The sequence below is a fragment of the Phyllostomus discolor genome, chromosome 12 (genome assembly GCF_004126475.2).
Source record: "Phyllostomus discolor isolate MPI-MPIP mPhyDis1 chromosome 12, mPhyDis1.pri.v3, whole genome shotgun sequence".
Lineage (NCBI taxonomy): Eukaryota > Metazoa > Chordata > Mammalia > Chiroptera > Phyllostomidae > Phyllostomus > Phyllostomus discolor.
Window position 1 is genome coordinate 252,939 of NC_040914.2, and position 104,825 is coordinate 357,763.

The following is a 104,825-nucleotide window of genomic DNA, read 5'->3' on the forward strand; positions in this document are numbered from 1 at the left end:
ACAGATAGAAACTTGGTTTAGTGTGAGAAAAAATGAAGTTTACACCAACAGTAATAAAGCTGAGGAAGATGGTGAAATCAATTACAAGAGAAAGGTGCTGGAGGATTTGGAATAAAAATAAAATGATAAGAAATATAAAATATGAATAAAAAGAATAAAAAATAAAAGACCAAGAGTAGTAAGTTATTTGAAATATGAATGGAGTGAAAGAAAAAGCATTAAAATGCTTATGAAATGGAAAATTAAAAACCAAACAATAAAAGCAAATTAAAAAAAAAAAAACTAAGGGGAAAAAAGTAAGAGAAATAAAAAAACATGCAAGTTCTGGTGAAGAGCAAAGTAAAATTTGTCTTAGCCTCCTGCTGATTGGTAAGCCTGCCCAGTTGGTGTTGCAGTACTTTCCTTTTCCTGTACAGCAGTTGGGGTCTAGGCTCTGTTTTTCCTTTTTTGTGGTTCCACGTGGATGGGGGCTCAGTATGGGCTACAATAATCACTGGTGATTATTGAGGGTGTGGCCCAGTCTCTAGGCCACACCCTCAAAGCATTGCACAGCTCACACTCTACTCTGCATTCATGCATCCAGGTCTCCCCTGGCATGGGTCTGGGACTTCCCCACCCTGGGATGTATGAGGGAGCTGCTAGGCTGCTAACACTGTGCCACCTCTCCTCCAATGTCCCCATGGAAGACACAGTTTCCGGTGCCAGGCCTGGGGACCTTCCCCACTGACTAAAAAACCTCCTTAATGCCTGTTTTGAAGCATCCTTTGCGTAATTTGTCTTCCAAAGTTCCTATCAACATTCTATTGGCTGTTCCCTCTCTCTTTTTTTTGGAAGATCGGATAGGTGTTCCATTTGGGTGCATGTGCAAGTGGGCTCAGCTCCAACCTACATTTCCACCATCTTCTCTCCCCTAAGGCAAGATTTTTTTGTTGTTGTTCTTTGTTTAGGGAATGACAGAAAGCCAAATTAATATTTCATGCTACTCAGACTTACAAGCTCCAGTGTTGGAGACTGCACTGTGTGGTTTTGGAGATTGTAGCCCTGCAAAAGCAAGCTCTGAAAGGGGCTGGTAAGTCTCCCTGGAAAACCAGGTCATAACAGAGGTGGCAGGAATGACTCAATTCTACCACCAACGTTCCTGTGGGAATCAGGCCTAAAATTTACATTTTTGTCCTTTGAAGCTGACTCTGCTCAGCAATAAGCCTTCTCAGTATAACCCAGATGTATGAGTTCAAGGCATAAGGAGTGAAACTCCCTACTTCACGATATACACCTTTACAGTCATCTGGCATCTGCATGTCTCACAGACCCCAACCTGAAAAGATTTCTGTATTTCTTCAATTTTTTATCTATAGATAATGTTAGTTTTTTATGACTATAGCCTTGTTGGACTTTGATTGATAAGCTATGCACCTGTGCTGTATCCCCCTGCACTTCCCAACCTTAATAAAAGCCATGTCGGAGAAGGGCTCAGGGCATTCTCCACTAGAGGGAATCACCACCCCTTTTCCCACTGGAGCAACAAGACTATTTCCAGGATTATATTTTATTCTCACTTGTGATGGCCTACGGAACCTCACTGGCCAGAGTTCCCCTCACTCCAGCATTGAGGAAGCAGATTGAAAGGCACTAGTGGTACACAGGGAGAAACTGAAGTGCCTGGCATCAAGGTGAGCAGAGGTCATTGCCCCTTTTTAAAACTATCCCGCATTGAGTCCACAATCTGGGACCATATCTGAGACTCCATTAACCTGGGTAACACTGTTTCTAAGATTCTAAGAGACAAAAACTCTGCTCTCTGACCAGAGGAACTGTATTTCCAAAAACATATGAGGAATCAATCTCCTACCCCTTTTACTGCTTGGCTCTGGAGGTTCACAGGAAATGTATGGCAGAACAGAAAAGTAAACTCTCACCTTTCTACCCAGAAGACAATGGGGATGGGAGTCTATGAATTGGAACATGTTAGAATGATGAAAGAGAAGGCAGCTCAGTAAAACAATTCCATATAGTACAAATTTAAAAAATAGAATTACCACATGACCCAGCAATTTCACTACTGAAGAAAACATAAATAGTAATTTGAAAAGATCATACAAGAAAAAGAGATAAAAGTCACCCAAGTTGGAAAGGAGGAGGTAAAACTGTCATTATTTATAGATGACATAAATAGTGTACATAGAAAACTGTATAGACTCCATCCAAAAAACTACTCAACTTAATAAGTGAATTTGGCATAACAGTGGTATACAAAGTCAGTATTCAGAAATCAAAGGCATTTTTGTACACCAACAATGAAATATCAGGAACAGAAATTAAGAGGAAAATCCCATTTACCACAGCAACAAGAAAAATAAGGTACACAGGAAAAAAACTAACCAAGGAGGGAAAAAGCCTGTACTCAGAAAACCAAACACTGAGGAAAGAAATTAAAGAAGACACAAATACATGGAAACATATACGATGATCATGGATTGAAAGATTTAATATCATTAAAATGTCCATACTATCCAAAGGAATTTATAGATCAATGTAATCCCCATTAAAATACCAATTACATTATTTCACAGAAATAGAACGAACATTTCAAAAATGTATATGGAATCATATACTACCCTGAATAGTCTCAGCAATGTTGAGAAAGATGAACAAAGTAGGAAGGATCACAACACCTGATATGAAACTATATTATAAGGTCACTGTAACCAAAACAGTCTAGTACTGGCATAAAAACAGAGGCATAGATCAATGGGAGAGAATAGAGAGCCCAGAAATAAACCATGGCTCTATGGTCAATTAATATTCAACAAAGGGGGTAGGAGCATAAAATGGAGTAAAAATAGCCTCTTCAACAAATGGTGTTTGGAAATCTGGACAGTTATATGCAAAAAAATGAAACACGAGTATCAGCTTACACCATACATAAAAATAAACTCAATATGGATAAAACTCTTCAATATAAGTCGTGACACCATAAATATCCTAGAGGAGAACATAGGCAGGAAAATTTCAAATATCTCATGCAGCAATATTCCCATCAGTATGTCCCCTACAACAAGGGACATAAAGGAAAAATTAAATGGGACTACATCAAATTAAAAAGCTTCCGCACATCTAAAGAAAACATCAGCAAAATTAAAAGGTAACCAAACATATGGGAAAACATATTTGCCAATGATACCTCAGACAAGCATTTGATCTCCAAAATATATTAAGAACTCACAGGTCAAGAATACCAGGAAGAGAAACAATCCAATTAAAAAATGGGTAAAGGATGTGAACAGACACTTCTCCAAGGACAGAGGGCTCAGAGATATATGAAAGGATGGTCAGAATCACTAGTCATCAGGGAGATGCAAATTAAAACCACACTTCACACTGGTCAGAATGGCCATCCTAAACAAATGAACAAAGAACAACTGTTGGTGACATTGTAGAGAAAATGGAACCCTAGTATACTGTTGGTGGGAGTGCAGACTGGTACAACCATGGTGAAAAACAGTATGGAATTGCCTCAAAAAATTAAAGATGGAACTGCCTTTTGATCCAGCAATTCCACTGCTGGGGTTATATCCTAAGAATCCTGAATCACCAATTCAAAAGAGCCTATGTACCCCAATGTTCATAGCAGCATTATTTACAATAGTCAAGTGTTGGAAACAGCCTAAGTGCCCATCAGTAAATGAGTGCATAAAAAGACTGTGGTACATTTACACAGTGGAATACTACACAGTAGAAAGAAAGAAGGAACTCCTAGTCTTCATGAGAGCATGGATGGGACTGGAGAACATTATGCTAGGTGAAATAAGCCAGGAGGTGAAAGAGAAATACCATTTGATCTCACCTGTAAGTGGAACCTAATAAATAAAACAAACAAATGAGAAAAATAGAGCCAGACTTGGAAATAAAGGACAAATTGACAGTGAACAGAGGGGAGGAGTAAGGGGTATAATGGGGAAATAAAGGGAATGGGTAAGCTAAGAATCACGAATAGAGGACTCAGGTACAGATAATGGGGGGCGGGGGATGACTGACTGGGAATAGGGGGCAGGGCTGGGGTGAAAAGGAGGGAAAAGATTTTGACAACAGTAAATGAACAACAATAAATTTAAAAAAAATAACCCCACATTTTCTAGGAGATATTAAATGCTATGAGATTTTAAATTAAGATTAGAAATGGTATGTTTTGAAGAAAAAACAACATGTAAAATGAAGAAAAAAAAAACAAAACAGCCCTGGCTGGCGTAGCTCAGTGGATTGAGTGCAGGCTGTGAACCAAAGCATCACAGGTTCAATTTCCAGTCAGGGCACATGCCTGGGTTGCAGGCCACGGCCCCCAGCAACCGCACATTGATGTTTCTCTCTCTCTTTCTCTCTCCCTTCCCTCTCTAAAAATAAATGAAATCTTTAAAAAAAAAAAAAAACAGAAACAGGTTCATATTACAGAGACTGACGGTTGCCAGAGAAGAAGAAAGTGTGGGGATGGGTGAAAAAAGTAAAGGGGAATAAGAGTTACAGACTTTTTAAAGAAAATTAATATATCTTGTGGGTATACAGCATGGGGCATATAGTCAATGTTGTAGTAACTATGTATGGTGTCAGATACTTATTGTACTTAATGGCGATTAGGCATATTGAGTCACTATGTTGTATACTTGAAACTAATATAATATTGTATATTAATTATACTTTAATTCAAAAAAATTTTAAACATAAAGATTTATGTGAACTCCTGGAACTGTCGCCAAGCCTACATTTGTGGATCAGACCTTAAATAGCATACCAAGCCTTTGAGAACTGATTTATGGGGTAGATAATTGCCCAGGTCTCAGACTGGTCACCAGATGGCACAAATATGGAACAGCTCTAAAGAGAATTACAAAGACTTTAAAAATTGAACAGATGTTATATTCCAAATAGTTGATTTGATTCTCAGCTTCCTCCATTCCATTATTGTTACCCTGTAAATTTTTCTTTATTTTGCTAATGCAACTTTCACTTCACCTGGGTCTTTTTATTGGATTGAAGTACCCAGTGAGTTCCTGGAGCACCCTGATAGCCAGTGTTTTGAACTGTTCATCTGATAGGTTGCTTATCGCCATTTCATTTAGTTCTTTTTCTAGAGTTTTGTTCTACCTTTCATTTGTGTTGTATTTTTTTGACTCCTCATGTTGGCAGTCTCCCTGTGTCCATTTCAGTGTATTAGGTAGAGCTGCTCTGACTCCCTGTCTTAGCACACTTGTAAAGTTGTATGGGGCAGAGCCATAGATAATTGACAGGGTGGGACAACACACGTTATCACTATGTTCCTCTGTATGTAGGAGGGTTTGTCAAGGGGAAATGCCACTGCTTGACTTCTGGAGTTTTGTCCAAGAGGAAGCTATCTCTCCACTCACACTTCACTTTCTTCCCTTATGCCACTGGTGCCCTTCCAGCTTTTGCCCTGGTGCTGAACCCTAGAGAGTATGAGTCTGCAGGAGTCCTACATCCACTGCAGGCTCTTTAAGAGAATGACGTTTCTTCCTCCACCCCAACACCCAACAGTTTGTACAGCCAGAAGTTTTGGGGACTTACCTTCTTGGTACTGGGACCCTGAGCTAGGTTGTCTGTATTGGAGCTGGGATCTCTCAATCCCCAGGTATCTCTCCCAATATTTATCCACTACACATGGGTGTGGGACCACCGGTTCCCATCTCCATGCCTCTATGCCCCACTTTGTGTCTGTACACCCTCCTATGCTTCTCTGCATCACTGCCTTTCCTATAATCTGGATGAATCTTGGCAAGAAGTACTCAAACTGGTGAAAAGCAAGGGCCTACAACCTAGATTATTCTATCCAGCAAAGCTATCACTTAGGCAGATAAAGTGATTCCCAGACAAGGTAAAACTAAAGGAGTTCATCATCACCAAACCATTATTATATGAAATTCTAAAGGGAATTATGTAAGAAAAAGAAGAAATCAAAACAATGAACCTTAAAATGGCAATGAACTCACACCTATCAATAATTGAACCCAAATAACAAATTAAGCAAACAAGCAGAACAGAAATAGAATCATAGATATGCAGGGTTATCAGTTGGAAGGGGGTGGGGGGAAATGGGAAGAAAGGTGCAGGGATTAACAAGCACAAATTAGTAGGTACAAAATAGACAGGGGTGTGGGAAGATGGCAACTACATAGGGGCTGAGCCTACATGCTCATGCACCCAACTGGGACACCTAGGTGATATTCCGAAGAACAGCCAACAGAATTCCAGCTGATAATGAAGTTTGGAAGCCAAAGTAGAGTGCAGGAGATGCTTAAAAATGGGTAACAGGATATTTTGTAAGCCAACAGGAAGTTCCCCAGGGAGACAAGGCTGCTCAGGAACATTGCAGGAGAGAAAGCAACCTAGTGACTCACTACACTCCCAGAGCAGAAAAGTCCCAGGCCCATGCCAGGAGAGACATGCACATATAAAGTCACTGAGGTGATAAGTGTACCCCAGCTGGGATGTTGATCACTTGCTGGAACAGTACCAGAGAAATTGGGGAGCCAAGTAATACCTGGAGCTGGGAAAAGAGATGGGCCGTAAATGGCTGGGACCAAGACTCTGGACTGGCGAGAAGATGGTGGCAAGGTAGGTGGGAGCGGAGCCCATTTCTCCCTGTGCCCAGCTGGAACACCTAGACAATCTTCTGAGGAACAGAGTAAACAACCAACAGAATGCCAGCTTATATGAAGTTTGGAGGGCAAAAATTGTAGAGATTGAAAAACAGATGGTGAGGAGATTGCACTGGGATGGTAAGTTTCCTGGGACCTGAACAAAGATGTAGGCTGTTGTGGCCTCCCAGCCCGAGGCTGGCCGCAGGATATGGGGAGGAAAGTTAGATTGGCAGCTCTTTCCCCTGCCAGAGTATGGAGGGCAGCCCACCACCAGGAGGGATCTGGATGCTGGAAGTTGCTAGAGGGAATAGAGACAAAGTGGGAGACATACAGAGGTGGTATACATACACTGGGACTGTGGATGCCAGCACCAGAGAAATTGAGGTGCTAGGCAATATCTAGAGAAGGGAGGAGTTGGGCCATTTTGGACCCTGACTCGGGTAGTCTCCAGACTGGTTGGAAAGTTGGGCTATGTGAAAAGCTGTGTGCTTATTAAGAACAGTGGGCAACTGCTTTGTAAGGAACTCCCAAGCAGTGGCTGGCTTGTCCCAAGGGTGATTTGAGCTATGCGAGCCAGAGACTGACTGGCTAAGTGGAACCGCACACCCTGCTTGTCTCGCACAACATAACCAGAGGCTGAGTGGCTGAGTGGAACAGAGCTCCCAAGATTGACTCTCACTGCATGTACAGAGACTGAGTGAGTGATTTGAGCCTGGCAGTACACAGAGAACCTGGGCCAGAGGCTGGACAACTATGAATATTGCGGCCCTGACCTGGTCCCCAACCTCTCAAAACCGTAGGAAGGGAGAAAAGTGAAGCCCAGCTCCCCTCTTCCTATGGCAGTAGAAAGACCAGCAGAACTCCCTGAACAGACTTAAAGTCAGCAGGAGGCTTTTCTCTTCCCCCAAGTGAGACAATAAAATATGTAGTTATGAATGGTCCAGAGACATACAAAGGGAGAGCACAAGGCTTACACCAAATATTGAGAAACTGAGACAAAAGTGACTTTGCTATCCCACACATCTGGCATTTTATTGCTTATGTGTATTATTATTTTTTCATTAGTTTTACCACTTTTATTTTAGTAGTATTTTTTTTGGTTGCTCTTCCTTATGTTTACCTTTCCTTGTTTTATTTTTCTTTGTAATTGCATTGACTGGTTTGACTGGTTTTCCTTATTCTCTCTTTAATGTATTTTAATTTTCCTTCTTTCTCTTCACTTGTCTTCCAATAACACACTACTCTTGATTGGGTACATTCTATTCTGGTTATCCAAATCACATATTTCCTGTCATATTATTGTTGTTCCAGTACTCTTATAAATAATTGTTGTTCCATACAACTGTACATACTACACAGCAACCCTCCATGAACTTAGCCCACTTCACTTTATTCCTGAGCATTAATATTGTTGTGGTTAACTCTATTCTCTCTCAGACTACACCTACTTTCTCTCCTTTATTCTCACTATATCTCATCATCTAACTTTGCACAAGAGCTCTGTTTTCTGGATTCAGCTCAAAATCCTCCTCTCTTCTAACAAGAGTCTTATCTGTCCTTCACCTTTTATAAAAAGTGGCTAGTTGGGTGAAATATCAAAGTTAATGCTGTCCGTATCCAAAGAATCTCCTGTTTTTTCTCTACATGCTGGTACTTTATATCCTATAAAACACCCTCCCACTGTCTTGATCCACTTTGCCTTCCCCCTGCAACTGATCACATACAAGAATAGGTGGCAGAATACTGATGTAAACATCAGTATACCTGCTGGAGGAGAGACACCACCAACAAAGGAACCACCAAAAGGTAAAACCCCAAGTACAACAAGAGAGCCCACACAAACAGAAGAAATGGCAAACCTACAGTGTCTAGACGAGGAGATCAAAGAGACCACATCACTGAACCCCATAGAATTCTTACCATACAAGTTTACCCTATAAAGACAGCTAGCAAAGCGAAACATCAGGAAGAGAGCAGAAACAAACAAAAAGAGTCCCCTATAATGGGGAGAAAAAAATGCAATCAAAAGGAATGGAAAACTCCTGACTAAAAGAACTAAACAAAATAGAGGTAACCAAACTACCAAACATAGAATTCAAAAGAATGGTTATAAAGATGCTCAAGGAACTCGCAGACAACTATGAGTAACTGAGCAAGAACTACAACAGTATGAAAACAAAATAGAATCTATAAACAAAAGCCAGGAAGAAATGAACAAGAAAATCTTGGAAATAAAAAACACATTTGAAGGAATTACAAGCAGGCTGGATGAACCAGAGGATCGAATCAGCAAGCTGGAAGACAAGGTAGAAAAAAACACCCAGAAAGATCAAGAAAAGGAAAAGAGACTCAGAAAGAACAAACAGTTGGTAAGGGAGATGCAAGACAACATGAAACATAATAATATCTGTATAATAGGGATACCAGAAGGAGAGGAAGAGGAGGAAGGGATAGAAAACCTGTGTGAAAAAGTAATGATGGAAAAGTTCCCTAATTGGATAGGAGAAAACCTCACACAAAGCCAGGAAACACACAGAGTCCCAATCAAGACTAACAAAAAGAGACCCATGGCAAGACACATCATTATTACAATGGCAAAACTCCAAGACAAAGAGAAAATCATAAAGGCAGCAAGGGAGAAAATGGAAGTAACATATGAGGGAGCCCCAATAAGACTAGCAGCTAACTTCTCAAAGGAAATGTTCCAAGCCAGAAGAGAATGCAAAAAGTATTCCAAGTAATGAAAACCAAAGGCCTACAACCAAGATTACTTTACCCAGCAAGAATCTCAATTAAAATGGATGGCCAAATAAGGAGTTTCCCAGACAAAAGAAGTCTAAAAGAATACACCTCCAACAAACCACCTCTGTAAGAGTGCTAAAGGGACTGCTTTAAGAAAAGGAAGAAAAAGAGTGATAGAGAGAGGAACACAGACATGAAAAAATGCCAATGAATAAGAACCTATCAATGATAACCTTAAGTGCAAATAGATTAAATGCTCCAAACAAAAGACATAGAATAGCTGAATCGATAAGAAAGCATGACCCACACATATGCTGCCTACAGGAGACCCACCTCAGAACAAAAGACCTACAGACTGAAAGTGAAGGGCTGGAAACAAATTTTCCAAGCAAATGGACAGGAAAAAAAGCTGAGGTAGCAATACTCATATGGGACGAAATAGATTTCAAAAAAAGAGCCATAAAAAGAAACTCAGGAAGTCACTGCATAATAATGAAGAAATGAATCGACCAATACATAAACATTGTAAATAAACATGCACTCAACAAAGGAGTACCCAAATACATAAAGAAAATCTTGGAGGGCTTCAAGAAAAATATTGACAGCAACACAATTATAGTAGGTGATTTCAACAACCCACTGTAAAAAATGGATAGATCTTCCAAATAAAATATAAACAATGATATTGTAGCATTGAACAATGTCCTTGATCAAAAGGACTTAATTGATATATATATAAAGAGCCTTTCATCTGAAAGAAGCAAAATACACACTCTTGCAGATGCACATGGAACATTTTCAAAGATAGACCACATGATAGGACACAAAACAAGCCTCAAGAAATTCAAGAATACTGAAATCATATCAAGCATTTTCTCAAAAAAAAAAAAAAGAAAAAAGAAAAGAAAAAAACAAGGGCTTGGAATTAGAAACCAACCTCAAGAAAGAAAAAAAAAAACAAAGACATTCAAATTCATGGAATCTGAATAGCATGCTACTAAATAATGAATGGGTTAATAATGATCCAAGACAGTAATCAAAAAGTTTCAGAAATGAATGAATATGAACACACAACAGCCCAAAACCTCTGGGACACAGCAACAACAGTCCTGAGAGGGAAGTTCATAGCAATACAGGCCTGACTGCATTTCAAATAGATAGAGACATTTCCAATAAACAACCTAAGTCTACACCTACAAGGACTGGAGGAATAAACAAAGTCAAAAGCAAGTAGAAAGAAGGAAATAACCAAGATCAGAGCAGAATTAAATGATATAGAGTCTAAAAGAATAATTCAAAGAATCAATATATCCAGGAAGTAGCTCTTTGAGGAAATAAACAAAATTAACAAGCCTTTAACCAGACTCATCAAGAAAAAAAACAGGACCCAAATAAATAAATCAGAAATAAAGAGGAGAAATGACAATCAATACCACAAAAGTACAAATGATTGTAAGAAATTACTATCAACAACTATATGCCAAGTAATCTGACAACAAGGGTGAAATGGAAATTTCTAGAAACATATACTCTTCTAAAACTTAATAAAGAAGCAGACAGCCTGAATAGACCCACAACTGCTAGTGAAATTGAAGCAGTAATTAAAAAAACTCCCAGCACACAAAAGGCCCTTACCACATGGTTTCACAGGTGAATTTTACGAAAAAATAAGGAATAACCCCTACGCTGCTCAAACTATTCCAAAAAATCCAAGTAGAGTGAAGACTCTCAAACTCTTTTATGAGGACAGGATCATCCTAAAACCAAAACCAGATAAAGAAAAAGAAACAAAGAATACAGGCCAATATTGCTGATGAACCTAGACACTAAAATCCTCAACAAAATACTGACAAACTGCACCCAGCAATACATTAAAAAGATCATACACCATGATCATGTGGATTCATCCGAGGGTTGCAAGGATGGTACCATATTTGCAAATCAACAAATGTAATACATCACACAAACAAGACTAAATACAAAACTCCCATGATTTTATCAATAGATGCAGAAAAAGCATTTGATAAGGTATAGCATTTATTTATGTTAAAAACACTCAGCAAAGTGGGAGTAGAGGGAGCATAGCTCAACATAATAAAGCTCATATACAAGAAACCAAGAGCTAACATCATACTAAATGGGCAAAAACTAAAAGCTTTCCCACTAAGATCAGAAATAAGAGAAGGGTGTCCACTTTCACAACTTTTATTCAACCTAACTGGAACTTCTAGCTGCACTGATCAGGCAAAATTTAAAAAAAAAAAAAATAGTGCTTGCTTCAGCAGCACATATACTAAAATTGGAATGATACAGAGATTAGCATGGCCCCTACACAAGGATGACATGCAAATTCATGAAGTGTTCCATATTTTTAAGCACATGGGACAGTGCACACCTGGACCGGCCCAGCAGGCCCTCCTGCACTCACTCCAGATGCATGAGGGATGGTATGCACCAGGTCCTTGGCCTGGTGGTGGCCCAGCTACACCCACTCCCAAAACTCTGGGGATGGTGCACACCCAGTCTGAGGTCCACAGCTATCTATCCACACTCATGCCCAAGACACCAGGGATGGAGTGCCTCCCAACTGGTCCCTGCGCCCTGAGCCCTGCAGGGCCAACTGGCTCTCTAGGAGGAAGGTGGGAAAGCCTGATAGAGGGGAGATGCAGTCCCTTGAAAGACTTGGTTCAGTGAGGACCTGAACTACCCTGAAGGGGTGCTGAGAGTCCCTTGCATCAAGAACAGCAAAGAGCAAGAAGGTGGTGGGTGAGTTGCCCCTAACTGGTGCACCTCAAGGACAGCACAACTGGTAGACTAAAGGCCTAGGCTGGACACAGAAGGGCACTGAAGAACTGTACTGGAGGCTGGACAACAGTGAAGAGTGAACCTTAGGAAGGGAGAAAAGCAAAACTGATCCCTCCTAAGCCTGCTGCAGAAAGGAAGACCAGCCAAACTGACCTGACCCGTTTAAAGCCAGCAGAAGACTTTGTTTTTTATTTAAGTCCTCCTTCTTTTCTGTCCTTCTTTGTTTTTTTAAATTCCCTCTTCCTTTCCTTATCTCTTTTTCTCCTTCCTTCCTTCCTTCCTTCCTTCCTCCCTCCCTCCCTCCCTCCCTCCCTCCCTTCCTCCCTTCCTTCCTTCTTCCTTTCCTTTCCTTTCCTATTCCTCCTACCTTCCTTTCCTTTTTAAAATATTTTTTCACTTTTCCCACAGGTGAGACAATAATATCTGGAACAGAGGAAAGACCAGAGTTAGACCCAAACAGGGATCATCTCAACAACAGAGACAGTGAGACAAATTTCACTTTGCTACTACACAGAACTTGCAAGGTGGGAGCAGCGAACATGAGCACACCTACTGGAAGAGGAAACCCACCAACAAAGGAACCGCCAACAGATAACAATGGAAGAAGGTGAATGAGTGATTGGAAGCCACAGCGCCCTCTTTCCAGGACCGATCTGGAAATATAACTAAATGGTGGAGAAATTACCCACAACAAATAACTGAACAAGAGCAAGAGAGAAGCCACAAAACCTTGTACACACATAATAATCAGCTTCAACACAACCTGTCCACACCTGCACAACAGAATACAAGACATGGTGGACGGATTGATCCTCATTTAACCAGCTGGAGGGAAGTACCCAAAAAAGAAAGACCCAACAACATCAAAACCCAAACACTACACAGAGCCAACATAAATGACAGCCCTATACCAGCGAAATCAGAAGATTAAGGACATTGTCCCACTGAATGTTCACAGGTATTCTACCATACATGTTCACACCAGAAATCCAGAGAGTCACAACACATCAACTTAAGAAGCAGAGGCTAACAAGCAAACTCTCACAAACAATGGAAAGACAAAGAAACAATCCCCAAATGAAAGGAAAGGATGAAGCCTCAGAAAGAATGCTAAATGAAATAGAGGCAAGTCAACTATCAGATATTGAGTTCAAGGCAGTGGTTATCAGGAAGCTCAATGAGCCCACAGACAATTACCAGAAACTACAGGGAAACTACAATGAACTCACTGCAAACTATATCAACATAAAAAGGGAAATAGAAACTATCAACAAGGGCCAAGAGGAAATGAAGAATACAATTTCTGAACAGAACTCAGTAGGAGCAATCAAAAGCAGGCTCGATGAAGCAGAGGATCAAATCAGTGAGCTGGAGAACAAGGTAGAAAAAAAACACCCAGAAAGAGTAAGAAAAGGAAGAGACTCAAAGAAGGAACAGGTGGTAAGGGAGACGCAAGACAACGTGAAACATAATAATATCCATATAATAGGGATACCACAAGGAGAAGAAGAAGAGCAAGGGAGACAAACGTGTTTGAAAAAGTAATGATGGAACACTTCCCTATTTGATGAGAGAAAAGGTCACACAAACCCAGGAAACACACAGAGTCCCAATCAAAAGGAACCCAAACAGGTCCACTTCAAGACACATCATAATTAAAATGACTAAATTCCAAGACAAAGAGAGAATCTTAAAGGCAGCAAGGGAGAAACAGGAAGTAACATACAATGGAGCTCTTAGCAGCTGACCTCCCAATGGAAACACTCCAAGCCAGAAGAGAATGGAAAGAAATATTAGAAGTAATGAGAACCAGAAGCCTAAAACCAAGGCTACTTTACTCAGCAAGGCTCTCAATCAAGATAGAAGGCCAAAGAAGGAGCTTCCCAGCCAAAAGAAGTCTAAAAGAATACACCTCCACCAAAGCAGCTCTTGCATCTGCAAGACATGCTAAATGGACTGCTTTAAGGAAAGGAAAGAAAGAGAGAGAGGAACACAGGTATGAAAATGGCAATGAATAAGTACCTATCAATAACAACCTTTTTCTTTTATTTTAATCATTGTTCAAGTACAGTTTTCTCCCCCCTACTCCCATGCCAGCCCACCCACCCAACCGTCCCCCCTTACCCCCCATTACCCCTGACCCCTAGTTTTTGTCCATGTGTCCTCCAAATTTGTCCCTGTAAACCCTACCCATTCCCCCCTGAAATTCCCTCTTCTCTCCCCTCTGGCCACTGTCAGACTATCCCCTATTTCAGTGTCTTTGGTTATATTTTGCTAGCTTTTTTTATTTTGTTGTTTAGATTCCTGTTAAAGGTGATATCATGTGGTATTTGTCTTTCACTGCCTGGCTTGTTTCACTTAGCATAATGCTTTCCAGCTCCATCCATGCTGTTGCAAAGGGTAGGAGCTCCTTCTTTCTTTCTGCTGCATAGAATTCCATTGTGTAAATGTACCATAGTTTTTTGGTCCATTCATTTACTGATGGGCATCTAGGTTGCTTCCAGCACCTAGCTATTGTAAATTGTGCTGCTATGAACATCGGGGTGCAAAGGTTCTTTTGTATTGGTGTTTTAGTGTAATAACAACCTTAAACATAAATGGATTAAATGTTCCAATCAAAAGACATACAACAGCTGAATGGTAAGAAAGCATGAGGCACACATATGCTGCCTACAAGACCAGGACAAAAGACCCCCACACAAGGAAAGTGAAGGGCTGGAAACAAATTTTCCAAGTAAATGGACAGGAAAAAAAAAAGTTGGGGTAGCAATACTATATCAGACAAAATAGACTTCCAAAAAACGGCCATTAAGACAGACCCAGAGGGTCACTACATAACACTCAAGGGAATAACCCACCAAGAAGACATAAACATTGTAAATATATATGCATCCAACATAGGAGCACCCAAATACATAAAGAAAATCTTGGAAGGCTTGAAGAAAAATATTGACAGCAACACAATGTTAGTAAGGGATTTTAACACACCACTGTCAAAAATGGACACATCTTCCAAACGAAATGTCAACAAAGATACTGTGGCATTCAACAATGCCCTACATGAAATGGGCTTAACTTGTATATACAGAGACTTTCATCCCAAAGAAGCTAAATATACATTCTTTTCAAATGCACATGGAACATTTTCAAAAATAGACCACATGATAGGACACAAAACAAGCCTCAACAAATTCAAGAACACTGAAATTATATCAAGCCTTTTCTCCAACCACAAGGGACTGAAACTACAAGCCAACCCCAAGAAGAAAAAACCAAACCATTCAAAATCATGGAGATTCAATAGTATGCTATTAAACAATGAATACATCAAGATTGAAATTAGGGAAGAAATCAGAAAGTTCTGGAAACAAACAAAAATGAACTCAAAACAACCCAAAACTTATGGGACACAGTGAAGGCAGTTCTGAGAGAGAAGTTCATAGCAATACAGGGCTACCTAAAAAAGGTAGAAACATTTCAAACAAACAACCTAACCCTATATGCCTACAACAACTAGAGGAACAACAACAAAGACAGCCCAGACCAAGGAGAAGGAAGGAAATAACCAAGATGAGAGAAGAATTAAATGACATAGAGAATAAAAGCACAATTCTAAGGATCAATGACTCCAGGAGCTGGTTCCTTGAAAAGATAAACAAAATCAAGAAGCCTTTAAGCAGCCTCATCAAGAAAAGAGAAGAGACCCAAATAAACACAATCAGAAATGAAAGAGGCAAGATGACAATTGATACCACAGAATTCCAAAGGATTGTAAGCAATCACTACAAAGAAATGTATGCCAAGAAATTTGAAAACCTAGGTGAAATGGACACATTTCTAGAAAAATATAATCTTCCAAAACTCAGTGAAGAAGAAGGAGAAACCTGAACAGACCAGTAACAGCAGATACAATTGAAGCAATAACCAAAAAACTCCCAACACACAAAAGCCCTGGACCAGATGGTTTCACAGGAGAATTCTACAAAGCATTTAAGGAAGAGCTAACCCTTATCCTTCACAGACTATTCCAAAAAATCCAAGAACATGGAAGACTCCCAAACTCTTTTTGTGAGGCCAGCATCTTCCTAATCCCAAAATCAGGCAAAGAAAAAACAAAGAAAGAAAACTTGAGGCCAATATTGCTGATGAACATAGATGCAAAAATCCTCAAGAAAATATTGGCAAACCACATCCAACAATACATTAAAAAAATCATACACCATGAGGAAGTGGGATTCATCCCAGGGATGCAAGGATGGTACCATATTTGCAAGTCAATAAATGTAATACATCACATGAACAAAAGCAAAGAGAAAAATCACATCATCATATCAATAGATGCAGAAAAAGCATTTAATAAGGTACAGCACCCATTTATGATAAAAACACTCAGCAAAGTGGGAATGGAAGGAGCATTCCTCAATATAATAATGGCCATATATAAGAGACCTACAGCCAACATGATAGTCAATTAGCAAAAATAAAATCTTTTCCACTAAGATCAGGAAGAAGACAAGGTTGTCCCATTTCACCACTTCTATTCAACATAATATTGGAAGTTTCAGCCACAGTGATGAAACAAGAAAAGGAAATAAAAGGAATACAAATCAGAAAGGAGGAAACAACACTGTCATTGTTTGCAGATGACATCATAGTGCACATAGAAAATCCTATAGACTGCCAAAAAACTGCTCAACCTAATACATGAATTTGGCAAAAGCAGTGGGATACAGTCAATATCCAGAAATCAAATGCATTCTTGTAATAACAACAATCAGAAGCAGAAATCAACAAAAAAAATCCCATTTGATATTGCAACAAGCACAATAAAATACCTAGGAATAAACCCAACCAAGGAGGTAAAAGATCTGTACCCAGAAAACTACACAACACTGAAGAAAGAAATCAAGGAAGACAAAAACAAATGGAAACATACACTGTGTTCATGGATCAGGAGAATTAACATCATCAAAATGTCCATACTACCCAAAGCAATTTACAGACTCACTGAAATGCCTATTATAGTACCAATGGCATATTTCACAGATATAGAACACTTCAAAACTGTATATGGAACCATAAATGAACCTGAATAGCTGCTGCAATTTTGAGAAAGAAGAGCAAAGTAGGAGGGATCCCAATACCTGATATCAAACTAAGTATTACAAGGCCACTGTAATCAAAACAGCCTGGTTCTGGCTTAAGAACAGACAGAGAGACCAATGGAACAGAACAGAGAGCCCAGAAATAAACCCAACTCTTTATGGTCAACTAATATTAAACAAAAGGGGCAGCAACATAAAATGGAGTAAAAATAGCCCCTTCAACAAATGGTTTTGGGAGAGCTGGATAGCTACATGCAAAAAAAGGAAACGAGCACCAACTTACACCATACACAAAAATAAATTCAAGGTGGATAAAAGATTTAAATATAAGTCATGACATCATTAAAGTGCTAGAGAAGAACATACCCAGGAAAATTTCAGATATTTCACCCAGCAATATTTTCACTGACATGTCCCCTAGAGTAAGGGACATAAAGGAAAGAATAAACAAATGGGATCTCATAAAAATAAAAAGCTTCTGCAAGGGTAAGGAAAACAGCATTAAAATGAAAAGAGAACCAACTACATGGGAAAACATATTTGCCAATGATACCTCAGACAAGGATTTAATCTCCAAAATATATAAAGAACTCACACGACTCCACTCTCAGAAAACAAGCATCCCAATTTAAAAATGGGTAAAGGACTTGAACAGACACTCCTCCAAGGAGGACACACAGAGGATCCAGAGGCACATGAAAAGATGCTCAGTATCATTAGCTACCATACAGATGCAAATTAAAACCACAATGAGATACCACCTCCCACCAGTCAGAATGACCATCATAAACAAAGCAACAAACAACAAGAGTTGGAGAGGTTGTCAAGAAAAGGGAACCCTAGTGCACTGTTGGTGGGACTGCAGACTGGTACAAGCGCTATGGAAAACAGTGTGGAATTTCCTCAGAAAACTAAAAATGGAACTACCTTTGACCCAGCAATTCCACCCCTAGGATTATATCCTAAGAACCCTCAAACACCAGTACAAAAGAGCCTATGCACCCCAATGTTCATAGCAGCACTATTTACAATAGTCATGTTCTGGAAGCAGCCTAGGTGCCCATCAGTAAATGAATGGATCAAAAAACTACGGTACTTTTACACAATGGAATTCTATGCAGCAGAAAGAAGGAGCTCCTACCCTTTTTTGATGGCATGGATGGAACTAGAAAGCATTATGCTAAGGGAAACAAGCCAGGCAGTGAAAGACAAATACCATATGATCTCACCTTTAACAGAAACCTGATCAACGAAACAAACAAGCAAAATATAACCAAAGATACTGAAATTGAGAACAGCCTGACAGTGACAAGAGGGGAGAAGGGAGGGAATATCATGGGAAAAGGATGAAGGGTTTGGAAAAACAAATATAAAGGACACATGGACAATAAATAATAAGGGGGTAGAAATGGAAGGAACATTGGTAGGGCTGGTAGACAAAAGCAGAAAGCTGTACTTGAACAACAATTAAAATAGAAAAAATAAGAAACCAGGAAAAATAAAATAAAATAAAATAATAAAATAAATTAAGATATAATATAATATAAAGTAAAATAATAAAATAGAATAAAATAAAAATGAAGTAAAATAATAAAATTATTATAATATAATATAATATAATATAATATAATATAATATATCCAGCCTTGGCTTTTGTGGCTCTATGTATTGAGCAGCAGACTGAGACCCAAAGGGTCACTGGTTCTATTCTCAGTCATTGCACATGCCTGTTTTGCAGTCCAGGTACCCAGTAGCAGGTGCTTGACAGGTAAGCACACATTGATGTTTCTCTCCCTACTTCCCTCCCTTCATCTGTCTAAAAATAAATAAATAAAATCCAAAAGAAATAACATAAAAACAATAAAAGGCATCCAAACTGTAAGTCAAAAAGTAATGCTGTCACTGTTTGCAGATGACATGATAGTATACATAGAAAACCCTAGAGACGACCGAAAAGCTACTTGACCTACTAAGTGAATTTGGTGAAACGGCGGGATACAAAGTCAATATTAAGAAATTGAAGGCATTTGAGGACACTAACAAGAAAATATCAGAAACAGATATCAGGGGAAAAAATCCCATTTCCTGTAGCAATAAGAAAAATTAAGAATGTAAGAATAAACCTAACCAAGGAGGTAAAACACCTATACTCAGAAAACCACACAACACTGAAGAAAGAAATTAAGGAAGACACAAATAAATGGAAGCATATACTGTGTTCATGAATTGGAAGAATTAACATCATTAAAATGACCATACTACCCAAAGGAATTTATAGATTTAACGCAATCCTTATCAAAATACCAATGACATATTTCACAGAAATAGAACAAACATTTCAGAAATTTACATGGAACCATAAATGACCACTCAACACTTTGGAGAAAGGTGAACAAAGTAGAAGGGATCACAATACCTTATATTAAACTATATTACAAGCCCAATGTAATCAAAACATTCTGGCACTTTCACAAAAATAAACCTCATAGAGCAATGGAACAGAATAGATAGAGAGCCTAGAAATAAACCTATGTCACTATGATCAATTAAAATTGGACAAAAGGGGCAGGAACATGAAATGGAGTAAAAATTGCTTCTTCAATAAATGACGTCTGGAAATCTGGACAAGTACATGCAAAAAAATGAACCTAGATCACCAACTTACACCATATTGAAAAATAAACTCAAGATGGAAAACAAAGACTTAAATCATGACACAATGAAAGTCTGAGAGGAGACGGTAGACAGGAATATTTCAGATATCCCACACAACAATATTTTCACTGATACAATCCCTAGAGCAATGGATGTAAAGGATAGAATAAACAAATGGGACCCTAAATGTAAATGGACTGAATTCATCATTGGAGAGGCAGATATTAGCATACTGGGCCAAAAAAAACAAAACTCGACCATATGCTGCCCTCAAGAGACACATCTAAGCTGCATAAAGACAAAGGCAGAATATACACTGGTCAGAATGGCCATCATTAATAAATCAATAAACAACAAGTGCTGGTGAGGTTTTGGTGAAAAAGGAACACTGTTGGTGGGAATGCAGACTGGTGCAGCCACTGTAGAAAACACTATGGAATTTCTTCAGAAAACTAAAAATGGACTTCCAGCCAAGATGGAGGTGTAGGTAGACACACCATGCCTCCTCACACAACCAAAAGAAGGACAACAAATTCAAAAACAAAAAACCACCAGATTGCCAGAAAATTGAACTGTATGGAAGTCTGACAACCAAGGAGTTAAAGAAGAAACATTCATCAAGACAGTTAGGAGTGGTGGCAATGGGCAGCCAGGTGGAAGACTCTCAGCAAGGCAGCACCTGGCAGACCAGGCAAGGCAGTGGCATGCACTGGGCGATCCCACATTCACTTGCAGAGCCAGGAGGAACAACTGGAGAGCAAGACAGACCCTGGGCTCCAGTGTGGGGAAATAATGCCTCATCCTCTGAAAAAACCTGTGGGGTTGAGGCAGCAGCAGGAGAAACTCCCAGCCTCACAGGAGAAGTCACTGGAGAGACCCACGGGTTCCCAGAACATATACAAACCCATGCACCCAGGAATCAGCACCAGAAGGGCCTAATTTGATTATGGGTAGCAGGGGAAGCGATGAAAAACAAGCAGAGAAAGGAGCAAGCAGGGGTGTTCCCTTTAGGACCCCTCCCCCACATAAAGCGCCACAATGTGATGTGGGTTGCCCCACCGTAGTGAGCACTTAAGGCTCTTCCTTAGTACGTAGCAGGCATTCTGAGACAAAAACAAACAAACAAACAAAAAACAAATGAAAGAACAGATCAAAGCTCCAGAAAAAAATACAACTAAGAGACAGATAGCCAAACTATCAGATGCACAGTTCAAAAGGTTGGTTATCAGGATGCTCCAGGAACTCAATGGGTACTTCAACAGCATAAAAAAGACCCAGGCAGCAATGAAGGTTGCATTGTGTGAAATAAAGAAAAATCTATAGGGGACCAACAGTGAAGGGAAGGAAACCAAGACTCAAATCAACGGTTTGGAGCAGAAGGAAGAAAGAAACACTGAACCAGAACAGAATTAAGAAACAAGAATTCAAAAAGTGACAAGGCTTTTGAACCTCCAGGACATTTTTAAACATTACAACATCCAAATAGGGGTGCTAGAAGGAGAAGAGGAAGACCAAGAAATTGAAACTTATTTGAACAAATAATGAAAGAGGACTTCTCTGAACTGACAAAGGAAATAGACTTTCGGGAAGCTCAGACAGTCCCAAAGAAGTTGTTCCAAAGGAGGAACACGCCAAGGCACATCAGAATTACATTAGCCAAAATTAAAGATAAGGAGAGAATCTTAAAAGCAGCAAGCGAAAAGGAGACAGTTACCTACATAGGAATGCCCATTAGACTATCAACTGAGTTCTCAAAAAAAACCTTGTAGGCAAGAAGGGGCTAGGAAGAAGTATTCCAAGTCATGAAAGGCAAGGACCTACATCCAAGATTACTCTACCCAGCAAAGTTATCATTTATAATAAAAGGGAAAATAAAGTGCTTTCTAGATAAGGTCAAGTTAAAGGAATTCATCATTACCCAGCCCTTACTGTATGAAATGTTAAAGGGACTTATCTAAGAAAAAGTTAAAAAATATGAACAGTAAGTGAGAACAAACTCACAGCTATTAACAACCAAACCTAAAAAGCAAAAAACAAACTAAGAAAACAACTAGAACAAGTACAGAGTCACAGAAATGGAGGTCACATGGATGGGTATAATGGGGGAGGGGGAGGGATGGTACAGAGAATAAGTAGCATAAATAGTAGGTAGAAAATAAACAGGGAGAGGTTAAGAGCAGTATAGGAAATGGAGAAGCCAAAGAACTTATATGTACGACCCATGGACATGAACTAAAGGGGAGGAATGTGGGTGGGAGGGTGTGTGCAGGGCACAAGGAATAAAGGGGGGAAAATGGGACAACTGTAATAGCATAATCAATAAAGTATATTAAAAAAAACAACTAAAAATGGAACTGCCTTTTGACCTAGCAATTCCACTGCTGGGATTATACCCCAAAGAATCCTGAAACACCAAATCAAAAGCATATGCACCCCAATGTTCATAGCAGCACAATTTACAATTGCCAAGTGCTGGAAGCAATGTAAGTGCCCATTAGTAAGTGAGTGGATCAAAATACTGTGGAAATTTACACAATGGAATTCTACACAGCAGGAACTCAAAATATTGTGGAAATTTACACAGCAGAATTCTACCCTTTGCAACAACATGAATGAAACTGGAGAGCATTATGCTAAGTGAAATAAGCCAGGTGCTAAAAGACAAATACCATATGATCTCACCTATAAGTGGAAACTAATCCACAAAACAAACAAGCAAGCAAAATGCAACCAGACATTAAAATAAAGAACAAACTGACAGTAACCACATAGGATAAAGGAGGGATAATAGGAGATAATAGGAAAGGGCTATCAAAGAACATGTATAAAGGACACATGGACAAAGCCACACAGGATAGGTTTAAGGGTAGGAGGTGGGGCTGGGGGTCATGGTTGGGTGAAAATGAAGACAACTGTATTTAAACAATAAAAAATGTCTAATCACTGTTTTGTACACCTAAACCTATTATAATATTAAATGCTAACTGTAATTTAAATTTTGTTAATTAAAAAATGAACTGGTATACCAATATTAAATGAGACAAGATTTTAAAACAAAGGCTATAAGGGGAGACAAAACCATCACATAATGATAAAGGGATCAATCCAAGAGGATATAACCCTTGTAAACATATAAAAAGATTGAAATCAAATCAAGCATCTTTTCTATCACAAAGATATGAAACTAAAAATCAATTACAATAAGAACTAAAAGAAAAAACTCATGAAGGCTAAATAGCATGATACTAAACAATGACTGCATTAATAATGTGATCAAAGTGTTACAGAACACAACAAGGGGGGCCTGGGATGATATACTATTATTGAAAGAAGGCCCCGGGTCCGTTATGTCCGCCGCCAGAGGAAAGATGTCTCTCAATGACAGAGATTCGTGAAAAGGAAAGGAAATGTTTATTTAATGCTATACTAACTTAAAGTAGTAACCTAATGTCTTTACCAAAATCCCAAAGTCCCTAAAAACACCCACAAACACACAGTCCTTCCTTCCTTCCCCCTTTGCCCAGTCCAGAGTACCGTATCTCAGGAAAGGAAATAGAAGTCCATGGCTTAGGCAGTCCTCTGGTTCTTCCCAGTTAGAACTCCATCTCGACTGGGGTTCCCGGAACCCTCCGCTGAGTCACCGGGATCTCTGCTAAAACCAGGTGGTAGTTCCCCCTTCTAAAGCTGTGGGGGTCCCCACTCTGCCAGGCTGCGTGGTTCTCTCCTCAGGGCTGCCACGTGGTTCCCTCTCTATCAGGGCTGCAGGAGTCTCCACTCCGTCAAGTCCTCGTGCTTCTCCTTCCTAAAGCAGCATGGTTCTCCTCCTCAGGGCTGCACATGGCTCTCCTTCCTAAAGCAGCACGGTTCTCCTTCTCTCAGGGATGTGCATGGCTCTCCTCCTCTGGGCTGCACATGGCTCTTCTTCTCAATGGCCGCCAAATCTGGGTTTTAAATCCCCGAGGCCAATCTTCCTCTGCAGCCTCATTTCCGATTCCTCCCACACTCGGCTTCACATGCCAGAACTCGTATCCTTCCAGCTTTACTGGGCTGCCATTATGAGTCTGGGCAGGTGTGGCCCCATGTCCTGGAGCCAATCCTCTCTGAGCTCCCACACAGGCGCTGTAACTCAGGGGACCCACCCCCCCATTTACATCTAGGTGGGGAAGTTACTTCTGGGTGGGAAGTTACTTCCATTCCCCTGGCTTAGAGCTGATCACAGCTACTTAACCTATCTATGCAACCAGCCAAAGGCTATAGATATGTTAAATGACCAACCCAGAGGTTAGCTGCAAGGCTGTTGCTATGCAAAACAGCTCTCAATGGCCCTGCTCCATTTGTCCCTTCCCCCAACCCACACCCTGGGCGGGGGGGGGGGGGGGGGGGGGGGGGGGGGGGGGGGGGGGGGGGGGGCTGGGGGGGGGATGGAGATATCTTAAATCTCCTGGACACCTTGAGTTCTGGACCCCATTTCAAATGCCTATTTGGGGCCCCCCTCTTGGCTGCACCCAGTAAAAAAAGTGGAAGGACACCTTGACATAATTAATAATGAAAATACAATGACCCAAATTCTATGAAAAAGCCATCCTAATGTGGCAAGAAAAGAGAAACTCCAAAAGTTTCTTATGCTCTGTAACTGTAACACTTGCAAAATTTCACACAGGACTGTAGAAGCTGACCAGTCGTAACCAAAGCAACAGCCAGTTACTCAAGGTCATACACTAACTCCCATGATAAGCTCCTGTGCTCTGTAGCTTCTGCAAATTCCTCATGCGTTTTCTCTTTTGTCTCCCATATAAGGTAGCTAAACCTAACTTCCGCATTCAGCTTCTGTAATGTTGCTTCACCACGCAGGCAGGAAGCCCAGGACTAGTTAAACCCCAGGAGAGTGAGGATCGGTGCTCAGAGGATTTGGATGTTAACCACCCCCTCTGGGCCCCCCGGTAATGAAGTTTGTGCTTCGTTATCTTCCCACGTGTGGGTGGACTTTCCACAACACTAAGAGGAAAACTCACAATAATACAAGCCCACCTGAAGAAAAATTTCCAATAAATTATCTAAACTTAAACCTCAAGGAATTAGAAAAAGAAAAATAAAGCCCAGAGTGAGTGGAAGAAAGAAATTAATAAAGATCAGAGCAAATATAGATAAAATAGTCTAAATAAATTCAAAAGATCAATGAAACCAAGAGATGATTCTTTAAACCTTTAGACAGGCTCATCATAAAATATATATTAAAGAAAGCCCCCCAAAATAAAATCGGAAATAGAACAAAAGTGATGACACCACGGAAATAAAGAGGACCATAAGAAAATACTACAAACAATTACATGCCAACAAATTAAACAACCTGAAAGAAATGGATAAATTTCTAGAAACATACAATCTTCCACAATGGAATCAAGAAGAAACAGAAAATCTGAAAAGACTGATAATCAACAAAATTAAATATTCAAACAGGATTCAGCAATACATTTTAAAGATCATATACTATTACCAAGTGGGATTTATTCTTAGGATGCAAATCAGTTAACATGACATACCACATCAACAAAGTGAAAGATAAAAATTATATAATTATATCAATAAATGCAGAAAAACATTTAACAAAATTCAGGATCCATTTAGGATAAAAATTCTCAGCTGAGTGGGAATAGGGAGAAAAACCTCAACATAATAAAAACCATATGACAAACCCACAGCTAACAAACTCAACAGTGAAAAGCTAAAACATTTTCCTTAAGATCAGGAACAAGATAAGAATGTCACTTTTCACCACTTGTATACAACATAGTATTGGAAGTCCTAGCAACAGCAATCAAACAAACAAACAAAAAATAAAGAAAATAAAAGCATTCAAATTGGAGAGAAGTAAAGTGACATTATTAGAGATGACATGATACTATATATAAAAACCTGAAAGAGTCCACCAGAAAATATTAGAACTGATAAATGAATTCAATAAAGTAAAAGAATACAAAGTTAATATTCAGAAATTGGCTGCATTTTTTAAAACCACTAATAAGCTATCATAAAGAGAAATTAAGAAAACTATTCCATTTAAAACTGTATCAAAAAAATCAAGGAGGTAAAAGACCTATACTCAGAAAATTATGAGACATTGAAGAAAGTAATTGGAGGAGATGCAAATACCATATTTTGCTATGTATAATGCACATTTTTTGACCCAAAATTTTTAGGGAAAATAAGGATGCGCATTATGCATGGGTATAATGACTACATACCATGGGTAAAATAATCCTGTGTATAATACACACAGAAATGTGGGTGTACATTATACAGGACAAAATACAGCCAATGGAAGCACATCCTGTGTTTGTTAATAAAATTAACGTTACAACGTCCATACTACATAAAGCAATTTATGCATCCAGTACAATTCCTATCAAGATACTAGTGGCACATTTCACAGAACTAGAACTATTTCATACAAACCATAAAATTTATATTGAACTATAATAGCTGAATAACTAAAATAATATAAAGTAGAACAAAGCTGGAGGAATTACACTATAGATATCAAACTATACTATAAGGTTATTGTAATTAAAACGGCATGGTACTGGCATAAAAACAGACACACCAGTCAGTGGAACAGATTAAAGAGCCCAGAAATTAATTGATACCTATTCAATTCATTAATAATTGACAAAGAAAGCAAGAATATACAATGTGGTAAAGATAGTCTCTTCAATAAATAGTGTGGGAAAACTGGATTATTATATGCAAAAAAAAAGAGAAAGAAACAAGACCACTTTCTTATAAAAGAATAAGCCCAAACTGGATGAAAAACTTAAATGTAAGGCCCAAAACCATAAAACTCCTAGAGGAAAACAGAGATAGCAACTTCTCCAACTTGCTCTTAGTAATAACTTTCAGGTGTAGGTCCTCAGGAAAAGGAAACAAAAGAAAAAATAAACAAAAGGGACCACATCAAACAAAATGTTTTTGTACAGTAAAGAAAATCATCAACAACAAAAAAGAAACTACTGACTGGGAGAAGTTATTTTCCAATTATACATTTGACAGGGGCTAATATCCCAAATATACAAGGAACTCATACAACTTAACATGAACAGACAATCTGATTTGAAAATGGGTAGAGAATGTTAACAGGCATTTTTCCAGAGGACATACAGATGGCCAATGGACATATGCAAAGATGCATAACATCACTTATCATCAGAGAAAACAAATTAAAACCTAATAAAATAAACTAATGAAAAAATACAAACAGAAGCATAAATACATGAAACAGACTGATAGTTGTCAGAGGAGAGGGGAGGGGGCACAGGATGAAAGGTAGAGGGCTTAGACAACCTAGCATAACATATAGAAACTGACAACAGTGTGGTGATGACCAGAGAAAAGGGAGGACAGGGTTGGGTGGGCAAAGGTGGAGAGGCAGGAAGGGGACATCTGTAATAGTGTCAATAGAAATAAAGTTAAAATAAGAACCATCACTTCACACCTATCAAAATGCTATCATTAATAAATCAACAAACAACAAGTGTTGGCAAGGATGTGGAGAAACGGAGAGCTTTGTGCATTGTTTGTAAAAATTCAAATTGATACAGCCACTATGAAAATCAGTATGCAGACCCCTCAAAAAATAATAAAACTATCATATGATCCAGCAATTCCACTTCTGGGTATTAATTCAAGGAAATCCAATACAGTGATCCAAAAAGATATATGCATCCCTATGTTCACTGCAACATTATTTAAAATAGCCAAGATATGGAAGCAATCTACCATATTTTGCTGTGTATAATATACACTTTTTTGTCAAAAATTTTGAGGGAAAAATAAGGACGTGCATTATACATAAGTATAATGAATACATACCATGGGTATAATGGCATAATAATCCCATTATAATGTGCACAAAAACATAGGTGAGCATTACACCTGAAAAAATACAGTAAGTTCCACTGACAGACAAAATGGATAAAGAAGTGGTGCATATATACAATGAACTATTATTCTGCCATAAAAAACAAAATCATTTCCTGTGCAACATAGATGGATCTAGAGGGTATTACACTTAGAGAAATAAGTCAGACAGAAAGACAAATACTATGTGATTTCACTTATATGCAAAAACTGAAACACAAAATAAATGAACAAACAAAACAGAAGTAAGCTCATAGATACAGAGAAATGATGGTTGTCAGATTGGAGGGCATTGGGAGGATGTACGGAAAAAAATGAAGGGATTAAGAAGTACAAATTGGCAATGACAAAAGGTCACAGGGCTGTAAAGTACAGCATAGGCAATATAGTAATATTGTAATAATTATATATGGTGTCAGATGGGTAAGACTTATCAAGGGATCACTTCTTAAGTTATAAGTCTAACTACTTATCTGTACACCTAAAACTAATATAATATTGAATATCAACTGTAATTGAAAAAAACTTTTAAAAACATTCAATTAAGTCTACTATTGGTCTAGTCTCTTAATTCCTATTTTTAATTGTACTTTGCTTCTCTTGCAGTTTTATTTAGTTCTGTTTCTGATTTCTTGACACAAATATTTATTCATTCCTTAAACACATTCATATATGTGATAGGCCCAGACCTGACTGCTGTGGATAAGTGACAAAGATCAAGACTGTGCCCAAAGTTTACTTATTAAAGAGCATTCACTTCTTCCTGAATAGAGCTTTGGTCATATCAAACAAGTTTAGATATGCAGGCTTCTCATTAATAGTCATTTCTAAGTAGTCTATAATTTCAGTTTTGACATTAAACATTTTTATTGACACTTTCAAACACATAAACAATAGAAATATTATTACAAACCCCAATATACAAACCACTCCACTTCAGTGATTATCAACATTTTGTCAATCTACTTTCCAGTTCTCTTTGCCAATTTTTTTCTATTGCTGAAGTATTTTAATGTAAATCTGGATAGCTTATCATTTCATAAACATGTAAACATGTACTCTAACACACAAGAGCTCTTATTTCTTAACCACATTGACATCCCTAACAAAATTATTTCTAAATATTATCTAATAGTCAGTACATGTCCACATTCCCCTCACTGGCTCAAAAATCATTCTACATTTTGTTCCAAATAGGTACAAGTAATGCCCACATATTGTTTAGTTGGTATGTCTCTTGTCTCTTAATCTGTTAACAATTGCCCTTATTTTCTTTTTCATGCCACTCATTAGTTGAAGTAAGCAAATTGTTTTGTAGAAGTTTACACATACTGGATTTGTTTAGCTGCTTTCTTGTGTTGCCATTTACTTTGTTTATCTAGTCCCTAAATTCTTGGTTTAAAGAAACACTTTGACTTAATGGTTTAATTCCTTCAGTTCATTATTTTGACAATAAGGCTTTATAAGTAGTGGTGTGTACTTTCTGTTGCATTATTTCAAGAGGTGAATAGTCTGACAGCCCCATTTTTATAGTGGTTAAAGTTGATTAAAGGGTTCAGAGATGGTCAGCTCAGTAAATCCATTCTAATGTTCTCACTATAAAAACCTTCGCTTAATAGTTTTAATATCCTAGTGAATATTAACTTTCTTCCATAGCTGTCATCCATCATCCATAGCTGTCTGAACTATAGAGCCATAACCAAGTAAACTAACTACTAGTGGTGTCATTTCAAAAGACTCTACTACTAGTTGAAGATGGGACAATATGAACACCAAAAGTCATAGTGACTGTAATGAAATGATGTTTTCTTCCTTTTATACAAGAGTTTTACACATACTATCTATCTCTCACACACACAAGTATACACATACAATGTTAAATTTCTAGTGATTAGTTTCCTTTTTGCCATCTTTTTGATAGTTTCTAATCAATCTTGATTTGTGCTCAGACAATAAAGATTATAAAACATCTACTTTTGGAAATTTATTATGGGAAAATAATTTCATGTTTCTCTTTGAGTCTCAATAGTTGTACTCTTAAAAACCTCATATTCAGGAAATTCTTAAGGCTTTCTTTTCAGCATAAAATATCTGATGCAGCTTAAGTGATGAAGAACTTCTCACATTTAATATAACCTCTTATATGTTTTTATCCAGGACAAATCAGTGCTGAACAGTGAGAAAAGGCATTTTTCCATTTATTACTTCTATAGGATATTCCTTTCATATGAATTCACTAGTACTAATGATACAATTACAGATAATATTTACAGAAAATATGCTATATGGCTGCAATTTTTCTAACTATTAACTACTTAATCCTTTCAATTCTATTACACGATGTTGCAGGCTGACTCTGAACTGGCCCCAGTGGTCCCTGCCTCCTGGTATTCACATTCTTGGTTACTCCTCTTTCTTTGAGTGTGGGCAACCTTGAAATTTGCTTGTAGCCAGTAGAAGACAGCAAAAGTGATGAGATATTCAGTTGGCCAAAAAGTCTGTATAGTTTTTTCCATAAAGTAAAGGACACATTTTTTCATTTTCACCGGTAACTATTGATTTGGATATTTTTAGTATATCAGCTATCTCCTCCATAGTATAATGTTGATTATTATTAATCTGTTGATTTGATCACGATCAACTTCAACTGGTCTACCCAATCATGGAGCATTGTCCAGCGAGATATCTCCAGAACAAAACCTCACAAACCACTTTGACACATTCCATTAGTCACAGTACCTTTTCCATACACTGCACAGTTCATTTTTGGTGTTTTACCTTTCTTGAAATAAAAAAGCATAATATGCTAAAAATGTTGAACATTTTCTTTCATTTAATATTGAAATTGTTACACAAAAATTCACCAAGTTTGATAAGGTTTTTTTAAATGCATGCTGACATGACAGCTGTCACAACACCATCTAACAAAATTGTTTTGAATGAAGTTAAAGACAACTAAGAGCTACTAGAGCCACCTTATAGAAAAAAACAAACTTTTTGGCCAACCTAATATTCAGTGACTAGACTACACAAGATTATAACTTTTATGATTCTAGCAAACTCTACTGCCTTCTTGGCTTGCATATTTTGATGAAGTAAGCAGCATGCTGAAGAGGCCCATGAGGCAAAGAACTGAGTTCAACTTTTAGCCAACAGTCAGAAAGTGAGGACCTCAATGTTATCACAAGAAACTAAATTCACCCAAGAAACCAAATTCACCCAACAACCATGTGAGGTTGGAAGTGGATCCCTTCTCCAGCTGAGCCTTCAGATGAGACTCAGCCCCATCTAAAACTTTGATTTTAGCCTTGTGAGAGACCCTGAAGCAGAAGACCCAATTAAATTATACCCAGACTTCCAACTCATAGAAATTGTGAAATAATATATATGTATTATTTTAAGCTATTAATTAAGTTGTGGTAATGTATTACACAGCAATAAATAATGTATATAGGTGCTATTATCACCAATTTATGAGTGAACACAATGAGGCACAGAAGTTTAAGTACCTTGTTCAGTAACACACTGGTAATAAAGTGGTGAAATGGAGATAATGATAAAGCTAAAGATTTTTATTACATTCATTGTATTATTCTCTGACATATATTTGCTAAAGATGATGTCTGCATGGTGAAGGAAGGTTTTTAAAGCAACATTTTTCTGTAATATGAAATTTCTTATGCTTAGATGTGAGCATAAAAAATTCTCAAAAATGAATTTTCTGATGGTCTATACATTTCAAGGCTTTCTTCTACTAAATTCCATTATGAATTTTCTGATGTTGAGTAAGGTGTGAATGTTGTCTAAAGGCCTTCTTACATTCCTTACATTTGTAGGGTTTCTCACCTGTATGAATTCTCTGGTGTTGAGTAAGAAATGAATAAAGTCTAAAAGCCTTACCACATTCCTTACAATCATAAGGTTTCTCACCAGTATGAATACTTTGATGTTGAGTAAGTTGTGAGAGCAGTCTAAATGGTTTTCTACACTCCTTACATTCATAGGGTTTCTCACCAGTATGAATACTCTGATGTTGAGTAAGTTGTGAGAGCAATCTAAAGGCTTTCCCACATTCTTCACATTCGTAAGGTCTCTCACCAATATGAATACTCTGATGTGAAATAAGTTGTGAGTAACTACTAAAGGTCTTCCAACATTCTACACATTCATAAGGTTTCTCCCGAGTATGAATTCTCTGATGGCGAACAAGTTGTTGTCTTAATCTAAAAGTCTTTCCACATTCCTTACATTCATAGGGTTTCTCACCAGTATGAATACTTTGATGGACAGTAAGTTGTTGGCATATTCTAAAAGTCTTTCCACATTCCTTACATTCATAAGGCTTCTCACCAAAATGAATTTTCTGGTGTACTCTAAGGTCTGGACTGCATACAAAGGCTTTCCCACATTCCTTACATTTATAGAGCTTCTCGGCAGTATGAAGTCTCTGATGTCGAGTAAGGTGTGTACACTGCCTAAAGGTCTTCCCACATGCCTTACATTCATAGGGTTTCTCACCAGTGTGAATTCTTTGATGCCTGGCAAGTTGCTGATGTACTCTAAAGGCCTTTCCACATTCCTTACATTCATAGGGCTTTTCACCAGTATGAAGTCTCTGATGTTGAGTAAGTTCTTGGAGCACTGTAAATGCCTTCCCACATTCCTTACATTCATAAGGTTTCTCACCAGTATGAAGTTTGTGATGTCGAATAAGGTGTGCACGCTGTCTAAAAGCCTGCCCACATTCCTTACATTTATAAGGTTTCTCACCAGTATGAATTCTCAGGTGTTGACTAAGTGTTGAACGACGAATAAAGGTCTTCGTACATTCTTTACATTCATATGACTTTTCTCCATTATGAACTCTCTGATATTCAGCAAGAAAATTTTGCTTTTTGTAAGTTATTTTTTCAGAAGTATTTTTCATTTGCCCCAAATATCCTTCTTGTGGTTCCATTTGCCTCTCAAACTTACTTTTGCATTCCCAATAATTTCTAAAAATGGAGTCCTGAAGGCAATAGCTTTTAGTTGTTTCCATTATCTCCCACTGGAATAAGTATGTTTCATAAATATCCTTTCCTGGGGATAAAGTACTGGTCTTGTATCTGGACTCCAAATCTGAAAGAAACAAGAAAGCAAACACATGCTGTTTTTCTGTTCCAGAAAAAAGAAAACTTCCATAAAGAAATAAAAGGCACTGAAAATAATGCCTATTACAAATGATACCTATCTAATGCAAAATTGCACACCAAAATTAAAGCTTATGAAGAAAGTAGAGCTGGAGAGGACTTCTCAGATCTATGCAACTATATTAGCAGTGCACTAATACAATAATAGGAACCTTAAGGGAACCCAAAGGCAGCTCAGCATAACTGAAGGCCACTTCATGAGTATGAAAATGCACAAATATTAAGTGAAAATGCTGGATTTCAGAAACTGAGACATTACACATGAAAACAACGCCCTGAGCCAGTAAGGGTACCATTAAGATGCAAAACAGGTAAAGTACAATGTGTCTAGGTTGAAGCCATGCAAAGCTGATTGTATATGTCTCTGAGGAGGGAGCCCTGGGTACAAGCATTTATCATTAGTTTGCTTGATACAGAGGTAAAAGGGCTCCTAACAAAGCATAAAATTAAAGGCTTTTGCCTTTCCTTCTGAATGTTATAAATCTACTATTGTGGCCACATTAAACTAAGAAAATTACCTGTGAACTAACTAACTCCTATATTATACTGATATTCCCTATTTCATATGACTATTAGGCTAATTTACATATGGATTATTTATTGCATTATGGAACAGATTGTATTCCCAAACATTTCAGAAAAAGTCAAGGAAATACAGAATAAGGAAAGTACAGGAAAGGAGGTGAACTTGGTGATTGTGGAAACAAGATAAATCAGTGAAAGCCTGATTTAAGTAAGGATGAGTCACCTGAAAATTTGAAACTAGATAAGAGGGGGTGAGGAAGATGGCAGGGGAGTGAATGAAAGTCACACTAACTTCCACCCAGGGCCAGTCTAGAATTACAACTAAATTATGGAGAAACCACCCAGAACAAACAACTGAGCAATAGCAAGAGAGAAGCCGAATAACCTCGGACAGACAGAAGAATCAGCTTCAGCACAATCTTATCTGTTAAGGAGTGTAATAGACACTTGAGAGGGCTGACTGGGCACCCACAGGCAGCAGTGCCAGTGGGATAATTAAGTGGCTGGTTGGATCCCCGAGAAGAATAGAGTCTAAACCCTAAGCTAGCATTCTCAGCCTAGAGCACCAGAGTCCAAAAAGTACAGTTAATAACCAGAGGCAAACAGTGGCAAGGTTGCAGAGACAGAAGGCTGGAGATGCAAGACCTGTTAAAAGGGCCAAAACACAAATTTTAATTTGCAGCCACTTATCCTAGGCTCTGGCAAAGGAGGGGCAAGAGTGGGCTGGTAATGTCTGAGGAAAGACTGAGTACAGAAGCTTCAGGGAGAGAACTGAGAGAGTAGAGGCTGGTATCCCATTGTTGGGGCATCCATAGAGAAGTAGCCATCCCGCTCAGGCAGACCACTTCCCTCTGAGCAGTAACAGCCTGAGGGGAAACAACAGCCCCAAACCCAGGAGAGACTCTGCTCTAGCCCTGTGGTGCTTAAGCCTGACTGCTGAGTACTGATTGACTAGATTAACAACAGAAAGAGACAGCCACAGACAATAGATCCCTTGCAAAGGTGGTTGGCAGAGTGGACTAGAGAGACTTGAGGAAAGACTGGGGACAGAGGCTTTGGGAAGAGAACTGAGAGTAGCTGCTGGGATCCAGGTGCTGAGCCAACCCCCATACAGGAGCAGCCATCCTGCTTAGGCAGACTGCTCCTCTCCAAGCAGCAGCAGCAGCCTGAGGGGAAACAAAAGCCGGTACCCTAGGAGGGATTCAGCCCCAACCTATGGTGCTTCAACCTGACTGCCAAGTCCAGAGTGACTAGATTAACAACTGAAGGAGACATCCAAGAACAGTAGATCCTTGGAAGTCTTGTATAGGCTGCCTAAGGGCAGACAGGGTCAACATCTGACATCACCAGAAGCAGATCAAGAAAGAAAAAACCAGTGGTAAATACAAGAAGCTATCAAGACAAAATCCACTGTTGTCTTCTTCATGGTTTGCGATATTCTCTTTCCTGCATAGCTCTTTAACATTCATTTCTTGTCCAGCAAGTTTGTACATATTAAGTGACTACATTTTATACCAGTGTATTTCAATTCACATATTTCGCTTCTCTCTTCTCTTACCTCATTTTACCTTCCCCTTTTCTTGCATTATTCTCATTTCAAATTGTTTCCTCTCTTGCTACAACTTGTTTCCATTCCACACCATTATTCTTTCTCCCACATCCAGACACACAACACCAATTTTGTTGTCAATGGTCATCTGACATCCCTTTTCCATGCTCTTAAAATACTCATGTTCTCTCTCCACCTGTAGCAATCTGTGCTAGTTGGTTGTGGGTAGAGTAGTTGTTGTTATATTTTTTTCTATTATATTTCTAGAGCTTCACTAATTTTGTATTTCAAATATCAAATTTTGCTGGTCCCTCATCTACTCTTTTTTTCTTTTTACTAAAGATTTTATTTATTACTGGAGAGAAGAGAAGGGAGAGAGAAAAATAGGGAGAGAAACATCAATGTGTAGTTGCCTCTCGAATGCTCCCTACTGGGGACCTGGCCTACAACCCAGGCATGAACCCTGACTGGGAATAGAACCAGAGACCTTTTTTGGTTGATGCTGGCACTCAATCCACTGAGCGACACCATCTAGGACTCCTACTCTTTTTTTCATCTCAAATTTTTAATTTTCCCATCTTAGCCTGCTTTTTTTCTTTTTTTTTTTGTCTTCTATTTCTCTTTCATCCTGCCCTTATATTTTTCTTTATTCTCCTTCTCTTTCTTTTCCCTTACATCCCTAATTTTAATTTTTCCCTGTCTAGCCTGGTTTTGCTTCGTGACTCTTAGTATTTCCTCTCCCTCTATCATTTCAAAATCACTTCCCATTCTTCTAGACATCTCTTAGATGCTTCTTTGTTTCTTTTTTCCCTCTTATTCCCATACCAACTATATTAATTTTACCTCATTTGTTGTTGGTAGTAATGGGGTGGTACTTCTCTCCAATTTGGCTCCAATATTTTTATTAATTATTTACTATTTATCCTTCCTTCTTCTTTCTCTCCCAACTTTATTTTATATTATTTTCATTTTTTAATATATTTTATTGATTATGCTATTACAGTTGTCCCATTTCCCCCCTCCCCTCCACCCTGTACCCCCTCTCCCACCCACGTTCCCCCCCCTTTAGTTCATGTCCATGTGTCATACTTATGAGTTCTTTAGCTTCTACATTTCTCGTACTATTCTTGCCCTCCCCCTATCTATTTTCTACCTACATTCTATGCTACTTATTTTCTATACCTTTTCCCCCTCTCTCCTCCTCCCACCCCCCTGCTGCTAGCCCTCCATGTGCCCTCCATTTCTGTGGTTCTGTTCCTGTTGTAGTTGTTTACTTAGTTTCTTTTGGTTTTGCTTTAGGTGTGGTTGTTAATAATTGTGAGTTTGCTGTCCTTTTACTATACATGTCTTTTCTTTATCTTCTTTTCTTAGATAAGTCCCTTTAGCATTTCATAAAATAAGGGCTTGGTGATGATGAACTCCTTTAACTTGACCTTATCTGAGAAGCACTTTATCTTCCCTTCCATTCTACATGAGAGCTTTGCTGGATAGAGCAATCTGGGATGTAGGTCCTTGTCTTTCATGACTTGGAATATTTCTTTCCAGCCCCTTCTTGCCTGTAAGGTCTCTTTGGAGAAATCAGCTGACAGTCTGATGGGAACTCCTTTGTAGGTGACTGTCCCCTTATCTCTTGCTGCTTCTAGGATTCTCTCCTTTGTTTTTACCTTGGCTAATGTAATTATGATGTGCCTTGGTGTGTTTCTTCTTGGGTCCAACTTCTTTGGGGCTCTCTGAGCTTCTTGGATTTCTTGGAAGACTGTTCCCTTTGCCAGGCTGGGCAAGTTCTCCTTTATTATTTGTTCAAATACGTGCTCAATCTGTTGCTTTTCCCCTTCCCATTCTGGTACCCCTATAATTTGGATGTTGGAATGTTTAAAGGTGTCCTGAATGCTCTTCAGCTTTTCCTCGTTTTTTTGAATTCTTATTTCATCATGCTTTCCTGCTTGGTTGATTCTATCTTCCTTCTGGTCCACTGTATTGTTTTGAGACTCAGATTCCTTCCTTTCACTATTGGCTCTCCTCCGTATATCTTCCTGCATCTCTTTTATGGTAACCTGCATCCTTTCATCTAATTTGTGCCCCAAATCAACCGATTCCGTGAGCTTTCTGATCACCAGTGTTTTGAACTGTGCATCTGATAGATTGGCTATTTCTTGGTCACTCAACAGGATGAGTCCTGGGGGACTGATCTGTTCTGTTGGAAGCATATCTTTCCCTGTCTCTCCTTTTTCTTTCCCGGTCTGGTCGCTCTTGTTATGGTGGAGGGCGGAGCCTTCGGTTTTCACCAGGGCTGGGCACCCCAGTCGATAGATTGTGACGTTATATGTGGGGGTGGGGGCGGGAGCGGGGACGGGAGGGAACAATGGTGGTAGTTTCATTCTCCTGGGCTCAGACCCTTCTCTGGGATCCTGGGCTGCGAGCTCTGCCCTGGTCCACAATCGCTGCCTCACTGGGTCCGTCAGCCACAGCTTGCGTACTCAGGGATCACTGCTGCATTCTTGCACCCCGGATGGCTGTCGTGCCGATTTCTCGCCAAATTTTCCCCGACCTCCGAGTGCCGCCGACCCACGCCAGCCCCGTGCCCGCCTGGCTCATCTTCTCCTACCAGTCTGGATGTACGGGTCTACTTCGACTTCTTGGCTGTCCAACTTCTATTCAGATAAATCCTCTATCAGTTCTGGGTGTTATTCTGTCTGTAAATTATTGTTGTTCTAATCTTGGTTGTGCGAGGAGGTATGGTGCGTCCACCTATGCCTCCATCTTGCCGGAAGTCGTATTATTTTCATTTTTGTTCAAACCTAATATTATACACTTCCTGTCCCATACTCAATTCCACATTCTTCATTTTTTCATGATGTAAATTTTAATTTCTCTCTTTGCATTGTGCCAATTCTTTTGCTTCACAACTCCCAACTCTTATTAGTGCTCCTCCCTCTACACTCTCAAATTCCTTTGTATTTCAGTAGGTCATCTCATATCCGCTCTCCTGTCTTATAATAGTCTTCATCTCTTTACACTCTTATTAATACTGGTTCGTTTGCTGTTAATAGTGGGATTGTGGGAGGGAGTTATTTTTGTAGGTATGGGTTTGTTTCCTGGACTTTGTGGTTTTGTTCTGGCAGCACCTGCACAACAGCACACAGGACACAATGGGTGGAGTGTCACTCTGTCAACCAGCTGGAGGGTAGGACCCATCAAAGAAACCCCAACAACAATCAATCCAATTATATCCAAAGAACCAGCATAAATAGCATAAAGGGCATCCCAAGAGCATCTAGTTTAGGTGATCAAGGAGATAACATCACTGAATCTCACAGACCTCCTACCATAGAAGTTCACACCACAAATACAGGGAGTTAAACAGATCAATTTAAGAGACAGAAGCAAACAAAAAGAGTCTCACAAGTAATGGGAAGACAAAGAAACAATCCCTAACACAAAGGATGGAGGAATCTTCAGGAAGAATGCTAAATGAAATAGAGGCAAGTCAACTATCAGATATTGAGTTCAAAGCAGTGGTTATAAGGAAGCTGAATGAACTCAGTGCAAACTACCAAAACCTACAGGGAAGTATGAGGAACTTACTGCAAACTATATCAGCATAAAAAAGGACATGAAAAAAAAGCAACAAGGGCTAAGAGGAAATGAAAAATACAATTTTTGAAATGAAGAACACAGTAGATGGAATCAAGACCAGGCTACATGATGCAGAGGATCGAATCAGTGAGATGGAGAACAAGATAGAAAAAAAAAACTCACAAAAACAGCAAGAAAAGGAAAAAAGACTCAAAAAGAATGAAGAGGGTTAAGGGAAATGCAGGACACATTAAAAGTAATAATATCCACATAATAGGGATACCAGAAGGAGAAAGAGGAGAAAAGAATAGAAAGCCTGTTTGAAAAAGTAATGATGGAAAACTTCCTTTGTGAGAAAAAGTCACACAAGTCCAGGAAACACAGAGGGTCCCAATCAAGAGGAACACAAACAGACACACTCAAAGACACATCATAACTAAATTAGGAAAATTCAGATACAAAGAGAGAATGAATAAGGTAGGAAGGGAGGAACAGGACATAACATAAATGGGAGCCCAAAAGTCTAGCAGGTGACTTCTTAAAAGAAACATTACAAGCCAAAAGAGAATGGTAAGAACTATTCCAAGTAATAAAGAGCAACGGACTGCAACCATGATTACGCTACCCAGCAACACTCTCATTTAAAATGTAAGGCAAAATAAGGAGCTTTTCAGACAAAAGAAGGTTAAGAGTACACCTCCACCAAACCAGCATTGAAGATATGCCAGAGATGCTTTAAGAAGAGTAGGAGAAACAGTGAGAGAGAGAGAGGAACACAGGTACAAAGGGAGTAAATGGCAATGAATACGTACCTATCGATAATAACCTTAAATGTAAATGGCTAAATACTCTAATAAAAAGACACAGGGTAGTTAAATGGATAAGAAAACGAGACCCTCATATACGCTGCCTATGAGAGAAATACCACAGAACAAAAGAACTAAATAGACTGAAAGTGAAGGGTTGGAAAAAATATTCCAAGCAAATGGACAGGAAAAAATGCCAGGATAGCAATATTTACATCTGATAAAGTAGACTTCAAAACAAAGGCCATAAAAAGAGATACAGAAGGACACTTCATAACACTCAAGGGAAAAATCCAGTAAGTAGGACATACACATTGTAAACATATGTGTACCCAATACAGGATCACCCAAATATATAAGAAAATTCTTCAAGGATTTCAGGAGAGCTATAGAGAGCAACATAATTATAGTAGGGGATTTTACGCCCCACTGTCAACAATGGATAGATCTTCCAAACAAAATATCAACAAGGATATTGTAGAACTGAACCATGTATTAGATCAAATGCACTTCACTGATATATATAGAATCTTTCATCCCAAGGAAGCAAAATACACATTCCTTTCAAATGCACATACAAAATTTTCAAAGATAGAGCACATGATAGGACAAAAAAAAAAAACCCTCAACAAATTCGAGAAAACTGAAATTATATCAAACATCTTCTCCGACCACAAGGGCTTGAAACTAGAACCCAACCTCAAGGAAAAAATTTAAAAATATTCAAACTCATAAAGATTGAACAGCATGCTATTAAACAATGAGTGGGATAATAATGAGCTCAAGGAAGAAATCAAAAAGTTTCTGCAAACAAATGAAAACAAACACACAACAGTCCAAAACTTATGGGACACAGCAAAGGCAGTCTTGAGCGGGAAGTTCATAGCAATACAGGCCTACCTAAAAAAGACAGAAACATTACAAATCAAGAACCTAACCCTACATCTACAAGAACTGGGGGAACAACAACAAACAGAGCTCAGAGCAAGTAGAAGGAAGGAAATAATCAAGATCAGAGCAGAGTTAAATAACATAGAGACTAAAACAATAATTCAAAGGATCAATAAAGCCAGGAGCAGACTCTTTGAAAAAATAAACAAAATTGACAAGCCTTTAACCAGAGTCATCAAGCAAAAGAGTCATGAACCAAATAAAATCAGAACGTAAGAGGAGAAATTTCAACTGATACCACAGATATACAAAGGATTATAAGAAATTACTCTGAGCAAGTATATGCCAAAAAATTTGTAAACCAAGGTAAAATGGACTACTTACTAGAAAACTATAATTTGCCAAAACTGAATCAAGAAGCAGAAAGCATACACAGACTGATAAAAGCTGGTGAAATTGAAGCATTAATTAAAAAAAATTCCATCCAACAAAAGCCCTGGACTGGATAAATTCACAGGAGAATCTTACAAAACATTTAAGGAAGAGCTAACTCCTATCCTTCTTAGACTATTCAAGAAAAAACAAGAAGACTGAAGAATCTCAAACTCTTTTTATGAGGCCAGCATCATACAATCCCAGAGCCAGAGGAAGACACAACAAAGAAAGAAAACTACAGGCCAATATCACTGATGAACGTAGATGCTAAAATCCTCAACAAAATATTGGGAAACTGCATCCAGCAATACATCAAAAATATCATATACTGAGAAGACTGAAGATGGCGCTGAGGTAGGAGGGAGCAGATTCCACTTCTCCCTACACACGAGAGAAAAACCTAGCTGATCTATGGAGGGACAGAGCAAACAGCCAACAGTACCCCAGCATATATGAAGGTAGGGGACCAAAAATTGTAGAGGACATTGGAAAACCAGACAGTAAAGAAACTGCTTAAGGACAATATGTTCCCTGGGACCAGCACATGGACCAGGGCAGCTGCTGCCCCAGGCCCTGCGGGTGTGCCACAAGGTTCTTCGGAGAGAGCTGGGTCAACGGCTCCCTGCCCTGACAAACAAGGATTGAGCACCACTGGGAGAGACCTGATTGCCTGAAATCACAGAGCGGGGAATAAGGACTAAGTGGCAAACACACAGGGCTGTGAGAACCCATGGAATCTGTGGATGCCGGCTGGGGAAAGTTGAGAGTTGGGCCACGATGGGCCCTGACCCCAAGAACTCCCGCTGCGGTTGGAGAATTGGGCTGTGCGAGAGGCCAGACCTCTGTATGAAGTGGCAGGCTTGAGTAGGAGGAATTACTCAAAAAGAAAGAGTGAAAAAAGAGACACTGTTTGCAGAAATCTGCAGCAGCCACTCTGGCCTCCTCCCCACATTCCTGCACAGCACTCCTGAGGTGGCACAGAAGACCCTGCACACACTCCCACAGCCTGGGGGAGAGTTCCCGCCCTAAGCTGTGGAACCTGAGGGACCAGAGGCTGCTGGGGAGCTGGGCTGGAGGCTGACTGAGTATAGATCAAAGAGAGAAAAGTGACACCAATTGCCCCTCAGCCTGCTTCAGCCAGGAAGACCAGCAAACCTAGTTTGGCTAGTTTGAAGCCAGCAAGAGGCTGAAATTTTTTTAAAGTAGTTCTTTATTTTATTTATTTTTTAAAAATTTCAACTCCTTTTGCCTCTCTTTCCTCCTTTCTTGTTTTATTCCTTCTTCCTCTCTTTCCCATTTTATCTCAATTTTTTTTTAAATTCCCACAACTGAGACAAAAAAAAACTGGAACTGTGAAAAGATCAGAGTTGGACCCTAAGAGGGGGCATAGCAACAGCTGAGACAGGGAGACATATTTCATTTTGCTACTACAGAGAGACCGCAAATTACTGCATATTCATATTATTTTTTTCATTATTCTTACATCTTTTATTTTATTAGTATTTTTGTATTCCTTTTCTTTCTTTTTAGTCTTCTTTGCCTGCCTGGTTAAATTGTAATGTTTGACTGGTTTCCCTTGTTCTCTCTTTCATAGTGTATTGTTAATTTACTGTCATTCACTTCATGTTCCATTAGCACACTAGTCAAGGTCCTATACTCCCTATTCTTGTTATCCATATTACATAGATTCTGTCATGTGATTGCTGCTCCATTATTATTGTAAATAACAGCTGTTCCATACAACTGTAAATACTACACAGCACCTCTCCCAGATCTTTGCCCACTTCACAGTTTCCTGAACTCTATTACTGTTCTGGTTAACTCTATTCTCTCACACACTACATCCACTTTCGAACCTTTACTCTAACCTTACCTTAGAATCTGACATCCCACAACCTCACTGCTTTCTAGATCCAATTCACAATACTTCCCTCCCCAACAAGAGTCTTATCTTCTTTCCACCCTTTCTAAAAAGTGGCTAGTAGGGTAGAATATTACAGTTAACACTATACATATTCAAAGGATATCCTATCTCTTCTCTACCAGCTGCTACTCTAAATATCATAGATTACACTCATGCTGTCTTAAACCATTTTGCCTTCCCCCTACAAGTGATCACAAAAAAAAAAAAAGTAGGTGCAAGCTGTGAACACCAGGATAACTGCTGGAAGGGGAAACCCGCCAACAGAGAAACCACCAAAATAACAACAGAAGAAGGTGAAGGAGGGAGTGGAAACCACACTGCCTCAATCCAGGACCTATCTGAAAATACAACTAAATAGTGAAGAAATTACACAGAACAAACAACTGAACGAGAGCAAGAGAGAAGCCTCAAAACCTTGTCCACACAGAAGAATCAGCTTAAACACAACCTGCCCACACCACTAAAACAAAATACAAGAGGTGTTGACAGAGTGACCCTCACTTAACCAGCTGGTGGGAAGAACCCACCAAAGAAAGACTCAACAACAATCAAAACCCAAAGACATACACAGAGGCAACATAAATGACAGCCCAAGACCAGTGAGCTTGGGAGATCATGGAGACTACACCATTGAATCTCACAGGTCTTCTAACATAGAAGTTCACACCATAAACCCAGAGAGCCAAAACAGATAAATTTAAGATGCAGAGACAAAAAAAAAAGAGTTTCAAAAACAAGGGGGAGACATAGAAACAAACACCAAATGAAGGAAGGAAGCCTCAGACAGAATGCTAAATGAACCAGAGGCAACTCAACTATTAGATATGTAGTTTAAACAAATGGCTATCAGGAAGCTCATTGAGCTCAAAGAGAATTACCAGAAAAAAACTGGGAAACTACAATGAACTCACTGCAAACACTATCAACATGACAAAGGAAATAGAAACTATCAACAAGGACCAAGAGGATATGAAAAATACGATTTCCGAACTGAAGAACACAGTAGAAGGTATCAAAACCAGGCTCAAAGAAGCAGAAGATTGGATCAGTGAGTTGGAAGACAAGGTAGAAAAAAACACCCAGAAAGAGCAAGAAAAGGAAAACAGGCTCAGAAAGAATGAACAGATACTAAAGAAAATGCAGAACAATATGAAAGGTAATGATTTCCGTATAATAGGGATACCAGAAGGAGAAGAAGAAGAGCAAAGAACAGAAAACGTGTTTGAAACAGTAATGATGGTAACTTCCCTAATGTGATGAGAGAAAAAGTCACATAAATCCAGGAAACACACAGAGTCCCAATCAAGCGGAACCCAAACAGGCCCACTTCAAGACACATCATGATCAAAATGGCAAAATTCCAAGACAAAGAGAGAATCTTAAAGGTAGCAAGGGATAAACAGGAAGTAACATACAAAGGAGCCCTGATAAGGTTAGCAGCTGACTTCTCAATGGAAATATGCCAAGCCAAAAGAGAATGGCAAGAAATATTCCAAGTAATGAGAAACAGAGGCCTGCAACCAAGGCTGCTTTACCCAGCAATCAAGGTACAAGACAAAATAAGGAGCTTCCAAGCCAAAAGAAGTCTAATGAAATACACCTCCACCAAACGAGCTCTGCAAGAGATGCTAAAGGGACTGCTTTAAGGAAAGGAAGGAAAAGAGAGAGAGAGCGAGGGAGAGACAGAGGAATACAGGTATGAAAATGGCAATGAATAAGTACCTATCAATAACAACCTTAAATGTAAATCGATCAAATGTTCCAATCTAAAGACATACAATAGCTGAATGGATAAGAAAGCATAACCCAAACATATGCTGCCTACAAGAGACCCCCTTCAGGACAAAAGACCCACACACAAGGAAAGTGAAGGGCTGGAAACAAATTTTCCAAGCAAATAGACAGGAAAAAAAAGCCAGCGTAGCAATATCATATCACACAAAATAGACTTCAAAAAAAGGGCCATTAACACAGACCCAGAAGGCTGCTACATAACACTCAAGGGAATAACCCACCAAGAAGACACAAACATTGTAAATATATATGTAACCAACATAGGAGCACCCAAATACATAAAGAAAATCTTGGAGGGCTTCAAGAAAGATAATGACAGCAAGACAATTATAGTAGGGGTTTTTTAACACCGCACTGTCAAAATGGACAGATATTCCCAACAAAATATCAAAGGAGATATTGTGGCACTGAACAATGCCCTACATGAAATGGATTTCACTTATTATATACACAGATTTTCATCCCAAAGAACCTAAATACACATTCTTTTCAAATGTACATGAACATTTTCAAAGATAGACCACATGAGAGGAAACAAAACAAGTCTCAACTAATTCAAGAAAACTGAAATCATACCAAGCCTTTTCTCCAACCACAAGGGACTGAAACTACAAACCAACCCCAAGAAGAAAAAACCAAACCACTCAAAATCATGGAGAAAGAATAGCATGCTATTAAACAATGAATACGTAAAGAATGAAATTAGGGAAGAAATCAAAAAGTTCTGGAAACAAACAAAAATGAACTCAAAACAACCCAAAACTTATGGGACACAGTGAAGGCAGTCCTGAGAGGGAAGTTCATAGCAATACAGGGCTACCTAAAAAAGGTAGAAACATTTCAAACAAACAACCTAACCCTATGCCTACAACAACTCGAGGAACAACAACAAAGACAGCCCAGACCAAGGAGAAGGAAGGAAATAACCAAGATGAGAGAAGAATTAAATGACATAGAGAATAAAAGCACAATTCTAAGGATCAATGACTCCAGGAGCTGGTTCCTTGAAAAGATAAACAAAATCAAGAAGCCTTTAAGCAGCCTCATCAAGAAAAGAGAAGAGACCCAAATAAACACAATCAGAAATGAAAGAGGCAAGATGACAATTGATACCACAGAATTCCAAAGGATTGTAAGCAATCACTACAAAGAAATGTATGCCAAGAAATTTGAAAACCTAGGTGAAATGGACACATTTCTAGAAAAATATAATCTTCCAAAACTCAGTGAAGAAGAAGGAGAAACCTGAACAGACCAGTAACAGCAGATACAATTGAAGCAATAACCAAAAAACTCCCAACACACAAAAGCCCTGGACCAGATGGTTTCACAGGAGAATTCTACAAAGCATTTAAGGAAGAGCTAACCCTTATCCTTCACAGACTATTCCAAAAAATCCAAGAACATGGAAGACTCCCAAACTCTTTTTGTGAGGCCAGCATCTTCCTAATCCCAAAATCAGGCAAAGAAAAAACAAAGAAAGAAAACTTGAGGCCAATATTGCTGATGAACATAGATGCAAAAATCCTCAAGAAAATATTGGCAAACCACATCCAACAATACATTAAAAAAATCATACACCATGAGGAAGTGGGATTCATCCCAGGGATGCAAGGATGGTACCATATTTGCAAGTCAATAAATGTAATACATCACATGAACAAAAGCAAAGAGAAAAATCACATCATCATATCAATAGATGCAGAAAAAGCATTTAATAAGGTACAGCACCCATTTATGATAAAAACACTCAGCAAAGTGGGAATGGAAGGAGCATTCCTCAATATAATAATGGCCATATATAAGAGACCTACAGCCAACATGATAGTCAATTAGCAAAAATAAAATCTTTTCCACTAAGATCAGGAAGAAGACAAGGTTGTCCCATTTCACCACTTCTATTCAACATAATATTGGAAGTTTCAGCCACAGTGATGAAACAAGAAAAGGAAATAAAAGGAATACAAATCAGAAAGGAGGAAACAACACTGTCATTGTTTGCAGATGACATCATAGTGCACATAGAAAATCCTATAGACTGCCAAAAAACTGCTCAACCTAATACATGAATTTGGCAAAAGCAGTGGGATACAGTCAATATCCAGAAATCAAATGCATTCTTGTAATAACAACAATCAGAAGCAGAAATCAACAAAAAAAATCCCATTTGATATTGCAACAAGCACAATAAAATACCTAGGAATAAACCCAACCAAGGAGGTAAAAGATCTGTACCCAGAAAACTACACAACACTGAAGAAAGAAATCAAGGAAGACAAAAACAAATGGAAACATACACTGTGTTCATGGATCAGGAGAATTAACATCATCAAAATGTCCATACTACCCAAAGCAATTTACAGACTCACTGAAATGCCTATTATAGTACCAATGGCATATTTCACAGATATAGAACACTTCAAAACTGTATATGGAACCATAAATGAACCTGAATAGCTGCTGCAATTTTGAGAAAGAAGAGCAAAGTAGGAGGGATCCCAATACCTGATATCAAACTAAGTATTACAAGGCCACTGTAATCAAAACAGCCTGGTTCTGGCTTAAGAACAGACAGAGAGACCAATGGAACAGAACAGAGAGCCCAGAAATAAACCCAACTCTTTATGGTCAACTAATATTAAACAAAAGGGGCAGCAACATAAAATGGAGTAAAAATAGCCCCTTCAACAAATGGTTTTGGGAGAGCTGGATAGCTACATGCAAAAAAAGGAAACGAGCACCAACTTACACCATACACAAAAATAAATTCAAGGTGGATAAAAGATTTAAATATAAGTCATGACATCATTAAAGTGCTAGAGAAGAACATACCCAGGAAAATTTCAGATATTTCACCCAGCAATATTTTCACTGACATGTCCCCTAGAGTAAGGGACATAAAGGAAAGAATAAACAAATGGGATCTCATAAAAATAAAAAGCTTCTGCAAGGGTAAGGAAAACAGCATTAAAATGAAAAGAGAACCAACTACATGGGAAAACATATTTGCCAATGATACCTCAGACAAGGATTTAATCTCCAAAATATATAAAGAACTCACACGACTCCACTCTCAGAAAACAAGCATCCCAATTTAAAAATGGGTAAAGGACTTGAACAGACACTCCTCCAAGGAGGACACACAGAGGATCCAGAGGCACATGAAAAGATGCTCAGTATCATTAGCTACCATACAGATGCAAATTAAAACCACAATGAGATACCACCTCCCACCAGTCAGAATGACCATCATAAACAAAGCAACAAACAACAAGAGTTGGAGAGGTTGTCAAGAAAAGGGAACCCTAGTGCACTGTTGGTGGGACTGCAGACTGGTACAAGCGCTATGGAAAACAGTGTGGAATTTCCTCAGAAAACTAAAAATGGAACTACCTTTGACCCAGCAATTCCACCCCTAGGATTATATCCTAAGAACCCTCAAACACCAGTACAAAAGAGCCTATGCACCCCAATGTTCATAGCAGCACTATTTACAATAGTCATGTTCTGGAAGCAGCCTAGGTGCCCATCAGTAAATGAATGGATCAAAAAACTACGGTACTTTTACACAATGGAATTCTATGCAGCAGAAAGAAGGAGCTCCTACCCTTTTTTGATGGCATGGATGGAACTAGAAAGCATTATGCTAAGGGAAACAAGCCAGGCAGTGAAAGACAAATACCATATGATCTCACCTTTAACAGAAACCTGATCAACGAAACAAACAAGCAAAATATAACCAAAGATACTGAAATTGAGAACAAGCTGACAATGACCAGAAGAGAGAGGAGAGGGAATTTCAGGGGAAAGGGGTAAGGTTTTCCAGGAAAAATTATCAAGGATACAAGGAGAAAAACAATGGGGGATGAAAATGGGAGGTAAAAGGCAGAAAACTGTACTTGAACAACAATTAAAAGAAAAAAATCATATACCATGATCAAATAGGACTCATGGCAGTGATGCATGGATGGTATAGTATTCACAAATCAATAAACATAATACATCACATAAACAAAAGGAAAGACAAAAATCACATAATCATACCAATAGATGAAGAGAAAGCATTTCATAAGGCACAGAACCCATTTATGATCAAAACACTCAGCAAAGTGGGAGTAGAGGAATCGTACCTCAACATAATAAGGTTTTATATAAAAAACCTACAGCTAACATCATACTCAATGGATATAAAGTAAAAGCTTTCTCACTAAGATGAAGAGGAAGACAAGGGTGTCCACTTTCACCACTTCTATTTAACTAATATTGGAAGTCCTAGCCACAGTGATCAGGAAAGAAAAAGAATTAAAAGGCATACAAATTGGAAAGGAAAAGTAAAACTGTTATTGTTTGCAGATGACATGACAGTGTACATATAACATCCTAGAGAGTCTACCAAAAAACTACTCAACCTAATATGTGAGTCTACCAAAAAAGTGGGATACAAAGTCAATATTCAGAAATTGAAGGCATTTTTGTACACCAGCAATGAAATACCAGAAACAGAAATCAGGAAAAAATCCTATTTATTATACCAACTAGAGAAATAAAGTACCTAGGAATAAACCTAACCAAAGAGGTAAAAGTCCTCTACTCAGAAAACTACACAATACTGAAGAAAGAAACTGAGGAAGACACAAATAAATGGAAACATGTACTATGTTTGTGGATTGGAAGAATTAATATCATCAAAATGTCCATACTACCCAAAGCAATTTACAGATTCAATGCAATCCCTATTAAAATACATGACATATTTCACAGATATAAAACAAACATTTCAAAAATTTATGTGGAATCATAAATTACCCCAAATTGCTGTAGCACTTTGAGAAAGAAGAATGAAGTAGGAGGCCCCACCATTCCTGACATCAAATTATATTACAAGGCCACAGTAATCAACATAGTTTGGTACTGGCATAAGAATAGACAGAGACCAATGGAACAAAATAGAGAGCCCAGAAATAAGCCCATGTCAATATGGTCAATTAATACTTGAAAAAGGGGGCAAAATCATAAAATAGACTAAAAATAGTCTCTCAAACAGATGGTGCTGGAGCATGATTAAGTGCAATTCATCCCAGGTATGCAATGATGTTACAACATTCACAAATCAATAAATGGATTTTTATCACATAAACAAAAGGAAAGACAAAAATCACATGATCATATCAATAGATGCAGAAAAAGCATTTCATAACATAAGCACCTATTTGTGTGAACATTCAGCAAAGTGGGAGTAGAGAGAATATTCCTCAACATGATAAAGGCCATACACAAGAAATCTATAGCCAACATCATACTCAATGGGAAAATACTAAAAGCTTTCCCAGTAAGATCAGGAACAAGGTAAGTATGTCCACTTTCACCACTTTGATTCAATATAGTATTGGAAGTACCAGTCACTGTGATCAGACATAAAGAGAAATAAAAGGCATCCAAATTGGAAAGGAGGAAGTAAAAATGTTACTGTTTGCAGATAATACGATAGTGTACATAGAAAATTCTAGAGACTACACCAAAAAACTACTCAACCTAATAAGAAAATTTGGAAAAACAGCAGGGTTCACAGTCAATATTCAGAAATCAAAAGCATTTTTATATAACGGCAATGAAAGATCAGAATCGCAAATCAGGAAAAATTCCCATTTGCTATAGCAATAAGAAAAATAAAGCACCTAGGAATAAACCTTACCAAGGAGGTAAAAGACCTGTACTCAGAAAACTACACAACACTGAAGAAAGTAATTAAGGAAGACACACATCAAAATATGCGTACTAACCAAAGCAATTAATACACTCAATGCAATCCCTATATAATACCAATGACATATTTCACAGATATAGGACAAACATTTCACAAATTTTTATGGAACCATAAACAACAACCTCAAATAGCCTCAGCAATTTTGAGAAATAAGAAGAAATTAGAGGGGATAAGAATACCAGAAATAAAACTATAATACAAGGCCACTATAATCAAAACACCCTGATACTGGCATAAGAAAAGACACATAGACCAATGGAACATAATAGAGAGCCCACAGGGGTATAGCTCAGTGCAAAATAGAGAGCCCAGAAATAAATCCAAGTCTCTATGGTCAATTAATATTCAACAAAGGGTGCAGAAGCATAAAATGGTGTGAAAATAGCCTCTTGAACAAATGATGTTGGGAGATCTGGACAGCTACATTCAAAAAAGTGTAACTTAATCACTAACTTACACCACACACAAAAATAAATGCAAGGTGGATTAAAGACTTAAATATAAGTTGCAACACCATAAAAGACTTAGAGGAGAACACAGGCAAGAAAATCACAGATATTCCATATAGTACTATTTTCACCAATATGTCCTCTAGAAAAAAGCAAATAAAGGAAAAAATAAATAAATGGGACCTCATCAAATAAAAAGTTTCTGCACAGCTAAAGAAAACAGTCTTCAAATGAAAAGGGAACCAACCGTATGGGAAAACATATTTGTAAATGGCACCTCAAACAAGGGTTTAATCTTCATAATATATCAAGAACTCACAGGACTCCACTTCAAGATGACAAGCGATCCAATTAAAAAATGGGCAAAGGACTTGAACAGACACTTCTCCAAGGACATACAGAGGACCCAAAGACATATGAAAAGATCCTCAGCATCACTAGCCATCAGAGAGATGTGAATAGTATGGGAAATGTAGAAGCTAAAGAAATTATGACACATGGACATGAACTAAAGAGGGGAAAGGTGGGTGGGAGAAGGTGTGCAGGGCAGAAGGGAATGAAGGAGAGAAAATGGGACAACTGTAATAGCAAAATCAATCAAATATATATTTTTTTCAAAAACTCACAATGAGATACCACTTCATGCCAGTCAGAATGGCCATCATAAACAAATCAACAAACAACAGGTGTTGGAAAGGGTATGGAGAAAAGGGAACCCTAATACATTGTTGGTTGGAATGCAGACTGTTGCAGGCCCTGTGGAAACATTTTGGAATTTCCTCAGACAACTAAAAATTGGACTGCCTTTTGACCCAGCAATCCCACTGCTGTGATTACACCCAAGAATCACGAAACACCAATCCAAAAGAAGCTATGCACCCCAATGTTCATAGCAGCACAATTTATAATAGCCAAGTGCTGGAAGAAAACCAAGTGCCTGTCAGTAAACGAGTGGATCAAAAAACTGTGGTACATTTACACAATGGAATACTACAGAGCAGAAAGAAAGAAGGAGTTCCTACCCTTTGGGACAGCATGGATGGAACTGTAGAGTATTATGCTAAGTCAAATAAGCCGGGCAGTAAAAGACCAATACTATGTGATCTCACCCATAAGTGGAACCTAATCAACAAAACAAACAAACAAGCAAAATGCCACCAGAGACATTGAAATAAAGAACAAACTGACAGTAACCAGAGAGGAGGGGAGAGAAGGATAATAGGGGATAACAGGGGAAGGTCCATCAAGAAACATGTATAAAGAAGGTATGGACAAAGTCAAAGAGGGTAGGTTTGAGGGTGGGAAGCGGGGATGGGTGGGGTGGGGGCATGTGGTGGGGTGAAAATGGGGACAACTGTACTTGAAAAACAATAAAAAATAAAAATAAATAAATAAAATAAAATAAAATAGCCCTATCTGGTGTGGCTCAATAGACTGAGCACCAGACTGCGAACCAAAGGGTCACTAGTTTGGTTCCTAGTCAGGGCACATGCCTGGTTGCAGGCCCGGTCCCCAGTAGGGGGCACATGAGAGGCAACCACACATTGATGTTTCCCTCCTTCTCTTTCTCCCTCCCTTCCTCCCTCTCTAAAAAGAAATAAATAAATGATATTTAATAAAGAAGAAAGAAAAGAAAAGAAGAAAAGAAAAAATGATGGTGTTGGGAGATCTGGACCACTATATGCAAAAAAATGAAACTCAACCACCTACTTACACCATACACAAAAATAAACTCAAGATGGATAAAGATTTAAATATAAGTTGTGATACCATAAAGGTCCTAGCAGAGAACACTGGCAGAAAAATCTCAGATATTCCACAGAGCAGCATTTTCACCAATATGTCCTCTAGATCAGGGACATAAAGGAAAGAATAAACAAATAGGACCTCATCAAAATAAAAAGCTTCTGCACACATCAGCAAAATGAAAGGGAACCAACTGTATGGGAAAATATATTTGCTAGTTATACCTCAAACAAGCATTTGATCTCCAAAATATATAAAGAACTCACATGATTCCACTCCAGGAAGACAAACAACCCAATTAAAAAATGAGCAATGGACCTGTACAGACACTTCTCCAAGGAAGAACATATAGAAGGCGCCGAAACGTATGAAAGGATGTTCAGCATCACTAGCTATCAGAGAGATGCAAATTAAAACCACTATGACATACAACTTCACCTCCGTCAGAATGGCCTTCATAAACAAATCAACAAACAATAAGTGCTGGTGAGGTTGCAGAGATAAGGGAACTCTACCTAGTACATTCTTGGTAAGAATGAAGACTGGTGCAGCTTTGTGGAAAACACTATGGAATTTCCTCAAAAAGCTAAAAATGGAACTGCCTTTTGATCCAGCAATTCCACTGCTGGGATTATACACTAAAAATGCTGAAACACTAATTCAAAAGAACCTATGCACCCCAATGTTCATAGCAGCACGATTTACAATAGCCAAATTCTGGAAGCAATAAGTACCCATCAGTAAATGAGTGCATCAAAAAACTGTGGTACATTTACACAATGGAATACTACAGAGCAGAAAGAAAGAAAGAACTCCTACCCTTCGTGACAGCATTGGTGGAGCTGGAGCATTATTATGCTAAGTGAAATAAGTCAGGCAGTAAAAGACCAATACCATATGATCTCACCCATAAGTAGAACCTAATCAACAAAGCAAACAAGCAAGCAAAATGTCACCACAGCCACTGAAATAAAGAACAAACTGACAGTAACCAGTGGGGACAGCAGTGGGAGATAATGGGAGAAAGAAGGGAAGGGGTTGTCAAGGAACGTGTATAAAGGACCCATGGATGAAGCCAAAGGGTGGTACCAGAGATACTGGTGGTGGGAAAATGGAGGCAACTGTATTTGAACAACAATAAATAATGATTAAAAAAAGATTTGAAACTGTACTGAGATATTTTTAATTTTGTTTATGACCCAGGCACTTTCTCTTTTTTAATTTTTATTTTTTACACCATTACAAATGTCTCCATTTTTCCTCCTTTGCCCACCTCTTCCCCACCCCACCTCCTGCTTCCCTCTGCCCATTGACACTGCTGTCTGTGTCAATGGGTTATGCATGTGTTCTTTTGTGAATCCCATTACCTTCTTTCATCAAGTACCCCACTCCTCAATGCCCTCTGACAGCTGTCAATCTGTTCTGTGTGTCCATGCCTCTGTTTCTATTTTGTTCATCAGTTAATTTTGTTCATTAAGTTCCACATATAGTTGAGATTATACGATATTTGTCTTTCACTGACTGCCTTATTTCACTTAGCCTAATAATCTCCAGGTCCATTCATGCTGTCACAAAAGATAAGAGTTCCTTATTTTTTACATTGTGTAGTATTCCTTTGTGTAAATACAGCACAAGTTTTCTGTCCACTTATCTACTGATGGACACTTGGGCTGATTCCAGATCTTGGCTATTGTAAATAATGCTGCTATGAACATAGGAGTGCACATATTCTTTCAAGTTGGTGTTTTGGAATTCTTAGGATATAATCCCAGAAGTGGGATTGCTAGTCAAAGGCAGCTCCATTTTTAATTTTTTGAGGAAATTCTATACTGTTTTCCGCAGTGGCTGCATCAGAGCTGAATCCAAATAGTTTCACAAGTGGCATATCATAGGGAGATCTCAACAGACACAGGGCGAGTTCTTATTTCAGTGAAATAAGGCAGCACCTGACCATAGCTTTTACACTGTGGTTAATCAACCCCATGCATGAAGAGACCAACGTAATCAAAACTCAACTGCAACTACAGTGCTGACATAACCCACACAAGGAATACTCTGGGGCACCCAGCTCAGATGATCAAGGGGCCTGAGCCACTGGGTCAAAGAGGACACCTATTACATAAGGCCATCCTACCAAGGCTTGGAGACCTAACAGATATATCTAATGCACAGAAATAAACACAAACAGGCAGCAAAAATGAGGAAACAAGAATCATGCCCCAAATGAAAGAACGGGAGAAATCTCCAGAGAAAGATCTAAATGAAATGGAGGCAAGAAATTTACTAGATTTCAGGCCCTGGCTGGCGTAGCTCAGTGGATTGAGTGCGGGCTGGGAACCAAAGTGTCCCAGGTTCGATTCCCAGCTAGGGTACATTCCTGGGTTGCAGGCCATAACCTCCAGCAACCGCACATTGATCTCTCTCTCTCTCTCTCTCTCTCTCTCTCTCCCCCTCCCTACCTCCCTTCCCTCTCTAAAAATAAATAAATAAAATATTTTTTTAAAAAAGAAATTTACTAGATTTCAAAAATATGGTTATAAGGATACTCAAGAAACTTAGTGAGAACTTCAAGGAACTCAGTAAGAGCATGAAAAGGCACAGGGAAATCATAGAGAATAAGCAGTTGGAAATGAGGGATATAATACCTGAAGTAAATAATAGACCAAAAGGAATAATCAGTGGTTTGAATGAAGCAGAGGAATGAATCAGCAAATTAGATAAAAAGTAGCAGAAAACCCCAAAGCATCAAAGGGAAAGAATTTTAGAGCTTCCAGTCAAGTGGAGGCATAGGTAAACACACCTCGCCTCCTTGCACAACTATAGCAAAAACTACAACTATACTACAAAACAAATATCACCCAGAACTGTCAGAAAATCAAACTGTGTGGAATTCCAATAAACAAGAATTTAAGAAGCCACATTAATCCAGATGGGTAGGAAAGTCAGTGACTCAGAAGAGACACAGAGAGGTTGAGAGGTGCAGATAGATGCATAGTGTGCAGAGAGGTGAGGAGATGGGAATGGGTGGTCCCACATACATGTGTGGTATATAAAAATCAGGAGGAACACCTTGGGAACAAGGGATCACAGCCCCGAACCATATCACCCAGCCCAGGTTTCCAGTGCCAGGAAGATAGGTCCCCATAACTCCTGGCTGTAAAAACCAGTGGGGGTAAGAATGGAAGAAAACTGGAATTCTCAAGAGACTCCTCTTCAAGTGTCCACAATAGACTTAGGACTCATGCAGACTCACACTCTCTGGGATTCAGCACCAGGGAAACAGCTGGAAGGGAATCAGTGGCATACTGGGAAAAAGTGAAGTGACTGGCAAGAGTGCCAGGAGACGCCTTCCTCCTAGGCAAAACTCCAGAGACTACGCAACTGGCATAGGCCCCTCTCTGAGCACTTCCCCACACACAGCAACAGAGTGTTGACACAGGTTGCCCCACCCTGGTGATTAGCTAAGGCTCTGCCCCATCCAACTTCCCAAAGCACTTTACTAAAATATGCCATGCTGCTAAGACAGGGAGTCAAAGCAGCCCTACCTAATACACAGAAACAAACATAGCAAACATGCCCCAATGAGGAGATGATGAAATATGGCCCAAATGAAAAAACAAAATGAAGCGAGAAGAAAGAAAATAATAAAGATCATAGCAGAAATAAACAAAATAGTCTAAAAATATAATACAAATGATAATAAAACCAAGAGCAGATTCTTTGAAAAGGTTAACAAGATTGACAAGCCTTTAACCAGAATCATTAAGAAATAAAGAGAGGAATCAAATAAATAAAATCAGAAATGGAAGAAAAGAAGTAACAATTGGCACCACAGTAATACAAAAGATTGTAAGAAAATATGAACAACTATATGCTAACAAGTTGGACTATCTGGATGAAATGGATAAATTCCTAGAGACATACACTCTTATAAAACTGAATCAAGAAGAATCAGAAAATCTGAATAGACTGATAACAATTAATGAAATTGAAGCACTAAAAAAAAAAAAATTCCCAAGAAGTAGAAGTCCTGGATTGGATGGCTTCACAAGTGAATTTTACCAAATATTCAAGGAAGTACTAACACTTATCCTTCTCAAACTATTCCAGAAAAATTCAAGAGGAGGGAAGACTCCCAAAATTTATTACAAAACCAGCACTACTCTAAATCCAAAACCAGATAAAGACACTACAAAAAATGAAAATCATAGGCAAAGATCATTGATGAACACAGATGCTAAAATTCTGAACAAAATATTAGCACTGGATCTAGCAAAACATTAAAAAGATCATATACTATGATCAAGTGGGATTTATTCCAGGGATGCAAGGTTAGTACAATATCCACAAATCAATAAATGTGATATACCACATAAACAAAATGAAAAATAAGAATCACATGATTGTATCAATAGATACAGAAAAAGTTTCTGATAAAACCCAACCCCCATTTATGACAAAAACTCTTAGCAGAGGAGGAATAGAGGGAACATGCTTCAACATAATAAAGGCCATATATGACAAACCCACAGCCAGTATCATATTCAAAAGCAAAAACTAAAAGCTTTTCCCTTAAGATCAGGAAGAAGATAGAAATGTCCACTTTCACCACTCGCACTCAACATAATACTGTAAGTTCTAGCTAGGCAATTAGACAAGAAGAAAAAACAAAAAGTATCCAAATTGAAAAAGAAGGGTAAAATTGTCTTTATTTGCAGATGACACGATACTGCATAAACAGAACCCTAAAGATTCAACCTGTAAAGTAGCAAGACACAAATTAATATCCAGATGAGTTACATTTTTATACACCAATAATGAATGATCAGAAAGAGAAACTAAGAAAACAATCCATTTACAATTGCATCAAACAAAATAATTTACCTAGAAATTAATTTAACCAAGGATGTAAAAGACCTGTGCTGGGAAAATTATAAGACACTCCAGAAAGAAAGTGAAGAAAATACAAATAAATGGAAGTATATAACACGTTCATGGATAACATCATTAAAATGTCCATACTACCCAAAGCAATCTATGGATTCAGCATAATTCCTCTCAAGATAACAATGGATTATTTCACAAAGCTAGAAAAATATTCCAAAAATTAATATAGAACCACAAAAGACTGTGAATAGCCACAGTAATCTTCAGAAAGAATATAGTTGGAGGAGTCATGCTATCTGGTATCAATCTGTACTACAAAGCCATAGTAGCAAAAAACAGCATGATCCTGGAATTGAAAGGAGACATACAGACCAATGGAACAGAAGAGAAAGCCCAGAAATAAACTCACACCTTTATGGACAATTAATATTCTTTTTTGTTTTGTTTTGTTTTGTTTTGTTTTAAGGAGAGAGACAGAGAGAGAAAGAAAGAGAAACATCAATGTGCGGTTGCTGGGGGCTGTGGCCTGCAACCCAGACATGTGCCCTGACTGGAAATCGAACCTGCGACACTTTGGTTCGCAGCGCACACTGAATCCACTAAGCTACGCCAGCCAGGGCAACAATTAATATCCTTTAAAAAAGTCAAGAACACACAATAGGGCAAAGACAATCTATTCAATAAATGGTGGTGGGAAAATTGGATGGATACATGCAAAAAAGTGAATCTGGACCACTTCCTTATACTATACACAAGAATAAAGTAAAAAATGGATTAAAGACTTAAATATAAGACACAAAACCATAAAAATCCTAGATTATAACACAGGCAGTAAAATCTCAGACATTACTCATAGTAATATGTTTTCTGATATATCTCCTTGGCCAAGGGAAACAAAAGAAAAAGTAAACAAATGGGACTATATCAAACTAAAAAGTTTTTGCACAGCAAACAAAAAACATCAACAAAATAAACCAACCCTACTGGTCAAAATGGCAGCATAGATAAACACGGCCCACCTCCGTGCACAACCACATCAAAACTACAACTAATCTATACAACCATCATTCAAAACTGTTGGAAACTGAGCTGAATGGAAGTTGTACAACTAAGGCATTAAAGAAGAAATCACATCAAGACTAATGGGGGTGGGGGGGGACTTGGAACTGGCTGGACCCACACTATGTGTGGTAAATAAAAATAGGAAGGGATATCTTAGGAGTGAAGGGTCCCAGCCCCACACCAGGCCCCCCACCCCAGAGTTCCAGTGCCAGAAAGATAAGTCTCCATAACTTCTGCCTATAAAACCCAGTGGGATTGAGGCTGTGAAAGACAAAAACTGCTGGAATCACAGGCAGTCCCTCTTAAAGGGCCCATGTACAGACTTACTTGGACTCACTCCCTATGAAATGCAGAGCCAAAACAGCAGATGGAAAGGCATCAGAGACAAATGGGGAGGAAATGAATTGTCTAGCATTAGGATGAGAGCTGTGGGCCAGGTTTCTCCCATTCAGAAGTGCTGGCAGAAACCACTGATCCTTTTTTGAGCCTCCCTCCACACAGCCACAGAGCTGGCAGGCAGGTGCTATATCTGAGACTCCATTAATCTGGCTCACACTGTTTCCCCCTACCCTGGTGATTCCCTGAGGCTTTGCTGCATCCATTTTCAGGCTCACCCAAGTTACTTCCAGTGACTTTTCCATATGAATGGCTTGTCTTGGCCCATGCTTCATATTTTCCTAAGTTCTCTGAAACAAGCAGCCTCTGGCTTCAGTGAGCCCCATACCTCTTGCTAAATTGCCCAGGCCCAAACCTAGTAGCAGCTGGCCTTTGTTCACAGCTTGGTCTCTCTTGGGTACCTCCAAGCCCAGCACAAGTAGTAGCCATCTGCAGTCACTTTTTAGCTAATGCTGTGTGACCCTGGGCAGAAGACAGGTGGTGGCTGACCTTGGATGTGCCATCAGCAATCAAGGCCCAACTGAAAATGGAGAATGTGCACAGCCCACACAGTGGGTGCACCTTGAGCACCCAGCTTGGGTAGAGAGGAGGCTGTGCCAGTGGATCCTACAGGACACCTACTATATAAGGCCACTTTATCAAGCCTGTGAGACATATTAGCTCTACTTAATACATAAAAACAAACACAGAGAGGCTGCTAAAATTAAGAGACAAAGAAACATGGCCCAAATGAAATAACAGGACAAAACTCCAGGGAAAAAAAAAAAAAAACTAAACTAAATGGAGAAAAGCAATCTATCAGATGCATACTTCAAAACACTGGTTTTCAGGAGGCTCCAGGAACTCACTGAATACTTCAACAGCATAAAAAAGACCCAGGCAGAAATGAAGGTTGCATTAAGTGAAATAAGGAAAAAATCTACAGAAAACCAACAGTGGACAGAATGGAGCCAAGAATCAAAATAACAATTTGAAATACAAGGAAGGAAAAAGCATTCAATCAGAGCAGCAGGACAAAAAAAAAAATTTTTAAAGGATAGGCTTAGGGACATCTTTAAACATACCAAATCACAGGAGTACCAGTAGGAGAAGAGGAAGAAACTGAAACTTATCTGAAAAAAAAATGAAAGAAAGCTTACCTAATTTGGTGAAGGAAACAGACATACAGTCTAGTAAGCACAGAAAGTCCCAAACAAGATGGACCCAAACAGAAGCACACCAAGATGTGTTGTGATTAAAATGCCAAAGGTTAAAAACAGAGACTCTAAAAAGCAGCAAGATAAAAACAACAGGTACCTAAAAGGAGTTCCCATAAGACTGTAGATTTCTCAAAAGAAAATTTGCAGGCTAGAAGGGACTGGCAATAAGTATTCAAAGTGATGAAAAGCAAGGACCTAAAACCTACATTACTGTGTCAGCAAAGTTATCATTTAGAATTGAAGGGCAGATAAAATTCTTCCCAGACAAGGTAAAGCTAAAGGAGTTTATCCTCACCAAACCATTGTTATATGAAATGTTAAAGGGAATGATGTAAGAAAAAGAAGGTAGAAAAATTCACATTAAAATGGTAATAAATTCACAACTATCAACAATTGAATCCAAATAACAAACTAAGCAAACAAGCAGAACAGGAACAGAACCATATATATGGAGATCATCTGGAGGATTATCAGCTGGGAGGGGAAGGAGAAGAACGAAGGAAAAGGTGCAGGGATTAAAAGGCACAAATCAGTAGGTACAGAAGACCAGGGGATGTTAAGAGCAGTGTGGGTAATGGGGTAGCCAAAGAATTTATATGCATGACCCATGGACATGAACGAAGGGAGGTGGTTGCTGGAGGGAACTGAAGGTACTGGGTGGAGGGAGAAAAGGGAGGGAAATTGGGACAACTGTAATAGCATAATCAATAAAATGTATTTAAAAAAGAAAGAAAAAATAATTTTTAAAAAATGAGGATAGTCTCAGGGAACTTTGGAATAACATGAAGCATAACAACATCTGCATCATAGAGATATCAGGAGAGGAGACAGAGCCAGGGATCAAGAACCTGTTTCAAGAAATAACTGAAAACTTCCCTAAGTTGGTGAAGGAAAAACATACCCAAAGCCAAGAAGCACAGAGAGTCCCAAACAGGGGACTACACCAAGACACATCATAATCAAAATGAAAACAGTTAAAGACAGAGAGACTCTTAAAGGCAGGAACAAAAAGGCAGCTAGTTGCCTGCAAGGGAGCTCCCATAAATCTCTAAGCTGACACCTCATCAGAAACATTTCGGGCAAGAAGTATTCCAAGTGTTGAAAGCCAAGAACATGCAACAAGAATACTATACCCAGGTTATCATTTAAATTTGAAGGCCAAATGAAGAGCTTCCCAGACGAAAACAAACAAACAAACAAAATAAACAACCTTAAAGGAGTTCATTACCACCAAGCCAATATTAGAAGAAATTATCAAGTGTCTTCTTTAAGAAGAAGAAATAAATGAAACTCAGAGAAAAGTGGTTACAAAGAATAAATCATGACACATGACCCCCACCATTACATCTTTCAGGCCATCTTTCTCTCTGTAGCTGCCACCACCAGCACAAGCTCCACACCATTCAGCAAGGAGCCCATGTATAGGCTTTCTGTTGAGGTCAGTATCAGCCTCTGTCCAATATGACCCTCAGAAGGAGGTAGAACTCTGTATCTGGATTGAGGGACTCTCAGTTCTGTCTCTCAGTTCTGACTTCTAGAAGAGCCTGAAGGATGGAATTACCCTGTGTATACTCATAAATAAGCTGCAGCCAGGCTCAGTCCCAAGATCAACCAGTCCATGCAAAACTGTCACCAGCTAGAAAACCTCTTTAACTTTATCAAGGCCATGGTCAGCTATGGCATAAACTCTGTGGACCTATTTGAAGCCAGTGACCTGTTTGAGAGTGGAAACATGACACACGTGCAGGGTCTCTTCTGGCTCTAGCAGGAGAGGCCAAGAAAAAGGGACTGCAGAGTCATGTGAAAATTGGAATCAAGTGTCCAGAAAAGCAGATGTGGAACTTTGATAATGCCACCATGAAGGGAGGCCAAAGAATCAGTCAACAAGTGTGCCAGCCAGTCAGGCATGATAGCGTATGGCATGAGAAGGCATCTGTATGACCCTAAGAACCATATCCTGCTGGCCATGAACCACTCAATCATCAGTCTACAAATGGATACCAACAGTGTTCCAGTCAGGTGGGCATGATGGCACTCAGGATCTGGTGGCACATCTATGACACAAAGCTGGAGACTACCAAGTGTGACAACTCCTCCATGTCTCTGCAGATGGGCTACACAAAGGGTGCTAACCAGAGTGGACAGGTCTTTGGCCTAGGCTAACAGATATATGACCCCAAGTATTGCTCAAAAAACCCAGTGGCCAATGGGGCTCCAGGGTCAGCTGGCAACTACCCAAGCCAGGGGAAGGCCCCAGAGCACCCCCTGAATTACCAAGAGGAGGCAGGCTAATGAGGCCCCCCTTTGTGGGGTGTGCCCCCATATCACCACCCCATTTGGGATTTGGGGTTTTTTTGTACTTTCATTTTGCTTTTCTATGTGTTCATCTGCTTCTAGTTGAGGGTCTGTGAAGGCCAGTTCCAGATGCACGTGGAATGGGAGTCCATGACAGGGCACACTGAGGTAGCAAATCTCCCAGCAGGCTTTGGGACAAGCTGGGGTGGGGGAGAAACCTGGGCAGCAAGGCAAATTGGGCCCAAAGAGATTCCAGTTTCTTATGCTCCCTTATCTCTGCTGATCAGTTTGACAGCTTTACAAAAGATCTCAGGCAGCTTTAACAAAAGTAATTTTTGGAGCAGAGGGGGTAGGGAGGATGGAGGGAGGTGCTGGGAAAGAAGTCCCCTGGGCCAAGCCAAAGTCCCCAGATATTTTAGGCATCATAAGAGACTGGATTTCCCCAGGACCAAGGAAACTGAGGCACATATAGAACAATGGAGTTCTAAGTGGTTGAGACAAAGTCAAATCCACTTCTATACTTGACCCTTCTCCCCAACCAAGTACTGCACAGGAAACCCCACTAGGAGGCCCTTCTTTAGACCAGCCCCACCAAGGAGCTCTGGGACCAACAGATAATATACCAAATGCCATAAAAACCTATTTTAGAAAAAAAATGAAAAAACACGGCAATAAATATGTACCTATAAATAATTATTTTAAATGTAAATGGCTTAAATGTTCCACTCAAAGACATAAAGTAGTTTAATGGATAAGAAAACAAGAGCCATATATATGCTGTCTACAAGATACATACAGACTGACAGTAGAAGGATGGAAAAACAGATTTCATGAAAATGAAAAAAAGCTGGGTAGCAATACTTATATCAGACAAAATAGACTTTAAAACAAAGACAGTAACAGTAGACAAAGAAGAACATTACATAATGATAAAAGGAGCAATCCAATAAGAGGATATAACTCTTGTAAATATTTATGCACCTAATGTAGGACAACCTAAATATATCAAGTAAATCTTAATGGACATAAAGGGAGAGACTAACAGAAATACAGTCACAGCAGGGGATTTTAACACCCTACTGACATCAATGATTAGATATTCTAGTCATAAAATTAACAAACAGTGGTCCCCCCAAAAGCTAAAGGAGTTTACCATCACCAAACCGGTATTATATGAAATGTTAAAGGGTCTTAAGAAGATAAAGAAAATAAAAAAAATATGTACAATAAAACAGCAATAAATACATACCTATCAACAATGAATCTAAGAAACAAACAAATAAGCAGATTAGAAACAGAGCACACTGATGATTGCCAGATGGGAGGGGGGGTCAGGAAGATGGGTGAAAAAGGTGAAGGGGAGATTTCTGCCAAAATGGAGGCATAGGTATGGAGATATGCTTTGCCTCCTCACACAACCAAAAGGATAATAACCAATTTAAAAACAAAAAATAACCAGAACGGCCAGAAAATTGAACTGTATGGAAGTCTAAAAAGGAGTTAAAGAAGAAACATTCATCCAGATAGGTAGGAGGGATGGAGACAGGCAGCCGGGATGGAGAGGACTCAGTAAAGCGGCAGCTGGAGCACTGGGGCAAGGGAGGTGGTGGCTGGCAGACCAGGCAAGGCGGCTGCTGGCGAAGTGCGCAGTCCCACATTTGTGTGTGGATAAACTGGGAGGAACAACTGGAGAGCAACAGAGACTGCACAACCCAGGGTTCCAGTGCAGGGAAATAAAGCCTCAAAACCTCTGACTGAAAAAACCTCTGACTGAAAAAACCTGTGGGGGTTGCAGCGGCAGGAGAAACTCCAGCCTCACAAGAGAGTTCACTGGAGAGATCCACAGGGTTCTAGAATGTATACAAAACTACTCCCTGGGAATCACCACAAGGGCGCCATTTGCTTGTGGGTGGCAAGGGAAGTGACTGAAAGCCAGCCAAGAGTCAAGCAAGTGGCATCGCTCCCTCTTAGACCCCTCCTCCACATACAGTGCTACAACTCAGCAACCTCAATTGACCTACCCTAGCAACTAACTAAGGCTCCACCCCTTACTACATAATGGGTGCACTGAGAAAAAGAAATACATGGTTCAAATGAAAGAACAGATCAAAGCTGCAGAAAAAAATACAACTAAGCGATGAAGAGATAGCCAACCCATCAGGTGCACAGTTCAAAACACTGGTAATCAGGATGCTCACACAAATGGTTGAATATTGTCACAAAATAGAGGAAAAAGTGAAGGCTATGAAAAGTGAAATAAAGGAAAATATACAGGGAACCAACAGTGACGAGAAGGAAACTGGGATTCAAATCAATGGTATGGAGCAGAAAGAAGAAATAAACATTCCACCAGAACAGAGTGAAGAAACAAAAATACAAAAAAAAATGAGGAGAGGCTTAGGAACCTCCAGGACAACTTTAAATGTTCCAACATCCAAATCATAGGGGTGCCAGAAAGAGAAAAGGAACAGCAAGAAACGGAAAACTTATTTGAAACAATAATAAAGGAGAACTTCCCCAATCTAGCAAAGGAAATAGACTTCCAGGAAGTCCAGGAAGCTCAGAGAGTCCCAAAGAAGTTGGATCCAAGGAAGCACACAGCAAGGCACATCATAATTACATTAGCCAAGATTAAAGATAAGGAGAGAGTCTTAAAAGCAGCAAGAGAAAAGGAGACAGTTACCTACCAGCTAATTCCCATACTACTACCAGCTGATTTCTAAAAAAAAAAAAGAAAACCTTGCAGGCAAGAAGGGGCTGGAAAGAAGTATTTGAAGTCATGAAAGGCAAGGACCTCCATCCAAGATAATTCTATCCAGGAAACCTATCATTTAGAATGGAAGGGTAGATAAAGTGCTTCCCAGATAAGGTCAAGTTAAAGCAGCTCATCATCACCAAGCCCGTATATGGAATGTGAAAGGGAGTTACTAAGAAAAAGAAGAAGATCAAAAATACGAACAGTAAAATGACAACAAATTCACAACTATCAACAACTGAACCTAGAAAAACAAAAAAAAAATCTTAAATGAACTAAACAAACAACTAGAACAGGAACAGATTCACAGTAATAGTGATCACATGGAGGGTTATCAGTGGGGATGCAGAGGGGGCAGAATGGGGGAAAAGGTATGGGAAATCAGAAGCATAAATGGTAGGTACAAAACAAACAGGGGGAGGTTAAGAATAGTATAGGAAATGGAGAAGCCAAAGAACTTATATGTATGACCAATGGACATGACCTAAGGTTGGGGAATGATGGTAGGAGAGGGTTACAGGGCAGAAGGAAATAAAAGGGAGGAAAAATATGGGACAAGTGTAATAGCATAATCAATAAAGTATATTTAAAAAAGAAAAAGAAAGAAAAAGGTGAAGGGTTTAAGAATTCAGTTACAAATTGGTAGTTACAGAATAGTCATGGGGATGTAAAGTACAGTATAGGGAATAGAGCAGTCAAAAAACATATATGCAGGGCACATGGAAATAGACAATGATGTAAGGATTGCCTGATGGAGTGGTGGTGGCTGGGTAATGGGGAACAAATGGAGAAAATTTGGGACAACTGTAATAGCATACACAATAAAATATAATTAAAAATAAAAATGGAGAGACATTCCATGTTTAAAAATAAATAAACCAACAACCCACTGAAAGGAAGAACAAATTCATCAATTATACATCTGACAATGGATTAATATCCAACATTTATAAAGAAGCAATACAACTCACCACCAAAAAAAACCCCAAATAATCCAATTGAAAAATGGGCATAGGGCCTGAACAGACATTTCTCCAAAGAGGACATAGAAATGGCCAATCTACATATGAAAAGATGCTCATTGTTACTAATCATCAGGGAAATGCAAATTAAAACCACAATGACATATTACTTCACACCTGTCAGAACAGCTGCAATCCATAAATCAACAAACAATAACTGTAAGTGAGGATGTGAAGAAAAGGGAATCCTAGTGCACTCTTGGTGGGAATGCAGATTGGTGCAGCCTCTGTGGAAACCAGTACAGGGTTCCCACAAAAACTTAAAAATGGAATTGCATTGTGATCCAATGATTACACCTTTGGCAATATAGCCAAAGAAACCTGAATCACTAATTCTAAAGAACCTATATATATCCTTATTTCACAGCAGCATTATTTACAATAGCCAAGATTTGGAAGCAGCCCAAAGTGCTCATCAGTACATTAGTGGATAAAAAAACTATGGGACATTACACAATGGAACACTACCCGACTTTAAAAATAAAATCTAACTTTTCCAATAACATGAATGGACCTGGAGAGTATTATGTTAACAGAAATAAGTTAGTAAGAAAAAGACAAATACCATATGGTTTCACTTGTATGTACAATCTAATAACAAAACAAAACAAAAAAATGAAACAGAAAGAGTCACAGATACAGAGAACAGAGTGACATCTCCCATTGGCAGGGGTGGGAGCGAGGATTGGAGGACTGAGTGAAAAAAAATGATGGAATTAAGCAAAAAAAAAAAAGAGAGAAAAGAAAAGAAAGAAAAAAATCCAAAACTCACAGACACAGACAACAGTATGGAATTACCAGAGAGAAAAAGTGAGAAAAGGTGAAAAGGGCAAAGTGGGGATAAATAGTGACAGAACTGACTTGACTTTGGATGGTGAACACACAAAATATACAGATGTTATTATAGAATTGTACACTTGAAACATATAATTGTATTAACCAATGTCATCCTAATAAATTCAATAAAAATTATTTTTAAATGAACACAAAATAAAGATAATTTCAAATAAGACCTAGGAGAACTCATTGTTACCAGGTACAATAAAAGAAATACTAAAGGAAGTTCTTCAAGTAGAGAAAATCATTCTACATAGAAGCATTGCAATAGAGAAAAGAATAAGGAGCAAAGGTAAAATAAACAGGCCATTTTAAATAAGTATTGACAATTAATGTAAATTAATGCTATGGAGGAATTAAAATGTATATGGAATTAAGATACACGATGACAGCACAAAAAAGGGGGTGATGCATAAAAGGAATTAAAATGTTTTTTAATATATTTTATTGATTATGCTATTACAGTTGTCCCATTCCCCCTTCACTCCCCTCCACCCTGCACACCCTCTCCCACCCACATTCCCCCCTTTTAATTCATGTCCATGTGTCATAAGTTCTTTAGCTTCTACACTTCCCATACTATTCCTGCCCTATTTTCCACCTACCATCTATGCTACTTATTCTCCATACCTTTCCCCACCCTCTCCTCCTCCCACTCCCCTATTGCTACCCCTCCATGTGATCTCCATTTCTGTGGTTCTGTTCCTGTTCTAGTTGTTTGCTTAGTTTCTTTTGGTTTTGTTTCAGGTGTGGTTATTAATAATTGTGAGTTTGCTGTCCTTCTACTATACATGTTTTTTAATCTTCTTTTTCTTAGATAAGTCCCTTTAACATTTCATAAAATAAGGGCTTAGTGATGATGAACTCCTTGAACTTCACCTTATCTGAGAAGCACTTGATCTGTCTTTCCATTCTAAACGATAGTTTTGCTGGATAGAGCAATCTTAGATGTAGGTCCTTGCCTTTCATGACTTGGAATACCTCTTTCCAGCCCCTTCTTGCCCATAAGGTCTCTTTTGAGAAATCAGCTGACAGTCTGATGGGAACTCCTTTGTAGGTTACTGTCTCCTTATCTCCTGCTGCTTCTTGGATTCTCTCCTTCATTTTCACCTTGGCTAATGTAATTCTGATGTGCCTTGGTGTGTTCCTTCTTGGGTCCAACTTCTTTGGGACCCTCTGAGCTTCCTGGACTTCCTGGAAGCCTATTTCCTTTGCCAGAATGGGGAAGTTCTCCTCTACTATTTGTTCACATAGGTTTTCCACTTGTTGCTCTTCCTCTTCTCCTTCTGGTACCCCTATAATTCAGATGTTGGAACGTTTAAAGATGTCCCGGAGGCTCCTAAGCCTCTCCTCATTTTTTTGAATTCTTATTTGTTCATTCTTTTCCGTGTGGTTGTTTCTTTCTTCCTTCTGGCCCACTCCATTGATGTGAGACCCAGCTTTCTTTCCATCACTATTGGTTCCCTGTGTATTTTTCTTCATTTCACTTATTGTAGCCTTCAATTTTTCATCTAATTTGCAACCAAAATCAACCAATTCTGTGAGCTTCCTGATTACCAGTGTTTTGAACTGTGCATCTGACAGTTTATCTATCTGTCGGTCACTTAAAAGGATATGTTCTGGGGCTTTCATTTGGTCTTCTGTTTGAGCCATCTCTCTCTCTTTTCTTTTCCCCCTTTGGTCTGCCCATGCCTGTTACAGTGAGGGGTGGAGTCTTAGGTGTTCACCAAGGCGGGGCACCCCAGTCCCTGGGTTGTGACGCTGTATGTGGGGGTGGGGCCGAGGGAACAATGGCACTTGCTCCGTTCTTCATGAGACCTCAGTCCCTTCTGCTGCTTCCCCCGAGCAAACTGGGCCTCTCTGTTGCTAATTCCCATGTGGATGGGCTTGTGCACCCCATAGGACCCTCCAAGGACCTCTCCTATGAGGCTGGGTGTCTCTCTGTGCACCTCAACCCCCACAGGTGTCCTCATTCAGTGCCCCAAGGCTCTATTTACCAGCGCTGGGATCCTGGGTTGCGTGCAGTGCCTTGCTTCACAATCGCCACCTCACTAGGTCTGCCAGTTGCCACCCCTCGGCTGGGGTCTGCCAGCTGCCGCTTGCGCACTCAGGATCCACCCGCTGTGGTCTTGCACACCCTGGATGCCTCTCTCGCCCCTGGATGCCTTACACGCCCGGTCCCAACGCTCTCTGCTCTCCAAGCCAGGACCCGCGCCCTGTTGCCTGACTCCGCCCCTTCTACAGGTCTGGATGAATGGGTCTATTTCAGCTTCTTGGTTGTCCGACTTCCATTCAGATCAATTTTCTGTCAGTTCTGGTTGTTATTCTGTTTCTAAATTGTTTCTGTACCTATCTTGGTTGTGCGACAAGGTACAGTGCATCCACCTATGCCTTCATCTTGGCCAGAAGTCCAAAATGTTTTTAAGACTGCTACAGCCCTGGCTGGTATAGCTCAGTGGATTGAGCGCAGGCCTGTGAACCAAAAGGTTGCCAGTTGGATTTCTAGTCAGAGCACATGCCAAGTCCCCAGGCTGGGGATGGGGGGCCAGGGAGAGAGAACCACGCATTGATGTTTCTCTCCCTCTCTTTTTCCTTCCCTTCTCCTCTGTCTAAAAATAAATAAATAAATTATTATTTTTTAAAAAGACTGCTATAATATTAGGAAAGGTATAAAGGAACTAGTTTAAGGACAATGTAGTAAGTACAGAATGCATATGTTAATCTCTTCGGGCAACCACAAGAAGAAAAGTAAAAGTATGTATAACTACATTCTAAAAAGACAGAAGCTGAAATAAAAATATTTGATTAATCCAAAAAAAAGGCAGGAGAGAAAACAAAAAAAGAAAATGTTGAACAAATAAAAGAAATTAGGAGAGTGGTAAATTCAAACCCAAATATATATGAAAATTATTTAAATGTAGATAGATAAAATACATCAATTAAAATACAAAGATGTGCCTTATCCACATCTGAGGAGGGAGGCTGTGTGAGGAGTCCAATCTGGGTATAGAGGACATACGGGTCAGCCTAATGCCTGTCGCTGGAGTCCAAAAGACTTGAGAAAAGTATACATGCAGAGGAGCAGCCTAGTATGTACTAGGCAAATATACGATGAATCTAACGTATCTCTACCAGTACTGAAAATGGGTGCTGAGCTAGAGGTGCCACCTAAAATCCTAAAGCCCCCACAGCTATTGCTTGGGTGATAGGGGAAGCAGAGCAGGGCCCTTGAGAGCTACTTTGCATATCTGAAGAACTTGGCCAGTGTTTTAGTAATGTTAAAAGCTGTGTCTGCTCAGAACCAGAGAGATGGAGTCTGTAGGAACAGCTTGGAGGGACCACACAGGGCCAGACTAACAAAGGTAGCTGAGAAAGGCAAAAGAAATCTGATTACTGGCAGGTGTAACCCAGTGGGGGAGGAGTTGGAAATGGGGTTACAGAGGAAAATTTGCACTAGGATTTAAACCCATGCGGTTTAACCATGGGTTTTGTAGTGGAGCGGCGGCTCACTCTTTGCAATGCAGCTGGGGAAGGAGAAGCCTCTTGACCATGTAGCAGCAGTGCAGGGTTTTGGCCACACAGTTTGAAAGAATGCAGACGGGCTCCCACAGGCCCACCATGAGGAAGTTACATGTGGTTTTATATAAAGAAAGGGAACCTAGCCAAGCTATGGGCTATTTTCTTTTCCTGAGATATGGTACCCTTGACTGGCCTGGTTTGGCAAGGGGAGGCAAGATTGTGTGGGTATCGTCGGTGTTTTAAAGGAAATTTGGGACTTAATGGTGACATTCTGCCACTATTCTGAACCTGTATAACTTTTGAATAAATAGTTCCTTCCCTTTTTACCAAACTCTGGCATTGAGAGGCGCAGTTTTTATTGGTGGTGGGCAAAAAGAAACCACAGTAATAGAATCTAGTTCGGGAAGATGGGAGTTTCTGTAATACTACCATTCTAATCAAAACTACTATCATCTTCTATTGTGACAAATGAAATAGGTGACTAATTAATTGGTCTTCTTACTGCCCATCTTGCCCCTATTCAATCTGTTCTACAATGCAATAACTATAAGACAAATCAACTCACATCATTCTTCTTCTCAAAAATCTCCAACTGATTTCTATCCCACTTAAAAGTCCCATGCCTTCCCCTATAATATGCACACCTTTACATGTTATAGACCTTGCCTGACTTTCTGACTTCATCTTGTTATTCTACTTTTAACTTACCTTTTGAATAATCATCCTCATCATCCTGGCCTTCTTGCTGTTCCTCAAACATACAGGGCTTCTGTCACCCAATCCAAGGCCTTGGCATTTGGTATTCTATCAGGACTGCTCTTGATCTAGATATTCCTATGGCCTGACTTCTTTTTCATGTCACCACTCATATATCACCTGCTCAAAAAGCCAATTTCTATTCCCTTGTCTTCTCACTTTTTTGAAGAAGAAGCTCAATATCTTTATTCAATAATGGTAATAATATAATGTTCTGTTTTTATATGCCTTTTTTTCAATTGCAGGTTGTTGACATAGTTATGTTAATATATATTAACTGACATAAATTATATTATTATATTCACTTTTCTTAATACTGTCACTACCTAACAATATTTATTATTCATTTACAAGTTGTGTAATGTAAGCTATTAAATGTAATGTAAACTGTATGTAATGTAAGCTATTAATTCCTATTAAAATGTAAGCAACATGACTCCTGGGACCTATCACTCCTGTTCACAATTGCCCCACTAGTGTCTACAGTACAGAGCACTCAAGTATTTGGTGGATGAATAATAACTATATTTTTAGTAAGTGAAAGATATAAATCAAATAATCAAAATAGAAGTTGTAAAGAAATTGGATCACATACAGATATTACTATGGACTGAATTGTGTCCTCCCCCAAAATTCACACATTGATACCCTAAGTCCCAATGTAACTGTACTTGAAGATAGTGTTTTTCATTGTAATTTAGGTTAAATAAAGTCATAAGAATGAATTACTAATCAGATATAACTGGTGGTCTTATAAGGGGAAGGCAGAATTACACTGATCACATTCTTAATATTAAACCAAGCTTGCATTTCTGGGATAAACCTTACTGGATCATTATTTTTATGACTTAGACTTGATAATACCATTTTGGTCTAGAGTTAATTATAAATTTAACCAAATCTGAATCTAAGGACCTTTGGATTCATAATTTCATGTCATACTTATCTGTTAAGCAGGACTCTTCATTTCTAATCTAGATGTGATTACATTATTGGATGAAGGAAAGGAGCCAGGAAGGGTTGTGAGGGAAAGGACAAGAAGACACTACCTTGGTGAGTGAGGCTTAGCAGGCATGGGGAAGTCATTATTTCAGGTAATAGTCATTACCTGAATCTAATTTGGTAATATTTTGTTAATTTTTTAAAAAATATACTTTATTGATTATGCTATTACAATTGTCCCATTCTCCACCTTCATTCCCCTCCACCCTGCACCTCTCCCACCCACATTCCCCCCTTTTAATTCATGTCCATGTGTCATAAGTTCTTTAGCTTCTACATTTCCCATACTATTCTTGCCCTCCCCCGTCTATTTTCTACCTACTATCTATGCTACTTATTCTCTGTACCGTTTCCCCCTCTCTCCTCCTCCCATTCCCCTGTTGCTACCATGTGATCTCCATTTCTGTGGTTCTGTTCCCATTCTAGTTGTTTGCTTCGTTTCTTTTGGTTTTTGTTTTAGGTGTAGTTGTTAATAATTGTTGAGTTTGCTGTCATTTTATTATACATGTTTTTTATCTTCTTTTTCTTAGATAAGTCCCTTTAACATTTCATAAAATAAGGGCTTAGTGATGATGAACTCCTTGAACTTCACCTTATCTGAGAATCACTCAATCTGCCCTTCCATTCTAAATGATAGCTTTGCTGGATAGAGCAAGGATGTAGGTCCTTGCCTTTCATGACTTGGAATACTTCTTTCTAGCCCCTTCTTGCCTTCAAGGTCTCTTTTGAGAAATCAGCTGACAGTCTGATGGGAACTCCTTTGTAGGTAACTTTCTCCTTATCTCCTACTGCTTCTAGTATCCTCTCCTTCATTTTTACCTTGGCTAATGTAATTCTGATGTGCCTTGGTGTGTTTCTCCTTGGATCCAACTTCTTTGGGACTCTCTGAGCTTCCTGGACTTCCTGGAAGTCTATTTCCTTTGCCAGATTGGAGAAGTTCTCCTCTACTATTTGTTCAAATAAGTTTTCCACTTGTTGCTCTTCCTTTTCCCCTTCTGGTACCCCTATAATTCAGATGCTGGAACATTTAAAGATGTCCTGGAGGTGCCTAAGCCTTTCCTCATTTTCTGAATTCTTGTTTCTGAATTCTTTTCTGTTTGGTTGTTTCTTTCTTACTTCTGGTCCACTCCATTGATGTGAAACCCAGCTTCCTTTCCATCACTATTGGTTCCCTGTGTATTTTTCTTCATTTCACTTATTGTAGCCTTCATTTTTTCATCTAATTTGCAACAAAAATCAACCAATTCTGTGAGCATCCTAATCACCAGTGCTTTGAACTGTGCCTGTGATAGGTTCGCTATTTCTTCATTACTTAGTTGTATTTGCTGTGGAGCTTTGATCTGTTCTTCCATTTGGGCCATTTTTTTGTCTTGACACACCTGTTATGTATGAGGGGTGAAGCCTTAGGTGTTCACCAGGGCGGGGCACCCCAGTCACTGGGTTGTGACACTGTATGTGGTGGCAGGGTCCAAGAGGGAACAATGGAGCCTGCTCCACTCTCTGTTGGATCCCAGTCCCCTCCACCGCTTTCCCCAAGCAAACAGGGCGCTTCTGGTGCTGATTCCTGTGTGGGTGGGCCTCTGTATGTTCCAGGACCCTGTGGGTCTCTCCAATGAACTCTCTGTGAGGCTGGGAGTTTCTCCCTGCGCCTCAACCCCACAGGTGTTTTCAATGGGTGTTTCAAGGCCTTATTTCCTGGCGCTGGAACTCTGGGCTGCATGGTCTGTCTCACTCTCCAGTTTCACCTGGTTTATCTGCGCTCAAATGTGGGACTGCCTGCTCAGCCAGCCACCTGGTATACAGTGCCTCACTTCACAGTTGCCACCTCACTGGGTCTGCCCCTTGTCAACCGGCACCTGGAGTCTGCCAGCCACCACCTGCACGCCCAGGGTCTGCCCGCTGCCATTTTGCGTACCTAGGGTGCCTTGCGTGCCCAGTGCCACAACCTCTCTCCGCCTGGCCATCCGACTGTACCCAGCCTACCAGTCTGGATGAATGTGTCTATTTTAACTCCTTGGTTGTCAGACTTCCATACAGTTCAATTTTCTGTCAGTTCTGGTTGTTATTTTGTTTCTAAATTGCTGTTGTCCTTATTTTGGTTGTGTCAGGAGGCACAGTGTGTCTACCTACGCCTCCATCTTGGCCATAAGTCTTTTGTTAAAATTTTTATAACTATGTTCATAAAGGATATGGGTTTGTGACTTTTGTTTTTTGGTAAAATCTTTGTATAAGAGTTATGTGGTCTCATAAAATGAATTGGAAGTTGCTCTTTCCTTTCTACAGAAGTCTGTGTAATACTGCTTTAATTTCTTAAATATTTAATATAATTCACCAGTGAAACTGTCAGAGCCTGGCATTTTCTTTGTGGAAATATTTCCACAAAGGAATATGTGGGAATAAAATTAATTCAATTACTTTAACAAATATAAAGGTTTTCCATGTGTTCTTTTTATCTTGTGTCAGTTCTAGTAAGTTGTATTTTTCAACTTCATTGAATTTTTCAATTTAAATCTGTCAAAGTCACTAGCAGAAAGTTATTCACAATATTCTCTTATTATTCTTTTAATGGCTATAGGATTTGAAGTGAAAACCTCTCTTCCATTCCTGACAGTAATTTATGTTGTCTTTTCCTCTTGATTAGTCATGCTCACTGTTTAACAACTTTGCTGATCTTTTCAAGAAATTAACTTTGGCTTTATTAATTGTCTTTACTTCTCTTTTTATTTTATTGATTTCAGCTTTTATATTTATTATTTTTTCTTCTACTAAGAATAGTTCTTCTCTTTGAAATGGGAGAGAAATATGAGAGACATGAAAAAGAGAGGTGTAACAAAGTTTCTTTGTTAGTGTAGGCTTAAAAGATTTTAATTTGGTTCTTAGGACTCAGGCTTTTCCTCCACAAGTCATGGAGAAATCCACAAAAACAACGAAAGGTTATGCCTTTAGCCTAACCTGCTTGGCTATTACCTGAAGTAATGACTTCCCCATGCCTGCTAAGCCTCACTCACCAAGGTAGAGTCTTCTTGTCCTTTCCCTCAAAACCCTTCCTGGCTCCTTTCCTTCATCCAATAATGTAATCACATCTAGATTAGAAATGAAGAGTCCTGCTTAACAGATAAGTATGACATGAAATTATGAGCCCAAAAGTCCTTAGATTCAGATTTGGTTAAGTTTATAATTAACTCTAGACCAAAATGGTATTTTATCAAGTCTAAGAGTAAAGAAATGAAAAATGTTGAAGAATACATTAAGATAACCTCAGAACCATAAGAATAGACACCAGATCATTAAGAACAGGCCTAACATGATTTAAACTCACACAAGCTGTTGAGTGGCAGTCTTGTGTAATGGTTTAGTAACAAAATCTGGATTCAGACTGCCTGGGTTCACATACTACTTTTGTTGCTGTGTTACCTTCGTGCCTAAGTTTTATCATCAGAAATGAAGATAAAAATAGTATATTCCTCATAGAGTTGGGAGAATTAATTAATGATATACAATGCTTAGAATAGTTACATATGTACATATACATATATATGTGTACTAGGTATTAACTTTTATTAATACAATTTTGATAAGAATAAGAGGATTCCTATGACATTCTCATATCCTTTTTAGAATACTCATTCAACGTTACAAGGAAAAGTCCTTAGATTTTTAACTTTCAACTAGAAAGTAGGTAGAATTAAGTGTCTGTTATAAGAAACAGAATGCATATAAATATTTAACTGAGCATTAAATGAACTTTGTGGATCCATCTCATATTATAAATGTTCAATAGGCTCTGATTTTTAGAGCGATTCAGAACCCCTTTCTCTAGGAATTCTCCTTATAGATGGATTAGAAATGAGTGTTAGCCCTGATTGCGTGGCTCAGTGGACTGAGCATCAGCCTGTGAATCGAAAGATCTCTGGTTTTGATTCCTGGTCTGGGCACATACCTGGGTTGCCAGCTGGGGGCATGCAAGAGGTAGCCAGTTGACGTTTTTCTTGCACATCAATGTTTCTACCTCTCTTTCCCTCTCCCTTCTCACTCTCTAAAAATAATTAAAATCTTTTTAAAAAATAAGTGTTAAGCATCTACATTAATTTTGAGCTCAAATATAATGTGAAATCTGGTTTCTAGCAATCCAGAATTAAAATACATCCCCTTGGATATTAAAGAAACAAGGAGAGTACAAAACCTGAAAAAAATCTGAAGGACCTAGCATGATGGGAGTGATGAAATATTAAATGGAGGGACCTATTTCCAACCTAATGAAGCTTGCACCATTCCTTTGGAATAGAGAGACAGAATTTATATAGTTTCTCAAAGTATAGTCTGGAAATTGACAGTAGAGAATGCCAGTATAATTTGGAATAAATAAACTTACCTAGTGAAATAAAGTTGCTAAAATTCTCCCACATTACATTCCTATATAAGTCCCTCTGAGCTGCATCCAGAAATTCCCATTCTTCCTGTGAGAAGTCTATGGCTACATCTCCAAATGTCACTGAATCCTAAAAAAAAAAAAAAAAAAACACACCTCATGTATTATTTGTGAAAATAAACAAAATCTTTTTTTAAATGGAAAGATATGATATCAAGGATTTCACTGCAGAGAACTAGCCACAGGCAGCAAATATGGCAGGGGTGAAATTTTATGACATGCATAGGAGATAGAAAATTAGTAGCCCTCAAGCAGAATACTACATCTCTTGAATAATCCTGTGGCTATTGATAAGATTAAATTTTAACCACATATACCTGGGAATGAATAAAATAACCCTCAAAAGTCCTAACAAAATGAAACAGTGCACACAACCTTCTGTAAGCTATATCTCTACCACAAATTCTAAAGAAATATGAGGTCTTCTACCTTCTTTTTCTATGAATAATCATGAAGAATATTGATAACAATTTCTCCTGAATATATTAGAAAATCTCAGCCCTGGCTGGCGTAGCTCAGTGGATTGAGTGCAGGCTGTGAACCAGGCATCGCAGGTTCGATTCCCAGTCAGGGCACATGCCTAGGTTGCAGGCCATGGCCCCCAGCAACTGCACATTGCTATTTGTTTCTCTCTCTCTCTCTCTCTCTTTCTCCTTCCCTTCCCTCTCTAAAAATAAATAAATAAAATCTTTAAAAAAATCTCTAAGAACACAGACTCGAGTTCATCATAAGTCAAACTATATATAATCACTTTCCCTGTATGACCAATTTTTTAGTAAACTTTAAAAATTTGGTACATGGTAGTCTACATTTTAAATATATGAAATTCAATCTTTTTTCTGTTTAGATGTTTTAATTTAACACAATTTCAAAAGTCTTCCTCAAGTATCATAGTCTATATTATCTAATATTTATTTATGCAACTAGGTAACTTTTTATTCCTTATCATCCATTGCCCCTAACTGACCACCTTTCCTCATTCCTGAGTTACAGGATACTGAATTGTGAAGATAACACTCTGGACCAGTGGTTTTCTATGAGGAGTGATTTTACTACCCAGAAGATACCTGGCCATGTCTGGAGAAAATTTTGATTCACAAACTAGGGGAGGAGGTGTAAGTGTTACAGGCATCTAGTTGGTAGAGGACAGGGATAACTTTAGATATCCTATAATGCAGAGGACACTTCCCTAGAATAAAAGATTCTCTGGCTCAGAATATGAATAGTTCCAAGGTTGAGAAACCCTGTTCTAGACCAGCACACCCCATAAAACTACTCAATGATCCTTGAGCTTTCTATTTGCAGTACTGTTCTGATCACTCCTATTCATCCACTGGAAAAGAGGGGAATCCTTTGCCCCAGATAGTATGAGATGGCTGAATACCTGACATCAGAGAGATGGGATTGCCAGTAGTGTCTTAGTCACAGACTCACAGCCCAGGGGAGGAGGACACCAAATGTCATGTAGGGACCACACAGGGGTTATATTCAGGAATAAAGTGACTAAACAAAGTCTATGAGAGGTAGTAAAAAGAGGGTGAGGTGTTCCTTGGTTACCGCAGAAAGATGTGATGAGTTGGTCTGAATAATTCTGCAGGCTGGCAGGGAAGTAAAACTCATACATTAAGGACTAGGAGGGATGCTGATGGGACTGATATGGGAACTAGCCAGGCAGGGAGTTTTTTCTGCTGGATGGCAGATATAGCTTGTGAGATCAGAACTCATCTCTGGACTCAGAACTCATTAGGCCTTTGGAGACTTGATTAAGATATCAAGGCAGTATAATCATAAAAGCCTCACATACCATTAGATCTCAACACATGCAGAGACTGAGACCAGCCAATACAAACCTCATTTTATGTGCTGAGGAGACTGAGGTCTGTGGAGAAGTTTGGAGTTTTCCCTATAGGAGTCAAATAGGATCAAATTCTCTTTCATCAAAACATAGATCTTCAAGGAAAGTTCAAAACTGAGATCTCCTGCTTAATATCAATAATCCATTCTAACACATTATTGACTAGGTACCTATTTTCCCATCACTTTAAATAAAATAATTGGATTGCATTACACATCAATTTCAACCCCTCACCTACTTTCCTATATCCTCTCAGTATAGAATTATATATGGTACACAAGGGTCAGTGCAGGGGTACTTTGGCTTTAATATTTTCATTGTCTCTTTTTATGGAACTCATTTTTCTTAGCTGATTTTTTTTTCTCCATAGTTTTCTTGACAATTCTTCCAAATTTTTAGGAACTCATTTTATACTAGGCAAAAACAAGAGCTACATGTGAAGTACACTATTAAAATGCATTTCTAACAAACATTATGGCAGGAATGATTCATATTATGATGCTCTGATGTCTTCTTTATTAATCAGCAGCACCAGATATACACGCCCCCTTTAATAATACTTGCATGCATTTCAAAACATCTGCAGATGGTTCTGATAGTTCATAAATTGTATTTGGAATAAAACGAGACTTGCTGCACATTGCTTTTTGTTTAAAAATGTTGCATTGAACTACACAATTTCATATACATAAAGTTTTAAAAATAGGCAAAATTAATTTATATTTTACATCAAGATAGAGGTTACATTTGGATTGGGTAGGTATGGAGTACCTAAAAGGGGGACATCTGAAGTGTTAGAAATAGTCTCTTTCTTGACCTGAAGGCTGGAGGTATAAATGTATTCAATTTTTAAAAGTTCATTTAGCTATACACTTACAACTTGTGCATTTTTCTCTATGTACATTATCAATAAAAAGTTCAAAAACTTATTTAAATGTCAAATTGTGTGTTGGGAATATAAATTTTTCCTACATAAAACTAGACTAAAAATCATTGTACTCAGAGAAATATACTTTCTCTGAAGTTTAAGTACTACAACCAAAAGCTTGTTCAGTTGGAAAGTGTTAATAGGGGGAATATTCTGCACAAAATGTCTGAATTTTTATCAAGCTTTTGTACCCTCATAGTTCTTGACAGATTCTGCAGATAGGAGATGGCCTACATAAATGGGGGTGGCGGGGGAAGAGTACATGGAGAGGATACTGGGTTATTTGTCCCCAACACTCACAGGAAGGAAACTAGTGCAGGTTCTTGGATGAAGTTCTGTTACAAAGGAAATTTCAGAATAAGAAATTAGTGTGTATGCATGACCTAATAATTGGCAATATCTAAATATCTAAAAAGAGAGAAAGAAGCATCAACTTACATGGGCCATGGTTTCAAACTGGTCAGTCCTCAAGATTCCTGTTAGAGAACTGCAAAGTCCAGATAAGACAAATCTGGAAAAAGAGAAAGAAGACATGAAACCAGATGTGCCTCAGAGCCCCCCCAAATTACTTATGTTAATATAAGCTTTTTTTTTCCTGCCACTCCTGCTTTCAAACTATTCCACACCACTACACCCACACTGATCTCATATCCACACAAACTGGAGAAAAATTTAGAGAACATGAAGAAATCCAAACCCTGAAGAAATCTGATGAACAATACTGAACTTGGTGCAGAACAACAGAAATTTCTGCATGATTTCTGACTAGTTCCCCATCTGGCAATGTGGTCCCGACATGAGATTATTCAGATGTGTCCTAAGCAGTTCCTTCTCCCTCTAGCATAGCTTCTCGGGGCCACAAAAGGCCCATATTAATCAAAAAGAACCTCCTCTGAGTCCCAGGATTCTGCCTTAACTTAACTAAATAAAGACTAAAAACCACACAGATTGAGCCCAGAAGCTCCCGCCACTGTAAAGCTGCGTTTGTCCAGCCAGGGCACCTCACTACTCTGTTTCCCAGTCAGGACTTCTCATACCCTGACATCCTTTGTCATTATGACAACTGCAGTTAGTCAAAAACTAACAGACATTGAGAACATTGATTTGATGAAGGCATTATACACACTACTCATTGATCCTCAGCACTGTTCTGCAATGTAGTTCTTCTCTCCATTCAACAGGAAAGTGATGCTCAGGGCTCAAATAATTTCTTCAAATTCAGTTCTTAGATGCCAGAGTTTTGTTTTGTTTTGAATCCACATTTCTCTAACTAAAAAGCCATCTTTCAACTTTAATTTTTGCCTCTGAAGACTAGGATTTCCAATTTACTGAGAGAAACCTATGCAAGGGCAATTAACTATAAAACAGAAATAACCTTTCAAAAGATACCAAACTTCACTACTAAGTAAGGTGATGTGTATTAAAGCAACCAAAAGAGTCTTTTACAGTGACTGAATTGATAAAGATATTTGCAGAAGTATGCTGACAGATATGGTTTATGATGAATAAAAGTTGAAACAAATATAATTGGAGAAATGGTTAAACAACTGAAAATCATGCAAATATTAAAAAGTGATTATGTTGACACAGGTTTGATGAAATGGGTGAAGGTGCTATATTAAAAAAAACACATGTGGCATTAAACTATTCTGACAGAAAAAAAATCACACATATGCCTAGAAGTACCAGTTAAAATATTTACAGTCACAGCCAGTGATACTCATCACCATATTAAATATAGTGTGAGCTAAACTACACAAATGCTCCAAACCAAACAAGACTTTCCCAGTTCAAGGTTTTCTTCCCATCTTCTGTTAAACTAAGAAAAGAGCTTAGCACGCTCTAAAAACAGCTATTTTTCCTGAGTGACTTTTTAACTTCAGCTTCCAATTCACGAACCAACTATATGATTTAGTTTGCTCATGTATGTTGGAATACTATCTAAAAAGAATGGCAAAGACCTAGACTGATGTTTTTTTAAGCACTGATTGCAGTCTCATGGTTGTCTCCTTTCACATCTTCCTAACAAATGAGCTTATTTTGCTTCTGACCCAATCCTTTGGGCTAAGATACCTATGAAGCCCTACAATAGATGCTGAATCTTCTTGTCCTACTAGTCTAATTTGCCATAGAATATCACTATAATTAAAAATTTAAGGCATAAATCTTACTGCATAAAATCCATTTCCCTCCACAGAAACTTTGTAACCTCAGCATAATCTGGACATAGCTCGACAGTGCTTGCTGACATCAGATTAATATATCCTCCATCATGATGATAACTAAAACAGGAAGAATTTTTAAGTATACATAATGATAAGACTTGGTATACTGTTGCAATTACTAATATAGGCTTTGCTGTCATAATTCCAGGATATAAATCTCAGCTCTGATAGTTATTAACTGAGTGATCTTTGATGTGTTACTTAATTTTTCAGCCTTAGTTTCTTCCTATGTAAAATGGTAATCATTACAGTTCTATATCAAAGGGTTGTTATGTGGATTAAATATACATATAAAACACTTAAAAGTAGCAAATAAAAACTTAATAAAGGGAAGCTATATATGAAGAATCCTATATACCCTTATTCCTATAACTATTAAAGACAATTCTCTTGTTTTTTTCCATAAAAAATGAGCTTCTTAGCCCTGCACTTACAATGCTAACTATTAAGTTTCAAAGCTTTGTGTTGACAGGCAATTCCTCCTGATTAACAAGAGTTTACAAAAGGTGGGGTATGTGAATGGATGAAGTAAATGTGCCAAAATCCACACAATTTTTGGATTTGGGTTTAGGTGAGGAGAAAAAATATGGAATTACAACATAACAGAAATAACTTAATCTACTGAGCACTTATATGTCTCAAGCATTACCTGAGAACTTTACACACGTTCCTTCATTTATTCATAGCAATCCTATATAGTAGGCTCTATCATTATCCCCCTCTTACAGATGAAGGAACTGTGGCACCAAGAGATGAAATAAATTGCCCCAAGTTCACCCATTTCTAAGTGACAGGTTTAGGATTAGAACCCTGATAATTTAGTTCCATAGCCCATACTGTTGAGACTAAACTAAACTGCTTCTCTTAAAACCACATAAATATGTAGCCTGAAACAAACTCGTGGTGTCAAAAACTTCAAACCTCTTCTCAAATTTCTACTAATGTCTTTGCTTCTCTTCTACTAATAACCCCTTCCTTGTTAACACAGACCTTCATTAAAAACCCTACCTGTCACTGATCACATCTTCTCCTGCTTTGACCTCAGGGCAGTGGGGAAGATCAAAAGCCACCTAGTATGAGTCCAACTAAACTAATCTCAACAAATCACAGCCTACACAGTAAAGCTCTGCAGTTAGCCTTGCTTGCAGACCATTCAAGGGTCTAGAAAGCAGCAGCTCACAGGAGAAATTAAATGACTGCCAAATGTTCACGTGAATACCTACTTGAGTAGGAGGGGCAAAGATTCAAGTCCATAGATGGTTCAGGTGTAAAGCCTTACCAGCTAAACACTACAGTTTAAGGGATGGCTGTAAATGCAGCCCAACACAAAATCATAAATTTACTTACAACGTTATGAGATTTTGTGTGTGTGTGATTACATGTCACAATGTATTTAATGCATGGCCCAAGACAATTCTTCTTTTTCCAGTGTGGCCCAGAGATGTCAGAAGATTGGACACCCCTGGACTACATGGAACAATCCTATATAGGCAGCCTTATTTACTCAAGACAGGGAGGAAATTCCACAGAAACTATTGGAATGTGATGGAGGGGAGAGAGAGAAGGAGACACTCTCTTATAAAGGACTAAGTAACAACTGAAGGATTCTGAGGAAGAGGGGAATATTTCTGGAAGGTTTGCTATGTCTGAGGAGAGAGTAGCAGTAGGGATTAATTGGAGGTTGAATGCTATAATAAAACAAGAGTAGTTTAGCAATTGAGTATCTCCAGTAATAAAATAAAAATAGCAAACTGAAAAGAAAGCTGTAATCTCTCAGAAAGTCATTATGGCATTTTACAGTTGCTGCAAGACTTGAGTATGTGGTAGGCAGTTAGACAGACATGAGCAGAGCAAGGACGAGCCAGGTACAAAAGGTCACCACGGCAAAAGCCCGAGGTACCTAACAACAGGCAAAACTGAGAAAAGAAGGACCTTGCCCACAGGATAACCTCTCATCCCCCAGAATATCGCTTGTCATTTGGTTTACACCCCTTTTCCTTTCATATCATCAGTCAGGTGTTTTGGACCCTTTCCTGACCTTTCCCTTCCTTCGCATTCAGCTTAGACTCCCTTAGAGGGGGAACCAAGAAGGGGGCTAGAAAATAGCCCTTAAGCATTAAGCCCCCAGGACAATGAGGCTCTGACCTGTATCAAATACACCTAGGCTTGAGATGTGTTTCAGCTCCAGGACCAGAAAAAGCAAAAACAACAACAACAACAACAAAACAGACCATCAACGCCATGGCTGACATATTGACTGATGACCCCTGCCATGGCATGGACCAATCAGTAGAGACCATGACCTTGAAAGGACACACATAGAAACCTGGTAAATGTTCTATGAGGACCCTCCCCTAAGACCTCTATATGGATACCCTCAAGATAGAGGGCCCTTGGCTTACTCTGTGGAGCACCCTTGAGCCTTTCCCTTTATCCCCCAGCCATGTTTTCCTTGACTCTTTCTCCTAAGCCCCAAGGGCCCCCCTTTTTTTGCCTCTGTAACTTGTTTCCAGAGCCCATGTCTTCTACAGTTCACTACTCCTATCTCTGGGACTTTCTAAATAAACTGTCTCTTATAGTAGAGTCTTGGCTCTGAATTCTTTCTTAGACAGAACTAGAGTACCAAGGTTGCTGAACCAAGATCAGGTCTAACACCACCAGTCTAACTAACACCTGGTGCCTTCTCCCTTCCAATGTTTCCCAATTTTGCAGCTGGCTTTATCTGTCTCTACTCTCCCAGCCTGATTAATGACAGGGCTGGTTTTTGGAGTCCAACCTGATTTTCCCTTTTCACAAAAGCAAATATTCCCATGTCTGGAAAAATAAAAATTACATTTCATGGAACAAAGGGAAAACCGAAACTCATCTCAATGATGATGAAATGTATCTACTGACTTATATCGATTGATTATATATAAGTTATATATATGATACATATCCTTTCTCTCCCTTTTCTTAACAATCAGCAGGTTTGGGGAAGGAAGCGGGAATCTGGAGACATTGTGCCTTTCCTGGAGCTCAGCCCGGCGGGCTAGCAGCCTCACTCCTACATTTGCTCCCAACATCCACCACACATTTAAGCCGATGGAAATCTGGGAGCCTGGGGTAAGGCCCACACTTCGTAGTATCAGAAAGGCCAGAGAGCAAAGACCAGGGCTGGACTCCGACTCTGAGCTCAAGGCACTTACCTTGGGAGGAAGCCCTACTTAAGCTATGGTTCTGCGATCTGCGTTGATCTCAGGACTGCATCTTTTTGAAGGCGGCCTTCACTCTGGGGTTCATACATTTATCACATAGCCATTCTGGGCCACTGGATCTGTGCGGTCCTTAAGCGAAAGTGCAGAGGACGCATTAGGACTCCCAGGGCCCAGTTACCGTCACAAACTCCATAATGACTGCAACATGGTTCACAAATGTGCCAAGGCCCGCCGCCCCCACGCCACCCCTGAGTTCATTTCCTCCACGTCCACGACCAAATCAGCTCCGTGGGAGACGCTAGCAGGGAAGCCCTTAGACAACTACGTGCAAGAGGCCTGTGGGAAATGTAGTCTCTGGTAGGGAGAGCATGGTCTCCGCCCCCCTAAGGGCTGCCGGGAGTAAGCAAAGGCGGGGCCTAACGCGAGCACTAGCGGTTCGACTGGTGGGAGGGGCTTCAAGGCAGTCCGGGACAGAACTCGGTACTGTCAGCAAACTCAGGATTGATGGTATTAGTCTCTGAAGAAAGCCCTACCAAGGTTGAGAAAGTACTCTTGGCTCCAGCAGGAAGCTAACACGTGATTTGTGTTAAGCACACAGACGTTACACCTTAATCCAAAATTAGCCCTAGATATATAACACAAAAATACAAAACTTCTAGAGAAAATCTGTGTGACTTGGGGTTTGTTTAGATACAATACCAAAAGAACGGTCTGTTTTAAAAAAATGCTAAACTTCACTAAAACTTAAAAATTTTCCCCGTGTAAAAAACACGTTTAAGAGAATGAAAAGAGAAACCATTGATTAGAAGAAAATATTTGCAAATACATAGCTATATAATTTCAACCCAGAATATATAAAGAACTCTTAAAACTCAACAATAAAAAAATAAGCCATTTGAAAAATGGGTTAAAGCTTTGAGCACACATCTTACCATAGAAGACATACAGATGACAAATCAGCGTGTGAAAATATGCTCAACATAATTTTTCATTAAGAAACTGCAAATTAAAGTAACAGTGAGATATCATTATCTTCATTTGGGCTGCTATAAAAAATTATCACGAACTGGGTAGTTCTGAAGGCTTCCCAATAGTTCAAGGTCAAGATATTGGCAGATTCGGCATCTGGTGAGAGCTTGCTTCCTGGTTTTTAGGTGGTCATCTTCTTTCTCGTTCACTGGCAAGAGCAAAGGGGGTGGAAGCACACTCTCCTGTTTCTCCTTATAAGGGCACTAATTCCACTCGTGACAACTACTAATAAGGTGCTGTGTGTTAAAGCAACCAAAAAATCTTTTTATAGTGACTGAACCGGGAGATCTAAAAGATTGATAATGCCCTAGGCATCAGTCTAAAATGGCTGAAGTAGCCCTCAGGACCTACTTTCCAAAGGCCCCACCTCCTAATAACATTATATTGGAGGTTAAGCTTTTAACAAAGGAATTTTGTGGGAAAATAAACATTCAGTTCATAGCAATCCAGCTATAAGAATGGCTAAAAATTTTAAAAATGTATAACTCCGATTGCTGTTAAGTATACGGAGCATCAGGAGTGATTTCTCATTCATTTCTGAAGGGAATGCAAAATGGTAGAGCTACTTTGGAAGATAGTTTACTGATTTCTTATAGATCAATAGCAAGTCTTTGATCCAGCAATTAAATGGTAATTCTCAAAAAAAGTGTTAAAGAATTAATATGTGCAAATGAATATTGCTAAGTTAAAAAAGGTAGTATAAAAAGTCTGTATATCCCATTTATATAAAATTCTGAAAAAAGCAAACTGTAGAGAAGTAAAACAGTTTACTGATTGCCAAAGGTTTTAGGATTTTTGGAGAGCTGAATATGCTGAAGCATGGGCAAATTTTTTAGAATGGGGAAACTATTCTGTACTATGATAGTGGATACATGACCATATGCATTTGTCCAAAACCATAGAACATCACAGCACAAATAGTGAATCTTAATGCATACACAATTTTTAAAAAATCAATTAGGAGATTGATCCAAGAAATTCCATGATGAAATTCAGACAGTGACAAATGAATATAACTATTAAAGATGTATGATGAATGTCACAGAAGACCATGGGAGGTAAGGAGAAGCTGACAAATGTATATCAATGCTATGCTTTAATTAATAAAATTGTTTTTCATCAGTGTATGGGTAAAGGATTCTGAAGCCACTGCACATGTATATGGGTATGAACAAACAAATACATGGATGACAGTAGAAACTGAGCTTCTCTGTCTTGAAGTGGGAGGTTCCAGAACAGTAAGGGGAAAAGGCTAGAACAAACTGTGTGTTACTAAATTCAAGTCAGAGAAATCACAGAACTCATTTTTAGCTTAATATAATACATGCACACTTATAAATAATTATAGATATGTATATGTACTTGAGTTAGTATGCATAAATATAAGTTCTAGCTATGTTTGCTGAGAGGGCCTATAAGTAATGAAATCCCAGAAAAATGAGCAATCCCTGAGCCCAGATCTTAGTATCTAACAACATTCTACAGTGAAAGGAACCGGGGCTCCTTGGAAAAATGGCTGAATCTAGGGCTGGCCAGGGAATATATAAAACTGGAATATGTTGTTATACCAGAAACTAAGGAAGTGCTCAAAAAATAAAAAGATGGGAGTATGCCAAAAAGACATAGGAGCCAACTGAGAGAGTTCACAATAGTCAAAACTAGAGTAATATGAGCAGTAGATGGATAGATACATGATACATAGGTAGATATGACAGTATTGAATTATAATCAAACATTTCCAGCCAAGATGGAGACATACTTAGACTTGATTCACCTCCTCACACAACCATAAGAAAGATAACAACCAATCTAAAAACAAATAACAACCAGAACTGTCAGAAAATTGAACTGTATGGCAATCCAACAACCAAGGATTTATAGAAGAAACATTCATCCAGACAGGTAGGTGGGGTGCACAGTACATGATGTGGCATGGCAAGGCAGTGGCAGGTGAGGCAACTGTGGTGGTGGCCCACTGAACGGATGGTCCCACATTAATGTGCAATGGATGAAAACTGGGAGGGACAACTGAGGAGCAGTTGATCCCAGGCCCAAGCCAGACTGTGCAGCCAAGGGTTCCAGCAATGGGAGAACAAAGCCTTATAACTTCTGGCTGTAAACTACTGGGGATTGGCACAGCAGAAGAAACTACCAGTCTCTCAGGAGAGTCCGTGTAAAGAGTCCACAGGATCCTAGAACCCATCCACTCTAGGAATCAGCACCACAGCAGCAACTTGAAGGGTGCCAGATTGTTGGGAGCTGACCAACAGCTGACCTTTGACACAGTTGGGTTGAGTGAGATGCATCTGCACAGCACAGGCAACTGTGGTCAGATCTGTGTCTGTCTCCTCCTGTATGCCTGTCTCTGCTAGCAATAGGTGGTGGGATTTCTAGATACCTGTGTGTTATAACAAAAAATCTGCACAATGCCTCTGATTCTGCACAAAATGACTTGCTGACCACAGAATAGAGACCCTTAGCAACCCTAATGTTGCTTGCTTCCCCCACCTGGGAAGTTAAGGACAAAACTAAACTATGGGCAGACCAGCTGCCAGAACACTGAAGGAAGCTGTTGCTAGGAATGTTTCTTAGAGAGTCACCGCCTGAAAGCTTAAGATTTATTAGAGCCACTACCCCTCCCATACCCTGGACAGGAGTGTAAAGAAGTAAGGAGTTCTAGCTGAAAATAATAATCTCAATACATGGAAACAAACACAAAACATTCCCCCACAAGATGTATAAATCAAAAAACCTAGGTAAAAAACCCGTTACCTAACCGAGACAAATTTAACCTCAATAGATAACAGTTGATTTCTATATATCTATAAATCACCCCTTGCATCCTTTTAATTTAAACCAATCCCTAGAATCTTAATAGATTCCTAGCTACTAATTGGCACCTGAAAGTTTGTGCCCATATAGCTTCGTTGGCTGTCTGATTAATGACCCTCTGGGTCAAAATAACCTTTGTTTAATATGGTTGATCTGTGGGACCTCCTGTACTTTTTGGTTATTTCTTTGTTTAACATGACTGATCTGTAAAACTTTCTGTGTTTTTAGAAATTATTTCTGTGGTAACCGTTTCTGTTTTAATTATCACACTATGCATTGAATGTTGTATAACCTCCCCCATAAAAATAAAGATTGATTTTTCTCGGCAAGTCAGTCGGGCCCAAAAGGCCTGGCTGTCCTCTGGCACCCTACCGGGTGTCTTGCTTCATTCGATTTGCCTTAGCTGTGCATCCTTCAGGGACCCTGAGACCCCACTGAGGCTGGACCCCAGCACCAGATGCTTATGGGAAGTAGGGGAAGAGACTGAAAATGGGGCAAGAATCAAGCAAGGTGCATTGTTCTCTCTATGACCCCTCCCCACATACAGTGCCACAAAGTGGCAAAGTGGGCTGTCCTGACCAGGTCAACACCTAAGGCAGGTATTCGTCTGTCTTACAACATACCAGGTGCACCAAGCATGGGAATCAAAGCAGCTCTACCTAATATGCAGAAACACAGGGAAGTTGCCAAAATGAAGAAACAGACAGATAAGGCCCAAATGAAGGAAGTGATCAAAACTCCACAAAGAGAACTAAGTGACACAGAGACAGCCAACCTATCAGATGCACAGTTCAAGGTACTGGTGATCAGGATGCTCACAGAAATGATTCAGGGAAGCCACAAAACCAAGAAAGAAGTGAAGGCTATACAAAGAGAAATAAAGAAAAATATACAGGGAACCAACAGTGAACAGAAGGAAGCTGGGATTCGAATCAACAACTTGGAGCCGAAGGAAGAAATAAACATTCAACCAGAACAAACAAACAAGAATTCAAAAAAATGAGGAGAGGCTTAGGGCTCTATGGGAAAATTTTGAACATTCCAACATCCTAATCATAGGGGTGCCAGAAGGATAAGAGAAAGCGAAAGAAATTGAAAACTTACTTGAACAAATAATGAAGGAGAACTTCCCCAATCTGGAAAAGGAAATAGACTTCCAGGAAGTCCAGGACTTCAGAGAGTCCCAAAGAAGTTGGACCCAAGGACGAACACACCAAGGCACATCATAATTACATTACCCAAGATTAAAGATAAGGAGAGAATCTTAAAGGCAGCAAGAGAAAATGAGACAGTTACCTAGAAAGGAGTTCCCATTAGACTACCAGCTGATTTCTCAAACAAACAAACAAACAAACAAAAAACCCAAAAAACCTTGCAGGCAAAAAGGAGCTGGAAAGAAGTGTCTGAAGTCATGAAAGGCAAGACCTACATCCAAGATAATTCTATCCAGCAAAGCTATAATTAATAATAGAAGGGCAGATAAATTGCTTCCCAGATAAGGTCAAGTTAAAGGAGTTCATCATCACCCAGTCCTTATTATATAAAATGTTAAAGGGACTTATCTAAGAAAAAGAAGACAAAAAATATGAACAGTAAAATGACAACAAACACACAATTATCAACAACTGAACAAGAAAGAAAGAAAAGAAAGAAAGAAAGAAAGGAAGGAAGGAAGGAAGGAAGGAAGGAAGGAAGGAAGGAAGGAAGGAAGGAAGGAAGGAAGGAAGGAAGAAAAGACTAAGCAAACAACTAGAGCATGAACAGAATCACAGAAATGGAAATCACATGGAGAGTTACCAGTAGGTAGGGGGAAGAATGGGGGGGGAATGTGCAGGGAATAAGAAACATAAATGTTAGGTACAAAATAGACAGGGGAGAGGTTAAGAATAGTATGGGAAATGAAGAAACCAAAGAACTTATATATACAACCCATGGACATGATCTAAGGTGGGGGGGTGCTGGTGGAAGGGGGAATGCAGGGCAAAAGGGAATAAAAGGGAGAAAAAAATGGGAGAACTGTAATAGCATAATCAACAAAATATATTTTTTAAAAAGTAAGCAAGATTTGCAACACATTCTGTGTCACTGAAATGTGCTGCCAGTGTTGACTGTTTTTCTAAAAGAAGTCTCTGGAGTGGCTCTCATAACTCAAAAACTCTGGCCAGTGATCTACCTTTAGAAAGCAATCTCACTTCTGTGTATAAGAGAAGGTGTGTGTGCTCTGTGTCCATCTGCTCACAGAGCTGTGCAAACAGACATGAGTTAAGAGCATGTACTTTAATGTGGTTGATAATTTTAATCATATCCTGCAAAATGTTAACTTCAGGTGATGTTTTTTGGCTAGTCAGCATTTCACTATGGATGACATAGTGCATAGACTAACATTCAGAAGTGAACTCTTTGACCCAAGTAGTGAAACCAGAAAGACGTCCAGTTATGGCAGCCACTCCATCTGTGTATATACCAACACAAAATGACCAATTAAGTTTTCTTGATAAGTAGTCATTCAAAGACTTGAATAGTTCTGCAGCTGTGGTGCTGGTTGGCAATAAAAGTGCACATAACATATCCTCATCAACATCCTCCTGAAAAATATATTGCAGAAAAACAAGCATTGTTGCCTTGTTGTCAACATTAGTAGACTCATCAACCTGGATTGTGTGTCATGGTGATTCATTAACCCTGTCTAACTATTGTGCCTCAATATGCTCTGCTATTTTATCAGTTCATCTACTTATGGTGCTAGCCCAAAGAGAGACACGTGCCACCTTTTTAACAGCAGCTTCTCCTAAAAGTTCACAACAAATGTCCTCTGCAGCAGGTAATATCAACTCTTCACCAATAGTAAGTGGTTCTTAACTTTAGCAATGTAGTTAGCCACTAAGCATGATGCGCTCAGTGCATATACATTTGATGAAGTAGTGGCCTTCAATAATTGCTTCTATTCTTTGTGTTCATACTTTCTTTTGAAACACTCCAAAGGCCTGCCTTTTAATGCAGGGTGTTTGGTTCCCATGTGGCAGAGCAGTTTTGAAGGTTTCACAGCTTTGTTTGATAGCCAGCCAGTCACCACATATTATTATACAAAGTGGGCTTGGAGAATGTGAATCACCTATTGCAATAAACACATATTTTAACCAGGACTTCTGGTATTTTCTTTTTGTTGGCAGTTTTAGAGTCTTCTGCTCTCTCATCTTTGGGTCTTTCCCCTTTTCCAAAGATGCTTTCCAATGATGTTTGTCTCTTGGCATTTGGATTAGCATGTGGGCTTACCAAAACCGTGAGAAAGACAAGTGCATAGTGTGGGAAGGAGGTGTGGACAGAAGGGGTAAATAAAATAATGGGCAGGCCATACGTGGACTAAAAGAAGTGTTGGATTTTGACTTAAAGCCTCTAGACAGCTGTACAATTGAAGTACATCAACTCACTTGCCACTATGAAGCCTACCAACAGATGTAGCTTAATTGCCACTCAGTCGCTGATAGGGTTTTGATATGAGTCAGCAAGCAATTGATTTATTATGTTCCTTGTGCAGTCAAACCACTCTGCTAATGATAATCTGTATTTTCAGCTGAAGCATCACAACCTCAGCTCCACCTCAGATCATCAGGCATTAGATACTCACAAGAAATGTGCAATCTAGATCCTTCACATGTACAGTTCATAATAGGGTTCAGGCTTCAATGAGAATCTAATACCAGCACTGATCTAATGAAACGCACAGCTCAGGTGGTAATCAAGTGATGGGGAGCAGCAGGAAAAACATGAAGCTTCACTGAACCACTGGAGTGGTTCAAGCCTGGGGGTTGAGGACCCCTGGGCAAACCCAATAATTGTGTGTCTGTTTTTCTGCAGCTACATGCGTTTTGTTTAAATTAATTATTATCTTATTGTTGTTCAATTACAGTGGTCCCACCTTTTTCCCCATTGCACTCCATGCCCCACCCATCCCCTCTGCTCCCACAGTAAATGTCCACCCCACTGTCCATGCCCAAGAGTCCTCCATTAATGTTCCCTGACTTGCTCCTTTCTTCTCTTTATCCGTTATGCCCTTCCACCTGCCACTCTGGTCACTATCAGTTTGTTCCTTATTTCCATATCTCTGGTTATACTTTGCTTGCTTGTTTGTTTTGTTGACTATGTTCCACTTATAGCTGAGATCCTATGGTATCTGTCTTTCACCTCCTGGCTTATTACACTTAGCACAATAATCCCCAGTTCCACCCAGGCCATTGCGAAGGGTAGGAGCTCCTTTCTTTTTCCATTATGTAGTATTCCATTGTGTAAATGTACCACAGTATTTTGATCCACTGATTTACTGATGGGCACTTAGGTTGTTTCCAGCACTTGGCTATTGTACATTGTGCTGCTATGAACACTGGGATGCAGAGGTTCTTCTGAACTGGTGTTTCCAGATTGTTAGGGTATAATCCCATCAGTGGAATTGCCAGATAAAAAGCCAGTTCCAGTTTTAGATTTCTGAGAAAATTACATGTTTTCCAAAGTGGCTTCACCAGTCTGCATTCCCACCAACAGTGTACTAGGGTTCCCCTTTTTCCACAACCTCGGCAGCATTTGTTCTTTGTTGATTTGTTTATGATGGCCATTCTGATAAATGTAAAGTGGTATCTAAGTATGGGTTTAATTTGCATCTCCCTGATGGCTATTGATGCTGAGTAGCCTATTGTATGTTTCTGAGTCTTCTGTATATCCTCCTTGGAGAAGTGTCTGTTCAGGTCATTTGCCCATTTTTTAATTGGGTTGTTTGTCTTCCTGGAGTGGACACATGTAGTTCATTATATATTTTGGAGACCAAACGATTCTCCAAAGTATCATTTGCAAATATATTTTCCCATACAGTTGGTTCCCTTCTTATTTTGCTGATGTTTTCTTTTCTTTTATTGCTAATGTTTTCTTTAGCTCTGCAGAAGCTTTCTATTTTGATGAAGTCCCACTTGTTTATTCTTTCCTTTATGTTCCTTGCTCTAGGACACATATTGCTGAAAATATTGCTGTGTGGGGTATCTGAGATTTTCCTGCCTATGTTCTCCTCTATTACTTTTCTGGTGTCACAACTTATCTTTAAGTCTTTTATCCATTTGAGTTTATTTTGTGTATGGTATAAGCTGGTGGTTGGGTTTCATTTTTTTTGCATGTAGCTGTCCAGTTCTCCCAACACCATTTATTGGAGAGGCTATTTTTACTCCATTTTATGCTTCTGCCCCCTATGTCAAATATTAATTCACCATTGAGATTTGGGTTTATTACTGGGCTCTCTATTCAGTTCCATTGATCTAAGTGTCTGTTCTTATGGCAGTACCAGACTATTTTGATTACCATGGCCTTGTAATATAGTTTGATGTCGGGTATTGTGATCCCTACTATGTTTTCTTTCTCAAAATTCCTATGACTTTTCAGGTTTATTTATGGTTCCATATAAATTTTAAAAATGTTTGTTTTATATCTGTGAAACATGTCAATGGTACTTTAACAGGGAATGTATTGAATCTATAAATTGCTTTGGGTAGTATGGGCATTTTGATGATATTCATTCTTCCAGTCCATGAATACAGTACATGCTTCAATTTATTTGTGTCTTCTTTAATTTCTTTCTTCTATGTTGTGTAGTGTTCTGAGTACAGGTCTTGTACCTTCTTGGTAAGGTTTATTCCTAGGCACTTAATTCTTCTTGATGCTATAGCAAATAGGATATTTTACTTGATTTCTATTTCTGATATTTCATTGTTGGTGTATAAAAATGCCTTTGATATCTGAATGTTGACTTTGTATCCCCTGATTTGCAAATTCACTTATTATGTGGAGTAGTTTTGTGGTGGAGTCTATAGGGTTTTCTATGTACACTATCATATCCCCTGCAAACAATGACAGTTGCACTGCCTCCTTTCTAATGTGGATGTCTTTTATTTCTTTTTCTTGTCTGACTGCTCTGGCTAGAACTTCCAATACTATGTTGAATAGAAGTGGTGAAAGTGGACATCCTTGTCTTGTTCCTGACATTTGTGGGAAAGCTTTAACTTTTTGCCCATTGAGCATGATGTTGGCTGCAGGTTTCTGTTTTCTTGTTTTGAGGTATTGTTTTTGGCCTTTATTGTTTGGAGGCATGTTCCCTCTATTCCCACTTTGCTGAGCATTTTTATCATAAATGAGTGCAGTACCTATCAAATGCTTTTTCTCCATCTATTGATATGATCATGTTATGTTTGTCTTTCATTTTGTTCATGTGATATACTACATTTATTGATTCATGAATATTGTACCATCCTTGCATCACTAGGATGAATCCCACTTTATCATAATGTGTGGTACTTTTAATGTATTGCTGGATGTGGGTTGCCAATATTTTGTTGAGGATTTTAGTGTCTATGCTCATCAGTGATATTGGTCTTCAGTTCTTTTTCTTTGTCATGTCTTTATTTGGTTTTGGAATTAGGATGATGCTGGCTTCATAAAGAGATTGGGAATCTTCCTCATTCTTGGATTTTCTGGAATAGTCTGAGAAAGATATGGGTTAGCTCTTACTTAGTGTTTTGTAAAACTGTCCAGTGAAACCACCTGGTCCAGGGCTTTTCTGTGCCTGGAGTTTTTTTTATTACTCCTTTGATTTCTCTAGGTATTATCAGTCCATACAAGTTTTCTGCCTCTTCTAGATTCAGTTTTGAAACATTATATTTGTCTAGGAATTGTTCCATTTCATCCCGGTTTTCAAATTTCTTGGCATGTAGTTCTTCATAGTAATTTTTAATAATCCTTTGTATTTCTGTGATATCAGCTGTAATCTCTCCTCTTCCATTTCTGATTTTATGTACTTGGGTCCTCTTTTTCTTTATGACTCTGGTTAAAGGCTTGTTGATTTTATCGTTTCATAGCAGCAGCTCCTGGATTTACTATCCTTTGAATTGTTTTTGTCTCAATGTTGTTTAATTCTGCTCTGATTTTGGTTATTTCCTTCACTCTACTTGCTCTGGGCTTTGTTTGTTGTTGTTCCTCCAGTTCTTGTAGGTGTGGGGTTAGGTTGTTTACTTCAAAAGTTTCTATCTTGTTTAAGTAGGCCTGTGCCACTATGAATTTTCCTGTCAGGACTCTCTTTTCTGTGTCCCATGAGTTTTTGGCTCTTATGTGTTCATTTTCATTAGCTTCCAGAAATATTTTTATTTCTTACTTGATCTCATTATTAACCCAATCCTAGTTTAATAGCATGCTATTCAATGTCCATGAATTTGAGTGTTTTCAGTTTTTCCTTGAGTTTGGTTTCTTGTCTCAGGCTCTTGTGGTCCAAGAATAAATGCTTGATATGATTTCAATTTTCTTGAATTTGTGGAGGCTGTTTTCTGCCCTATCATATGGTCTATCTTTGAAACTGTTCTATGTGCACTTATTCAAAAGAATATGTATTTTGCTTCTTTGGGATGGGAAGTTCTATAATTATTAGTTAAGTCCATTTTAATCTAGGGCATTGTTCAATGTCACAATATCCTTGTTGATATTTTGTTTAGAAGATCGATCCATTGTTGACAGTGAGGTGTTAAAATCTCCTACTGTAAGGGTGTTGCTGTCTATATCTTTGTGTCAAGATTTTCCTTATATATCTTGGTGCTCCTGTTTTGGATGCTTATATGTTTACAATGTTTATGTCTTCTTGATGGATTCTTCCCTTTAGTATTATGAAACATCTTTCCATGTCTCTTTTTATGGCCTTTGTTTTGAAGTCTATTTTGTCTGATATAAGTATTGCTACCTGAGCTTTTTCTTCCTGACTATTTGCTTGGAATATTTTTTCCAGTCCTTCAATTTCAGTCTGTGTAGGTCTTTTCTCTCTCAGGTGGGTCTCTTGTAGGCAACATATGTGTGGGTCATGATTTCTTATCCATTCAGCTTTCCTATATCTTTTGATTGGGGCATTTAATCCATTAATATTTAAGGTGATTATCAATAAGTACTTATTCATTTTTCCTCCTTTGTAACTGTGTTCCCCTCACCCTAGCTTTTTTTATTCCTCTTCTTAAAGCAGTCCTTTTAGCAGATCTTGCAGTAGTGGTTTGGTGAAGGTTTATTCTTTCACCCGTCTTTTGTCTGAGAAACTCCTTATTTCACTTTCCATTTTAATTGAGAGCCTCGCTGGGTACAGTAGTCTTGATTGCAGACCTTTGCTTTTCATTACTTGGAATATTTCTTGAAATTCCCTTCTGGCTTGTAGTGTTTCTGTTGAGAAATCAGCTCCTACCCTTATTGGAGGTCCCTTGTATGTTACTTCTTGTTTCTCTTCTGTTGCTTTTAATGTTCTTTTAAACTTGGCATTATAATTATGATATGTCTTGGAGTAGACCTCTTTGGGTTCATCTTGATTGGGATTCTCTGTGCTTCCTGAACTGGTATGGTTTTTTCCCTCTCCAGGTTCAGGAAGTTTTTTCTCATTCTTTTTATCAAACAGGGTTCCTATCCCTTGCTCTTTCATTTCTCCTTCTGGTATTCTTATGATTTGAATGTTATTGCATTTCATGTTATCTTGCAGTTCCCTTAAGCTATCTTCATATTTTTTTTAGTCTTTTTTCATGCTGGTGCTCTACCTGGGTGTTTCTTTCTACCCTGTCTTCCAGCTCACTAATTTAGTCCTCTTCTTCATCCAGCCTGCTTGTATTTCCTTGTAGTGTGTTTTTCACTTCAGAAATTGTATTCTTCGTTTCTTCCTGGTTTGTTTCTATTTTCTTTTTCATACTAAGTTCTCACTTAGTTCCTTGTACGTCAGTGAGTTCCTTGAGCACCCTTATAAACATTTTGAATTCTATATCTGATAGTTTGCTTGCCTCCATTTCACTTAGCTCTCTTAGTGGGGAGTTTTCCATTCCTTTTGGTTGTGGGCTTTTTCTTTGCCTCCCCATTTTAGGTGAGTCTTTTTGTTTGTTTCCATGATCCCCAATATTCTGCTTTGCCAGCTATCTTTGTAGGGTGAACCTCTGTGGTAAAAGGTCTGTGGAACTCAGTGGTGTGGTCTATTTGGTTTCCTGGTCTGGATGTTCTAGGGTTGCCCTTTCTCCCATTTGTGTGGGCTGTCTTGTTGTATTTGGACTTACCTGTTGGTAGCTCCTTTTTTAATGGGTTCTCCCCTCTAGCCAGTTTACTGGTATTCACAACTCCCACTTTGTCTTGTATGTGATCAGGGGCAGGACAAAGGCATGATTAAGTATGATAGTGGGAGAGTATTCTATGGGATTTAAAGTACTAACAATGGAGAACAGGTAGGAGATCCTTTGCAGAAGTACAGCAATAACTGAGATATTTCACCCAATGAGCCACTTTTCATAAAAGGTTAAAAAGAGATGACTCTTGTTAGAAGGGAAAAGAATGGGAACTGACTTTAGAAAGCAGAGTGTTTGTGTGAGGTTAGATGGTGAAATATAGTGAGAGTTATAGATAGAAACTTGGCACAGCGTGCCAGAGAATAAAGTTGGACACAACAGTGATAAAGCTCAGGAAGATAGCAAAACAGATTAAGACCAGGGAAGGGTGCTGTGTTGGATCTGGAATAACAATAATATAAGAAATATATAATCTGAATTAAAAGATTGAAAAGTAAAAGAACAAGAGTAGTGTGTTATTGGAATATAAGTTAAGTAAAAGAAGAAAAATTAAAATGCAATATGAAGGACAGAATAAGGAAAGCAATCAAAAAAGGAAATAAAAAACCAGAACAAAACAAACAGAAAGAATTGAAATAAGAAAATCAAAATAATAAAAAAAATTAAATACAAATTCTGAAGGATAGTAAAGTGAAATTTGTCTCAGCTGTTGGTGTTAGCCTTTTGACTTTATTCTGGATCTGTCTTTGGTCTTTTCACAGCTCCAGGTCTCATTGTCTTACACCTGAAAAAAAGAAAAGACTAAAAACAAGACTTGTCCTGTCTTTAAACTGCCAAGTGAGTGTTGGTGGTCTTCCTGGGTGCTGCAGACAGAGGTGGGCTCGGTTTCATTTCTTTTTCCTTTCCTGTAGTACAGTAAGGATAGGGGCTCAGTCTAGGCTACAATATTCACAGGTGACTCATTTCCATGCCCCCAGAGAGCTGTGCTGTCTACATTGTCCACTGTACATATGTACCAGGTCAGCATCTATAGTCCACCTCCTTGTGCAACCCTTTCATTAGTTCATGAGGGGCACTGCGTGGGACTAAATCACACCCTTCATCCTCCCTCTTTGTTGGCCTGAGCTCTTTGCATATGCCAAGTCCCTACTCGGCAAATTAGGTTCCCTATTAAATCAAGTCTCTCTGGGCACTACTACTCTCTGAGTCTCTGCTGCCCACCTTTGATCAATCTGTGAGGTACACTGAGTGGGAGCAAATCACGTGCATCCTCTTCCCTCCTCCCTCTTTACTGGCCTAGTTACTGAGCATGAAGAGTTCTTTTCACAGCAGTTGAGAACCTTTTTTTTTTTTTTTTGAGTGAATTCTCCTTGGTTGTGGCCAGCTGCTCCTAACAAGTGCCTAACTTTTCACACAGCACCACTCTCTGACAGTCCAGAGACTATCTGGGTCATGGCCAGTCATGGCCTGTCTCTTCTCCAATCTCCCAGTGTCATCCAGCTCCCCAATTTCTCTGGTACTGTCCCAGCTGACAACCACAGGCCCAGCCAGGGTATGCTGCTAGCTGTGTGTCTCCTACTGCATCTTTATTCCACCAGAGACTTTAAGCATTCAGGTCTCTCCTGGCACAGGTCTGGAGATTCCTCTCTGGAAGGGGAGGGAGCCACGAGGTTACAATCATGGACCCAGGTCTCCTCCAAAGCTGCCACGGCAGCTGCAGTCTCCAGCACAGGGCCCAGGGATATTCCTGTCAACCTACAAAATCTCCTTACCATTCATTTCAAAACATCCTCTGTAATCTTTGGCTTCCAAACTTCGTATTAGCTAGAATTCTGTTGGCTATTCACTCTGTTCTTCAGAAGATCAGCTATGTGTCCTAGTTGGGTGCACAAGCAAGTGGGTTTGGCTCCCACCTACCATGCCACCATCTTCTTGGAAAATCAGAACTGTTATCCAGTAGTTACTTGGGTTATTTTTTCCTTTGTGGGGAAAATATTTGCTTTTATTTATATATACTAATTAAGGGTCTCTGCCTTCTTTGTTATTTTTTTCCAGCTTCCTACATCTAGTAGTTTTTAAATTGTATTTTATTGATTATGCTATTAGTTTTACCAATTTTATCCCTTTTATCCCCCCTCGACCCTGCACCCAGCAACCCCCCAACATCCCTCCCCTTAGTTCATGTCCATGGGTTGTAGTTAAGTTCTTTGAGTTCTGTTTCCTATACCATTTTTTACCCTCCCTGTGTATTTAATGCCAATTACGCTTCTTCTTCCCTGTACCTTTTCCCCTCTCTTCCTCCACTCCCCCTCCCCACTGAAAACCCTCCATGTGATCTCCATTTCTCTGATTCTATTCCTATTCTAATTGTTCGCTTAGTTTTTGTTGTCATTGTTTTTCTTTTTTATTTTTCCAGGTTCATTTGTTGATAGTTGTGACTTTGTTGTCATTTTACTGTTAATATTTTTATTTTCCTTTTCTTAGATAAATCCCTTTAACATTTCATATAAAATGGCTTGGTGATGATGAATTCCTTTAACTTGACCTTATCTGGGAAGCACTTTATCTGCTTTCCATTCTAAATGATAGCTTTGCTGGATAATCTTGGATGCAGGTCCTTGCCCTTAATGACTTCACACACTTCTTTGCAGCCCCTTCTTGCCTGCAAGGTTTCTTTTGAGAAATCAACTGATGACCTTATAGGCACTCCTTTGTAGGTAACTCTTTCCTTTCCTCTTGCTGCTTATAAGATTGTCTCTTTGTCCTTAACCTTAGGTAACTTAATGGTGATGTGCCTTGGTGTGTTCCTCTTTGGGTCCAACTTCTTTGGGACTCTCTGGGCTTCCTGGATTTCCTGAAAGTCCATTTCCTTCACTAGATTGGGGAAGTTCTCCTTCATTATTTGTTCAAATAAGTTTTCGATTTCTTGATGTTGTTCTCCTCCTTCTGGCACCCCTATAATTCGGATATTGGAATGTTTCAGGTTGTCCCAGAGAATCCTCAGCTTCTCTTCATTTTTTTTTTTTGATTCTTGTTTCTTCATTCTGTTCCAGTTGGATGTTTATTTCTTCTTTTTGTTCCAAATTGTTGATTTGAATCCTGTTTTCCTTCCTGTCACTGTTGGTTCCCTGAATATTTTGCTTTATTTCATTTTGGGTGTCTTTCAATTTTTGGCCAAGCTCAATCATTTCTGTGAGCATTTTGATTACCAGGGCTTTAAATTCTCCATCAGATAGGGTAGCTATATCCTCCTTCCTTAGCTCTTTTTCTGAGGTTTTGCTCTGTTCTTTCATTTTGGCCCTATTTCTTTGCTTGCAGTCCCTGATAAGCTATAAGGGAGTGGGGCCTTTGGTATTTACCCAGGCAGGGCAAACCTCCTTGCTGCATAGCTGCTCTGCCTGTGGGGGAGGGGCCAGAGAGGGAACAATGCAGTTCACCTGCTTGTCTCTAGTGCACTACTGAATGAACTCTCATGTAAGACTGGGAGTTACTCCTACCGTACAACCACCATAGTCCACAGCCACCTCTGAGTCTGTTTCCTTTTAAGTCAGCCCCTCCCACACAGCAGCCCCATCTGCTCCGTCCACTCTGTCCACCAGGTCCACCACCTCCGGTGGTTTTTCTGAGTCAGCCTGTAAGGTCTGCCATCTTACTGATCTGGTTGATCTGTTTACTGTTTCTTTAATTCCGTGGTTGTTGAACTTCCATGGTTTGATTTTCTGACATTTCTGCCTTTTATTTATTTTATGTTTTTACCATATTTTATTATAGGTTCATCTTGAGTAGAAAAGGAACATACTACATTGACATAGAAAAGGAATATACTATATTTACCAACTCTAGGAAAATGTTTGTGTTTAAATAATCATTACTTTGATGAGGTCATTTTATATTCTTCCTGTTTTTCATAAGTCAAATTACTAAAGAGATGCTCTGGGTATTAGAAAATAAAATACTTATATTTTAAATGTCTTTTATTATAAAATTCAAAGACCTAGTTTTCAAATGCAGATTTGTCCTTGAAATATCTCCATTCCTTTTTAAAATGTATTTTATTGATTATGCTATTACAGTTATCCCATTCCCCCTCTTTATTCCCCTCCACCCTGCACACACCCTCCCACCCACATCTCCCCCCTACCCCAGCTTTAGTTCATGTCCATGAGTTATATATATAAGTTCTTTGGCTTCTCCATTTCCTATACTATTCCTAACCTCCCCTGGTCTATTTTACACCTACCATTTATGCTACTTATTCTCTGTACCTTTTCCCCCTCTATCGCTCTCCCACTCCCCCACTGATAACTCTCCATGTGATCTCCATTTCTGTGATTCAATTCCTGTTCTAGTTGTTTGCTTAGTTCGTTTTTGTTTTTTGCTTTTTTAGTTTCAGTCATTGATAGCTGTGAGCTTGTCATTTTTCAGTTCATATTTTTGATCTTCTTCTTCTTAGGTAAGTCAATGTAACATTTCATATAACAAGGGCTTGGGGATAATGAACTCCTTGAACTTGACCTTATCTGAGAAGCACTTGATCTGCCCTTCCATTCAAATGAAACCTTTGCTGGATAGAGTAATCTTGGATGTAGGTTGTCTTTCATGACTTGGAATACTTGTTTCCAGCCCCTTCTTGCCTGCAAGGTTTCTTTTGAGTAATTAGCTGATAGTCTCATGGGAACTCTTTTGTAGGTAACTGTCTCCTTTTCACTTGCTGCTTTTAAGATTCTTTTCTTATCTTTCATCTTGGGTAATGTAATTATGAGGTGCCTTGGTGTGTTCCTTCTTGAGCCCAACTTTTTTGGGACTCCCTGAGTTTCCTGGACGTCCTGGAATTCTATTTCCTTTCCCAGATTCGGGAAGTTCTTCATTATTTGTTCAAGTAGATTTTCAATTTCTTGGTCTTCCTCTTCTCCTTCTGGCACCCCTATGATTCAGATGTTCTAATGTTTAAAGATGTTCTGGAGGTTCCTAAACCTCTCCTCATTTTTTTTGAATTCTTATTTCTTCACTCTGTTCTTGTGGAATGTTTCTTCCTTCCTTCTGGGCCACATCATTGATTTGAGCCCCAGTTTCCTACCTGTCACTGTTAGTTCCCTGTACATTCTCCTTGATTTCACTTAGCATAGCCTTCATTTTTTCATCTAATTTGACACCGAATTCAACCTATTCTGTGAGCATCCCAATTACCAGTGTTTTAAACTGTGTATCTGATAGGTTGGCTATCTCTTCATCGTTTAGTTGTATTTTTTTCTGGAGCTTTGATGTGTTCTTTCATTTGGGCCATTTCTTTCATCTCAGCACGCGTGTTATGTAGTAAGGGGTGGGGCATTAGGTGTTCACCAAGGCAGGCAACCCACATCGCCGGTTGTGGCACAGTATGTGGGGGAGGGGTCTGAGGAGGAAAAATGCCACTTGCTCCTCTCTCTGCTGGTTTTCAGTCACTTCCCCCACTACCCACAATTTGGGTACCCAAATTGGGCTCTTCTGGTGCTGATTCCCAGGTGAGTGGGCTTGTGTACATTCTAGGACCCTGTTGGTCTCCCCAATGAACTCTCCCATGAGGCTGGGAGTTTCTCTTGCTGCTGCCTCAACCACACAGGTTTTTCAGCCAGAGGTTTGAGGCTTTATTTCCCCACTCTGAACTCTGGGTTGTGCAGTCTGTCTCACACCCCAGTTGTTCCTCCCAGTTTATCTGCACATGAATGTGGGACCGCCCAGTCTGCAGTCTACCACCTCACCAGTCCACCAGTTTGCTGCTTTGCCTGCCCTGGCCCTCACCACCCAGCTGCCTGTCTCTGCCCCTCCTACTGGTCTGGATGATTGTTTCTTCTTTAACTCCTAGGCTGTCGGACTTCCATACAGTTCAATTTTCTGTCAGTTCTGGTTGTTTTTGTTTTTAAATTTGTTGTTGTCCTTCTTTTGGTTGGGTGTGGAAGCACAATGCATCTACCAACACCTGCATCTTGACTGGAAGTGGTTGTTTATTGACTTTAGATTGGTCGTTTTTCTCCTTTTGGTTGTGTGAGAAAGCTAAGGGCTTCTGCCTATGCCTCCATCTTGACCAGAACTCTGTTATTTTTAAAATATGAACTCCACAGTGAAAATTATACAAAGATATACTCAGAAAGGTGTCACTCCCCCTGTCCTTAGTACTAAAATTCCCTGTATATTTGGGTCTATTTATAGACTTTCTGTTGTATTCCACTGGTCTTTTCATGCATGAGTGCCATATCATTTTATTAGGATCTGTTAGTATTTTCAAATACCTGGTAGGTCTAGCATTTCTTTGTGGCTTTTTTTTTTTTTTCAGTGTTAGCCTGGCTATTATTGTGTAAAACCTGTACTGTCCCCACTATGAATGAAATGACTTACTGAATTGTTCCCTCCCACCATCTTAGCCCTTACCGGTATCTGACGTTTTCCTAGTTAGGTACTCACTGGTTGCCTGCTCTCCAGATGTTCCTGAAGATTGGGGATTTTAATATTCACTAGCATATTGTTGAAGGCTTGAGTATTCTGTGGTACACTGTAGGTATGCATTTTGCACAAGTCCTTCATACACATTTTTTATTAGCTATTCTGATGGGTATATAGTGGTATCTATTTTATTGACAATTAATGAACTTGTGCACCGTTTGACATCTCTTTTGGCCATCTGAATATCCTTTTTAAAAAATGGTTATTTGAGGTTTTTCTGAATTTCCTATTTGGTTGTCAATTATTGATCTGTAGGTATTGTGGGTAAGTCCTTGGTTAAATATATACATATATAATGTGGATATATTTTCCCACTCTGTGGCTTGGCTTTTCACCTTTTAAGCAGCATTTAAAAATACTTTATTTGTTTTTAGACAGAAGGGAAAGGTGAGAGGGAGAGAAACATCAATGCATGAGAGAAACATCAATTAGTTGCCTCTCACACACCCCCAACCTGGAACCTGAATTGAATTGGTGATCTTCCAGTTTGTGGGATGATGCTCAGCCCACTT

The 104,825-nt window shown here is 39.0% G+C and overlaps 1 protein-coding gene, 1 non-coding gene and 1 pseudogene across 3 annotated transcripts; 2 read left to right on the forward strand and 1 right to left on the reverse strand.

Annotated features, from left to right (window-relative positions):
* Positions 1-11,658: 11,658 nt before the first annotated feature.
* LOC114511761 lies at positions 11,659-11,762 on the forward strand. Its single transcript, XR_003685730.1, has one exon. It is a non-coding gene; the product is annotated as a U6 spliceosomal RNA (small nuclear RNA).
* Positions 11,763-29,118: 17,356 nt separating this feature from the next.
* LOC114511085 (zinc finger protein 14 homolog) lies at positions 29,119-85,221 on the reverse strand. Of its 2 annotated transcripts, XM_028529726.2 has the most exons (5): positions 84,872-85,221; positions 79,897-79,969; positions 76,619-76,745; positions 75,255-75,350; positions 30,873-32,986 (listed from the first exon to the last, which is right to left on the reverse strand). In XM_028529726.2, exons 2-5 carry the CDS (start codon positions 79,903-79,905, stop codon positions 31,623-31,625), a joined length of 1,596 nt encoding a protein of 531 aa, XP_028385527.1. In that variant the 5' UTR covers positions 79,906-79,969; positions 84,872-85,221; the 3' UTR covers positions 30,873-31,622. The 2 variants fall into 2 exon arrangements, with proteins under 2 accessions (XP_028385528.1, XP_028385527.1); XM_028529727.2 differs by lacking the exon at positions 75,255-75,350 and having other exon boundaries at positions 29,119-32,986; positions 84,872-85,220.
* Positions 61,081-63,003, forward strand: LOC118497769 (annotated as a pseudogene).
* Positions 85,222-104,825: the final 19,604 nt, after the last annotated feature.

Excerpts from the sequence above, each read along its gene's own strand:
- LOC114511085 (XM_028529726.2), bottom strand. Across the intron at positions 75,351-76,618 it reads TAGCAACTTTATTTCACTAG|GACTCTTCATTTCTAATCTA; the intron begins GTAAGTTTATTT and ends TCTGTTAAGCAG. Across the intron at positions 32,987-75,254 it reads GACAAGAAGACTCTACCTTG|ATTTGGAGTCCAGATACAAG; the intron begins GTGAGTGAGGCT and ends TGTTTCTTTCAG.